The sequence below is a fragment of the Bombus terrestris genome, chromosome 17 (assembly GCF_910591885.1).
Source record: "Bombus terrestris chromosome 17, iyBomTerr1.2, whole genome shotgun sequence".
Taxonomy (NCBI): domain Eukaryota; kingdom Metazoa; phylum Arthropoda; class Insecta; order Hymenoptera; family Apidae; genus Bombus; species Bombus terrestris.
The window spans coordinates 7,625,073-7,769,251 of record NC_063285.1 but is presented as its reverse complement, the minus strand read 5'-3'; the positions used below and the strand labels follow the sequence as shown (position 1 = coordinate 7,769,251).

The window sequence follows — 144,179 nt, the reverse complement described above, 5'->3', positions numbered from 1 at the left end:
TATTGTTTATACAAAACATCAAATTAATATTATATATTTAAGCCATAAAAAGATATAGGTAAAATTAAGAACATTAAAAATGACTAAAGATAAATGACACAACTTAAAAGTGAAGTTAAAAATTCATAATGTATTTTAATGTTTTTTTATAGCGTGATATCGTTCGACTATATCTTTATTTAGCCATAGCTGATGGCGTAACATTTTAATAAATTTTAAAACCACTAAATTGGTGCATTTTATTCCATACTGCACTTTATAAAAGCAGAAAAAGGGTCGCAATTAATTGGGAACAATTCCAGGTAAATAATAATTGATAATAACAACAACAACAACAACAAAAACGCGTTGCTAAAGTAAAAAAGGGAAATCTGCCCGTTCGGTTGGCTAAGTGTTAAGAAAAGTAAAAAAAGCCAACACCACACGGAGTTCCCAAGCGGTCACCCATCTAAGTACTACCCGTGCCCAGCGCTGCTTGACTTTCGTGATCGGACGAGAACGAGTATTTTCAACGCGGTATGAGCGTTGGCTGAAGTAGTCAGTTTTGTTATTTCATGTTATCGAATAGAGAAAATATTGAAGAAAACATACGTGTATGTATGAGAGAAAATGGTATTTTTAGACGTGCATTCAGATATATAAAATCTATTCTGACTTCGTTTCCCAGACAATGAATTGTGAAGTTTCGTCATGTACGTACGCGTATACTTAAAAAGTAGCGAATCAAGTGGACGGAACTTCATAATTGATTTTCTAGAAAACCAAGTCTTGAGTCAAAACTTGTTACTTCATCGTCGACATATTTTTGTATAGGAAATCAGGCCCTTTCGTCCTGCACCATCATAATACTCTAATTTTCTCACCTACTTCAATTTCGAAACTATTCAGTTTCACTGGATTACGTATAATTACCAACAGCAAAATACTAATGTCGCGGTACTCGTCCACGAAACTTTCCACGGCTTCGCGACACAAAGAGCTATGCCGTCAAAGCGCAATACTGACGTGTCCAATCTATTGTAACGTAAATCACGTCAGAGACCAGAACACACACACATCGCGGGCAGGATGGTGTCACGACCGGCATACTTCGAATCCGATGGACCGACAATGGAGATAAAGATGTGGCGGCCTTGGCGACAATATATATCGCCGAAGTGGCTAATGAGTCATCTGTATCCTAACGGTCCTTCCACCGAATGTTCTAGAAGCGTGGCAACGGTCTCGTACGCCTACAGGGTAGTGGGGATATTAAGGGATGACAAACAAAGAAGAAACAGATCCCACCGAAAGCCAAATTGTAAGAGCTTCAGTCTTGGAAAGTCACGGCTGGAGCTCAGAAGTGTATTATAAATGTATAAAGGAGGAAAAAATAAAGTTTTCTTCTTTCTTTTAAATTTCTTTTTATTTTACGCGACACTATCATCGATATATCTAAGTTTCTTTCGCCGAATTCTCAGAAGAACGTATACGCGGCGACCGCCGCGGTAGATCTAATAAACACATATGTAGTAGGGATATTGAGGGGCAACAAAGGAAAGACTCCGTGGTTTCGAACAAAAGCATCAGTTAGTCCATCTCAAGCTGCGAAGTACGACAGGTCTCGTTATAAGCAAACCACTAACAAAACCTTAATTGTTATATTTTCGTCTTAATTGTTCATTGTTAATCGTTGACTGAAATTGTTGCTTCTTGATTTATTATTAAACTTTTGTTAACAAATCCAGTGTAGTTTTCCGTATGCACTCATTCCAACCACCTCTATTCTCTTAATAGAAATAGGGGATCAATCAGTTCGTGGCGTCGATTGTTTAATCGTAACGAGAATTTACAACTCTTGTTGACGCGTTATCTCGCGATCGCGTCTCTCCGCGAACGGTTAAAACACCGGCCAAAAACAGCGTCGCCGTTACGTGTAACGGTCGAACGAAGACGAATTCGAATTTGAATTTTCCGACTCCCTCCCAGCCAGTAAGAAACCCAACAGAAACCCAAATAGAAAAGAGTTTGGTATCTATCAGCATCTACGAGTATCTTTCTGTATCGACGAGCTATCTAAGTGTTATCACAAGTTATCTACCGAGTTATCGACGATTATCTAGCGAGCATTTACTGAGTATTAATTAGTAATTTTACTTTGCGATTTATACTGTGTACGAGCGACTCAGCGAATATAATCTGTATATGTATTTATCATTTTTAAATATATTCAACGGTTACGACAACAAGCAATAACATCCAGTAAATATCACGGCCAAATATCCTATTTACCAGTCCCACACACTTTCATTGCAAAGAACCGGTACTATTCTGTAAACAAAATTTTGGCATTAGTGAAATTTTTAGGACTTCTTATTTTCTCTTTGAAATGTTCCGATGTATTCATAACACTCTCTGCTATTTCTTTCGCAGCTTTCCTACGCGGGTCATATTACCGTCTTATAATATAATTTTGAATCAGTGCGTTCCCTAAATTTTCTATAATCGCACGTCTTTTTCTCAAACGTATCGGTTTCTATAGTCAGATAACATTTTGCTCTATATGTTTAAAGAACACAGAAGTTCTGAGAGAAAAAAAAGGAGAGCAGTAAGAATAAAGAGACCCGGAGAATGCATCAGGGTTAAAAAGAACATGAATTTAATTTGTAAATATTTTGGATTCTCGCATCCGTATATTAACCTTCTGCTTAATCAATATTCATTGTTAAGAAACATTTTAAACTCAATCTACAATACAAAGATAAGATACTTTATTTTATATACCACATTGTGAAAAGAAAGATAGTTTATTCTTTACTACATATTTCTTTAATAAATATTAAAATATTTTATTCGTACTGTAGACCAACAACAACTTAAAATCCTATTTCAAATATTTTTCCGATAAATTTGACCCAGCGCTGCTCAAGCACAGTTAACATATTCGCAAAGAAAAATCAGAAACAGGAATAACTTTTAATTATATAAATATCTAACTCGTCGGTTTCATCAGTCTCTGTAAAATACTGTTTCGAATCAATTTTACAGTCTCTCACACCAGTAGCGACAAGTTTAACCGTAATTAAAAATGTATCATAATCAATACTGAAATAGTCGAGTAATAATAATCTTCTAATGTTTCGAAAATCATATAGAGTAAATAGAAAAGTAATTATTTATGATAATATTGACATAATTCAACCGTTTGAGCCTCGGGGTTTTTGAAAAACCAGGGTCGAAAAGTCCCGAACGACAAGATAACCTCTTAATCGATTGCGAAAAGAAACAAGCGGCATGAAAGCGCTCGTCATATTCGTTATTCTTATGAAATACATCTATATTTTTATATATACATACTATTAGTTTATAATTATTTCAACTTTTATTCAATAGAAATTATTAAGATAACAATGTAATCCAAAATACCGTCAGTCGTCCGTAGCGTTCAAATGTACTGGGACTTTTCGATAGAAAATCTAAACAGCGATAACGCTGCTTAGTACTCAAACGGTTAAAGAAATAACGATGCGTCTAACCTGTACAAGTGTTCGATCACTAAAATGATACTTACCTTCACGTATGCTGGGAGATATCGTTCAAAACTGAAGACTTCGCAGAGGACTGTCCACTGATCGTTACGCCTGATGGTAAGATTGAGCCTGCAGGAGCGCTTGAAGAGCACTGAGAGATTGAAACGGTTCGTTACTCCACGTTTAGCGAATCGGAGGCACTGAAGCTGACTGTCTCCTACGTGTTCACGGTTGAACCACTCGAACGAGACTGCCGATACCGTTGTTAGACTCGAGCGAGCCTAACACGTATTAGACTCCAACAAGGATCAAAACGAAGGGCCCCAAATCCGCACGCTGATTGGTTATGAAGATAATCGTCAAACGGCATCTTCGCCCGCAAGATGGCGTTTACGGCGTTAAGGCGCTCCAAGTGCGGGGGATCCTTCCCGAGAAGAGCGTGAACGATACCTGAATGAATGCCATGCTTCGATGTTATTGGCCGAGGGGTAAGGGGCGCTCGACCGTTCGGACCGTTAAAATCCGTCAATTACCCTTACAAGAAACTCATAGCATAGGAAATTAGAAATACTGCTACGAATGTTGAAGGGAATCGTTTTAGCTATTGGTGTACCCTTCCAAAATAACGCCTTGACTGCGAAAGCGAACTACAACGAGACAAAAGCTACGTACTATCCAAAATAAACAATCTAAAATACAGCTATTTTTACGATGAAACAGAAGATGAGCAAACAAAGTAAAAAAAATATGCCTAAAAAAACTCAGCTAGCATGTTCCCACAGACAAATAAAATTTCTAGGTTAAAAGAACCAAACTCTATCTCTTCTTTCAAACTGTCTCCAGAGAAAGCTCCCCTCCTCCAAGATGCAGGTATAGCGATACAGAACACCAATAAAAACATGAAGTCTAGTTATTTTATGACATGTAAAACAACGGAAAAACTATATCTTATCGACACTCACTTTTCCAAAACATACACACACACGAACACATGGGTCGAGAACAATTAAACAGAATTATCATTGCCGAAACAAACAAACTGAAAAATAAATAGAGCGAGACATATCGCTAAATAAGACAACCTTCATATTTTCTAATGAAAACTCCTCGGACAAACCCAAACAACCAGACACAGAAATAAACTTCTTTGCAAATTACAACCGAATAAAAATCATTTTCTCTAAATTAAACAATTAAAAATCATCCGGTTTCGACGACATCCTGAACATTCTGCTCAAACAGAATAAAATGTTATTATACAGTGCTCCTTAATAACTTTAAGAGCCATCATAAAAGAAAAAAATAAAAACCGCTCCTTGCTCTCAAACCTGCGATATTATGTATCCTAGCCAACGTAATCAAAATATTCGAAATAGTCATAAATGACACCCTAATCTCCTTTTGCACAAAAAATAAGGTAATTCCCCCCCCCCAAAAAAAAATCAATTCGGATTCCTTAACAATCAATTTTTAATAATCTTTATTCTAAGCATGAAGAAATTGCAATGTTTTAGTATCATGCGACCATTACCATACGTTATATCATTTTCATTTTGGCACACACATGTTTCATTAAATATTCTATTTCTTTGACCATCAAAGACAAATAAAAAAATTACTTATTTCAGTCAACGCTCAAACCGTGCTGAGTGCACTCGTTCTCCTATACATCTGACTGCCTAACGCTTGAAACACAGACCGAAACACCCAGGTACAACTACAAAAAGACAGACTGGAAAAAGTTCCAAAACCTACTCGAACAGAACTGCGACATAAAAATCTATAACAATGTCAACCTAACAGACAGACAAATCGACTCGTTCATAGACGAAATAGAAAAACATATACAAATCGCCCTACAAGAATCCGTACCGACGCTAAATGAAAAAGATTCCTGCGACCCCTATATAAACTATAAAATAAAAAAACTACAACGAGATAAAAGCTATATACTATCCAAATTAAACAACCTAACATACAGCTACTCTTACGACAAAAGAGAAGACATAGAATTCCTAAAGTACCTGCTACACGAAATAAAATCACAACTAAAACAAGAATTCGCAAACTGTATAAATCAATACTGGACAAACAAAATAAAAAATATCTCCAAAAGACTCTGCTAGCATGTTCTCGCATATAAATCAAATTTTCAGACCAAAGGAACAAAACTCACTTTACCGTCATACCCTCGTTCGTTTCCTCACTTTTCCGAACGAAAAGTGTGAAAAACGAATCCGCGTTGTTAGTTCAAAGGATACACCCACACCGAGCTTTCCTCTGTGATGATACGAGAACAGCTCGGGACTGAAACTACAAACTCTCATCAATCAACATCTCTCAGATCAGACGCGTAAACAGCGCTTATAAAGTTGTGTTATTTAATAAAGTTCCATAGAAAAGAAACATAAAGTTCCGTTACGGCTCAACCTTCTTGTCTTTAAAACGTAAGCCTTAAATTTAAGGGACAAGAGAAAGTTGGTAAAGGAAGGTACAGAACGTCAGAAAAACCAAGTTTCCCGTATCTAGCCGTGGTAAACAATAAATGTAAAGGACACTTGAAAGGAATGATCCTTGCTTGGTCTAAAGGACCTTAACTATGAAAATGCCCAAATTTATGGTAGGTCCCTAAGCCTATCGAAGGTACCCAGTAAGGATGTGTAGACATCTGGCATCCATCTTGCCCGCGGTGTGTGACGTGGTCTCTGAAGCGGTGCGATGGTCTCGGATGTCACAATAACTTCGTAATATCTAAAACAACCGAAAAACTAGACATTATCGGCACCCACTTTTCCAAAACACACACAACACAAACACATAGGTCGAGAACAACTAAACAGAATTATTATTGAGGTGGTATATGTCGTGATTGCGTACACGAGAAATACTCCAGATTTTTAACAATAACGTTTATTACTTTTGACAGCTACCAACAAATAACGATTAACAAAAGATAACGATTGACAACAGTTAACTTTTAACAACGCCTGATAACAAATGATGCTTAACGGTGGCTATCAGGGGTCGACTCTCGTCTCTCTGTGTTTGCTACGCGTAATCCCTCGCACTTCGCAGTTCGGGGCAGATTGAATCTCTTTGATTCAAAAGCCACGCCGATTCGTTTCTTTGTTGGCCATCGATATCGCGCTCGTTTGGTAGAAGTCCGCGACGGTTGCTGGGTATGCGTTCTCCCGAAGATTCGGCGAAAGAGTCGTAGGGATAACGATGGCACATTAGGCTTGTCGGCATAGCGCTTTAAAGATAAAGCGCTTTGTGCCGGGAAGCCGTTGGAAATTTCCGAGGTCGAGTGCCGCTTCATTATCACCGACGCAACAAACTCAAGAATAAAATATTCTGCATATTCTCAAACGAAAACACCTCGGACATCTTCAAACAGCCAGAACCAGATATAAACTACTTTACAAATTACAACCAACTAGAAATAATCATCTCCAAACAACAGAAAATCCTCCGGCTTCGATCTTACCGGCTCGAAACACTTATCTAACAAAATGAAATGATACTACATAGTACTCTTCGACAATGCGCTAAATAACACGCATTTTTCCAGAAGATGAAAAAAAAGCCAAATTAATAGCCATAAAAAAAAAAAAAAAAATAAAGACGGTTCATCACTTGCAAATCTATAAACCTCCTCCCCAACATAAGCAAACTATTCGTGTTGAAGTGGTCACCACTTCTACGAAATAATAGAGACAAAAAAACTAATACTGGATCACCAATTTGGTTTCAGAAACAAACACTCCACGATAGAGCAAATGCACAGGCTTATAAACGAAATAATAGTTTTTTTTTTTTATTTATTTATTAAAATTCACAATTTGTCCAATTTGGACATTTGGTGGAATTTTTTAACGGTTAAATTTTTTTTTTATTTATTTATTAAAATTCACAATTTGTCCAATTTGGACATTTGGTGGAATTTTTTAACGGTTAAATTAGCATGTTGGTGGCTACCCCCAGCGGGGTACCATCCTCGTGTTTCTTAGGTTATGTCCTTTATTAGGTCTGCTGGGTGCTTCCTTTTTAGTCTTCTGTCCATATTTATGGTTTTGTATGTTTCCGCAGCTAGCCGGTTTATGTGTGTTGCTATTCTTGATTTGTATTTCTCGGAGTATCTGCTAATTTCTTCCTTGACCGTTGGCATTCCCAGGTCCCTTCGTATATTTCCGTTTCTGACGTACCAAGGTCCGTTTACTATTGTTCTGAGGATTTTAGCCTGTATTACCTCTATTTTGTTTATATGGCTCATTGCTGCCGTCCCCCATAGTGGTATTCCGTACGTCCAGATTGGTTTTATGATCGTTTTATATATTTTTAATTTATTTTCTGTGCTTAGTTTGGATTTTCGGCTTGTTAGCCAATGCATTTGTCTCCTTGTTTTCTGTATTTTTTCTACTATTGATTTGATGTGTAGTTTCCAGGTGAGTTTTTGATCTAAGTGGAGTCCTAGGTATTTGACATGCTTTGTTTGCGTTATATGCGTGCCGTTCAATAGGATGTTTGGTGGTATCTTTTTCCGTAGCGTGAATGTAATATGGTTGCATTTATTGGGGTTTGCTTTTATTTGTTTTTCTTGTAGCCAATTTTCTATTTTTACGATATGTTCTTGTAGTATTTTGACTGCCGTTTCTGGGTTAGTATGTCTGACTAGTATAGTTGTGTCGTCCGCGAATGTCAATACTGTGCTGTTGGTAGTTGTTGGTATGTTCGCCGTGTATAATGTGTATAGTATTGGGCCTAGGACGCTTCCTTGTGGTACCCCGGCCTTGGTGTCTTTAACTTGAGAATGTGTGTCCTTGATTTTTATTAGGAAGGTTCTGCTGCTTAGGTAGGATTTTATTAAGTGTGTCGTGAGATGATTTTTTGCGCATTTAACGCATGCCGGGGTTCTATTGCAATAGTTTTTAGTGTGTCCGTATTGTTGGCACCTTATGCATTGTGGGATTTCTTTTTTATGTCTGGGTGGCTCTACTTTTACTATTGTGTTTAGTAATTTTTCTATATCGTATATTTCTTTGTTGTTGTTTTTAGGTTCTAGTTCAACTAGGAATAGCGGTAATGGTTGTTTGGTATCGTATTTGTTGATGTTATTAATTGACCTTACCTGGTGTCCGATTTTTGCCAGTTCTTCACTTATTTTTCCGGTATTTGTTTTTGGGTGTAGTCCCCTGATTACTGCTTTGTAGCTTTTGTCGGTTTTGAGCTGAAAAGTGTGATATGCTGCGTTTTTTTCCTTTAGTGATCTTGTAATTTTTCTGAATATTTCTGGGGTGTTGGTTTGCACTTTCACCTGGTCTATTTTTATCTGTTTGATGATATAGTTGTCTTTCCCTGCGATGTTGTTTAGTAATTCGATGAGGGGGTCAATTATTTTTGCGTCTATGTATATCGGTGGTGGTTTGGGAGTACGGTTTGTCGGACTTTCCATTGGGTCCGTTGCTGCCTCTTCTGGCAGTGCGCTGAATGGATTGTGCAGCTTGATATCTTGTAGCCATTGTTTTTTTTCATATGTATCAATTTTCCTCGCGCTTGCGAGCGGGGTTACCTTCCGTTTTTTGCTGGAGGTTGCCACCGTCCAGCTTCCTTCCTGGTGTATTGACATGTTTTGCTCCCCGTCGGATTGTGTTGTTTCCATAATATCATCATTTTTCTCTACATATGTAGAGTCTGTAGATTTATTTATGAAAAATGTTTCACCGGAGTTAATTATTTTTATTGGTGGAATCTGCATGATTCCACGTTTTGTCTATTTTTGGCGTTAACTTTGTCCCTTTCTCTTCTCTCTTGCCGCACTTTCACTGGAGCACTGTTTCGCACGTCCGTTTAGGTCGACTGCCCAGGCGGAACTGATTTCCAAGTTAGCCTCCTGTCCAGGGTCATGCCCAGGTATTTTACGGAGTCCTTGCTTGGGATTATTGTGTTGTTAATGGTGACCTGGGGGCAGGTTTGTTTTCGGAGCGTGAAGGTTACATGAGAGGATTTTTTTTCGTTTATTTTGAAGCCCCATTTTTGGAACCACTTTTCCATGGAGTCGAGACTTCGCTGGAGAGTGGATGAGGCAATTGCCGGGTCTGCGTGGGTAGCTAATAGTGCTGTGTCGTCGGCAAATGTTGCTATTGTTACCTCGTTTGATGTAGGTAAGTCGGCAGTGTAGATGGAGAACAGTAGGGGTCCGAGGACACTACCTTGGGGTATGCCGGATTCTATTGGGAATGTTGCGGAAGAGGCGCCTAGGCATTTAACTATGAATTGTCTGTTGGTTAGGTAGGATTTTAAGATGGAGTAGTATGGAAGGGGTAGGATCTTTTTGATCTTGTAGAGTAGCCCTTCATGCCATACTTTGTCGAATGCCTGTTGGATGTCTAAGAATACCGCTGAGCAGTATTTTTTCTTTTCAAGGGTTTGGCTGATCATGTGGGTTATGCGGTGGATTTGCTCTACTGTTGAGTGTTGTTTTCGGAAGCCGAATTGGTGATCTGGGAGTGTTTTCAATTCTTCTACGAGTGGAAGGAGACGATTCGTGAGCATTCTCTCGAATAGTTTAGACAGGGTAGGTAAAAGACTGATTGGGCGATAGGAGCTGGTTTCATATATTGGTTTACCGGGTTTGGGGATGAGGGTGATTAGTGAGATTTTCCACGCCTTAGGAAAGTGTTCAAGGCGGAGGATGGCGTTAAAGATTGATGCGACGAGTGCAATCCCTTTTATGGGAAGTTCCTTGATTGCTTTATTTCCTATTAGGTCGTGACCTGCTGCTTTCTTGGGGTTTAGGCGACTGATTGCTTCTTTAATCTCTGCAGAAGTGAAAGGCTTAATAGGAGGGGACATTTGGAAGGGAGTGTGCAGGTATTCGGTAACGTCTGCAGCAGCTACGGAGGAATGGGGTTTGAATACTTCAGACAAGTGTTTGGCGAATAGGTTGGCTTTTTCTATGGGGCTACGCGCCCATCCGCCTTGCGGGCGGCGGATTGGAGGTATTATTTGTGGGGGGCGCGTGAGTTTCCTGGAGGCCTTCCATAGTGAGTAGTTGGAGTCGGCTGTGGGGGACAAGCTGGCGAGATATTTGTGAAAACAGTCATTATTGTAGTTTTTTATGGTTTTGGATAGTTTTCTAGTTGCGTTGTTTAGTTTGCGTTTGTCCTCCGGTGTTCTATGGGTCTGCCATACTCTTCTTAGTCTACGTTTTTCTGCTATTTTTTTTAATATGTACTGGGGATATTCGTGTTTGCTGATGGACGTTATTGTCGGTGTGGAGAAGCGGATAGCGTTTATTATGCTCGGGTTTAGGTATTCCGTGGCTGCTTCGATTTCTTCATTGGTTTTTAGTGAAGTTGAGGCTGAAGTTGTGTGTGTGAAGATTTCTCTAAAGAGCTGCCAGTTGGTGTGTTGGTTATGAATGAAGCCATTAGGTGTATTCTCGATGATAGTTGAACTGATTGTTACTATCACGGGGAAATGGTCAGAGGAGAGATCAGCCGAGAAATTGATTTGGACGTGTCTTGACGAAATATTTTTAGTTATGAGGAAATCAAGGAGATCGGGTATTTTGTTTGTGTCGGTGGGCCAGTGTGTGGGTTCGTATGTGGTAAGGTAGTTGAGGTTGTTGGTTATTATGCTGTTGAGGAGGTTTTTGCCTCTTACTGTGACCAGTCTGCTACCCCATTGGGTGTGTTTAGCGTTGTAGTCTCCTCCGGCTATGAATCTGTTGCCCAGGGTGTCCAGGAAGTAGTCGAAGTCTTCTTTGGCGATGGAGTGTCTGGGAGGGCAGTATACAGCTGAAGTGGTGATTGTACCATGACAGTCTTCTATTGCTACGTTTGTTGCTTGGAGGTAGTCTTTCTGGAATGGTTGAAGTTCGTAGTGCTTGATGTTTGACTTGATTATGATTCCGGTGCCGCCGTGAGCCTTTCCGCTGGGGTGTTGGGTGTGGTAGAAGTTGTAGCCGTGTATTTTGAGGTAGTTTTTGTCGGTGAAGTGGGTTTCGGATATGAGCATCACATCGATTTGCTGTTGTTTTAAGAATAGTTCTAGCTCAGATTTGTGCTGAGCTAGACCGTTGGCGTTCCACAGAGCTATTCGCATTGGTTTTATTTTGCTTCTGTGCTTATGAATTTGTCCATGAAGAGTGTGAGTAGTGACAGCAAGTTGTTAATTTGCTCAGTTTGCTTCTCGATAAGTTTTTCGAGTCTGGTAAAGTTGTCTGTGCTTTGTGGGGTAGGAATTCTATTTTCTGTGTGTACACTGTGTGTTTTCGAGTTGTATACGTTTCCTTGCGTTGCCTGCGCATAGGATACTGTTGGTGAGGTGAGTTTTTGGGGTTTAGGTTCTTGTATGTTTATGTCCTTGGGTCTCAGTTTTGGATACTTTATATTATGTAGCGATTTGTAGGCTGAGCATCCTTTGTAGTTCGCAGGATGCTCTCCTTGACAGTGGATACACTTGGCGGGGGTTTCCGGGGATTTAGTGCATTGGTCAGTGGGGTGATTACCTGCACATTTTACGCACCGGAAGTTGTGATTGCAGTATTTCTGCGTGTGGCCGTACCTTTAGCATCTTTTGCATTGTATTATTTCTTTCTTTACAAGAGGTGGCTCGAACTTAACTATGGAGTTCATCAGCCGATTGATATTGTAGATTTCTTTGTTGTTTGTTTTTTGTTTTAAGTCTATAAAGAATAAGGATAGTGGGTTTTTTGTGATTCTATGCCTAATGTTGCTGATATTAGTTACTTCGTGGCCGTGGTTTGACAGTTCGCACTTTAGTTCGTCTAGATCGACTGAGTGATGGATGTTGCGTAGCACCACTCGAAATGGTCTTTCTTGTTTGAGCTGGTATGTGTGGAATTTAGCGTTTAATGTTTTTAATAGCTTGGTTAACTTTCTATAGGCGTCTGGGTGGGTCGGCAGTATTTTCACGTGGTTGTTGTTAATCTTTAACTTGTATTCCTCTTTGCTGATGTCTTTTTCGATAGTCTTAATCATTGACTGAATGTCGATTACGTCGTTTATGAATATCGGTGCGGGAGGGGGAATTCTTTGAGTATGGAGATTGTTTACCTTTTCGGTTGTAATCATGGGGTCTTCCGTATACTCCAGTATTGAGAATCTATTGTAGGTGGTCACTTGGCTGGCTGATGGTTTGGTTTGATTCTTGTTTACGTTTGTCTTGGTCGGTTCGAGCTTTCGTTTTTTCGTGTGCTGGTCGTTTACCAGGATGGATGTGTTGCCCTCTTGCCACGGGGGAGGAAAAATGGCGGTGTGATAATTTAGCTCCGGGGAGCCTGTTGGAGATGATAGAGCCATCATCGAGCTAGTTAATTCAGTGTGAAAGAACTAGTCGAGAAGCTGTCAACCCCTGGCTAGGTTAGTTGGATTCGCTTTGGACAGATGGGCGTCACGTGGAGTTTTGTGAACTTCACAGGGCACTGGACACACGTCTGCACGTCTCGGCACTCAGCAGCAACTGGATGGTCACGTGCTGCTTTGTGGACTTTGCCGAGCACTGGACGCACATCCGCACGCCTCGGCACTCACGAACGAAATGCCTAAGGGATAAACAGGCGTAAGCCCAAACACTGAGCGCGGCAAGCTATACAGTGCACAGTAGACAGTGAGAGAGCAAAAAAAAAAAGAAAAGAAAAACAAAAAGAGTGCTAAACAGTGAAAAAATAGTGATAACATCAACCACTCTACAAACAATATAAAAATAGAAGAAGAAAGGAATGAAATCGAAACCAAGGAGGCGGAATCCGCCATAAGCTCGTCAAAAAAAAAGGAATCAAAAGAAAAATAGAAAAACAACAAATAATTAAAGATAGCAGCATAAGAACTGCTACACAAAAGACGCGGAAACTCAATCCGCCCCCAAACCTGGTAATCAGGAACAAAATAAACACAAAACAAGAAAATTTAAAAGGAGAAGAAAGCGACTCACAAGAAGAGCGCGACGATAAAAACGAAAATATGAAACAAAGAAGAAGCCCACAACCTCAACCAATGACTATCACACTAAAAAACAGATTCGATGCCCTCCAAGCCCAAGACCCCTGCACACCGCAACCGCATGAAAACATTATCGATAACATAAAAAAAAAAAAACAACGTATTAAGGGAAAAGGCAACCAGACAGCCCACTCCCCCGGTCACGTCGCCAATAACCACAAGCAAAAGCTATACCGCCCGGGCAAGCACCCCCCCCCCCCCACCGCTCCGCCAAAAAAAACAACAACACCACATCCTTCAACATTACTGAAAAACCAAACTCATAAGGGCCTGCCACCCAGCCACCCCGCTGAAGAACAGGCAGACCCCCCCACATCGGCAAAAGGGGCCAGGCCACCCCCCATCAACATTACAAGACCCAAAAGAAACAATAGCACTCGTGGAAACTTCTCTCAAAATCAAGAATTTCCATACCAAAAGAATCCACTTAGGTAAGCACGTGCTTTATCTTCAAAACATAACTGACTACGCGAATGCAAAAAAAATACTGACCGCAGCCAACACGGCCTACTTCACACATACCCCAAAATCTCAAAAACCCCACACGTACCTACTAAAAGGGTTAGGAAACAGCTACACAGAAGCGGAAATACTAGAAGACCTAAAAGCCCTGAAAATAGAAGAAGTTAACTTCACCAAAGTGACTCGATTCACAACAAGAAAATCAAGGGAGAACAACACATTGCTCGCAATCTACATAATCCAAGTCTCCCCCGATAGCAACATTGGGAACCTACTAAAAATAAACAGACTTAACTATCTGAAAATAGCCTGGGAAAAAATTAAAAAAAACGATATCACGCAGTGCTACAAATGCCAGCGAATAGGCCACACAGCACAAAACTGTAACCTAAACTATCGCTGTGTAAAATGCACTGAACCGCACGGGCCAGGTGAGTGCAAAATAAAAAAAGAAGCAGCAGTAAGCAAAGAAAAAATCTACTGCGTAAACTGCAAAAACTACGGACATCCTGCATCTTACAAAGGATGTCCAAAACTCGTCGAACTACGGAAAAAGATTAATGAAAAAATCACCAAAGCAAAAACATCAAAAACCGAAAGAATCGCCAAAATAAGCCGTAAGTACGTCCCCGAGCTAAAGTTCGCGGATATAGTAAAACAAAAAACAAGTATAAACGAGACAAGCCCGCTAGTAACAAACTTAGCGGCACAAGCCAAACAAAACCCAAACCCAACAATAGACGCACCCCAAATAAGCATAATAAATGTCATTGAAGACTTCAAAAAAAGCATCCTAAAAGCACTAAGCGACCAACAAACCCAACTAAACGAAATCAAAAAAGCACTAAATACGCATGAAGAAAGAATCGATTCCATCTTCAACATCATCGAAAATATAGACGAAGATTAGCCAAAACACACCCGCCCACCAATCACAGCAGAAAATAAACCAGATAAAAGTTAAACATCTGAAAATCATCTCAATAAACGCCAACTTACTAATCTCAAACCAAAAGAGATACAGCATGCTAACCCTAATTAAGAAAGAAACCCCCGACGTAGTACTTATCTCAGAAACCAAACTGAACTATAGACACAAAGTGCACTACAAAAACTATTCTATAATAAGACACGACAGACCAAACGCTACCCAAGGAAGAGGAACGGCAATCCTCATAAAACTAACAAGAAACCACTTCGCGCAACCTGCAAAGATAAAGGAAAATAGTGTAATATTCGGTTGCTTATTTCCAAACGATTCATATTACAAAAATACACTGACGACAGGTTACATCCCCCCGAAGCATTTTTATACCTAGACGAAAGAAACTACCTCCAAGACCAAAATAATATCCCAATAATCTACCATATAAAAAGAAAAATAGGGATTAAAACAATACTCAACGAGGCAAACTCAAATGTGCAAACTGTAGACACTAGGTGGAGATACAACATGGCCCTTCCCCAAAAAGACGCAGAAGACAATCACAGAAAATGCATAAAAAAATATTGGTGGATGCCAAAACCACAATAAAAATAACAAGAAAAAGAACCACAAAATAACAACACTCAAATCTCCCTCCGTGTAAAATAGTGCAGATATTGTAATCATGTAAATATTGTAAATATTGTAGATATTGTAAATAATTCTACAGGACACCCCTCCGTTCCCCTCCCTGTCCACCCTCCCCCCGCCATCGCAAAATCCCGCAGCTCCGCCGAAACCAAATGTAGACTACTGAATTGTCCGGTTTTTGCGACCAGGTTCTCAGGACAGAGATAGGAACAAAAAAACAACATCATATATAAGCACCGCTCTACAACGACATAAATTTAAGTTACAAATTGTAAACCTAAAAAAATGTAATCCCGACACACAAAATATTGCATGGCTACGTCGTACCGTTACGTATCGGTACTTTTAATCGATCCATCCCACAACCGAAATTCATTGTTTATTATGAAAAACACACACATGTAATAATAACTATTGGTCTATAAACGTTATACAGAAAAGCACTGGTTCTCGTCCTATCACGAAAGTTAAGATGGAGAAAGTATTTAAATGGGTGACCGCTTGTGAACTCCGCGTGGTGTTCACCTTTTTATTCTTCCAATCTTTCTTGCTTTCCTTAATAATCTATTTTTAATAATCTATAATGTAAACATAGAGAAATAGAAATGTTTTAGTATTACGCGACTAATACCATATATCACTCATTCTTGCACACACTTATATATTTCAAATATTCTTTTCTTGTACGCTAAAAGCAAATAAGAAAATCACTTATTTCAACTAACGTTCATACCGTGCGGAATGGAATCGTTCTCGTCTGAAGGCAGTTTGAGAGATGGGATAGAGTTTGGCTTTTTTGATGTAAAAATTTGATTTCCCTGTGGGACATGCCAACAGAGTCCTTTTTGCGCAACTGTATTTTGTGCAAAAGATACTTTAATAATTCTAAATCTTCTCTTTTATCGTAGGAATAGTTTTATTTTAGATTGTTTATGTTGGATAGCATGGAGCTTTTGTCTCGTAATTTTCTTTTATTATGAATATAGGGCTCGAAAGCCGACTTTTGATTTATTTTTAGTACGAATTCTTGAAGGACGGTTTGTACGTGTTTTTCTACTTCCTCTATAAATGAGTCGATTTGCCTCTTTGTTAGATTGACCTTGTTGCGGGTGTTCAGGACGCAGTTCTTTTCGAGCTGATTTTGTAATTTTTCCTAGTGTGTTATCTTTGCACTTGTACCTGGGACCGTCACTCCGTGTTTCTAGGATTACGAAATCTGATGTATTTTTGTTCATCTGGAATACGAGAGCATTATGGTCGCAATCGTAGTCTATGATTTTGAGCGTGTTAATTGCCCGTAAATTAAGGAATTGGAATTGTGCGTCTCCAAGCCATATGGCTGAGCAGGAGCCTCCTTTTGGACAAGAGTCAATCCTTTCTTCGTGCGTTTTTAATGATTGTTTTAGTTCGTTTAATTGTGTTTGTTGTTCATTTAGGGCTTTGAATATGCTTCTTTGAAGTCCTTGATAAGTTTGTTACGTTCTATTGGGTTACGTTTTAATTGGGTTTGGATTTTCAATTACGCGCAGTAATAAATTTGTTTGATGTGGTTGGTTTTCGGAGACATGGCTCCGGCTTATTCCTTGTTTTAGGATGTCTGAGAACTTTAACCACGGGATGAATTTGCGGCTCATTTGAGCAACGCGTTCGTATTTGACTCGTTGCATTTGTTGATATTTTCGCAAAGTTTCTTGTAAACTTTCCAAACGAAAAGTGTGAGCAACAAATCCGCTTTCTTCATCTCTTCATCTCTTCGCTCACTCAGAGTTTTCCTCCGTAATCACACAAAAACGAACTTTACTTGTTCTCACAAATACAGAGCAGTCACTTCATCTCTATACTTGTTCTCACGACTACGGAACAGTCAACTTGTGCCGTAGACTTCGTCTTTACACTTGTGCTCTCGACTTCATCTCTATACTGGATCACTAGACTTGTCACAAACAGTACCATTCAAGTAACAATCAAGTCTCACGAGTAACAGTTAACACCAGCTCGAGTTAAAACACAGTTCAAGGAACAGCAAGAGTCGGAAGACAAGTCAGCAGAATCGCCCAGTCGAAGACAGCCAATCGACAGAAGATACATCATCACAGTCGCCAACACGAAACGAGTCTCGGGTCGTACTCATTCGTAGTTTGTCATTCCATATACGTAACCTTGCATCTCATTGAAGTTGTTGGATCGTTGAAAATATATATTAACCTGTTAATATCAGCGTTATTTTCATTCAACTATCCTTATTATCTGAATCGAAATAAAAGATCGAACGATTCGTGGCGTGGATTAGTTAAATCGTAACGGAAATTTACGACTCCCGTTGGCGCGCTTCTTCGAAATCGCGTCTCCACGCAAACGGTCGAAAGTTCATTCAAATTCAAATATTCATTTTTGTAGTATTTTCTTTTTGGTTGCTTCTTTCATTCTATCTTCTTTCCTTCCCTTATTTTCTTGATTGTTTTTATAGTGAGCATTATTCATCACTTTTCGTTATTGAATATCACTGCATAAATTGGCAAACTCATTAACAAGTCTTACGCCTGGTATTTTTGGCCAGTGAGATCCGACCTGCTGGGAGGTTCACAACACTCTGACGAGAAAGAGTGCATTCAGCTTGGTATGAGCGTTGGTTGAAGTAATCAATTTTGTTATTAAATATTATTGAATAAAAAATATTTACAAAACATACAATTATGTTGTAGGACAAAAAAGATTTGTGAAACCTTGCCTGGCTTTGTTTTCAAGATAATGGACTGTGAAATTAAGTAGGAGCTATTTCATAATTGATTTTCGCGAAAACAAAACGAAAAATGTCATTTTACATTTTCGACTTCATTTTCGTCGCGCGCAGGCAATCGTTCTTCGGTGTGTGTCACAACTTTCGGAACATGTACTTTTGTATTCTTTCAAACGACATATTCCGAATTCCGAATATTGAACACATGTAACATTATCGGAAAATATAAACAAAGCAATATATCAGTAAGCGTGTCTGCGAGAATGATATAACGTATGGTGATAATCGTTTAATGCTAAAAAGATATTTTCTTGATGTATACGACCATAGCTTATTAACGCCAGAGCGAGCTATACACGCTTCTCTGTCCACCGCGCCCAACACAGACCAACCTACATGCTATCAACCGTGCATTTTCCTACGTAAGGAGGACTAATATTCACCAACACTTGAAAAACAAAGAAGTATAAAAATTATTTAAATAGTCAATTATATTTTGCGGTAATGATTTCGTTTAACGATTTCACATATTGTTTATACAAAACATCAAATTAATATTATATATTTAAGCCATAAAAAGATATAGGTAAAATTAAGAACATTAAAGATGACTAAAGATAAATGATACAACCTGAAAGTGAAGTTAAAAATTCATAATGTATTTTAATATTTTTTTAGCGTGATATCGTTCGACTATATCTTTATTTAGTCATAGCTGATGGCGTAACATTTTAATTAATTTTAAAACCACTAAATTGGTGCATTTTATTCCATACTGCACTTTATAAAAGCAGAAAAAGGATCGCAATTAATTGGGAACAATTCCAGGTAAATAATAATTGATAATAACAACAACAAAAACGCGTTGCTAAAGTAAAAAAGGGAAATCTGCCCGTTCGGTTGGCTAAGTGTTAAGAAAAGTAAAAAAAGCCAACACCACACGGAGTTCCCAAGCGGTCACCCATGTAAGTACTACCCGTGCCCAGCGCTGCTTGACTTTCGTGATCGGACGAGAACGAGTATTTTTTTTTTTTTTTTTATCTCTGTTTATTTGTTCCAGGTTATTTACATATTTTTTACATCATTTTTTTCCAGAATAAACGCTGAATTCTAATTGTAGGGTGGTACAGGCAAGAGTACCGATACGCGGCGGTACGACGTAGCCATGCATTATTACATTCTTTTCTCTTTTTTTTTTTTTAAGATTATTATTGTTAAATAAAATAAAATTAAGCCGCTGTTGCGCTGTGCTTATGTACGATATTTTAATTTATGTCCTGAAAGCCTGGACGCAAAAACAGGACAGTTCGCTAGCCTATTAGGGAGGGGCTGGGAGGGGATGGACTGGAAGGGGCGGGGAGGGGTGTTCTGTGGGATTAGTATAATATTTGTTTATCTATTTACATATTTACATATTTACATATTTACACTTTTATTCGGTGAGCGTTGCCGTTCTGTGGCTCTTTATCTTGTTGTTTTTGTTGAGAATTCCGTATCCACCAGTATTTTTTTGTGTTTTTTCTGTGTTTGTCTTCTGTATCCTTTTGGGGGAGGGCCATGTTGTATCTCCACCTAGTGTCTGCCGTGCGGCCATCTAGGTTTTCCTCGTATTGAATAGATTTCATTCCTATTTTCCTTTGCATATGATAAATTATGGGTATGTTGTTTTGGTCTTGGAGATAGTTTTTTTCGTCTAGGTATAGAAAGGCTTCGGGGGGGATGTAGCCTGTTAACAGAGTGTTTTTGAAGTATGCGTCGTTTGGGTATAAGCAGCCGAAGATTAGGCTGTTTTCTTTGATCTTCGCGGCTTGCGAGAAGTGATTTCTCGTTAGTTTTAGGATGTGACAGTCGATGCGGTGGATGTTGGCTAAGTCGTATATTTTTTTATTTTTTACGTATTTTCTGTATCCGCTGTGTTCTGATCTGTAAATGCTCAGGCAAGCTCTGATGCATTTTCTTTCAAATATGCGAATTTTTTCCATTATTGACGCAGGTATGTTGTACCATATTGGGCAGCCGTAGGTTATAATGGGTCTTATTAGCGATTGGTAGCACATGATTTTTACTTTGCTATCGAGAAGTCTGGAGTAAAACAGCCTTTTTGTATTCCAAAAAGCTTTGCTGGCTTTGGAGAGTTGGATTTCGATGTGTTGCTTATAATTTAGTTTTTCATCTATGTTTATTCCTAGGTATTTTACGCAGTTTTTGTGTGGTATGAGGTTCTCTTCGTTTGCTTTTTCTTTTAGGCGGAATTTCCTGACTTGTTCCCTTTCTGTTGGGCCGATTTTGCTTGTCCTGGGTCTGAATAGTATGGTTTCGCATTTGCTTGCGTTAATTTTTAGTTTCCATGTATGATAGTAATCGCTGATTTTGTTGAAGAGTTCTTGCAATTCCGTTCTTATCGTTTTGGTTTTGCGGCCTGTTACGTAGATGATTAGGTCATCCGCGAAGGCTATGGAGCGTTTGTGTGTGGATGTGTTGAGGTTAAAGAGGTTTAGTAAGTCGTTATTGTAGATGCTGAAGAGTAGCGGGGAATTTACTGTTCCTTGTTGCAGGCCGTTCTCTATGGAGAATTCTTTGCTTGAAGTGTGCGAGCCGTCGGTCATTATGAAAGTTTTGTTTGTTACCATGTCCCATACTATTTTGATTAGGTATTCGGGGAAATTCTTTTTAATCATTTTATAAATGAGCCCTGGGATCCAGACGGTGTCGAAGGCTTTTTCGATGTCTATTAGGCAGGCGGCTACTCGCTGGTTTGCGTTAAGTGCCCAGCAGATATCAGACGTAAGTTTGTTTATTGCGTGGATTGTGGAGTGTTTGTGGCGGAAGCCGAATTGGTTTTCCGGGATTATCTTATTTTTTGAGCAGAAGGCTGCTAGGGGGTTGTTTATGATCATTTCGTATACTTTGCTTATGTTGGGGAGGAGGCTTATGGGTCGTAGGTTTGCAGGTGATGAGCCGTCTTTATTTTTTTTTGTAATGGCTATGAGTTTGGCTTTTTTCCATTTTTTGGGGAAGTACGTGTTGTTTAGTGCGTTATTAAACAGTACTGTGTAGTACCATTTTATTTTGTTTGGTAGGCGTTTGAGCGAGATGTTTGGGATGCCATCGAAGCCGGCGGATTTTTTGTTGTTTAGCGTGGAGAAGATTGTACTTAGTTGATTGAAGTTTGTAAAGTAGTTTATTTCTGGGTCGGGCTGTTTGGGGTCGTCCGATGTGTTTTCGTTTGAGAATGTGCAGACTGTTTTGTTTAGCGCTATGTCTTGCTTTATTTTATTTTTTAGTATGTTTGTTTCGGCGATGATAATTCTGTTTAATTGTTCTCGGCCCATGTGTTCGTTTTGTGTGTGAGTTTTGGCGAAGTGGGTGCCGATAATGTCTAGTTTTTCCGTTGTTTTTGATATTATGAAGTTGCCCTCTGTGTCTTTGTTGGTGTTGTGTATCTCGATGCCTGCTTCTTGGATGAGGGAGGCTTTTTCTGGAGGCAGTTTGAGGGGCGGGATGGAGTTTTGTTCCTTCGGTCTGAAAATTTGATGTATCTGCGGGAACATGCTAGCAGAGTCTTTTTTGGAGATATTTTTTTATTTTATTTGTCCAGTATTGATTTATAGAGTTTGCGAATTCTTGTTTTAGTTGTGATTTTATTTCGTGTAGCAGGTACTTTAGGAATTCTATGTCTTCTCTTTTGTCGTAAGAGTAGTTGTGTCTTAGGTAGTTTAATTTCGATAGTATGTAGCTTTTATCTCGTTGTAGTTTTTTTATTTTATAGTTTATATATGGTTCGCAGGAGTCTTTTTTTTTAAATGTCGGTACGGATTCTTGTAGGGCGATTTGTATATGTTTTTCTATTTCGTCTATGAACGAGTCGATTTGTCTGTCTGTTAGGTTGACATTGTTGTAGATTTTTAGGTCACAGTTCTGTTCGAGCAGGTTTTGGAACTTTTTCCAGTCTGTCTTTTTGTAGTTGTACCTGGGTGTTTCGGTCTGCGTTTCGAGTGTTAGGTAGTCGGATGTGTTTTTGCTTATCTGAAATACTATGGCGTTATGGTCGCTGTCGTAGTCTATGGTTTTGAGAGTGTTATTTGGTCGTAAGTTTTGGAATTTTATTCGGGCGTCTGCTAGGCATATGTCTAGGTAGGAGCGTCCTTTTGGGTAAGAGGGTAGCTCGGAGCCATAAAGGTTTGTTTTGTAGAAGATGCTTTTATTGTCTAGCCAGGTTCTGACGGAGTTTCCTCTCGTGTTGTTTATTTCGTTTTTCCAGCTGGTATGTTTGGCGTTAAGGTCACCGGCTATTATGTAGTAGTTTTCCTGTTTGTCGAGCTGTAAAAGTTGGAAGAGATTGTCGAATTCGTCGTTAAATTGTTTCTGGTTTCCGTAGGCTGCGTAGGCTGCAGAGATAAATAAGTTTTCCTTATTGTTTATTTTTATTTTTATGATCGTCGTCTCTAGGATTTTGAAGTTTGTTATTTTGTCGTTTTGTATTGTTTTGAACTTCAGGGGGTTTTTTATGAGGATTGCCGTTCCTCCTCCTTGGGTGGCGTTTGGTCTGTCGTGTCTTATTATAGAGTAGTTTTTGTATTGCACCTTATGTCTATAGTTCAGTTTGATTTCTGAGATAAGTACTATGTCGGGGGTTTCTTTCTTAATTAGAGTTAGTAGGCTGTATCTTTTTTGGTTTGAGATTAGAGAGTTGGCGTTTATTGATATGATTTTCAGATGTTTAACTTTTATCTGGTTTGTTTTCTGCTGTGATTGGTGGGCGGGTGTGTTTTTGCTAATCTTCGTCTATATTTTCGATGATGTTGAAGATGGAATCGATTCTTTCTTCATGCGTATTTAGTGCTTTATTGATTTCGTTTAGTTGGGTTTGTTGGTCGTTTAGTGCTTTTAAGATGCTTTTTTTGAAGTCTTCAATGACATTTATTATGCTTATTTGGGGTGCGTCTATTGTTGGGTTTGGGTTTTGTTTGGCTTGTGCCGCTAAGTTTGTTACTAGCGGGCTTGTCTCGTTTATACTTGTTTTTTGTTTTACTATATCCGCGAACTTTAGCTCGGGGACGTACTTACGGCTTATTTTGGCGATTCTTTCGGTTTTTGATGTTTTTGCTTTGGTGATTTTTTCATTAATCTTTTTCCGGAGTTCGACGAGTTTTGGACATCCTTTGTAAGATGCAGGATGTCCGTAGTTTTTGCAGTTTACGCAGTAGATTTTTTCTTTGCTGACTACTGCTTCTTTTTTTATTTTGCACTCACCTGGCCCGTGCGGTTCAGTGCATTTTACACAGCGATAATTTAGGTTACAGTTTTGTGCAGTGTGGCCTATTCGCTGGCATTTGTAGCACTGCGTGATATCGTTGTTTTTTTTTATTTTTTCCCATGCTATTTTTAGATAGTTGAGTCTGTTTATTTTTAATAGGTTCCCAATATTGCTATCGGGGGAGACTTGAATTATATAGATTGGGAGCAATGTGTTGTTCTCCCTTGATTTTCTTGTTGTGAATCGGGTCACTTTGGTGAAGTTGACTTCTTCGATATTCAGGGCTTTCAGATCTTCTAGTATTTCCGCTTCTGTGTAGCTGTTACCTAGACCTTTTAGTAGATACGTATGGGGTTTTTGAGATTTTGGAGTGTATGTGAAGTAGGCCGTGTTGGCTGCAGTCAGTATTTTTTTTGCATTTGTGTAGTCATTTATGTTTTGGAGGTAAAGCACATGCTTACCTGAGTGGATTCTTTTGATGTGGAAATTCTTGATTTTGAGTGAAGTTTCCATGAGTGCTATTGTATCTTTTGGGTCTTGTAATGTTATGTTGATAGGGGGTGGCCTGGCCCCTTTTGCCGATGTGGGGGGGTCTGCCTGTTCTTCAGCGGGGTGGCTGGGTGGCAGGCCTTTATAATTTTGGTTTTTCAGTAATGTTGAATGTTGTGGTGTTGTTGTTTTTTTTGGCGGAGCGGCGGGGGAGGTACTTGTCCGGGCGGCATTGTTTTTGTTCGTGGTTATCGGTGATGTGACCAGGGGTGTGGGCTGTCTGGTTGCTTTTTTCCTTAGTAAGTCGTTTTTTTTTTTTAATGTTTCGATGATAGTTTCCTGCGACTGCGGTGCGCAGGGGTCTTGAGCTTGGAGGGCTTCAAATCTATTTTTTATTGGGATTGCCATTGGTTGGGGGCTTCTTTTTTGTTTCACGTTTTCGTTTTTTTCGTGACACTCTTCTTGAGAATCGCTTTCTTTTTCTTTTAAATTTTCTTGTCTGATTTCTTTTTTGTTCCTGCTTATCAGGTTTGGAGGCGGATTGAGTTTCCGCGTCTTTTGTGCAGCGGGTCTTATGCTGCTATCTTTAATTATCTGTTGCTTTTCTATCTTCCTTTTGACCCCCTTTTTTGTCGGACTTATGGCGGATTCCGCCTCCTTGATTTCAGTCTCATTCCTTTCCTCTTCTATTTTTGTATTGTTTGTAGTGTGGGTGATGTTATCACTATTTTTTCACTGCTTAGCACTCTTTTTGCGTTTTTTTTTCACCGCTCTCTCACTGTATACTGTACACTGAATAGCTTGCTGCGCTCGCTGTTTGGGCCTACGCCTGGTAGTCCCTTAGGGCCGAGAGGTCCGGCCTGCTCGGAGGATCACGGTCAACTGACGAGAACGAGTATTTTCAACGCGATATGAGCGTTGGCTGAAGTAGTCAGTTTTGTTATTTCATGTTATCGAATAGAGAAAATATTGAAGAAAACATACGTGTATGTATGAGAGAAAATGGTATTTTTAGACGTGCATTCAGATATATAAAATCTATTCTGACTTCGTTTCCCAGACAATGAATTGTGAAGTTTCGTCATGTACGTACGCGTATACTTAAAAAGTAGCGAATCAAGTGGACTGTTACGCCACGAGGCTTAACACAGGCTGTATTTTCTAACCGTCACTCGCGGCCCTACAATGTCTCAGTCAGATCGTCTTATCTGACCGCCGGATCATATACAATGTATCGACGAGCGCATAGCTGTTGCCAAGCAGCGAGTTCTCGAAACGTCGAATTTGGTCCGTTACGTTTTCCACGCAAGAACAGACATACGTGATCATAGGCGCGAACGGTGGCGTGACCTAAGGATAGTGGGGGTCGTCTTAAAGATGAGACAAAGAAATCATCCAAAGTGGATCAGTTCCTTGTGACGCGTCGAACATTACACATTGCCAAACATTCGCTTATTCTGTTAAGTATCATATCGTGCTACGTCCACCAAGAGACTAACTTCAAGTGTAAGAGCCTTGCTCGATACTGTATACATTTACATTATCTGCGTGCGATAAAGTTGTTAATTGTTTATATTTTTTCAATCGTGTAGACTAGTTGTTGGAAATATACATTATTATAATTCTGTGACTCTCAGTGTTATACCGCATCAACCACCCCGATTATCCTAACCGAAATACGGGGATCGAACTATTCGTGGTGTCGATTATTCTAATCGTAACGGGAATTTACGACTCTCGTTGACGCGTATTCTAACGACCGCGTCTCCCCGCGATAGTACGAAATTACATGGTCCTTCGAGCCGGATTCTGTGTCAAGTGAAAAGTGCACGCCAGTGACACCCACTCTCATACAGTGCCACGTGAATCCAACACAACCAGCAGCAGAAGCGTTACCACCCCAGCGAGGTCAGTAACGTAAAGGGTCGTCACCTTTGAAGAGGTATAATTCGGTGGTTGAAACGCAACCACACAGCCTCCCGCCACAAAGTGGACAATCGCCAACAGAAGTAAGTTCAAACGATTTCATTACCAATTACATAAAAAATAATGGCAACCGGAGACGAGCTCGCCAACTTGCGTCGTCGCCGGGGCTACTGTAGCGCCCAGTTTACACGCCTCGCAAAAAAACTGGGCGACATTGAACAATCAGGCTGTCCGGACGAGTTCGACTTGCTTCACATTAAAGACCGTCTAGAAACCTACGAGAAGGAAATCCGTGCACTACAATACCAGATCGTAACTCTAGACGAGGGAGAGACCGCGCGCGGCAGTGAGCTAGAGGAAGAATACGAGAGGCTGCAACGCCGAGTAGCCAAACAATTAAGCAATACACGACGGAGCACGCCGTCACAGTCGACAAGCGGCGAATCAGCCGTCGGCCGCGAGTCCGCACCGCTTAAACTACCGGAGGTTCGCATACCTACATTTGATGGCGCCCTCGAGGATTGGCATTCGTTTCACGATGCCTTCTCATCAGCGATAGATAGAAATGAAAATTTAGCACCGGTTCAGAAATTTCATCATCTCCGAACAGCCCTGACTGGCTGGGCCGCGCGAAGCATACAGTCATTACCCATCACCGACGCAAATTACGCAATCGCCATGGACGCTCTAAGGGAAAAATTCGACTGCCACCGCCAGATCTGCATGCGTCACTGGGACCTGATTCTCGACTATCCCAGAATAACTAAAGAAACACCCGAAGCCATAGACGATCTTATCGAGACAGTCAAAGTACATCTTCAAGCGTTAGAAAGACTCGGGGACCCAGTCACGTCAAACGCCTTTCTCATAAAGCTTGTCACGTCGAAGTTACCCTCAGCCGTCGTTCGCGAATGGCAACATACCCTACCGGACAAGAAATTGCCGCCATATACGCATTTAGTGGATTTTTTGAAAACACGGACGAATAGCGACAGAGCATGCTCATCATTAACCGTCAAAAGGGGGGCGTCCGAGCAACACGACCGTCGGCGACAGGACGCGCCGCGAAGTTATACATTCGTAACTACACACAATACGTTGTTGTGTCCGAGCTGCCACGAACAACACGAATTATGGAATTGCCATGTCTTCAAAACGATGCCGCCCAAAGAACGCCTGGAAATCGCCAAAAGGGCGTCGCTCTGTACCAATTGTTTAGGCAAGGGACACGCTCGCACTCAATGCTCCGCGGGATCATGTCGCATCTGTAGACAGCGACATCACACGTATCTGCATCAAGACCAGGGGCATAACAAAACACGAACACGTGTCGACCGAACATCGAGCGGTCGATCGTCGAGCGACCGATCATCCAGCGGTCGATCTTCGCCCAGTTCACCGTCCCCGCGTTCGTCATATCGTTCGAGACGCTCATCTTCGTCTCCCCGAGCGGCTCACCGAGGTTCTCGCCGAGATTCTCGCCGAGAGTCTCCCCGAGCGTCTCCCCGAACATCTCCCCGAGCGTCTCGTCGAGATTCTCGCCGAGAGTCTCCCCGTACGTCTCCGCGAACATCCCCGAAACGCGAATCTCGGTTACCGCGATCGTCGGCATCGGGATCGACCATATAGTCCAGTCCTAAACGACAAGGAAAACAATGACGTCATCAGACGAGCCTGTTAGGGACCGAACCACAGAAAACGGACTCATCGACCCCGCTTCCTTTTGAACCATTGCAACACGACTTGTTAGTCACAGCGCAGGTCAACATCTTGAATAATGAAACTCAACCAGTTCGTTGTAGAGCTCTGCTAGACACCGGCTCTAGCATGAACTTTATCACCGAAAGGCTCGCTAACTCATTAAAGCTCAATCAACGGAAATGTTCGGTCCCAATCGGAGCACTCAATACGCTATCGACGACCTCGAAACGCTACATCACGGCCACGATCACCTCTATTGACGGCACATACGAACGCAACTTGACGTTCCTGATCATGCCGACTATCGCGTCTTGGGTCCCAAACCAACCCGTAGATCGCTCAACGATACAGGTACCTAAGAACCTCCAATTAGCCGATCCAAGATTCCATAGACCTGCTCCGATCGAAATATTGTTGAGCGCCGGACCAACACTAGCATCACTCTGTGTTGGCCAACTTGATATCAGTCAAGCAAACGGGCCCGACTTGCGTCTGCAAAAGACAAGATTCGGATGGGTCATCGGGGGGAGCCCTACCTCACAATCATTAGCATACGCATTTCACACCTCCACGACGGCTTTACAGGCGGACCTCGCCCGTTTTTGGGAAATCGACGAGGGACCGCCCACCGCACGAATTTCGGAAGCGGAACGACAGTGCGAGGAGCACTTTCGAAAGCACGTTCAACGCAACAACGAAGGGCGATACGTTGTCGCTCTCCCATTCAACGAAACAACTCCTCCGCTTGGATCTTCGAAAGCCATGGCAATGAAGCGACTCACGTCCCTCGGCCGTCGATTCCAACGAGACAAACAATTCGAAGCCGACTATCACGCCGTAATACAAGAATACGTGGAATTAGGACATATGACGAAGATGACCACGAACCACTGCACGGACGACGGATATTTTCTGCCACATCACGGCGTGATCAAAGAATCCAGCCGGACTACAAAACTCCGAGTTGTGTTTGACGGATCTGCACCAACCACCACCGGAGTCTCATTAAACGACGTACTTCATACGGGACCGAAACTACAGGACGACATATTTCTTATCCTTTTAAGATTTCGTTTTCATCAGTATGTCATTACAGGCGATGTCGAAAAGATGTATCGCCAATTTCTTGTACGCCCAGAGGATCGGAAATTCCAACAAATCTTGTGGCGCAACTCTGACGGAGAAGTTGACACCTATCAACTTAACACAGTGACATTCGGGCTGTCAGCGGCCCCCTATCTAGCCATTCGGTGCCTCAAACAACTGGCAGACGACGAGGGACATCGGTACCCACGAGCAGCGATGGTCTTACAGCGAGACTTCTACGTCGACGATGTTCTCACAGGAGCCGATACAAGGAACGAGGTACAATTACTGAGAACGGAGCTCATACAATTGCTTAAACTAGCCGGCTTGAACATTCGAAAATGGGCAGCGAACGACCGGGAACTGCTACGAGGACTTTCCGAGCAGGATATAAACGATAAGCTGCTACTAGGCGAATCGCAAACTTTCAAAACTCTGGGTGTTGTTTGGAATTCCGGTGACGATTCGATCCTATATTCCGTCAAAATCAATCCTACCGCCTCTCGAATTACGAAGAGAACAATCAGCTCCGAAATTGCCAAGATCTACGACCCTCTTGGATTACTGGCACCAGTGATCGTTCGCGCTAAGATGTTGCTCCAACGACTTTGGACTTTAAAACTTGACTGGGACGAATCTCTTCCGGCTGACGTACACACAGAATGGAGCAAATATTATTCACAGCTACCTTTGCTAAATAACGTGAAGTTTCCACGAAAAACTATAATCCAGCCTGCAGCGAAAATTGAATTACACGGATTCTGCGACGCCAGCGAAAGGGCGTATGGGGCATGCGTCTACCTTCGCACCATCGCTCCGGATGGTCATGTTTGGACACGACTCCTCACTGCAAGGTCAGAGGTGGCTCCACTCAAATCACAAACCATTCCAAGGCTGGAACTGAGTGGAGCACTTCTTCTCGCATCATTGGCCACTACAGTCCTTCAAGCGTTACCAAGCAACATTCCTCGGACCGTCTACTGGACTGATTCTACAATCGTTCTACACTGGATTAATACATCACCTCACACACTGAAAACCTTCGTCGCCAATCGTGTGACAGAGATTCAACAAAAGACTCACACCTCAGATTGGCGACACATCCCCACTACCGATAACCCTGCAGATCTCATATCTCGAGGCCAATCACCCCAAGACTTCCTGCGATCTACCATTTGGCAACATGGACCAGAATGGCTCCAACAATCTGAAAAATACTGGCCGTCGTGGAACCCAGTACCATTAGTTGAAATACCAGAGCAAAAGAAGGCAACATGTCTGTCCGTGACTCCGCCTGACCACAGTCTACTGGAGAGATATTCTTCTTGGCCCAAGCTGATGAGAATTGCCGCTCGTTGCCTCCGATGGAGGCAAAAACAGGATCGAGGGGGACCTCTAACCACACATGATTTAACCAATGCGCATAACAAATTGGTCAAATTGTTACAACTCTGTTATTTTCCAGATGAAATACGTACTCTCCGAACAGATCGAAACTCTGCAGTGAAGGGGAAGCTGCAACGACTCAATCCATTTCTGGACAAGGATGAGATATTGCGAGTCGGAGGCCGACTCAGTCATTCACCAATGCCCTTCACTCAAAAACACCCAATCATTCTACCCAAATCCTCAGTTACAGCACTCATAATCGAGCATGAACACCTCCTAAATCTCCACTCCGGAACTCAAGCTACCTTATATGCCTTAAGGAGATCTTACTGGCCTATCGACGGCCGTAGTCAAGTTTGGAGCACGCTGAAGAAGTGCGTACGTTGCTGCCGAGCCAATCCACCTCCAGTAGAGTACGTAATGGGCGACCTTCCAGCTGCACGGATAACGGAATCTCGTCCATTTACGAACGTCGGAATCGATTATTGCGGACCGTTCTACATCAAGGAACGAAAGGATCGCAACCGACGAAAAATCAAGGTATATGTAGCAATCTTCGTATGCCTTGCAGTTAAAGCAGTCCACCTCGAGCTGGTCACCGATCTCACTAGCGAGGCCTTCATTGCTGCTCTGCGAAGATTCATCGCTCGCCGAGGATTCTGTGTAACAATTTATTCTGACAACGGCACCAACTTCGTTGGCGCCAACAATGAATTACGAGAGCTCCGAAACCTCCTGCAGTCCGACGATCATAAGGTAAAGATTCAGTCCTTTTTAGCCGATCGACGAATCGAATGGCACTTCATTCCTCCCAACTCACCTCACTTCGGCGGGCTGTGGGAGGCTGCGGTGAAGTCCTTCAAACGACATCTCAGACGTGTCGCAGGTAACGAGCTCTTAACATACGAAAATTTGAACACACTGATCATTGAAATCGAGTCTATCCTCAACTCCCGTCCTCTGACTCCAATATCATCTGACCCAAACGATCTTCTTGTCCTTACTCCCGGTCACTTCCTCATCGGAGATGCACTAACAAGCTTTCGAGAACGAGATTTCCGGGACACTCCATCCAATCGTCTCTCCAGCTGGCAACATATTCAAAGGATCAAACAACATTTCTGGCGCCGTTGGCATCGAGAATACCTGAACGAGCTGAACATCCGAAATAAATGGAGCAAGGGCAGTCACGACATCCGAGTAGGCACCGTAGTAGTCCTCAGGGAGGATAACGTACCATCCATGCAATGGCCTTTGGGCCGCGTGATCAAGGTCCATCCAGGAGTCGACGGAATCATACGGACCGCCACCGTGCAGACGGCAACAACTACCCTGGATCGTGGCGTCAAAAGACTGGTCCCCTTACCCATTCACCCAGATCCAGACGAGTCCGACCACCCACACGGAGCCAAGGAGATTCGCCAGCGACGCAACTGACTCCACACCATATCATTTGATCGGTACCCTCTCAACGGGGGGAGGATGTTACGCCACGAGGCTTAACACAGGCTGTATTTTCTAACCGTCACTCGCGGCCCTACAATGTCTCAGTCAGATCGTCTTATCTGACCGCCGGATCATATACAATGTATCGACGAGCGCATAGCTGTTGCCAAGCAGCGAGTTCTCGAAACGTCGAATTTGGTCCGTTACGTTTTCCACGCAAGAACAGACATACGTGATCATAGGCGCGAACGGTGGCGTGACCTAAGGATAGTGGGGGTCGTCTTAAAGATGAGACAAAGAAATCATCCAAAGTGGATCAGTTCCTTGTGACGCGTCGAACATTACACATTGCCAAACATTCGCTTATTCTGTTAAGTATCATATCGTGCTACGTCCACCAAGAGACTAACTTCAAGTGTAAGAGCCTTGCTCGATACTGTATACATTTACATTATCTGCGTGCGATAAAGTTGTTAATTGTTTATATTTTTTCAATCGTGTAGACTAGTTGTTGGAAATATACATTATTATAATTCTGTGACTCTCAGTGTTATACCGCATCAACCACCCCGATTATCCTAACCGAAATACGGGGATCGAACTATTCGTGGTGTCGATTATTCTAATCGTAACGGGAATTTACGACTCTCGTTGACGCGTATTCTAACGACCGCGTCTCCCCGCGATAGTACGAATTTACATGGACGGAACTTCATAATTGATTTTCTAGAAAACCAAGTCTTGAGTCAAAACTTGTTACTTCATCGTCGACATATTTTTGTATAGGAAATCAGGCCCTTTCGTCCTGCACCATCATAATACTCTAATTTTCTCACCTACTTCAATTTCGAAACTATTCAGTTTCACTGGATTACGTATAATTACCAACAGCAAAATACTAATGTCGCGGTACTCGTCCACGAAACTTTCCACGGCTTCGCGACACAAAGAGCTATGCCGTCAAAGCGCAATACTGACGTGTCCAATCTATTGTAACGTAAATCACGTCAGAGACCAGAACACACACACATCGCGGGCAGGATGGTGTCACGACCGGCATACTTCGAATCCGATGGACCGACAATGGAGATAAAGATGTGGCGGCCTTGGCGACAATATATATCGCCGAAGTGGCTAATGAGTCATCTGTATCCTAACGGTCCTTCCACCGAATGTTCTAGAAGCGTGGCAACAGTCTCGTACGCCTACAGGGTAGTGGGGATATTAAGGGATGACAAACAAAGAAGAAACAGATCCCACCGAAAGCCAAATTGTAAGAGCTTCAGTCTTGGAAAGTCACGGCTGGAGCTCAGAAGTGTATTATAAATGTATAAAGGAGGAAAAAATAAAGTTTTCTTCTTTCTTTTAAATTTCTTTTTATTTTACGCGACACTATCATCGATATATCTAAGTTTCTTTCGCCGAATTCTCAGAAGAACGTATACGCGGCGACCGCCGCGGTAGATCTAATAAACACATATGTAGTAGGGATATTGAGGGGCAACAAAGGAAAGACTCCGTGGTTTCGAACAAAAGCATCAGTTAGTCCATCTCAAGCTGCGAAGTACGACAGGTCTCGTTATAAGCAAACCACTAACAAAACCTTAATTGTTATATTTTCGTCTTAATTGTTCATTGTTAATCGTTGACTGAAATTGTTGCTTCTTGATTTATTATTAAACTTTTGTTAACAAATCCAGTGTAGTTTTCCGTATGCACTCATTCCAACCACCTCTATTCCCTTAATAGAAATAGGGGATCAATCAGTTCGTGGCGTCGATTGTTTAATCGTAACGAGAATTTACAACTCTTGTTGACGCGTTATCTCGCGATCGCGTCTCTCCGCGAACGGTTAAAACACCGGCCAAAAACAGCGTCGCCGTTACGTGTAACGGTCGAACGAAGACGAATTCGAATTTGAATTTTCCGACTCCCTCCCAGCCAGTAAGAAACCCAACAGAAACCCAAATAGAAAAGAGTTTGGTATCTATCAGCATCTACGAGTATCTTTCTGTATCGACGAGCTATCTAAGTGTTATCACAAGTTATCTACCGAGTTATCGACGATTATCTAGCGAGCATTTACTGAGTATTAATTAGTAATTTTACTTTGCGATTTATACTGTGTACGAGCGACTCAGCGAATATAATCTGTATATGTATTTATCATTTTTAAATATATTCAACGGTTACGACAACAAGCAATAACATCCAGTAAATATCACGGCCAAATATCCTATTTACCAGTCCCACACACTTTCATTGCAAAGAACCGGTACTATTCTGTAAACAAAATTTTGGCATTAGTGAAATTTTTAGGACTTCTTATTTTCTCTTTGAAATGTTCCGATGTATTCATAACACTCTCTGCTATTTCTTTCGCAGCTTTCCTACGCGGGTCATATTACCGTCTTATAATATAATTTTGAATCAGTGCGTTCCCTAAATTTTCTATAATCGCACGTCTTTTTCTCAAACGTATCGGTTTCTATAGTCAGATAACATTTTGCTCTATATGTTTAAAGAACACAGAAGTTCTGAGAGAAAAAAAAGGAGAGCAGTAAGAATAAAGAGACCCGGAGAATGCATCAGGGTTAAAAAGAACATGAATTTAATTTGTAAATATTTTGGATTCTCGCATCCGTATATTAACCTTCTGCTTAATCAATATTCATTGTTAAGAAACATTTTAAACTCAATCTACAATACAAAGATAAGATACTTTATTTTATATACCACATTGTGAAAAGAAAGATAGTTTATTCTTTACTACATATTTCTTTAATACATAAAATATTTTATTCGTACTGTAGACCAACAACAACTTAAAATCCTATTTCAAATATTTTTCCGATAAATTTGACCCAGCGCTGCTCAAGCACAGTTAACATATTCGCAAAGAAAAATCAGAAACAGGAATAACTTTTAATTATATAAATATCTAACTCGTCGGTTTCATCAGTCTCTGTAAAATACTGTTTCGAATCAATTTTACAGTCTCTCACACCAGTAGCGACAAGTTTAACCGTAATTAAAAATGTATCATAATCAATACTGAAATAGTCGAGTAATAATAATCTTTTAATGTTTCGAAAATCATATAGAGTAAATAGAAAAGTAATTATTTATGATAATATTGACATAATTCAACCGTTTGAGCCCCGGCGTTTTTGAAAAACCAGGGTCGAAAAGTCCCGAACGACAAGATAACCTCTTAATCGATTGCGAAAAGAAACAAGCGGCATGAAAGCGCTCGTCATATTCGTTATTCTTATGAAATACATCTATATTTTTATATATACATACTATTAGTTTATAATTATTTCAACTTTTGTTCAATAGAAATTATTAAGATAACAATGTAATCCAAAATACCGTCAGTCGTCCGTAGCGTTCAAATGTACTGGGACTTTTCGATAGAAAATCTAAACAGCGATCACGCTGCTTAGTACTCAAACGGTTAAAGAAATAACGATACGTCTAACCTGTACAAGTGTTCGATCACTAAAATGATACTTACCTTCACGCATGCTGGGAGATATCGTTCAAAACTGAAGACTTCGCAGAGGACTGTCCACTGATCGTTACGCCTGATGGTAAGATTGAGCCTGCAGGATCGCTTGAAGAGCACTGAGAGATTGAAACGGTTCGTTACTCCACGTTTAGCGAATCGGAGGCACTGAAGCTGACTGTCTCCTACGTGTTCACGGTTGAACCACTCGAACGAGACTGCCGATACCGTTGTTAGACTCGAGCGAGCCCAACACGTATTAGACTCCAACAAGGATCAAAACGGAGGGCCCCAAATCCGCACGCTGATTGGTTATGAAGATAATCGTCAAACGGCATCTTCGCCCGCAAGATGGCGTTTACGGCGTTAAGGCGCTCCAAGTGCGGGGGATCCTTCCCGAGAAGAGCGTGAACGATACCTGAATGAATGCCATGCTTCGATGTTATTGACCGAGGGGTAAGGGGCGCTCGATCGTTCGGACCGTTAAAATCCGTCAATTACCCGTACAAGAAACTCATAGCATAGGAAATTAAAAATACTGCTACGAATGTTGAAGGGAATCGTTTTTAGCTATCGGAGTACCCTTCCAAAATAACGCCTTGACTGCGAAAGCGAACTACAACGAGACAAAAGCTACGTACTATCCAAAATAAACAATCTAAAATACAGCTATTTTTACGATGAAACAGAAGATGAGCAAACAAAATAAAAAAAATATGCCTAAAAAAACTCAGCTAGCATCTTCCCACAGACAAATAAAATTTCTAGGTTAAAAAAACCAAACTCTATCTCTTCTTTCAAACTGTCTCCAGAGAAAGCTCCCCTCCTCCAAGATGCAGGTATAGCGATACAGAACACCAATAAAAACATGAAGTCTAGTTATTTTATGACATGTAAAACAACGGAAAAACTATATCTTATCGACACTCGCTTTTCCAAAACATACACACACACGAACACATGGGTCGAGAACAATTAAACAGAATTATCATTGCCGAAACAAACAAACTGAAAAATAAATAGAGCGAGACATATCGCTAAATAAGACAACCTTCATATTTTCTAATGAAAACACCTCGGACAAACCCAAACAACCAGACACAGAAATAAACTTCTTTGCAAATTACAACCGAATAAAAATTATTTTCTCTAAATTAAACAATTAAAAATCATCCGGTTTCGACGACATCCTGAACATTCTGCTCAAACAGAATAAAATGTTATTATACAGTGCTCCTTAATAATTTTAAGAGCCATCATAAAAGAAAAAAATAAAAACCGCTCCTTGCTCTCAAACCTGCGATATTATGTATCCTAGCCAACGTAATCAAAATATTCGAAATAGTCATAAATGACACCCTAATCTCCTTTTGCACAAAAAATAAGGTAATTCCCTCCCCCCCCCCAAAAAAAAATCAATTCGGATTCCTTAACAATCAATTTTTAATAATCTTTATTCTAAGCATGAAGAAATTGCAATGTTTTAGTATCGTGCGACCATTACCATACGTTATATCATTTTCATTTTGGCACACACATGTTTCATTAAATATTCTATTTCTTTGACCATCAAAGACAAATAAAAAAATTACTTATTTCAGTCAGCGCTCATACCGCGCTGAGTGCACTCGTTCTCCTATACATCTGACTGCCTAACGCTTGAAACACAGACCGAAACACCCAGGTACAACTACAAAAAGACAGACTGGAAAAAGTTCCAAAACCTACTCGAACAGAACTGCGACATAAAAATCTATAACAATGTCAACCTAACAGACAGACAAATCGACTCGTTCATAGACGAAATAGAAAAACATATACAAATCGCCCTACAAGAATCCGTACCGACATTTAAAAAAAAAGACTCCTGCGAGCCATATATAAACTATAAAATAAAAAAACTACAACGAGATAAAAGCTACATACTATCGAAATTAAACTACCTCAGACACAACTACTCTTACGACAAAAGAGAAGACATAGAATTCCTAAAGTACCTGCTACACGAAATAAAATCACAACTAAAACAAGAATTCGCAAACTCTATAAATCAATACTGGACAAATAAAATAAAAAATATCTCCAAAAAAGACTCTGCTAGCATGTTCCCGCAGATAAATCAAATTTTCAGACCAAAGGAACAAAACTCCATCCCGCCCCTCAAACTGCCTCCAGAAAAAGCCTCCCTCATCCAAGAAGCAGGCATCGAGATACACAACACCAACAAAGACACAGAGGGCAACTTCATAATATCAAAAACAACGGAAAAACTAGACATTATCGGCACCCACTTCGCCAAAACTCACACACAAAACGAACACATGGACCGAGAACAATTAAACAGAATTATCATCGCCGAAACAAACATACTAAAAAATAAAATAAAACAAGACATAGCGCTAAACAAAACAGTCTGCACATTCTGAAACGAAAACACATCGGACGACCCCAAACAGCCCGACCCAGAAATAAACTACTTCACAAACTTCAATCAACTAAGTACAATCTTCTCCACGCTAAACAACAAAAAATCCGCCGGCTTCGATGGCATCCCAAACATCTCGCTCAAACGCCTACCAAACAAAATAAAATGGTACTACACAGTACTGTTTAATAATGCACTAAACAACACGTACTTCCCCAAAAAATGGAAAAAAGCCAAACTCATAGCCATTACAAAAAAAAATAAAGACGGCTCATCACCTGCAAACCTACGACCCATAAGCCTCCTCCCCAACATAAGCAAAGTATACGAAATGATCATAAACAACCCCCTAGCAGCCTTCTGCTCAAAAAATAAGATAATCCCGGAAAACCAATTCGGCTTCCGCCACAAACACTCCACAATCCACGCAATAAACAAACTTACGTCGGATATCTGCTGGGCACTTAACGCAAACCAGCGAGTAGCCGCCTGCCTAATAGACATCGAAAAAGCCTTCGACACCGTCTGGATCCCAGGGCTCATTTATAAAATGATTAAAAAGAACTTCCCCGAATACCTAATCAAAATAGTATGGGACATGGTAACAAACAAAACTTTCATAATGACCGACGGCTCGCACACTTCAAGCAAAGAATTCTCCATAGAGAACGGCCTGCAACAAGGAACAGTAAATTCCCCGCTACTCTTCAGCATCTACAATAACGACTTACTAAACCTCTTTAACCTCAACACATCCACACACAAACGCTCCATAGCCTTCGCGGATGACCTAATCATCTACGTAACAGGCCGCAAAACCAAAACGATAAGAACGGAACTGCAAGAACTCTTTAACAAAATCAGCGATTACTATCATACATGGAAACTAAAAATTAACGCAAGCAAATGCGAAACCATACTATTCAGACCCAGAACAAGCAAAATCGGCCCAGCAGAAAGGGAACAAGTCAGGAAATTCCGCCTAAAAGAAAAAGCAAACGAAGAGAACCTCATACCACACAAAAATTGCGTAAAATACCTAGGAATAAACATAGATGAAAAACTAAATTATAAGCAACACATCGAAATCCAACTCTCCAAAGCCAGCAAAGCTTTTTGGAATACAAAAAGGCTCTTTTATTCCAGACTTCTCGATAGCAAAGTAAAAATCATGTGCTACCAATCGCTAATAAGACCCATTATAACCTACGGCTGCCCAATATGGTACAACATACCTGCGTCAATAATGGAAAAAATTCGCATATTTGAAAGAAAATGCATCAGAGCTTGCCTGAGCATTTACAGATCAGAACACAGCGGATACAGAAAATACGTAAAAAACAAAAAAATATACGACTTAGCCAACATCCACCGCATCGACTGTCACATCCTAAAACTAACGAGAAATCACTTCTCGCAAGCCGCGAAGATCAAAGAAAACAGCCTAATCTTCGGCTGCTTATACCCAAACGACGCATACTTCAAAAACACTCTGTTAACAGGCTACATCCCCGCCGAAGCCTTTCTATACCTAGACGAAAGAAACTATCTCCAAGACCAAAACAACATACCCATAATTTATCATATGCAAAGGAAAATAGGAATGAAATCTATTCAATACGAGGAAAACCTAGATGGCCGCACGGCAGACACTAGGTGGAGATACAACATGGCCCTCCCCCAAAAGGATACAGAAGACAAACACAGGAAAAACACAAAAAAATATTGGTGGATACGGAATTCACAACAAAAACAACAAGATAAAGAGCCACAGAACGGCAACGCTCACCGAATCAAAGTGTAAATATGTAAATATGTAAATAGATAAACAAATATTATACTAATCCCACAGAACACCCCTCCCCACCCCTTCCAGTTCATCCCCTCCCAGCCCCTCCCTAATAGGCTAGCGAACTATCCTGTTTTTGCGTCCAGGCTTTCAGGACATAAATTAAAATATCGTACATAAGCACAGCGCAACAGCGGCTTAATTTTATTTTATTTAACATTAATAATCTCAAAAAAAAAAAAAAAAAAAAAGAGAAAAGAATGTAATAATGCATGGCTACGTCGTACCGTCGCGTATCGGTACTCTTGCCTGTACCACCCTACAATTAGAATTCAGCGTTTATTCTGGAAAAAAAATGATGTAAAAAAAATATGTAAATAACCTGGAACTAATAAACAAAGATAAAAAAAAAAAAAAAAGCACTCGTTCTCGTCCGATCACGAAAGTTAAGCAGCGCTGGGCACGGATAGTACTTGGATGGGTGACCGCCTGGGAACTCCGTGTGGTGTTGGCTTTTTTTTATTTTCCCAATCTATATTATTTTTCTTAACAATCAACCTTTAAGAATCTATAATCTAAGCATCGAGAAAAAGATATGTTTTTCTATAACACGACCGTTACCATGCAATATATCATTTTCATTTTGGTACATTTATGTTTCTTTAAATATTCTTTTGTGTATCAAACACAAATAAAGAAAACAAACTACCAAATATATAATATATAACAAATATATTTCCCCGCTTGAATCAAAGCCCTAATCCGACAGTAAACATACTCCAACTAAACATAATAAACGTCATTGAAGACTTCAAAAAATGTACACTCAAGGCGTTAAATGAACAAAAGCAATTAAACGAAATGAAAAAATCATTAAAAACGCAGGAGGAAAGGATCGACCCCATCTTCATCACTATCGATAGTATAAATGATGAATAACCAAAACCCACTCAAGTGTCAATTACAGCAAAAAACAAATCAGTTAAAAGTAAAACGTTTGCAAATAATTTCAATAAATGCCAACTCAATAATTTCAAACCAAATACAGATACAATATGCTAACCCTTCCACTTTCCACATCGTACTTATCTCAGAAACAAAATTGAACAAAAGACACAAAGTATACTTCAAAAACTACTCTAGCTGCCCAAGGTGGAGGAACTGCAATCCTCATAAAAAAACCCTCTGATGTTCAAAACAATGCAAAACGACAAAATAACAAGTTTCAAAATCCTAGAAACGATCATAAAAATAAAAATAAGCAATAAGGAAAACTTATTTAGCACTGCAGAAAGAATTTAACGACGAATTCAACAATCTCTTTGAACTTTTACAGATCGACAAACAGGAAAATTACTATACAATAGCTGGCGACCTTAATGCAAAACATGCAAGCTGGAAAAACGAACTAAACAACACGAGAGGAAACTTCATTACAAACTGGCTAGACAATAAAAGTATACACTACAAAATAAACCATTACAGCTCCGAGCTACCCTCTTACCGAAAAGAAGGCTCATACCTGGGCACATGCCTAGCAGACGCGCGATTAAAATTTCAAAATGTTAACACACTCTCAATATCCTAGACTATAACAGCGACCATAACGCCATAGTATTTCAGATAAACAAGAATACATCTGACTTCCTAACACTTGAAACACAGACCGAAACTCCCAGGTACGATTACGAAAAGACAGACTAGAAAAAGTTCCAAAACCGACTCGAACAGGACTACGACCAGAAGATCTACAACAACGTCAGCTTAACAATCACACAAATCGACTCATTCATAGACGAAATAGAAAAACATATAGAAATAGCTCTTCAAGAATCTGGGGTGATAAGTGCGTGATAAGTGTAGAAGATTCACTCGATATTGTTCAACTATAAATATTTATTAGTTTATGTACGTGATATACACTCGTGCACAGAACGCGCGATACAATTATCGGTTCGCGGTTGCAAATTCGAACTCGATGTGATACGTTTCGCGGTGCGATTCAAGTTGGGAGATGATTGCAACAGATGTCGAGAAATTCGGATTCGCTATTACGGCCAACTACCAACGATCAATTCGGATAGGCGTCTCTCAACTCGTCTCGCGGCTCACGACAGAATGACTTTTTGTCAAGATAATACTCCTTCGGAAAACTGTGATTGGGTGTGTCTAAGGATACGGAATGATCGGATTCGTTAAGAAAAGTATTGGTTCGGAAGGTGAGGGAAATGGACGTCGCTGTTAATTGGCTCAATTTTGAGTTGGTGGTTGGAGGGGGATGTTAACCGCCCTTGAGAGAAAATCGCTAGCGAGGAGCGTCGTACGTGAGAAAAAGCAGATTTCCTGTGTTTTCCCGTAGTGGGTGGTATGTGTAGAGATTGTTGAGACAAAGACGATTGTCCCTTTAGAGAACCTTTGCTACATACATCCTATGATTTATAGCGGGTCCTTAGGCTAGCTAAAAATATTCGGTGAAAGTGTATCGACATCTGGCAATCATCTTGTTCGAAGGGTAGAGTCTTCGTGTAGCGAGCCACGGGACAGAAACCGTTGGAAGTTTGCTGTCGAGTGCCCCTACAAATCCGCACCAATATTAAAACAAAAAAATTATTGCGAGTTCTATGTAAACAATAAAATAAAAAAACTACAACGAGACAAAAGCTACATACTATCTAAATGCAACAATCTAAAATACAACTATTCTTACGACGAAAGAGAAGACTTCGAATTCCTAAATTATCTACTATACAAAATAAAATCGCAATTGAAACAAGCATTCCCGAACTCTAAAACCAATACTGGAAAAATAAAATAATAAATACCTCCAAAAACGATTCTGCCAGCATGTTCCCGCATATAAGTCAAATTTCCAGATCAAAAGAACAAAACTCCCTCGTCCAAGAAGCAGGTATAGCGATACACAACACCAACAAAGACACCGAGGATAATGTCACGTAAATTTGAGGCTTAGATGATAAAAACAAGAAGGTTCATCCGTAGCACAACTATTAACTTTCCTTTTATCAAACCTTATGATGAATTCAGTAATCACAATGGAATACACACTGAATTGACACGTATAAATCACAATTCACTCCAACAACTTTATATAGAAACTAGTTACACTGATGCGTATGTATAAATTAAGTGCGCGACTGGTCTAAGCGTAGAAACTCGGTAAAAACATGTTGACTATTCTAAAGATAGAGAATATGTGAAGTTTAGTGACAATGTTGAGGCAGAGGAAAGCTAGTGATGGGTGTGTTTAAGGACACGAGATGAGCTGATTCGTTAAGGACAATTTTGGCTAGGAAAGTGAGGGCAATAGACACTGCTTTTGATTGGGTAAGAAGAAGGTTGGTGGACTAGGAAGGGTCTCAGCCGCCCTCGAGAGTGTGACGGCAATCCACATTAGAGGCCAGATGTGTGCAGGTCCCCACCGCGTACCCTCAATAGCGGGAAAGCTAGTTTTCCCCATGAACAGTGTCACCTAGGGACCATGTTGGTAGGAGGCTTCCTCCTCCACTCTTCATTTATTAACGTGGGCTATAACCAATTGGCATCGCGGATCGTTACCCTCACTTTTCCAAGGGTACACCCACACCGAGCTTTCCTCGATGATGATACGAGAACAGCTCGGGACTGAAACTACAAACTCTCGTCAGTCAACATTTCTCAGATCAGTCGCGCAAACTGCGCTTATAAAGTTGTGTTATTTAATAAAGTTCCATAGAAAAGAAACATAAAGTTCCGTTACGGCTCAACCTTCTTGTCTTTAAAACGTAAGCCTTAAATTTAAGGGACAAGAGAAAGTTGGTAAAGGAAGGTACAGAACGTCAGAAAAACCAAGTTTCCCGTATCTAGCCGTGGTAAACAATAAATGTAAAGGACACTTGAAAGGAATGATCCTTGCTTGGTCTAAAGGACCTTAACTATGAAAATGCCCAAATTTATGGTAGGTCCCTAAGACTATCGAAGGTATCCAGTAAGGATGTGTAGACATCTGGCAGTCATCTTGCCCGCGGTGTGTGACCTGGTCTCTGAAGCGGTGCGATGGTCTCTGATGTCACATAAACTTCCTAATATCTAAAACAACGGAAAAATTAGACATTAGCAGCACCCACTTTTCCAAAACACACACAAAACGAACACATAGGTCGAGAACAGCTAAACAGAATTATTATTAAGGTGGTATATGTCGTGATTGAGCACACAAGAAATACTCCTGATTTGTAACAATAACGTTTATTACTTTTGGCAACTAACAACAAATAACGATTAACAACAGATAACGATTGATAACATTTAAGGATTGACATCGCTTGATAACAAATAATGCTTAACGCTGGCTATCAGGAGTCGACACTCGTCTCTCTATGTTTACATACATACATAATCTTTCGTAGAAACAATAACATTTCAAAAATCTATTCACCCTATCGTAGCATGTATAAGAAATAATTATTTTTCTTTTTTATCTTACAAATCTGTTATTTATAAAAAAGAGCATTAAAAATATCAGTAACACCCAGTATACTATACTACCTGGTATTACTTTAAGTTAAATTATATTTCCTTTTTCCTCAAATTGTTTAAAATATTGTATCTCACTACTTTATTTAGGTGCTTCGTAGAAGAAAAGCTTGGTTCAAAATTTGTTGAATCCAGATCTCCACCTTTTCATAAATCCTTTGAAGAAACCAGTTCAATCACGCCTAGATTTTTCATTCTCTCTCCTGGCGTTGATCCGTTGAAGGTAAGAAATTTATTCAATACTTATACATTTCACCTAACATTTCAACACCTAAACATTTTTTATGCATAACAGCTCTGTTAATTTTCTTTTTTATTTAAATAATATCACATCGGCTTATTAGTTATTAATAACCATATAGTATTGTATTATCAATCGAAACAAAAATCCAGTAGTTTGTTTATAGTTTATCAGGATAGTTTCCAAAAGTTTATCAAGATTCGTATGGATCAGCTGTTTAAATTTATCGCAGGAAAAGAAAAGAAAATTTTTTTTTTCTTTTGTGTTCTTTTTTGTTAAGTACTTCGGGTCACCAAGGTTCTGGGCTAAGTATCGTACGGTTCCTTACAATCTGCTTACTAAAAGGCATCGCTACTTTCCCCACTCCGTAGCTAGGTCTTTTAAACGAAGTCTACGCTTTATTCTTCTTCCCATTCGCGACCAGACGCGCGCAACCGCGAAGTTAAGACACGACTCTGTGACTACAAAGAATATGGAAGGCATACATATATCTATACATGCTATGCACACGTGCAAAGTAGTCGCGCGCGACTGAAAGTCATTTTGCTGTTAGAATAACAGGAGTCCTTACTGAAAATATTTTATTTATTTATTTATTTATTTATTTATTTATCTAGTGTGTAACACTATTAACTTGTAATAATAATAATATATATAATGCATAATATTGTATGCAATATATAACGGTATATAGGGTGAAACTGTAGAAACGTTATCGACCCCCGAATTTTATGATTTTTTGATATGTTGTAAAAATATTTTGCACAACTTTTACCTATATACTATATTGTATATAAGGAGTGAACTCGTTTAGTTTTCAATATATTGGCAAGAAACTACCGGCTCAATCATAGTGTTTTTCTGCCTATAGATGTTCAACAGTGACAGCCCATGCGTCTGTCTGGTTACCAGTCGCCGGTCGCTTATCTTCTGTTTATTAACAGTTATTTAATTATTTAATATTTGAACCTAATACACTGATGATATTCACTTTTAATTGAGTTATAAGTTATCAGTTATAACAGACTCTTGCAACCTCGCATGTGTACGTTGTGCACGAAGCCTTTAAACTCGCCCGACTCTCGTTGTCAAACAGACGATAAGTGACCGGCAATCGGTAACTAAACTAATGCATACGCTGTCACGGTAGCACGACTGCAGATGCAGAATTCACTGTAGTGATATCGGTAGTTTTTCGCGAATATCACGGAAATTAAGCGAATTCTCTTCTCATATAGGAAAAGATTATTTGAAATATCGATTTTTACAATACATTCAAAAATATCGAAATCGAAGAGTAGTTAACGTTTCTGCAATTCCACGTACCGAATTATATTCTCTTCAACGCTATTCGATTTTTATACGAAAGATTTCTCCATAAGGTAAGTAATTTTGTAATAGTTTGAAATGATGAAGCTAGATGCTTCATTCTATTTAGCGTAGGTTATCGTACATTCAAAGGAACAGCTTTTTGTTTGTTCATTAATATGTCATTACTTAGTTTTTAAGGTATTTTAAGGTCATTTTCCAAAAAACGGTTCATTTGCGACCCATGGTTCCTTACAGATATTTATTCCTCGTAACGAGCATTAAACAATGCAATGCAAAAAATTTAGCTTTGAAATTCCACCGATCCAAAGGTGTAGGATCAGCTACCAAAGTCATGAGATATAATTCTTGCATACCCTGAGGAATCAATCAATAAGCTACAATCAAACTTCGCAACATTTAATAATTTTTCTTTAATGCAATATAATTGTAATATCTTCTTACTCTTCTCATTTCCTATACTCTGTTGCTGTCGATAACATATCTTTCGTTTACCAGTTTATAACCTGAATCGAAGACAATTAAAATTAAGAATTATCGATACCTAATGAATTATAAAAAAACATGTTATGAAAATCAACGTAATCACATGGAATATGTATGTACAATAACGAGAACGATAAAAATTCAGGACGTCGAAAAACTGGGAATCTAATTGGGTTTCACTTTTGGAGGGAGAAATTTCCATAATGTGTCACTGGGTCAAGGTCAAGAACCCATAGCGGAAGAAGCCATAGAACTTTCCGCGAACGAAGGCCACTGGGTAATTTTGCAAAATGTCCATTTAGTGAGGAAATGGTTGCCTACATTGGAAAAAAAGATGGAACAGTGCTCGGAGAATCCACATGATGATTATCGTTTGTTCATTAGTGCGGAACCCAGTCCTGATCCTCATGAATCAATAATACCTCAGGTAATAAACAATTGTACAATTTGAAAAAGCAAAAGAAAATATGCACTTTTAATTAAGTTAACATGTGCTAATTATATTCTTTAACCCTCCGTCGGTAATATGATTTTTCACTAACGCGGTAGGCATTACAGGTCTTTCGTTAAATGGCCTAATTTCTTATTGTCTTTTTGCTTTAAAAAATCTAAGAAAATTCTGAGGTCCCTATTATAGTCCCTAATTTACTATACACGTGATACTTTAGCCAATAATATAGATAGATAATTACTAAATGTAAGGTACGTTAAATTGTACACAGGGTATACTAGAATCAGCCATAAAGATTACGAACGAACCACCATCTGGAATTCAAGCGAATATTCACAAAGCGTTGGATAACTTTACCCAGGAAACTTTGGAGTCCTGCAGCAAGGAAACCGAATTCAAAGCAATATTATTTGCACTTTGTTATTACCACGCTGTACTTGCAGAACGTAGAAAATTTGGGGCGCAAGGATGGAATAGGGTAAGTGACGTTAAATCTTAATGGATCATGACGTTAAATTAGAAATTATGGATCGAAGATTTGTAACTGTTGAAACAATGAGAGAAAGCAGAAAACAATATTTACGTTATCTTGTGTAATGTAATAACTTCAAATTAATACTCTTTAACAGATTTTTTATTAATTATAAGACATATTTCGAATATATCTCGCAAATGTGATATATTATGTCGTCCCATAAGTTCGTTCCGTTTTTCGAGCGGTTATATATGTTAAGATTGTTTACATACCTTTCAGTTTCATGAAAAAATGTAATCCCCCTCTCGTTGTACAACTTTTTCCCATTTTTCAAGTGCATTGGTCCCTCATCGCCGTATGTTTATAAATCGACACATGAAATGTATACACAAAAGTCGGCACAAACTTATGGGATGACCTAATAGTTTAAAACATACTATAACTGTCTTCCTTGTAACCTGCAATCAAATTAGGAAAAGCTACTAATAAGATAAAGCATTACTTTTTATTAGTGATGATATTAGCAAAGTTCGTACATTATATTCTTTAATAATTGCCTTTTTTTAGTCAATATATGTTTTAATAATAAATTATTAAATAATTTAGAACGTACCCAAGCACAAATAGCAATTAAACAAATTTCTCTGTTACTATGTTGTTAATCGTCGTTAAAAAATTACATTTACATACATATATATACAATTAATGTATGTATAGTGTACATGTATTGTATACATATGTATGTATATTATATATGTCGGAGATAAAAGAACACCGGAACCTTCCCTTTGGAACTTTGGGAAGATCCCTCAATACTGTAATCCAGATTCCACCATAGTCGTATTAAGAAATTGTTGTTATTCGATCTGACTGTATTTATTTGAGATTTATGATAGTGAGCTTGGGCTCGAGGCGACAACCGGTCGCCGAACGTAGCCGCGGTCAAGGGACGAACCTTTTGTCTAACAAAGGCATGGAGTAATTCTATAGCTCTCCTTAAAAGAAATAGTTGTGGCGGCACGCGACAGTAAAAATTCCAACGGTTTCTGTGCCGTGGCTCGCCACACGCAGACTCTATTCTTCGGGTAAGATGATTGCCAGATGTCGATGCATCTCCACAGAACATGTTCAGCTAGCCCGAGGACCCGCTATAAATCTTAAGATTTATTTAACTAAAGTCCTTCAAACGGACAAACAGTCCTCGTTCCAACTACGGGAAAATAGGAGAAATCTATTTTTCTCACGAACGACGCTTTCCGCTAGCAACTTTCCCTTAAGGGCGGCTAGCACCCTTCCCTAGCCACCAACATGGAAATTGACCAATTAACAGTAGCGTCAATTTCCCTCACTTTCCGAACGAAGACTTTTCTCCACGAATCCGATGATGTCGTGTTCTCAGACACACGATATAGTTCTCCTCGACAGCGTCACCGTGCCGGAGGGGCGCTCTCTTGTTCGATCTCATCGACGATTGAAGTATCTTTCTTTTACGTGGTGATTGCTCCATTCATTAACATTGAGTACAACTTATACGCTAAAGAAGAGTAGAGTTCGTAATCCCGTTGACCGCGGATTCGTTATTGAGCCTAGGATCATTGTCATTAGCTTCTCGAGTATCTAATTATCGCGATTACTTGTCAAATTCTATCATAATCATATTTGCACTAGTAAATATCTCCTCTATTGCATAATGACCACGTGTAATGCCAATGGGGATTCGTTTCACGCCCTTAACCCTAACTCTAATCTTAACGTCAACCCGACATATATATATGTATATATGAAATTTATGTATAATGTTCAGAGATAAGTAATTATTAATATAATTAGATACGGTATCAGCAATGATTTTCTGTAATTTTTTCAAATAACGCTTTCCGTAGAATAATTTTCTGTTTAGTAAAATGTAGTTTATTCTCATTCAAAATATGTTTAAACAAATTTATAAAATTATAACAAGCTTGTAAATTATGTATGTTCAAAAAAAATTTTTTTTTTGCGTCAGTCCTACCCATTCAACTTCGGTGATCTAACAATCAGCGTATCTGTATTATTTAATTACCTGGAAAATAGTATCAAAGTACCTTGGGAGGATCTTCGTTACTTATTTGGAGAAATAATGTATGGAGGTCACATAACAGATGATTGGGATAGAAGACTATGCAAGACATATTTAGTAGAATATTTGAAAACGGAATTAGTCGAAGGTATATATGATAATTCACAATAATATTTCCAATGTACTCGATTTATTAAATCTATTTTTAAGTACAATTTTTCTATAAAACTTTAAGTTTGTAAATACTTTATTGGTCTCTTCTTATAATAATCAAAACTTTTTAATATTGAAACGAAATATGCTTTATATCAGTAATTCTTTACTATTTAATGATTACTATTCGTTTCCTTCTCTTATTTTGTATATATAAGGTGTTGGTAGTACGTGTAGAGTGCTAAAGAAATACTCGGCGTTTTGTTTAACAGTATATGTATTCTCGCTTAACGACTTTGTTACAAGTCTCAACTCGCGACTCGAGCGGATAATAATTTACTCACGTTTCTCGATTTCGACTGCAATCACGCTTCTTGGTCACCACTCATCTCTCAATTCATTTCATTTCTTTTTATCACCTCTCAATATCCCTACTACGCACGCGTTCGTTAGACTTTCGCGACCGTGGTCACGCACGCTTTCTTTCGTGTTTGGCGAAAGGACCGTAGGGATATCGATAGCTCATTAGGCCTGTCGACGCTTACCCTTCGTCGTGACCTTGCTTATGTTTTGTCGGTCTCTCGTAAACAGTCTATGTGGTATACTATGTACCGATGAAACCGTTGGAAAGTTCTTTGCCGTCGAATGCCGCTACATATCACTTTGGATGATTATTATAACATAAGCGATTTTTCAAGGTAATAATACAATTTCAATTTATTTTTTATTTGAAAAGTAAATCTTTCACTTTATAGAAGTTTATAAACTCTAATAAAAAGATTAATGATTTTTGCACACACTTATGTTTCTTTAAATATTCTATTTATTTGACAATCAAAGACAAATAAAAATATTACTTATTTCAGCCAACGCTCATACCGCGCTGAGTGCACTCGTTCTCGTCGCAGTCGACCGTGATCCTCCGAGCAGACCGGACCTCTCGGCCCTAAGGGACTACCAGGCGTAGGCCCTAACAGTGAGCGCAGCAAGCTATTCAGTGTACAGTATACAGTGAGAGAGCGGAGAAAAAAAAAAAAAAGCAAAAAGAGTGCTAAGCAGTGAAAAAATAGGGATAACATCACACACACTACAAACAATACAAAAATAGAAGAGGAAAGGAATGAGATTGAAACCAAGGAGGCGGAATCCGCCATAAGTCCGACAAAAAAGGGGGTCAAAAGGAAGATAGAAAAGCAACAGATAATTAAAGATAGCAGCATAAGACCCGCTGCACAAAAGACGCGGAAACTCAATCCGCCTCCAAACCTGATAAGCAGGAACAAAAAAGAAATCAGACAAGAAAATTTAAAAGAAAAAGAAAGCGATTCTCAAGAAGAGTGTCACGAAAAAAACGAAAACATGAAACAAAAAAGAAGCCCCCAACCAATGGCAATCCCAATAAAAAACAGATTTGAAGCCCTTCAAGCTCAAGACCCCTGCGCACCGCAGTCACAGGAAACTATCATCGAAACATTAAAAAAAAAACGACTTACTAAGGAAAAAAGCAACCAGACAGCCCACACCCCTGGTCACATCACCGATAACCACGAACAAAAACAATGCCGCCCGGACAAGTACCTCCCCCGCCGCTCCGCCAAAAAAAACAACAACACCACATCATTCAACATTACTGAAAAACCAAAATTATAAAGGCCTGCCACCCAGCCACCCCGCTGAAGAACAGGCAGACCCCCCCACATCGGCAAAAGGGGCCAGGCCACCCCCTATCAACATAACATTACAAGACCCAAAAGATACAATAGCACTCATGGAAACTTCACTCAAAATCAAGAATTTCCACATCAAAAGAATCCACTCAGGTAAGCACGTGCTTTACCTTCAAAACATAAATGACTACACAAATGCAAAAAAAATACTGACTGCAGCCAACACGGCCAACTTCACATATACTCCAAAATCTCAAAAACCCCATACGTATCTACTAAAAGGTCTAGGTAACAGCTACACAGAAGCGGAAATACTAGAAGATCTAAAAGCCCTGAATATCGAAGAAGTTAACTTCACCAAAGTGACCCGATTCACAACAAGAAAATCAAGGGAGAACAACACATTGCTCCCAATCTATATAATTCAAGTCTCCCCCGATAGCAATATTGGGAACCTATTAAAAATAAACAGACTCAACTATCTAAAAATAGCATGGGAAAAAATAAAAAAAACAACGATATCACGCAGTGCTACAAATGCCAGCGAATAGGCCACACTGCACAAAACTGTAACCTAAATTAACGCTGTGTAAAATGCACTGAACCGCACGGGCCAGGTGAGTGCAAAATAAAAAAAGAAGCAGCAGTAAGCAAAGAAAAAATCTACTGCGTAAACTGCAAAAACTACGGACATCCTGCATCTTACAAAGGATGTCCAAAACTCGTCGAACTACGGAAAAAGATTAATGAAAAAATCACCAAAGCAAAAACATCAAAAACCGAAAGAATCGCCAAAATAAGCCGTAAGTACGTCCCCGAGCTAAAGTTCGCGGATATAGTAAAACAAAAAACAAGTATAAACGAGACAAGCCCGCTAGTAACAAACTTAGCGGCACAAGCCAAACAAAACCCAAACCCAACAATAGACGCACCCCAAATAAGCATAATAAATGTCATTGAAGACTTCAAAAAAAGCATCCTAAAAGCACTAAGCGACCAACAAACCCAACTAAACGAAATCAAAAAAGCACTAAATACGCATGAAGAAAGAATCGATTCCATCTTCAACATCATCGAAAATATAGACGAAGATTAGCCAAAACACACCCGCCCACCAATCACAGCAGAAAATAAACCAGATAAAAGTTAAACATCTGAAAATCATCTCAATAAACGCCAACTCACTAATCTCAAACCAAAAGAGATACAGCATGCTAACCCTAATTAAGAAAGAAACCCCCGACATATTACTTATCTCAGAAACCAAACTGAACTTGTTACGCCACGAAGCTTAACACAGGCTGTATTTTCTAACCGTCACTCGCGGCCCTACAATGTCTCAGTCAGATCGTCTTATCTGACCGCCGGATCATATACAATGTATCGACGAGCGCATAGCTGTCGCCAAGCAGCGAGTTCTCGAAACGTCGAATTTGGTCCGTTACGTTTTCCACGCAAGAACAGACATACGTGATCATAGGCGCGAACGGTGGCGTGACCTAAGTATAGTGGGGGTCGTTTTAAAGATGAGACAAAGAAATCATCCAAAGTCGATCAGTTCCTTGTGACGCGTCGAACATTACACATTGCCAAACATTCGCTTATTCTGTTAAGTATCATATCGTGCTACGTCCACCAAGAGACTAACTTCAAGTGTAAGAGCCTTGCTCGATACTGTATACATTTACATTATCTGCGTGCGATAAAGTTGTTAATTGTTTATATCTTTTCAATCGTGTAGACTAGTTGTTGGAAATATACATTATTATAATTCTGTGACTCTCAGTGTTATACCGCATCAACCACCCCGATTATCCTAACCGAAATACGGGGATCGAACTATTCGTGGTGTCGATTATTCTAATCGTAACGGGAATTTACGACTCTCGTTGACGCGTATTCTAACGACCGCGTCTCCCCGCGATAGTACGAAATTACATGGTCCTTCGAGCCGGATTCTGTGTCAAGTGAAAAGTGCACGCCAGTGACACCCACTCTCATACAGTGCCACGTGAATCCAACACAACCAGCAGCAGAAGCGTTACCACCCCAGCGAGGTCAGTAACGTAAAGGGTCGTCACCTTTGAAGAGGTATAATTCGGTGGTTGAAACGCAACCACACAGCCTCCCGCCACAAAGTGGACAATCGCCAACAGAAGTAAGTTCAAACGATTTCATTACCAATTACATAAAAAATAATGGCAACCGGAGACGAGCTCGCCAACTTGCGTCGTCGCCGGGGCTACTGTAGCGCCCAGTTTACACGCCTCGCAAAAAAACTGGGCGACATTGAACAATCAGGCTGTCCGGACGAGTTCGACTTGCTTCACATTAAAGACCGTCTAGAAACCTACGAGAAGGAAATCCGTGCACTACAATACCAGATCGTAACTCTAGACGAGGGAGAGACCGCGCGCGGCAGTGAGCTAGAGGAAGAATACGAGAGGCTGCAACGCCGAGTAGCCAAACAATTAAGCAATACACGACGGAGCACGCCGTCACAGTCGACAAGCGGCGAATCAGCCGTCGGCCGCGAGTCCGCACCGCTTAAACTACCGGAGGTTCGCATACCTACATTTGATGGCGCCCTCGAGGATTGGCATTCGTTTCACGATGCCTTCTCATCAGCGATAGATAGAAATGAAAATTTAGCACCGGTTCAGAAATTTCATCATCTCCGAACAGCCCTGACTGGCTGGGCCGCGCGAAGCATACAGTCATTACCCATCACCGACGCAAATTACGCAATCGCCATGGACGCTCTTAGGGAAAAATTCGACTGCCACCGCCAGATCTGCATGCGTCACTGGGACCTGATTCTCGACTATCCCAGAATAACTAAAGAAACACCCGAAGCCATAGACGATCTTATCGAGACAGTCAAAGTACATCTTCAAGCGTTAGAAAGACTCGGGGACCCAGTCACGTCAAACGCCTTTCTCATAAAGCTTGTCACGTCGAAGTTACCCTCAGCCGTCGTTCGCGAATGGCAACATACCCTACCGGACAAGAAATTGCCGCCATATACGCATTTAGTGGATTTTTTGAAAACACGGACGAATAGCGACAGAGCATGCTCATCATTAACCGTCAAAAGGGGGGCGTCCGAGCAACACGACCGTCGGCGACAGGACGCGCCGCGAAGTTATACATTCGTAACTACACACAATACGTTGTTGTGTCCGAGCTGCCACGAACAACACGAATTATGGAATTGCCATGTCTTCAAAACGATGCCGCCCAAAGAACGCCTGGAAATCGCCAAAAGGGCGTCGCTCTGTACCAATTGTTTAGGCAAGGGACACGCTCTCACTCAATGCTCCGCGGGATCATGTCGCATCTGTAGACAGCGACATCACACGTATCTGCATCAAGACCAGGGGCATAACAAAACACGAACACGTGTCGACCGAACATCGAGCGGTCGATCGTCGAGCGACCGATCATCCAGCGGTCGATCTTCGCCCAGTTCACCGTCCCCGCGTTCGTCATATCGTTCGAGACGCTCATCTTCGTCTCCCCGAGCGGCTCACCGAGGTTCTCGCCGAGATTCTCGCCGAGAGTCTCCCCGAGCGTCTCCCCGAACGTCTCCCCGAGCGTCTCCCCGAACGTCTCCCCGAGCGTCTCGTCGAGATTCTCGCCAAGAGTCTCCCCGAACGTCTCCGCGAACATCCCCGAAACGCGAATCTCGGTTACCGCGATCGTCGGCATCGGGATCGACCATATCGTCCAGCCCTAAACGACACGGAAAACAATGACGTCATCAGACGAGCCTGTTAGGGACCGAACCACAGAAAACGGACTCATCGACCCCGCTCCCTTTTGAACCATTGCAACACGACTTGTTAGTCACAGCGCAGAAATGTTCGGTCCCAATCGGAGCACTCAACACGTTATCGACGACCTCGAAACGCTACATCACGACCACGTTTGCAGCGTCAGCATCGCAATCATCTGATTCGACGTTACACAACGTCTTGAATCAATCAATCACTCAAGATCCTCTGGACCAAAAGGAACTGATTCTCTCCCAAGACGACAACGGTCGTACTCATCCGACGGAAGACACCGCTTCAACTCCAGCGCCGATCCCGTCGCATACCACGCGGAGCTCACCGCGTGACATTCACAACATATCAACTACCCGCGATCTGACAACCACGTTCGCAGCGTCAGCATCGCAACCATCTGATTCAACGCCACAAAACTCCTTGAATCAATCAATTCGAGATCTTCTGCACCGAAAGGAACTGAATTCCATCCAAGACGACAACGGTCGTACTCCGCCGACGGAAGGCACCGCTTCAACTCAATTGCCGATTCCGGCGTATACCACGCGGAGCTCACCGCATGACACTCGCAACGTGTCAACTACCCGAGATCGGACAACCACGCTCACAGCGTCAGCATCGCAACCATCTGGTTCAACTACACAAAATGTCTCGAATCAGCCGAATGCTCCAGATCTGCAAGACCAGAAGGAACTGAATCACGTCCCGGACAAAAACAGTGATACTCCGCCGGGGAACACCACTTTACATGTTACACCTGACATGGACATCATATCGGAGAGTCTGTCTCCGCGACCTAACGTGAAGAATTCTCCATCGCCACGGCGGCGAGGAGCCACGCCTGCGAGTAACCCAAATCGGGATAATCTCCACGTTATTACCACTATGACTAATCATTTAATTGTCAGTAGTTTTCAGAACGCGCCAGCTGATTTCAACACTTGTCCACTAAGCCCACAGAGCACCACGTGGGACAAATCTCTGATTCTGTCTCTTGCGGATTGTTGGACCACGCCGGTACAACTACCAGCCATCAGCGAGAAGGCGCGATCCGGATGGGTCAACGGGGGGAGCCTCGTCCCTCAATCAACCATGACCTCCTCCACGCTTCCTCAGCCGAAACAGCAACGAGGATGTCCAAATGACATGCAATACTTTTACGAATCTGATGTTGCAGAAACACCATACAAGAAAGGCGAACCCTGCTCCAGGTCTTACCATGATACAATCCACGACATCTGGGACAAGATAGCACAATTGGGGCAGATCATCGGGGGGAGCTCAGTCCCCCAATCAAACACACAACTCTGCGACGTGTTTGAACCTATACCATGCATCACCGGAGTTTCATTCAACGACACCTCCTGGGGCAAACTATTCAAGGATACCTCATGGGCCGAGGTGTTCCACGATACTGCATGGGCCGAACTGTTTCACGATACATCCTGGATCGTGAACTTCAACGGCCCCTTAACGCAACGGCGAACCAGACACCAGGACAGACGGGTGTCCTCTACGCAACGGCCTTTCGGTCGTATCATCGAGTTCACCCTGGCGACGACGGCCTCGTCAGGACCACTACGAACATCGAAGAAGGCGGATGAAAAACGCATCTCCATCCAGATATTATCTACCTTTGGGAAATCGGCGAGATGTATAACGACACCTCCAGGGCTGAGGTGTTCTACGATACTTCACGAGCCGAGCTCTTCACGACATTTCTTGGTCCGTAGACTTCAGCGGCAACTTTCTTGGCAATGCCAAAAACCACGGCGGTCCAGACTACAAGGCAGTCAACGGTCCTTCGACGCAGCGGCGAAGCAGACTCCAGGACAGACAAATATCCTCAGCGCACCGGCCTTTCGGCCGTATCATCAAATCCCTCCTGGCGACCACTACATTCTCTGGACGGCCACAGTTCACAGGACAGCAACAATCAACAAGGAGATTCGCCAGCGACGCACCTGACTCCATACCATATCATTTGATCGGTACCCTCTCAACGGGGGGAGGATGTTACGCCACGAAGCTTAACACAGGCTGTATTTTCTAACCGTCACTCGCGGCCCTACAATGTCTCAGTCAGATCGTCTTATCTGACCGCCGGATCATATACAATGTATCGACGAGCGCATAGCTGTCGCCAAGCAGCGAGTTCTCGAAACGTCGAATTTGGTCCGTTACGTTTTCCACGCAAGAACAGACATACGTGATCATAGGCGCGAACGGTGGCGTGACCTAAGTATAGTGGGGGTCGTTTTAAAGATGAGACAAAGAAATCATCCAAAGTCGATCAGTTCCTTGTGACGCGTCGAACATTACACATTGCCAAACATTCGCTTATTCTGTTAAGTATCATATCGTGCTACGTCCACCAAGAGACTAACTTCAAGTGTAAGAGCCTTGCTCGATACTGTATACATTTACATTATCTGCGTGCGATAAAGTTGTTAATTGTTTATATCTTTTCAATCGTGTAGACTAGTTGTTGGAAATATACATTATTATAATTCTGTGACTCTCAGTGTTATACCGCATCAACCACCCCGATTATCCTAACCGAAATACGGGGATCGAACTATTCGTGGTGTCGATTATTCTAATCGTAACGGGAATTTACGACTCTCGTTGACGCGTATTCTAACGACCGCGTCTCCCCGCGATAGTACGAATTATACAGAACTATAGACACAAAGTGCACTACAAAAACTATTCTATAATAAGACACGACAGACCAAACGCTACCCAAGGAGGAGGAACGGCAATCCTCATAAAACTAACAAGAAACCACTTCGCGCAACCTGCAAAGATAAAGGAAAATAGTGTAATCTTCGGTTGCTTATTTCCAAACGATTCATATTACAAAAATACACTGACGACAGGTTACATCCCCCCGAAACATTTTTATACCTAGACGAAAGAAACTACCTCCAAGACCAAAATAATATCCCAATAATCTACCATATAAAAAGAAAAATAGGGATTAAAACAATACTCAACGAGGCAAACTCAAATGTGCAAACTGTAGACACTAGGTGGAGATACAACATGGCCCTTCCCCAAAAAGACGCAGAAGACAATCACAGAAAATGCATAAAAAAATATTGGTGGATGCCAAAACCACAATAAAAATAACAAGAAAAAGAACCACAAAATAACAACACTCAAATCTCCCTCCGTGTAAAATAGTGCAGATATTGTAATCATGTAAATATTGTAAATATTGTAGATGTTGTAAATAATTCTACAGGACACCCCTCCGTTCCCCTCCCTGTCCACCCTCCCCCCACCCTCGCAAAATCCCGCAGCTCCGCCGAAACCAAATGCAGACTACTGAATTGTCCGGTTTTTGCGACCAGGTTTTCAGGACAGAGATAGGAACAAAAAAACAACATCATATATAAGCACCGCTCTACAACGACATAAATTTAAGTTACAAATTGTAAACCTAAAAGAATGTAATCCCGACACACAAAATATTGCATGGCTACGTCGTACCCTTACGTATCGGTACTTTTAATCGATCCATCCCACAACCGAAATTCATTGTTTATTATGAAAAACACACACATGTAATACTAACTATTGGTCTATAAACGTTATACAGAAAAGCACTGGTTGTCGTCCTATCACGAAAGTTAAGATGGAGAAAGTATTTAAATGGGTGACCGCTTGTGAACTCCGCGTGGTGTTCACCTTTTTATTCTTCCAATCTTTCTTGCTTTCCTTAATAATCTATTTTTAATAATCTATAATGTAAACATAGAGAAATAGAAATGTTTTAGTATTACGCGACTAATACCATATATCACTCATTCTTGCACACACTTATATATTTCAAATATTCTTTTCTTGTACGCTAAAAGCAAATAAGAAAATCACTTATTTCAACTAACGTTCATACCGTGCTGAATGGAATCGTTCTCGTCTGAAGGCAGTTTGAGAGATGGGATAGAGTTTGGCTTTTTTGATGTAAAAATTTGATTTCCCTGTGGGACATGCCAACAGAGTCCTTTTTGCGCAACTGTATCTTGTGCAAAAGATACTTTAATAATTCTAAATCTTCTCTTTTATCGTAGGAATAGTTTTATTTTAGATTGTTTATGTTGGATGGCATGGAGCTTTTGTCTCGTAATTTTCTTTTATTATGAATATAGGGCTCGAAAGCCGACTTTTCATTTATTTTTAGTACGAATTCTTGAAGGACGGTTTGTACGTGTTTTTCTACTTCGTCTATAAATGAGTCGATTTGCCTCTTTGTTAGATTGACCTTGTTGCGGGTGTTCAGGACGCAGTTCTTTTCGAGCTGATTTTGTAATTTTTCCTAGTGTGTTATCTTTGCACTTGTACCTGGGACCGTCACTCCGTGTTTCTAGGATTACGAAATCTGATATATTTTTGTTCATCTGGAATACGAGAGCATTATGGTCGCAATCGTAGTCTATAATTTTGAGCGTGTTAATTGCCCGTAAATTAAGGAATTGTAATTGTGCGTCCCCAAGCCATATGGCTGGGCAGGAGCCTCCTTTTGGACAAGAGTCAATCCTTTCTTCGTGCGTTTTTAATGATTGTTTTAGTTCGTTTAATTGTGTTTGTTGTTCATTTAGGGCTTTGAATATGCTTCTTTGAAGTCCTTGATAAGTTTGTTACGTTCTATTGGGTTACGTTTTAATTGGGTTTGGATTTTCAATTACGCGCAGTAATAAATTTGTTTGATGTGGTTGATTTTCGGAGACATGGCTCCGGCTTATTCCTTGTTTTAGGATGTCTGAGAACTTTAACCACGGGATGAATTTGCGGCTCATTTGAGCAACGCGTTCGTATTTGACTCGTTGCATTTGTTGATATTTTCGCAAAGTTTCTTGTAAACTTTCCAAACGAAAAGTGTGAGCAACAAATCCGCTTTCTTCATCTCTTCATCTCTTCGCTCACTCAGAATTTTCCTCCGTAATCACACAAAAACGAACTTTACTTGTTCTCACAAATACAGAGCAGTCACTTCATCTCTATACTTGTTCTCACGACTACGGAACAGTCAACTTGTGCCGTAGACTTCGTCTTTACACTTGTGCTCTCGACTTCATCTCTATACTGGATCACTAGACTTGTCACAAACAGTACCATTCAAGTAACAATCAAGTCTCACCAGTAACAGTTAACACCAGCTCGAGTTAAAACATAATTCAAGGAACAGCAAGAGTCGGAAGACAAATCAGCAGAATCGCCCTGTCGAAGACAGCCAATCGACAGAAGATACATCATCACAGTCGCCAACACGAAACGAGTCTCGGGTCGTACTCATTCGTAGTTTGTCATTCCATATACGTAACCTTGCATCTCATTGAAGTTGCTGGATCATGGAAAATATATATTAACTTGTTAATATCAGCGTTATTTTCATTCAACTATCCTTATTATCTGAATAGAAATAAAAGATCGAACGTTTCGTGGTGTGGATTAGTTAAATCGTAACGGAAATTTACGACTCCCGTTGGCGCGCTTCTTCGAAATCGCGTCTCCACGCAAACGGTCGAAAGTTCATTCAAATTCAAATATCCATTTTTGTAGTATTTTCTTTTTGGTTGCTTCTTTCATTCTATCTTCTTTCCTTCCCTTATTTTCTTGATTGTTTTTATAGTGAGCATTATTCATCACTTTTCGTTATTGAATATCACTGCATAAATTGGCAAACTCATTAACAAGTCTTACGCCTGGTATTTTTGGCCAGTGAGATCCGACCTGCTGGGAGGTTCACAACACTCTGACGAGAAAGAGTGCATTCAGCTTGGTATGAGCGTTGGTTGAAGTAATCAATTTTGTTATTAAATATTATTGAATAAAAAATATTTACAAAACATACAATTATGTTGTAGGACAAAAAAGATTTGTGAAACCTTGCCTGGCTTTGTTTTCAAGATAATGGACTGTGAAATTAAGTAGGAGCTATTTCATAATTGATTTTCGCGAAAACAAAACGAAAAATGTCATTTTACATTTTCGACTTCATTTTCGTCGCGCGCAGGCAATCGTTCTTCGGTGTGTGTCACAACTTTCGGAACATGTACTTTTGTATTCTTTCAATCGACATATTCCGAATTCCGAATATTGAACACATGTAACATTATCGGAAAATATAAACAAAGCAATATATCAGTAAGCGTGTATGCGAGAATGATATAACGTATGGTGATAATCGTTTAATGCTAAAAAGATATTTTCTTGATGTATACGACCATAGCTTATTAATGCCAGAGCGAGCTATACGCTTCTCTGTCCACCGCGCCAGCACAGATCAACCTGTATGCTGTCTACCGTGCATTTTCCTACGTAAGGAGGACTAATATTCACTAATACTTGAAAAACAAAGAAGTATAAAAATTATTTAAGTCATCAATTATATTTTGCGGTAATGATTTTGTTTAACGATTTCACACTTTGTTTATACAAAACATCAAATTAATATTATATATTTAAGCCATAAAAACATATAGGTAAAATTAAAAACATTAAAGATGACTAAAGATAAATGATACAACCTGAAAGTGAAGTTAAAAATTCATAATGTATTTTAATATTTTTTTAGCGTGATATCGTTCGACTATATCTTTATTTAGTCATAGCTGATGGCGTAACATTTTAATTAATTTTAAAACCACTAAATTGGTGCATTTTATTCCATACTGCACTTTATAAAAGCAGAAAAAGGGTCGCAATTAATTGGGAACAATTCCAGGTAAATAATAATTGATAATAACAACAACAACAACAACAAAAACGCGTTGCTAAAGTAAAAAAGGGAAATCTGCCCGTTCGGTTGGCTAAGTGTTAAGAAAAGTAAAAAAAGCCAACACCACACGCAGTTCCCAGGCGGTCACCCATCCAAGTACTATCCGTGCCCGGCGCTGCTTGACTTTCGTGATCGAGTAACGAGAACGAGTATTTTTTTTTTATTTTTTTTTTTTATTTTTTTATTGTAACTTAAATTTAAGCCGCTGTTGCGCTGTGCTTATGTGCGATAGTTTGATTTATGTCCTATAGCGCTATGTCTTGTTCTATTTTATTTATTAATTTGTTTGTTTTGGCGATGCTAATTCTGTTCAATTGTCCTCGGCCCATGTGTTCGTTTTGTATGTGTGTTTTGGAAAAGTGGGTGCCGATAATGTCTGGTTATTCCGTTGTTTTTGATATTATGAAGTTGCCCTCTGTGTCTTTGTTGGTGTTGTGTATCTTTATACCTGCTTCTTGGATGAGGAAGGCTTTTTCTGGAGGCAGTTTGAGGGGCGGGATGGAGTTTTGTTCCTTTGGTCTGAAAATTTGATTTATCTGCGGGAACATGCTAGCAGAGTCTTTTTTGGAGATATTTTTTATTTTATTTGTCCAGTATTGATTTATAGAGTTTGCGAATTCTTGTTTTAGTTGTGATTTTATTTCGTGTAGCAGGTACTTTAGGAATTCTATGTCTTCTCTTTTGTCGTAAGAGTAGTTGTGTCTTAGGTAGTTTAATTTCGATAGTATGTAGCTTTTATCTCGTTGTAGTTTTTTTATTTTATAGTTTATATATGGCTCGCAGGAGTCTTTTTTTTTAAATGTCGGTACGGATTCTTGTAGGGCGATTTGTATATGTTTTTCTATTTCGTCTATGAACGAGTCGATTTGTCTGTCTGTTAGGTTGACATTGTTATAGATTTTTATGTCGCAGTTCTGTTCGAGTAGGGTTTTTTAACTTTTTCCAGTCTGTCTTTTTGTAGTTGTACCTGGGTGTTTCGGTCTGTGTTTCGAGTGTTAGGCAATCAGATGTGTTCTTGCTTATCTGAAATACTATGGCGTTATGGTCGCTGTCGTAGTCTATGGTTTTGAGAGTGTTATTTGGTCGTAAGATTTGGAATTTTATTCGGGCGTCTGCTAAGCATATGTCTAGGTAGGAGCGTCCTTTTGGGTAAGAGGGTAGCTCGGAGCTGTAGAGGTTTGTTTTGTAGTGAATGCTTCAATTGTCTAGCCAGTTTCTAATGAAGTTTCCTCTCGTGTTGTTTAGTTCGTTTTTCCAGCTTGTATGTTTGGTATTAATGTCACCGGCTATTATATGGTAGTTTTTCTGTTTGTCGAGCTGTAATAGTTCGAAGAGATTGTCGAATTCGTCGTTAAATTGTTTCTGGTTTCCGTAGACTGCGTAGGCTGCGGTGATAGATAAGTTTTCCTTATCGTTTATTTTTATTATTATGATCGTAGTTTCTAGGCTTTTGAAGTTTGTTATTTTGTCGTTTTGGATTATTTTGAACTTCAGGGGTTTTTTTATGAGGATTGCCGTTCCTCCTCCTTGGGTAGCGTTTGGTCTGTCGTGTCTTATTATAGAATAGTTTTTGTAGTGCACTTTGCGTCTATAGTTCAGTTTGGTTTCTGAGATAAATACTATGTCGGGGGTTTCTTTCTTAATTAGGGTTAGCATGCTGTATCTCTTTTGGTTTGAGATTAGTGAGTTGGCGTTTATTGAGATGATTTTCAGATGTTTAACTTTTCTCTGACTAGTTTTTTGCTGTAATTGGTGGACGGGTGGGTTTTTTCTAATCTTCGTCTATATTTTCGATGATGTTGAAGATGGAGTCGATTCTTTCTTCATGCGTATTTAATGCTTTTCTGATTTCGTTTAGTTGTGTTTGTTGGTCGCTTAGAGCTTTTAGAATGCTTTTTTTGAAGTCTTCAATGACATTTATTATGCTTATTTGGGGTGAGTCTATTGTTGGGTTAGGGTTTTGTTTGACTTGTGCCGCTATGTTTGTTACTTGCGGGCTTGTCTCGTTTATACTTGTTCTTTGTTTTACTATGTCCGCGAACTTTAGCTCGGGGACGTACTTACGGCTTATTTTGGCGATTCTTTCGATTTTTGTTGTTTTTGCTTTGGTGATTTTTTCATTGATCTTTTTCCGTAATTCGACGAGTTTTGGACATCCTTCGTATGATGCAGGATGTCCGTAGTTTTTGCAGTTTACGCAGTAGATTTTTTCTTTGCTTACTGCTGCTTCCTTTTTTATTTTGCACTCGCCTGGCCCGTGCGGTTCAGTGCATTTTACACAGCGATAGTTTAGGTTACAGTTTTGTGCTGTGTGGCCTATTCGCTGGCATTTGTAGCACTGCGTGATATCGTTTTTTTTAATTTTTTCCCAGGCTATTTTCAGATAGTTAAGTCTGTTTATTTTTAGTAGGTTCCCAATGTTGCTATCGGGGGAGACTTGGATTATGTAGATTGCGAGCAATGTGTTGTTCTCCCTTGATTTTCTTATTGTGAATCGAGTCACTTTGGTGAAGTTACCTTCTTCTATTTTCAGGGCTTTTAGGTCTTCTAGTATTTCCGCTTCTGTGTAGCTGTTTCCTAGCCCTTTTAGTAGGTACGTGTGGGGTTTTTGAGATTTTGGGGTATATGTGAAGTAGGCCGTGTTGGCTGCGGTCAGTATTTTTTTTGCATTCGCGTAGTCAGTTATGTTTTGAAGATAAAGCACGTGCTTACCTGAGTGGATTCTTTTGATATGGAAATTCTTGATCTTGAGAGAATTTTCCACGAGTGCTATTGTGTCTTTTGGGTCTTGTAATGTTGATGGGGGGTGGCCTGGCCCCTTTTGCCGATGTGGGGGGGTCTGCCTGTTCTTCAGCGGGGTGGCTGGGTGGCAGGCCCTTATGAGTTTGGTTTTTCAGTAATGTTGAAGGATGTGGTGTTGTTGTTTTTCTTGGCAGAGCGGCGGGGGGGGGGGTGCTTGTCCGGGCGGTATAGCTTTTGCTTGTGGTTATTGGCGACGTGACCGGGGGAGTGGGCTGTCTGGTTGCCTTTTCCCTTAATACGTTTTTTTTTTTTTTTAATGTTATCGATAATGTTTTCATGCGGTTGCGGTGTGCAGGGGTCTTGGGCTTGGAGGGCATCGAATCTGTTTTTTAGTGTGATAGTCATTGGTTGAGGTTGTGGGCTTCTTCTTTGTTTCATATTTTCGTTTTTATCGTCGCGCTCTTCTTGTGAGTCGCTTTCTTCTCCTTTTAAATTTTCTTGTTTTGTGTTTATTTTGTTCCTGATTACCAGGTTTGGGGGCGGATTGAGTTTCCGCGTCTTTTGTGTAGCAGTTCTTATGCTGCTATCTTTAATTATTTGTTGTTTTTCTATTTTTCTTTTGATTCCTTTTTTTTGACGAGCTTATGGCGGATTCCGCCTCCTTGGTTTCGATTTCATTCCTTTCTTCTTCTATTTTTATATTGTTTGTAGAGTGGTTGATGTTATCACTATTTTTTCACTGTTTAGCACTCTTTTTGTTTTTCTTTTCTTTTTTTTTTTTTGCTCTCTCACTGTCTACTGTGCACTGTATAGCTTGCCGCGCTCAGTGTTTGGGCCTACGCCTGTTTATCCCTTAGGCATTTCGTTCGTGAGTGCCGAGGCGTGCGGATGTGCGTCCAGTGCTCGGCAAAGTCCACAAAGCAGCACGTGACCATCCAGTTGCTGCTGAGTGCCGAGACGTGCAGACGTGTGTCCAGTGCCCTGTGAAGTTCACAAAACTCCACGTGACGCCCATCTGTCCAAAGCGAATCCAACTAACCTAGCCAGGGGTTAACAGCTTCTCCACTAGTTCTTTCACACTGAATTAACTAGCTCGATGATGGCTCTATCATCTCCAACAGGCTCCCCGGAGCTAAATTATCACACCGCCATTTTTCCTCCCCCGTGGCAAGAGGGCAACACATCCATCCTGGTAAACGACCAGCACACGAAAAAACGAAAGCTCGAACCGACCAAGACAAACGTAAACAAGAATCAAACCAAACCATCAGCCAGCCAAGTGACCACCTACAATAGATTCTCAATACTGGAGTATACGGAAGACCGCATGATTACAACCGAAAAGGTAAACAATCTCCATACTCAAAGAATTCCCCCTCCCGCACCGATATTCATAAACGACGTAATCGACATTCAGTCAATGATTAAGACTATCGAAAAAGACATCAGCAAAGAGGAATACAAGTTAAAGATTAACAACAACCACGTGAAAATACTGCCGACCCACCCAAACGCCTATAGAAAGTTAACCAAGCTATTAAAAACATTAAACGCTAAATTCCACACATACCAGCTCAAACAAGAAAGACCAGTTCGAGTGGTGCTACGCAACATCCATCACTCAGTCGATCTAGACGAACTAAAGTGCGAACTGTCAAACCACGGCCACGAAGTAACTAATATCAGCAACATTAGGCATAGAATCACAAAAAACCCACTATCCTTATTCTTTATAGACTTAAAACAAAAAACAAACAACAAAGAAATCTACAATATCAATCGGCTGATGAACTCCATAGTTAAGTTCGAGCCACCTCTTGTAAAGAAAGAAATAATACAATGCAAAAGATGCCAAAGGTACGGCCACACGCAGAAATACTGCAATCACAACTTCCGGTGCGTAAAATGTGCAGGTAATCACCCCACTGACCAATGCACTAAATCCCCGGAAACCCCCGCCAAGTGTATCCACTGTCAAGGAGAGCATCCTGCGAACTACAAAGGATGCTCAGCCTACAAATCGCTACATAATATAAAGTATCCAAAACTGAGACCCAAGGACATAAACATACAAGAACCTAAACCCCAAAAACTCACCTCACCAACAGTATCCTATGCGCAGGCAATGCAAGGAAACGTATACAACTCGAAAACACACAGTGTACACACAGAAAATAGAATTCCTACCCCACAAAACACAGACAACTTTACCAGACTCGAAAAACTTATCGAGAAGCAAACTGAGCAAATTAACAACTTGCTGTCACTACTCACACTCTTCATGGACAAATTCATAAGCACAGAAGCAAAATAAAACCAATGCGAATAGCTCTGTGGAACGCCAACGGTCTAGCTCAGCACAAATCTGAGCTAGAACTGTTCTTAAAACAACAGCAAATCGATGTGATGCTCATATCCGAAACCCACTTCACCGACAAAAACTACCTCAAAATACACGGCTACAACTTCTACCACACCCAACACCCCAGCGGAAAGGCTCACGGCGGCACCGGAATCATAATCAAGTCAAACATCAAGCACTACGAACTTCAACCATTCCAGAAAGACTACCTCCAAGCAACAAACGTAGCAATAGAAGACTGTCATGGTACAATCACCACTTCAGCTGTATACTGCCCTCCCAGACACTCCATCGCCAAAGAAGACTTCGACTACTTCCTGGACACCCTGGGCAACAGATTCATAGCCGGAGGAGACTACAACGCTAAACACACCCAATGGGGTAGCAGACTGGTCACAGTAAGAGGCAAAAACCTCCTCAACAGTATAATAACCAACAACCTCAACTACCTTACCACATACGAACCCACACACTGGCCCACCGACACAAACAAAATACCCGATCTCCTTGATTTCCTCATAACTAAAAATATTTCGTCAAGACACGTCCAAATCAATTTCTCGGCTGATCTCTCCTCTGACCATTCCCCCGTGATAGTAACAATCAGTTCAACTATCATCGAGAATATACCTAATGGCTCCAATCATAACCAACACACCAACTGGCAGCTCTTTAGAGAAGTCTTTACACACACAACTTCAGCCTCAACTTCACTAAAAACCAATGAAGAAATCGAAGCAGCCACGGAATGCTTAAACACGAGCATAATAAACGCTATCCGCCTCTCCACACCGTCAAAAACGTCCATCAGCAAACACGAAGCAAGTAACTCCAACACTGAAATACTCCAACGCTTCCGATCGAAAACCCTAAGATCCCTAATTGATGCACCTTGGTATGTTTCCAACGAAACAATACACCGCGACCTCAACATACCCACAGTTAAAGAGGAAATAGCAAAATATAGCGGCAGATATAGCAAAAGAGTCGACAAACACCGAAACCCCCTAATCACTGGACTACTTGAAACGACGGACGACATTCGCAGGCTGAAGAGACACTACCCGCTAGACCTAAACGACAGATTCAATTAGTTATTTAATAATATAATATTTACTTATTTATAATACTTACTCACAAATTATACTCATCTATAATATGTATTAACTTATTATAAATACTAGCCATGTTACTGCGCCACGCCAGAAAAATTGCTGAAAATTCTCAACGCGAGAATTGATTGTAATTTAAATAAACAATAAAAAAGAAAAAAAACTCCGCGTGGTGTTGACCTTTTTATTCTTCCAATCTTTCTTACTTTCCTTAATGATCTATTTTTAATAATCTATAATGTAAACATAGAGAAATAGAAATGTTTTAGTATTACGCGACTAATACCATACATCACTCATTCTTGCACACACTTATATATTTCAAATATTCTTTTCTTGTACGCTAAAAGCAAATAAGAAAATCACTTATTTCAACTAACGCTTATACCGTGCTGAATGGAATCGTTCTCGTCCGAAGGCAGTTTGAGAGATGGGATAGAGTTTGGCTTTTTTGATGTAAAAATTTGATTTCCCTGTGGGACATGCCAACAGAGTCCTTTTTGCGCAACTGTATTTTGTGCAAAAGGTACTTTAATAATTCTAAATCTTCTCTTTTATCGTAGGAATAGTTTTATTTTAGATTGTTTATGTTGGATGGCATGGAGCTTTTGTCTCGTAATTTTCTTTTATTATGAATATAGGGCTCGAAAGCCGACTTTTGATTTATTTTTAGTACGAATTCTTGAAGGACGGTTTGTACGTGTTTTTCTACTTCGTCTATAAATGAGTCGATTTGCCTCTTTGTTAGATTGACCTTGTTGCGGGTGTTCAGGACGCAGTTCTTTTCGAGCTGATTTTGTAATTTTTCCTAGTGTGTTATCTTTGCACTTGTACCTGGGACCGTCACTCCGTGTTTCTAGGATTACGAAATCTGATGTATTTTTGTTCATCTGGAATACGAGAGCATTATGGTCGCAATCGTAGTCTATGATTTTGAGCGTGTTAATTGCCCGTAAATTAAGGAATTGCAATTGTGCGTCTCCAAGCCATATGGCTGAGCAGGAGCCTCCTTTTGGACAAGAGTCAATCCTTTCTTCGTGCGTTTTTAATGATTGTTTTAGTTCGTTTAATTGTGTTTGTTGTTCATTTAGGGCTTTGAATATGCTTCTTTGAAGTCCTTGATAAGTTTGTTACGTTCTATTGGGTTACGTTTTAATTGGGTTTGGATTTTCAATTACGCGCAGTAATAAATTTGTTTGATGTGGTTGGTTTTCGGAGACATGGCTCCGGCTTATTCCTTGTTTTAGGATGTCTGAGAACTTTAACCACGGGATGAATTTGCGGCTCATTTGAGCAACGCGTTCGTATTTGACTCGTTGCATTTGTTGATATTTTCGCAAAGTTTCTTGTAAACTTTCCAAACGAAAAGTGTGAGCAACAAATCCGCTTTCTTCATCTCTTCATCTCTTCGCTCACTCAGAATTTTCCTCCGTAATCACACAAAAACGAACTTTACTTGTTCTCACAAATACAGAGCAGTCACTTCATCTCTATACTTGTTCTCACGACTACGGAACAGTCAACTTGTGCCGTAGACTTCGTCTTTACACTTGTGCTCTCGACTTCATCTCTATACTGGATCACTAGACTTGTCACAAACAGTACCATTCAAGTAACAATCAAGTCTCACGAGTAACAGTTAACACCAGCTCGAGTTAAAACACAGTTCAAGGAACAGCAAGAGTCGGAAGACAAGACAGCAGAATCGCCCAGTCGAAGACAGCCAATCGACAGAAGATACATCATCACAGTCGCCAACACGAAACGAGTCTCGGGTCGTACTCATTCGTAGTTTGTCATTCCATATGCGTAACCTTGCATCTCATTGAAGTTGCTGGATCGTTGAAAATATATATTAACCTGTTAATATCAGCGTTATTTTCATTCAACTATCCTTATTATCTGAATCGAAATAAAAGATCGAACGATTCGTGGCGTGGATTAGTTAAATCGTAACGGAAATTTACGACTCTCGTTGGCGCGCTTCTTCGAAATCGCGTCTCCACGCAAACGGTCGAAAGTTCATTCAAATTCAAATATCCATTTTTGTAGTATTTTCTTTTTGGTTGCTTCTTTCATTCTATCTTCTTTCCTTCCCTTATTTTCTTGATTGTTTTTATAGTGAGCATTATTCATCACTTTTCGTTATTGAATATCACTGCATAAATTGGCAAACTCATTAACAAGTCTTACGCCTGGTATTTTTGGCCAGTGAGATCCGACCTGCTGGGAGGTTCACAACACTCTGACGAGAAAGAGTGCATTCAGCTTGGTATGAGCGTTGGTTGAAGTAATCAATTTTGTTATTAAATATTATTGAATAAAAAATATTTACAAAACATACAATTATGTTGTAGGACAAAAAAGATTTGTGAAACCTTGCCTGGCTTTGTTTTCAAGATAATGGACTGTGAAATTAAGTAGGAGCTATTTCATAATTGATTTTCGCGAAAACAAAACGAAAAATGTCATTTTACATTTTCGACTTCATTTTCGTCGCGCGCAGGCAATCGTTCTTCGGTGTGTGTCACAACTTTCGGAACATGTACTTTTGTATTCTTTCAAACGACATATTCCGAATTCCGAATATTGAACACATGTAACATTATCGGAAAATATAAACAAAGCAATATATCAGTAAGCGTGTCTGCGAGAATGATATAACGTATGGTGATAATCGTTTAATGCTAAAAAGATATTTTCTTGATGTATACGACCATAGCTTATTAACGCCAGAGCGAGCTATACGCTTCTCTGTCCACCGCGCCAGCACAGACCAACCTGTATGCTGTCTACCGTGCATTTTCCTACGTAAGGAGGACTAATATTCACTAATACTTGAAAAACAAAGAAGTATAAAAATTATTTAAGTCATCAATTATATTTTGCGGTAATGATTTTGTTTAACGATTTCACACTTTGTTTATACAAAACATCAAATTAATATTATATATTTAAGCCATAAAAACATATAGGTAAAATTAAAAACATTAAAGATGACTAAAGATAAATGATACAACCTGAAAGTGAAGTTAAAAATTCATAATGTATTTTAATATTTTTTTAGCGTGATATCGTTCGACTATATCTTTATTTAGTCATAGCTGATGGCGTAACATTTTAATTAATTTTAAAACCACTAAATTGGTGCATTTTATTCCATACTGCACTTTATAAAAGCAGAAAAAGGATCGCAATTAATTGGGAACAATTCCAGGTAAATAATAATTGATAATAACAACAACAACAACAAAAACGCGTTGCTAAAGTAAAAAAGGGAAATCTGCCCGTTCGGTTGGCTAAGTGTTAAGAAAAGTAAAAAAAGCCAACACCACACGGAGTTCCCAAGCGGTCACCCATCTAAGTACTACCCGTGCCCAGCGCTGCTTGACTTTCGTGATCGGACGAGAACGAGTATTTTTTTTTTTTTTTTTTTTTTTTTATCTCTGTTTATTTGTTCCAGGTTATTTACATATTTTTTTACAACATTTTTTTCCAGAATAAACGCTGAATTCTAATTGTAGGGTGGTACAGGCAAGAGTACCGATACGCGGCGGTACGACGTAGCCATGCATTATTACATTCTTTTCTCTTTTTTTTTTTTAAGATTATTATTGTTAAATAAAATAAAATTAAGCCGCTGTTGCGCTGTGACTATGTACGATATTTTAATTTATGTCCTGAAAGCCTGGACGCAAAAACAGGACAGTTCGCTAGCCTATTAGGGAGAGGTTGGGAGGGGATGGACTGGGAGGAGCGGGGAGGGGTGTTCTGTGGGATTAGTATAATATTTGTTTATCTATTTACATATTTACATATTTACACTTTGATTCGGTGAGCGTTGCCGTTCTGTGGCTCTTTATCTTGTTGTTTTTGTTGAGAATTCTGTATCCACCAGTATTTTTTTGTGTTTTTTCTGTGTTTGTCTTCTGTATCCTTTTGGGGGAGGGCCATGTTGTATCTCCACCTAGTGTCTGCCGTGCGGCCATCTAGGTTTTCCTCGTATTGAATAGATTTCATTCCTATTTTCCTTTGCATATGATAAATTATGGGTATGTTGTTTTGGTCTTGGAGATAGTTTTTTTCGTCTAGGTATAGAAAGGCTTCGGGGGGGATGTAGCCTGTTAACAGAGTGTTTTTGAAGTATGCGTCGTTTGGGTATAAGCAGCCGAAGATTAGGCTGTTTTCTTTGATCTTCGCGGCTTGCGAGAAGTGATTTCTCGTTAGTTTTAGGATGTGACAGTCGATGCGGTGGATGTTGGCTAAGTCGTATATTTTTTTATTTTTTACGTATTTTCTGTATCCGCTGTGTTCTGATCTGTAAATGCTCAGGCAAGCTCTGATGCATTTTCTTTCAAATATGCGAATTTTTTCCATTATTGACGCAGGTATGTTGTACCATATTGGGCAGCCGTAGGTTATAATGGGTCTTATTAGCGATTGGTAGCACATGATTTTTACTTTGCTATCGAGAAGTCTGGAGTAAAACAGCCTTTTTGTATTCCAAAAGGCTTTGCTGGCTTTGGAGAGTTGGATTTCGATGTGTTGCTTATAATTTAGTTTTTCATCTATGTTTATTCCTAGGTATTTTACGCAGTTTTTGTGTGGTATGAGGTTCTCTTCGTTTGCTTTTTCTTTTAGGCGGAATTTCCTGACTTGTTCCCTTTCTGCTGGTCCGATTTTGCTTGTTCTGGGTCTGAATAGTATGGTTTCGCATTTGCTTGCGTTAATTTTTAGTTTCCATGTATGATAGTAATCGCTGATTTTGTTGAAGAGTTCTTGCAATTCCGTTCTTATCGTTTTGGTTTTGCGGCCTGTTACGTAGATGATTAGGTCATCCGCGAAGGCTATGGAGCGTTTGTGTGTGGATGTGTTGAGGTTAAAGAGGTTTAGTAAGTCGTTATTGTAGATGCTGAAGAGTAGCGGGGAATTTACTGTTCCTTGTTGCAGGCCGTTCTCTATGGAGAATTCTTTGCTTGAAGTGTGCGAGCCGTCGGTCATTATGAAAGTTTTGTTTGTTACCATGTCCCATACTATTTTGATTAGGTATTCGGGGAAATTCTTTTTAATCATTTTATAAATGAGCCCTGGGATCCAGACGGTGTCGAAGGCTTTTTCGATGTCTATTAGGCAGGCGGCTACTCGCTGGTTTGCGTTAAGTGCCCAGCAGATATCAGACGTAAGTTTGTTTATTGCGTGGATTGTGGAGTGTTTGTGGCGGAAGCCGAATTGGTTTTCCGGGATTATCTTATTTTTTGAGCAGAAGGCTGCTAGGGGGTTGTTTATGATGATTTCGTATACTTTGCTTATGTTGGGGAGGAGGCTTATGGGTCGTAGGTTTGCAGGTGATGAGCCGTCTTTATTTTTTTTTGTAATGGCTATGAGTTTGGCTTTTTTCCATTTTTTGGGGAAGTACGTGTTGTTTAGTGCATTATTAAACAGTACTGTGTAGTACCATTTTATTTTGTTTGGTAGGCGTTTGAGCGAGATGTTTGGGATGCCATCGAAGCCGGCGGATTTTTTGTTGTTTAGCGTGGAGAAGATTGTGCTTAGTTGATTGAAGTTTGTGAAGTAGTTTATTTCTGGGTCGGGCTGTTTGGGGTCGTCCGATGTGTTTTCGTTTGAGAATGTGCAGACTGTTTTGTTTAGCGCTATGTCTTGTTTTATTTTATTTTTTAGTATGTTTGTTTCGGCGATGATAATTCTGTTTAATTGTTCTCGGCCCATGTGTTCGTTTTGTGTGTGAGTTTTGGCGAAGTGGGTGCCGATAATGTCTAGTTTTTCCGTTGTTTTTGATATTATGAAGTTGCCCTCTGCGTCTTTGTTGGTGTTGTGTATCTCGATGCCTGCTTCTTGGATGAGGGAGGCTTTTTCTGGAGGCAGTTTGAGGGGCGGGATGGAGTTTTGTTCCTTTGGTCTGAAAATTTGATTTATCTGCGGGAACATGCTAGCAGAGTCTTTTTTGGAGATATTTTTTATTTTGTTTGTCCAGTATTGATTTATAGAGTTTGCGAATTCTTGTTTTAGTTGTGATTTTATTTCGTGTAACAGGTACTTTAGGAATTCTATGTCTTCTCTTTTGTCGTAAGAGTAGTTGTGTCTTAGGTAGTTTAATTTCGATAGTATGTAGCTTTTATCTCGTTGTAGTTTTTTTATTTTATAGTTTATATATGGCTCGCAGGAGTCTTTTTTTTTAAATGTCGGTACGGATTCTTGTAGGGCGATTTGTATATGTTTTTCTATTTCGTCTATGAACGAGTCGATTTGTCTGTCTGTTAGGTTGACATTGTTGTAGATTTTTAGGTCACAGTTCTGTTCGAGCAGGTTTTGGAACTTTTTCCAGTCTGTCTTTTTGTAGTTGTACCTGGGTGTTTCGGTCTGCGTTTCGAGTGTTAGGTAGTCGGATGTGTTTTTGCTTATCTGAAATACTATGGCGTTATGGTCGCTGTCGTAGTCTATGGTTTTGAGAGTGTTATTTGGTCGTAAGTTTTGGAATTTTATTCGGGCGTCTGCTAGGCATATGTCTAGGTAGGAGCGTCCTTTTGGGTAAGAGGGTAGCTCGGAGCCATAAAGGTTTGTTTTGTAGAAGATGCTTTTATTGTCTAGCCAGGTTCTGACGGAGTTTCCTCTCGTGTTGTTTATTTCGTTTTTCCAGCTGGTATGTTTGGCGTTAAGGTCACCGGCTATTATGTAGTAGTTTTCCTGCTTGTCGAGCTGTAAAAGTTGGAAGAGATTGTCGAATTCGTCGTTAAATTGTTTCTGGTTTCCGTAGGCTGCGTAGGCTGCAGAGATAAATAAGTTTTCCTTATTGTTTATTTTTATTTTTATGATCGTCGTCTCTAGGATTTTGAAGTTTGTTATTTTGTCGTTTTGTATTGTTTTGAACTTCAGGGGGTTTTTTATGAGGATTGCCGTTCCTCCTCCTTGGGTGGCGTTTGGTCTGTCGTGTCTTATTATAGAGTAGTTTTTGTATTGCACCTTATGTCTATAGTTCAGTTTGGTTTCTGAGATAAGTACTATGTCGGGGGTTTCTTTCTTAATTAGAGTTAGTAGGCTGTATCTTTTTTGGTTTGAGATTAGAGAGTTGGCGTTTATTGATATGATTTTCAGATGTTTAACTTTTATCTGGTTTGTTTTCTGCTGTGATTGGTGGGCGGGTGTGTTTTGGCTAATCTTCGTCTATATTTTCGATGATGTTGAAGATGGAATCGATTCTTTCTTCATGCGTATTTAGTGCTTTTTTGATTTCGTTTAGTTGGGTTTGTTGGTCGTTTAGTGCTTTTAAGATGCTTTTTTTGAAGTCTTCAATGACATTTATTATGCTTATTTGGGGTGCGTCTATTGTTGGGTTTGGGTTTTGTTTGGCTTGTGCCGCTAAGTTTGTTACTAGCGGGCTTGTCTCGTTTATACTTGTTTTTTGTTTTACTATATCCGCGAACTTTAGCTCGGGGACGTACTTACGGCTTATTTTGGCGATTCTTTCGGTTTTTGATGTTTTTGCTTTGGTGATTTTTTCATTAATCTTTTTCCGGAGTTCGACGAGTTTTGGACATCCTTTGTAAGATGCAGGATGTCCGTAGTTTTTGCAGTTTACGCAGTAGATTTTTTCTTTGCTGACTACTGCTTCTTTTTTTATTTTGCACTCACCTGGCCCGTGCGGTTCAGTGCATTTTACACAGCGATAATTTAGGTTACAGTTTTGTGCAGTGTGGCCTATTCGCTGGCATTTGTAGCACTGCGTGATATCGTTGTTTTTTTTTATTTTTTCCCATGCTATTTTTAGATAGTTGAGTCTGTTTATTTTTAATAGGTTCCCAATATTGCTATCGGGGGAGACTTGAATTATATAGATTGGGAGCAATGTGTTGTTCTCCCTTGATTTTCTTGTTGTGAATCGGGTCACTTTGGTGAAGTTGACTTCTTCGATATTCAGGGCTTTCAGATCTTCTAGTATTTCCGCTTCTGTGTAGCTGTTACCTAGACCTTTTAGTAGATACGTATGTGGTTTTTGAGATTTTGGAGTGTATGTGAAGTAGGCCGTGTTAGCTGCAGTCAGTATTTTTTTTGCATTTGTGTAGTCATTTATGTTTTGGAGGTAAAGCACATGCTTACCTGAGTGGATTCTTTTGATGTGGAAATTCTTGATTTTGAGTGAAGTTTCCATGAGTGCTATTGTATCTTTTGGGTCTTGTAATGTTATTTTGATGGGGGGTGGCCTGGCCCCTTTTGCCGATGTGGGGGGGTCTGCCTGTTCTTCAGCGGGGTGGCTGGGTGGCAGGCCTTTATAATTTTGGTTTTTCAGTAATGTTGAATGTTGTGGTGTTGTTGTTTTTTTTGGCGGAGCGGCGGGGGAGGTACTTGTCCGGGCGGCATTGTTTTTGTTCGTGGTTATCGGTGATGTGACCAGGGGTGTGGGCTGTCTGGTTGCTTTTTTCCTTAGTAAGTCGTTTTTTTTTTTTAATGTTTCGATGATAGTTTCCTGCGACTGCGGTGCGCAGGGGTCTTGAGCTTGGAGGGCTTCAAATCTATTTTTTATTGGGATTGCCATTGGTTGGGGGCTTCTTTTTTGTTTCATGTTTTCGTTTTTTTCGTGACACTCTTCTTGAGAATCGCTTTCTTTTTCTTTTAAATTTTCTTGTCTGATTTCTTTTTTGTTCCTGCTTATCAGGTTTGGAGGCGGATTGAGTTTCCGCGTCTTTTGTGCAGCGGGTCTTATGCTGCTATCTTTAATTATCTGTTGCTTTTCTATCTTCCTTTTGACCCCCTTTTTTGTCGGACTTATGGCGGATTCCGCCTCCTTGGTTTCAGTCTCATTCCTTTCCTCTTCTATTTTTGTATTGATTGTAGTGTGGGTGATGTTATCACTATTTTTTCACTGCTTAGCACTCTTTTTGCTTTTTTTTTTTTTTTTTCACCGCTCTCTCACTGTATACTGTACACTGAATGGCTTGCTGCGCTCACTGTTTGGGCCTACGCCTGGTAGTCCCTTAGGGCCGAGAGGTCCGGCCTGCTCGGAGGATCACGGTCAACCCGCGAGAACGAGTATTTTCAACGCGTTATGAGCGTTGGCTGAAGTAGTCAGTTTTGTTATTTCATGTTATCGAATAGAGAAAATATTGAAGAAAACATACGTGTATGTATGAGAGAAAATGGTATTTTTAGACGTGCATTCAGATATATAAAATCTATTCTGACTTCGTTTCCCAGACAATGAATTGTGAAGTTTCGTCATGTACGTACGCGTATACTTAAAAAGTAGCGAATCAAGTGGACGGAACTTCATAATTGATTTTCTAGAAAACCAAGTCTTGAGTCAAAACTTGTTACTTCATCGTCGACATATTTTTGTATAGGAAATCAGGCCCTTTCGTCCTGCACCATCATAATACTCTAATTTTCTCACCTACTTCAATTTCGAAACTATTCAGTTTCACTGGATTACGTATAATTACCAACAGCAAAATACTAATGTCGCGGTACTCGTCCACGAAACTTTCCACGGCTTCGCGACACAAAGAGCTATGCCGTCAAAGCGCAATACTGACGTGTCCAATCTATTGTAACGTAAATCACGTCAGAGACCAGAACACACACACATCGCGGGCAGGATGGTGTCACGACCGGCATACTTCGAATCCGATGGACCGACAATGGAGATAAAGATGTGGCGGCCTTGGCGACAATATATATCGCCGAAGTGGCTAATGAGTCATCTATATCCTAACGGTCCTTCCACCGAATGTTCTAGAAGCGTGGCAACAGTCTCGTACGCCTACAGGGTAGTGGGGATATTAAGGGATGACAAACAAAGAAGAAACAGATCCCACCGAAAGCCAAATTGTAAGAGCTTCAGTCTTGGAAAGTCACGGCTGGAGCTCAGAAGTGTATTATAAATGTATAAAGGAGGAAAAAATAAAGTTTTCTTCTTTCTTTTAAATTTCTTTTTATTTTACGCGACACTATCATCGATATATCTAAGTTTCTTTCGCCGAATTCTCAGAAGAACGTATACGCGGCGACCGCCGCGGTAGATCTAATAAACACATATGTAGTAGGGATATTGAGGGGCAACAAAGGAAAGACTCCGTGGTTTCGAACAAAAGCATCAGTTAGTCCATCTCAAGCTGCGAAGTACGACAGGTCTCGTTATAAGCAAACCACTAACAAAACCTTAATTGTTATATTTTCGTCTTAATTGTTCATTGTTAATCGTTGACTGAAATTGTTGCTTCTTGATTTATTATTAAACTTTTGTTAACAAATCCAGTGTAGTTTTCCGTATGCACTCATTCCAACCACCTCTATTCTCTTAATAGAAATAGGGGATCAATCAGTTCGTGGCGTCGATTGTTCAATCGTAACGAGAATTTACAACTCTTGTTGACGCGTTATCTCGCGATCGCGTCTCTCCGCGAACGGTTCAGACACCGGCCAAAAACAGCGTCGCCGTTACGTGTAACGGTCGAACGAAGACGAATTCGAATTTGAATTTTCCGACTCCCTCCCAGCCAGTAAGAAACCCAACAGAAACCCAAATAGAAAAGAGTTTGGTATCTATCAGCATCTACGAGTATCTTTCTGTATCGACGAGCTATCTAAGTGTTATCACAAGTTATCTACCGAGTTATCGACGATTATCTAGCGAGCATTTACTGAGTATTAATTAGTAATTTTACTTTGCGATTTATACTGTGTACGAGCGACTCAGCGCATATAATCTGTATATGTATTTATCATTTTTAAATATATTCAACGGTTACGACAACAAGCAATAACATCCAGTAAATATCACGGCCAAATATCCTATTTACCAGTCCCACACACTTTCATTGCAAAGAACCGGTACTATTCTGTAAACAAAATTTTGGCATTAGTGAAATTTTTAGGACTTCTTATTTTCTCTTTGAAATGTTCCGATGTATTCATAACACTCTCTGCTATTTCTTTCGCAGCTTTCCTACGCGGGTCATATTACCGTCTTATAATATAATTTTGAATCAGTGCGTTCCCTAAATTTTCTATAATCGCACGTCTTTTTCTCAAACGTATCGGTTTCTATAGTCAGATAACATTTTGCTCTATATGTTTAAAGAACACAGAAGTTCTGAGAGAAAAAAAAGGAGAGCAGTAAGAATAAAGAGACCCGGAGAATGCATCAGGGTTAAAAAGAACATGAATTTAATTTGTAAATATTTTGGATTCTCGCATCCGTATATTAACCTTCTGCTTAATCAATATTCATTGTTAAGAAACATTTTAAACTCAATCTACATTACAAAGATAAGATACTTTATTTTATATACCACATTGTGAAAAGAAAGATAGTTTATTCTTTACTACATATTTCTTTAATACATAAAATATTTTATTCGTACTGTAGACCAACAACAACTTAAAATCCTATTTCAAATATTTTTCCGATAAATTTGACCCAGCGCTGCTCAAGCACAGTTAACATATTCGCAAAGAAAAATCAGAAACAGGAATAACTTTTAATTATATAAATATCTAACTCGTCGGTTTCATCAGTCTCTGTAAAATACTGTTTCGAATCAATTTTACAGTCTCTCACACCAGTAGCGACAAGTTTAACCGTAATTAAAAATGTATCATAATCAATACTGAAATAGTCGAGTAATAATAATCTTTTAATGTTTCGAAAATCATATAGAGTAAATAGAAAAGTAATTATTTATGATAATATTGACATAATTCAACCGTTTGAGCCCCGGGGTTTTTGAAAAACCAGGGTCGAAAAGTCCCGAACGACAAGATAACCTCTTAATCGATTGCGAAAAGAAACAAGCGGCATGAAAGCGCTCGTCATATTCGTTATTCTTATGAAATACATCTATATTTTTATATATACATACTATTAGTTTATAATTATTTCAACTTTTATTCAATAGAAATTATTAAGATAACAATGTAATCCAAAATACCGTCAGTCGTCCGTAGCGTTCAAATGTACTGGGACTTTTCGATAGAAAATCTAAACAGCGATAACGCTGCTTAGTACTCAAACGGTTAAAGAAATAACGATACGTCTAACCTGTACAAGTGTTCGATCACTAAAATGATACTTACCTTCACGTATGCTGGGAGATATCGTTCAAAACTGAAGACTTCGCAGAGGACTGTCCACTGATCGTTACGCCTGATGGTAAGATTGAGCCTGCAGGAGCGCTTGAAGAGCACTGAGAGATTGAAACGGTTCGTTACTCCACGTTTAGCGAATCGGAGGCACTGAAGCTGACTGTCTCCTACGTGTTCACGGTTGAACCACTCGAACGAGACTGCCGATACCGTTATTAGACTCGAGCGAGCCCAACACGTATTAGACTCCAACAAGGATCAAAACGAAGGGCCCCAAATCCGCACGCTGATTGGTTATGAAGATAATCGTCAAACGGCATCTTCGCCCGCCAGATGGCGTTTACGGCGTTAAGGTGCTCCAAGTGCGGGGGATCCTTCCCGAGAAGAGCGTGAACGATACCTGAATGAATGCCATGCTTCGATGTTATTGGCCGAGGGGTAAGGGGCGCTCGACCGTTCGGACCGTTAAAATCCGTCAATTACCCTTACAAGAAACTCATAGCATAGGAAATTAGAAATACTGCTACGAATGTTGAAGGGAATCGTTTTAGCTATTGGTGTACCCTTCCAAAATAACGCCTTGACTGCGAAAGCGAACTACAACGAGACAAAAGCTACGTACTATCAAAATAAACAATCTAAAATACAGCTATTTTTACGATGAAACAGAAGATGAGCAAACAAAGTAAAAAAAATATGCCTAAAAAAACTCAGCTAGCATGTTCCCACAGACAAATAAAATTTCTAGGTTAAAAGAACCAAACTCTATCTCTTCTTTCAAACTGTCTCCAGAGAAAGCTCCCCTCCTCCAAGATGCAGGTATAGCGATACAGAACACCAATAAAAACATGAAGTCTAGTTATTTTATGACATGTAAAACAACGGAAAAACTATATCTTATCGACACTCACTTTTCCAAAACATACACACACACGAACACATGGGTCGAGAACAATTAAACAGAATTATCATTGCCGAAACAAACAAACTGAAAAATAAATAGAGCGAGACATATCGCTAAATAAGACAACCTTCATATTTTCTAATGAAAACTCCTCGGACAAACCCAAACAACCAGACACAGAAATAAACTTCTTTGCAAATTACAACCGAATAAAAATCATTTTCTCTAAATTAAACAATTAAAAATCATCCGGTTTCGACCACATCCTGAACATTCTGCTCAAACAGAATAAAATGTTATTATACAGTGCTCCTTAATAATTTTAAGAGCCATCATAAAAGAAAAAAATAAAAACCGCTCCTTGCTCTCAAACCTGCGATATTATGTATCCTAGCCAACGTAATCAAAATATTCGAAATAGTCATAAATGACACCCTAATCTCCTTTTGCACAAAAAATAAGGTAATTCCCCCCCCCCCCAAAAAAAATCAATTCGGATTCCTTAACAATCAATTTTTAATAATCTTTATTCTAAGCATGAAGAAATTGCAATGTTTTAGTATCATGCGACCATTACCATACGTTATATCATTTTCATTTTGGCACACACATGTTTCATTAAATATTCTATTTCTTTGACCATCAAAGACAAATAAAAAAATTACTTATTTCAGTCAACGCTCATACCGCGCTGAGTGCACTCGTTCTCCTATACATCTGACTGCCTAACGCTTGAAACACAGACCGAAACACCCAGGTACAACTACAAAAAGACAGACTGGAAAAAGTTCCAAAACCTACTCGAACAGAACTGCGACCTAAAAATCTATAACAGTGTCAACCTAACAGACAGACAAATCGACTCGTTCATAGACGAAATAGAAAAACATATACAAATCGGCCTACAAGAATCCGTACCGACATTTAAAAAAAAAGACTCCTGCGAGCCATATATAAACTATAAAATAAAAAAACTACAACGAGATAAAAGCTACATACTATCGAAATTAAACTACCTAAGACACAACTACTCTTACGACAAAAGAGAAGACATAGAATTCCTAAAGTACCTGCTACACGAAATAAAATCACAACTAAAACAAGAATTCGCAAACTCTATAAATCAATACTGGACAAATAAAATAAAAAATATCTCCAAAAAAGACTCTGCTAGCATGTTCCCGCAGATAAATCAAATTTTCAGACCAAAGGAACAAAACTCCATCCCGCCCCTCAAACTGCCTCCAGAAAAAGCCTCCCTCATCCAAGAAGCAGGCATCGAGATACACAACACCAACAAAGACACAGAGGGCAACTTCATAATATCAAAAACAACGGAAAAACTAGACATTATCGGCACCCACTTCGCCAAAACTCACACACAAAACGAACACATGGGCCGAGAACAATTAAACAGAATTATCATCGCCGAAACAAACATACTAAAAAATAAAATAAAGCAAGACATAGCGCTAAACAAAACAGTCTGCACATTCTCAAACGAAAACACATCGGACGACCCCAAACAGCCCGACCCAGAAATAAACTACTTTACAAACTTCAATCAACTAAGTACAATCTTCTCCACGCTAAACAACAAAAAATCCGCCGGCTTTGATGGCATCCCAAACATCTCGCTCAAACGCCTACCAAACAAAATAAAATGGTACTACACAGTACTGTTTAATAATGCACTAAACAACACGTACTTCCCCAAAAAATGGAAAAAAGCCAAACTCATAGCCATTACAAAAAAAAATAAAGACGGCTCATCACCTGCAAACCTACGACCCATAAGCCTCCTCCCCAACATAAGCAAAGTATACGAAATGATCATAAACAACCCCCTAGCAGCCTTCTGCTCAAAAAATAAGATAATCCCGGAAAACCAATTCGGCTTCCGCCACAAACACTCCACAATCCACGCAATAAACAAACTTACGTCGGATATCTGCTGGGCACTTAACGCAAACCAGCGAGTAGCCGCCTGCCTAATAGACATCGAAAAAGCCTTCGACACCGTCTGGAACCCAGGGCTCATTTATAAAATGATTAAAAAGAACTTCCCCGAATACCTAATCAAAATAGTATGGGACATGGTAACAAACAAAACTTTCATAATGACCGACGGCTCGCACACTTCAAGCAAAGAATTCTCCATAGAGAACGGCCTGCAACAAGGAACAGTAAATTCCCCGCTACTCTTTAGCATCTACAATAACGACTTACTAAACCTCTTTAATCTCAACACATCCACACACAAACGCTCCATAGCCTTCGCGAATAACCTAATCATCTACGTAACAGGCCGCAAAACCAAAACGATAAGAACAGAACTGCAAGAACTCTTTAACAAAATCAGCGATTACTATCATACATGGAAACTAAAAATTAACGCAAGCAAATGCGAAACCATACTATTCAGACCCAGAACAAGCAAAATCGGCCCAGCAGAAAGGGAACAAGTCAGGAAATTCCGCCTAAAAGAAAAAGCAAACGAAGAGAACCTCATACCACACAAAAACTGCGTAAAATACCTAGGAATAAACATAGATGAAAAACTAAATTATAAGCAACACATCGAAATCCAACTCTCCAAAGCCAGCAAAGCTTTTTGGAATACAAAAAGGCTGTTTTACTCCAGACTTCTCGATAGCAAAGTAAAAATCATGTGCTACCAATCGCTAATAAGACCCATTATAACCTACGGCTGCCCAATATGGTACAACATACCTGCGTCAATAATGGAAAAAATTCGCATATTTGAAAGAAAATGCATCAGAGCTTGCCTGAGCATTTACAGATCAGAACACAGCGGATACAGAAAATACGTAAAAAACAAAAAAATATACGACTTAGCCAACATCCACCGCATCGACTGTCACATCCTAAAACTAACGAGAAATCACTTCTCGCAAGCCGCGAAGATCAAAGAAAACAGCCTAATCTTCGGCTGCTTATACCCAAACGACGCATACTTCAAAAACACTCTGTTAACAGGCTACATCCCCGCCGAAGCCTTTCTATACCTAGACGAAAGAAACTATCTCCAAGACCAAAACAACATACCCATAATTTATCATATGCAAAGGAAAATAGGAATGAAATCTATTCAATACGAGGAAAACCTAGATGGCCGCACGGCAGACACTAGGTGGAGATACAACATGGCCCTCCCCCAAAAGGATACAGAAGACAAACACAGGAAAAACACAAAAAAATATTGGTGGATACGGAATTCACAACAAAAACAACAAGATAAAGAGCCACAGAACGGCAACGCTCACCGAATCAAAGTGTAAATATGTAAATATGTAAATAGATAAACAAATATTATACTAATCCCACAGAACACCCCTCCCCACCCCTTCCAGTTCATCCCCTCCCAGCCCCTCCCTAATAGGCTAGCGAACTATCCTGTTTTTGCGTCCAGGCTTTCAGGACATAAATTAAAATATCGTACATAAGCACAGCGCAACAGCGGCTTAATTTTATTTTATTTAACATTAATAATCTCAAAAAAAAAAAAAAAAAAAAAGAGAAAAGAATGTAATAATGCATGGCTACGTCGTACCGTCGCGTATCGGTACTCTTGCCTGTACCACCCTACAATTAGAATTCAGCGTTTATTCTGGAAAAAAAATGATGTAAAAAAAATATGTAAATAACCTGGAACTAATAAACAAAGATAAAAAAAAAAAAAAAAGCACTCGTTCTCGTCCGATCACGAAAGTTAAGCAGCGCTGGGCACGGATAGTACTTGGATGGGTGACCGCCTGGGAACTCCGTGTGGTGTTGGCTTTTTTTTATTTTCCCAATCTATATTATTTTTCTTAACAATCAACCTTTAAGAATCTATAATCTAAGCATCGAGAAAAAGATATGTTTTTCTATAACACGACCGTTACCATGCAATATATCATTTTCATTTTGGTACATTTATGTTTCTTTAAATATTCTTTTGTGTATCAAACACAAATAAAGAAAACAAACTACCAAATATATAATATATAACAAATATATTTCCCCGCTTGAATCAAAGCCCTAATCCGACAGTAAACATACTCCAACTAAACATAATAAACGTCATTGAAGACTTCAAAAAATGTACACTCAAGGCGTTAAATGAACAAAAGCAATTAAACGAAATGAAAAAATCATTAAAAACGCAGGAGGAAAGGATCGACCCCATCTTCATCACTATCGATAGTATAAATGATGAATAACCAAAACCCACTCAAGTGTCAATTACAGCAAAAAACAAATCAGTTAAAAGTAAAACGTTTGCAAATAATTTCAATAAATGCCAACTCAATAATTTCAAACCAAATACAGATACAATATGCTAACCCTTCCACTTTCCACATCGTACTTATCTCAGAAACAAAATTGAACAAAAGACACAAAGTATACTTCAAAAACTACTCTAGCTGCCCAAGGTGGAGGAACTGCAATCCTCATAAAAAAACCCTCTGATGTTCAAAACAATGCAAAACGACAAAATAACAAGTTTCAAAATCCTAGAAACGATCATAAAAATAAAAATAAGCAATAAGGAAAACTTATTTAGCACTGCAGAAAGAATTTAACGACGAATTCAACAATCTCTTTGAACTTTTACAGATCGACAAACAGGAAAATTACTATACAATAGCTGGCGACCTTAATGCAAAACATGCAAGCTGGAAAAACGAACTAAACAACACGAGAGGAAACTTCATTACAAACTGGCTAGACAATAAAAGTATACACTACAAAATAAACCATTACAGCTCCGAGCTACCCTCTTACCGAAAAGAAGGCTCATACCTGGGCACATGCCTAGCAGACGCGCGATTAAAATTTCAAAATGTTAACACACTCTCAATATCCTAGACTATAACAGCGACCATAACGCCATAGTATTTCAGATAAACAAGAATACATCTGACTTCCTAACACTTGAAACACAGACCGAAACTCCCAGGTACGATTACGAAAAGACAGACTAGAAAAAGTTCCAAAACCGACTCGAACAGGACTACGACCAGAAGATCTACAACAACGTCAGCTTAACAATCACACAAATCGACTCATTCATAGACGAAATAGAAAAACATATAGAAATAGCTCTTCAAGAATCTGGGGTGATAAGTGCGTGATAAGTGTAGAAGATTCACTCGATATTGTTCAACTATAAATATTTATTAGTTTATGTACGTGATATACACTCGTGCACAGAACGCGCGATACAATTATCGGTTCGCGGTTGCAAATTCGAACTCGATGTGATACGTTTCGCGGTGCGATTCAAGTTGGGAGATGATTGCAACAGATGTCGAGAAATTCGGATTCGCTATTACGGCCAACTACCAACGATCAATTCGGATAGGCGTCTCTCAACTCGTCTCGCGGCTCACGACAGAATGACTTTTTGTCAAGATAATACTCCTTCGGAAAACTGTGATTGGGTGTGTCTAAGGATACGGAATGATCGGATTCGTTAAGAAAAGTATTGGTTCGGAAGGTGAGGGAAATGGACGTCGCTGTTAATTGGCTCAATTTTGAGTTGGTGGTTGGAGGGGGATGTTAACCGCCCTTGAGAGAAAATCGCTAGCGAGGAGCGTCGTACGTGAGAAAAAGCAGATTTCCTGTGTTTTCCCGTAGTGGGTGGTATGTGTAGAGATTGTTGAGACAAAGACGATTGTCCCTTTAGAGAACCTTTGCTACATACATTCTATGATTTATAGCGGGTCCTTAGGCTAGCTAAAAATATTCGGTGAAAGTGTATCGACATCTGGCAATCATCTTGTTCGAAGGGTAGAGTCTTCGTGTAGCGAGCCACGGGACAGAAACCGTTGGAAAGTTTGCTGTCGAGTGCCCCTACAAATCCGCACCAATATTAAAACAAAAAAATTATTGCGAGTTCTATGTAAACAATAAAATAAAAAAACTACAACGAGACAAAAGCTACATACTATCTAAATGCAACAATCTAAAATACAACTATTCTTACGACGAAAGAGAAGACTTCGAATTCCTAAATTATCTACTATACAAAATAAAATCGCAATTGAAACAAGCATTCCCGAACTCTAAAACCAATACTGGAAAAATAAAATAATAAATACCTCCAAAAACGATTCTGCCAGCATGTTCCCGCATATAAGTCAAATTTCCAGATCAAAAGAACAAAACTCCCTCGTCCAAGAAGCAGGTATAGCGATACACAACACCAACAAAGACACCGAGGATAATGTCACGTAAATTTGAGGCTTAGATGATAAAAACAAGAAGGTTCATCCGTAGCACAACTATTAACTTTCCTTTTATCAAACCTTATGATGAATTCAGTAATCACAATGGAATACACACTGAATTGACACGTATAAATCACAATTCACTCCAACAACTTTATATAGAAACTAGTTACACTGATGCGTATGTATAAATTAAGTGCGCGACTGGTCTAAGCGTAGAAACTCGGTAAAAACATGTTGACTATTCTAAAGATAGAGAATATGTGAAGTTTAGTGACAATGTTGAGGCAGAGGAAAGCTAGTGATGGGTGTGTCTAAGGACACGAGATGAGCTGATTCGTTAAGGACAATTTTGGCTAGGAAAGTGAGGGCAATAGACACTGCTTTTGATTGGGTAAGAAGAAGGTTGGTGGACTAGGAAGGGTCTCAGCCGCCCTCGAGAGTGTGACGGCAATCCACATTAGAGGCCAGATGTGTGCAGGTCCCCACCGCGTACCCTCAATAGCGGGAAAGCTAGTTTTCCCCATGAACAGTGTCACCTAGGGACCATGTTGGTAGGAGGCTTCCTCCTCCACTCTTCATTTATTAACGTGGGCTATAACCAATTGGCATCGCGGATCGTTACCCTCACTTTTCCAAGGGTACACCCACACCGAGCTTTCCTCGATGATGATACGAGAACAGCTCGGGACTGAAACTACAAACTCTCGTCAGTCAACATTTCTCAGATCAGTCGCGCAAACTGCGCTTATAAAGTTGTGTTATTTAATAAAGTTCCATAGAAAAGAAACATAAAGTTCCGTTACGGCTCAACCTTCTTGTCTTTAAAACGTAAGCCTTAAATTTAAGGGACAAGAGAAAGTTGGTAAAGGAAGGTACAGAACGTCAGAAAAACCAAGTTTCCCGTATCTAGCCGTGGTAAACAATAAATGTAAAGGACACTTGAAAGGAATGATCCTTGCTTGGTCTAAAGGACCTTAACTATGAAAATGCCCAAATTTATGGTAGGTCCCTAAGACTATCGAAGGTACCCAGTAAGGATGTGTAGACATCTGGCAGTCATCTTGCCCGCGGTGTGTGACCTGGTCTCTGAAGCGGTGCGATGGTCTCTGATGTCACATAAACTTCCTAATATCTAAAACAACGGAAAAATTAGACATTAGCAGCACCCACTTTTCCAAAACACACACAAAACGAACACATAGGTCGAGAACAGCTAAACAGAATTATTATTAAGGTGGTATATGTCGTGATTGAGCACACAAGAAATACTCCTGATTTGTAACAATAACGTTTATTACTTTTGGCAACTAACAACAAAATACGTATTAACAACAGATAACGATTGATAACATTTAAGAATTGACATCGCTTGATAACAAATAATGCTTAACGCTGGCTATCAGGAGTCGACACTCGTCTCTCTATGTTTACATACATACATAATCTTTCATAGAAACAATAACATTTCAAAAATCTATTCACCCTATCGTAGCATGTATAAGAAATAATTATTTTTCTTTTTTATCTTACAAATCTGTTATTTATAAAAAAGAGCATTAAAAATATCAGTAACACCCAGTATACTATACTACCTGGTATTACTTTAAGTTAAATTATATTTCCTTTTTCCTCAAATTGTTTAAAATATTGTATCTCACTACTTTATTTAGGTGCTTCGTAGAAGAAAAGCTTGGTTCAAAATTTGTTGAATCCAGATCTCCACCTTTTCATAAATCCTTTGAAGAAACCAGTTCAATCACGCCTAGATTTTTCATTCTCTCTCCTGGCGTTGATCCGTTGAAGGTAAGAAATTTATTCAATACTTATACATTTCACCTAACATTTCAACACCTAAACATTTTTTATGCATAACAGCTCTGTTAATTTTCTTTTTTATTTAAATAATATCACATCGGCTTATTAGTTATTAATAACCATATAGTATTGTATTATCAATCGAAACAAAAATCCAGTAGTTTGTTTATAGTTTATCAGGATAGTTTCCAAAAGTTTATCAAGATTCGTATGGATCAGCTGTTTAAATTTATCGCAGGAAAAGAAAAGAAAATTTTTTTTTTCTTTTGTGTTCTTTTTTGTTAAGTACTTCGGGTCACCAAGGTTCTGGGCTAAGTATCGTACGGTTCCTTACAATCTGCTTACTAAAAGGCATCGCTACTTTCCCCACTCCGTAGCTAGGTCTTTTAAACGAAGTCTACGCTTTATTCTTCTTCCCATTCGCGACCAGACGCGCGCAACCGCGAAGTTAAGACACGACTCTGTGACTACAAAGAATATGGAAGGCATACATATATCTATACATGCTATGCACACGTGCAAAGTAGTCGCGCGCGACTGAAAGTCATTTTGCTGTTAGAATAACAGGAGTCCTTACTGAAAATATTTTATTTATTTATTTATTTATTTATTTATCTAGTGTGTAACACTATTAACTTGTAATAATAATAATATATATAATGCATAATATTGTATGCAATATATAACGGTATATAGGGTGAAACTGTAGAAACGTTATCGACCCCCGAATTTTATGATTTTTTGATATGTTGTAAAAATATTTTGCACAACTTTTACCTATATACTATATTGTATATAAGGAGTGAACTCGTTTAGTTTTCAATATATTGGCAAGAAACTACCGGCTCAATCATAGTGTTTTTCTGCCTATAGATGTTCAACAGTGACAGCCCATGCGTCTGTCTGGTTACCAGTCGCCGGTCGCTTATCTTCTGTTTATTAACAGTTATTTAATTATTTAATATTTGAACCTAATACACTGATGATATTCACTTTTAATTGAGTTATAAGTTATCAGTTATAACAGACTCTTGCAACCTCGCATGTGTACGTTGTGCACGAAGCCTTTAAACTCGCCCGACTCTCGTTGTCAAACAGACGATAAGTGACCGGCAATCGGTAACTAAACTAATGCATACGCTGTCACGGTAGCACGACTGCAGATGCAGAATTCACTGTAGTGATATCGGTAGTTTTTCGCGAATATCACGGAAATTAAGCGAATTCTCTTCTCATATAGGAAAAGATTATTTGAAATATCGATTTTTACAATACATTCAAAAATATCGAAATCGAAGAGTAGTTAACGTTTCTGCAATTCCACGTACCGAATTATATTCTCTTCAACGCTATTCGATTTTTATACGAAAGATTTCTCCATAAGGTAAGTAATTTTGTAATAGTTTGAAATGATGAAGCTAGATGCTTCATTCTATTTAGCGTAGGTTATCGTACATTCAAAGGAACAGCTTTTTGTTTGTTCATTAATATGTCATTACTTAGTTTTTAAGGTATTTTAAGGTCATTTTCCAAAAAACGGTTCATTTGCGACCCATGGTTCCTTACAGATATTTATTCCTCGTAACGAGCATTAAACAATGCAATGCAAAAAATTTAGCTTTGAAATTCCACCGATCCAAAGGTGTAGGATCAGCTACCAAAGTCATGAGATATAATTCTTGCATACCCTGAGGAATCAATCAATAAGCTACAATCAAACTTCGCAACATTTAATAATTTTTCTTTAATGCAATATAATTGTAATATCTTCTTACTCTTCTCATTTCCTATACTCTGTTGCTGTCGATAACATATCTTTCGTTTACCAGTTTATAACCTGAATCGAAGACAATTAAAATTAAGAATTATCGATACCTAATGAATTATAAAAAAACATGTTATGAAAATCAACGTAATCACATGGAATATGTATGTACAATAACGACAACGATAAAAATTCAGGACGTCGAAAAACTGGGAATCTAATTGGGTTTCACTTTTGGAGGGAGAAATTTCCATAATGTGTCACTGGGTCAAGGTCAAGAACCCATAGCGGAAGAAGCCATAGAACTTTCCGCGAACGAAGGCCACTGGGTAATTTTGCAAAATGTCCATTTAGTGAGGAAATGGTTGCCTACATTGGAAAAAAAGATGGAACAGTGCTCGGAGAATCTACATGATGATTATCGTTTGTTCATTAGTGCGGAACCCAGTCCTGATCCTCATGAATCAATAATACCTCAGGTAATAAACAATTGTACAATTTGAAAAAGCAAAAGAAAATATGCACTTTTAATTAAGTTAACATGTGCTAATTATATTCTTTAACCCTCCGTCGGTAATATGATTTTTCACTAACGCGGTAGGCATTACAGGTCTTTCGTTAAATGGCCTAATTTCTTATTGTCTTTTTGCTTTAAAAAATCTAAGAAAATTCTGAGGTCCCTATTATAGTCCCTAATTTACTATACACGTGATACTTTAGCCAATAATATAGATAGATAATTACTAAATGTAAGGTACGTTAAATTGTACACAGGGTATACTAGAATCAGCCATAAAGATTACGAACGAACCACCATCTGGAATTCAAGCGAATATTCACAAAGCGTTGGATAACTTTACCCAGGAAACTTTGGAGTCCTGCAGCAAGGAAACCGAATTCAAAGCAATATTATTTGCACTTTGTTATTACCACGCTGTACTTGCAGAACGTAGAAAATTTGGGGCGCAAGGATGGAATAGGGTAAGTGACGTTAAATCTTAATGGATCATGACGTTAAATTAGAAATTATGGATCGAAGATTTGTAACTGTTGAAACAATGAGAGAAAGCAGAAAACAATATTTACGTTATCTTGTGTAATGTAATAACTTCAAATTAATACTCTTTAACAGATTTTTTATTAATTATAAGACATATTTCGAATATATCTCGCAAATGTGATATATTATGTCGTCCCATAAGTTCGTTCCGTTTTTCGAGCGGTTATATATGTTAAGATTGTTTACATACCTTTCAGTTTCATGAAAAAATGTAATCCCCCTCTCGTTGTACAACTTTTTCCCATTTTTCAAGTGCATTGGTCCCTCATCGCCGTATGTTTATAAATCGACACATGAAATGTATACACAAAAGTCGGCACAAACTTATGGGATGACCTAATAGTTTAAAACATACTATAACTGTCTTCCTTGTAACCTGCAATCAAATTAGGAAAAGCTACTAATAAGATAAAGCATTACTTTTTATTAGTGATGATATTAGCAAAGTTCGTACATTATATTCTTTAATAATTGCTTTTTTTTAGTCAATATATGTTTTAATAATAAATTATTAAATAATTTAGAACGTACCCAAGCACAAATAGCAATTAAACAAATTTCTCTGTTACTATGTTGTTAATCGTCGTTAAAAAATTACATTTACATACATATATATACAATTAATGTATGTATAGTGTACATGTATTGTATACATATGTATGTATATTATATATGTCGAAGATAAAAGAACACCGGAACCTTCCCTTTGGAACTTTGGGAAGATCCCTCAATACTGTAATCCAGATTCCACCATAGTCGTATTAAGAAATTGTTGTTATTCGATCTGACTGTATTTATTTGAGATTTATGATAGTGAGCTTGGGCTCGAGGCGACAACCGGTCGCCGAACGTAGCCGCGGTCAAGGGACGAACCTTTTGTCTAACAAAGGCATGGAGTAATTCTATAGCTCTCCTTAAAAGAAATAGTTGTGGCGGCACGCGACAGTAAACATTCCAACGGTTTCTGTGCCGTGGCTCGCCACACGCAGACTCTATTCTTCGGGTAAGATGATTGCCAGATGTCGATGCATCTCCACAGAACATGTTCAGCTAGCCCGAGGACCCGCTATAAATCTTAAGATTTATTTAACTAAAGTCCTTCAAACGGACAAACAGTCCTCGTTCCAACTACGGGAAAATAGGAGAAATCTATTTTTCTCACGAACGACGCTTTCCGCTAGCAACTTTCCCTTAAGGGCGGCTAGCACCCTTCCCTAGCCACCAACATGGAAATTGACCAATTAACAGTAGCGTCAATTTCCCTCACTTTCCGAACGAAGACTTTTCTCCACGAATCCGATGATCTCGTGTCCTCAGACACACGATATAGTTCTCCTCGACAGCGTCACCGTGCCGGAGGGGCGCTCTCTTGTTCGATCTCATCGACGATTGAAGTATCTTTCTTTTACGTGGTGATTGCTCCATTCATTAACATTGAGTACAACTTATACGCTAAAGAAGAGTAGAGTTCGTTATCCCGTTGACCGCGGATTCGTTATTGAGCCTAGGATCATTGTCATTAGCTTCTCGAGTATCTAATTATCGCGATTACTTGTCAAATTCTATCATAATCATATTTGCACTAGTAAATATCTCCTCTATTGCATAATGACCACGTGTAATGCCAATGGGGATTCGTTTCACGCCCTTAACCCTAACTCTAATCTTAACGTCAACCCGACATATATATATGTATATATGAAATTTATGTATAATGTTCAGAGATAAGTAATTATTAATATAATTAGATACGGTATCAGCAATGATTTTCTGTAATTTTTTCAAATAACGCTTTCCGTAGAATAATTTTCTGTTTAGTAAAATGTAGTTTATTCTCATTCAAAATATGTTTAAACAAATTTATAAAATTATAACAAGCTTGTAAATTATGTATGTTCAAAAAAAATTTTTTTTTTTGCGTCAGTCCTACCCATTCAACTTCGGTGATCTAACAATCAGCGTATCTGTATTATTTAATTACCTGGAAAATAGTATCAAAGTACCTTGGGAGGATCTTCGTTACTTATTTGGAAAAATAATGTATGGAGGTCACATAACAGATGATTGGGATAGAAGACTATGCAAGACATATTTAGTAGAATATTTGAAAACGGAATTAGTCGAAGGTATATATGATAATTCACAATAATATTTCCAATGTACTCGATTTATTAAATCTATTTTTAAGTACAATTTTTCTATAAAACTTTAAGTTTGTAAATACTTTATTGGTCTCTTCTTATAATAATCAAAACTTTTTAATATTGAAACGAAATATGCTTTATATCAGTAATTCTTTACTATTTAATGATTACTATTCGTTTCCTTCTCTTATTTTGTATATATAAGGTGTTGGTAGTACGTGTAGAGTGCTAAAGAAATACTCGGCGTTTTGTTTAACAGTATATGTATTCTCGCTTAACGACTTTGTTACAAGTCTCAACTCGCGACTCGAGCGGATAATAATTTACTCACGTTTCTCGATTTCGACTGCAATCACGCTTCTTGGTCACCACTCATCTCTCAATTCATTTCATTTCTTTTTATCACCTCTCAATATCCCTACTACGCACGCGTTCGTTAGACTTTCGCGACCGTGGTCACGCACGCTTTCTTTCGTGTTTGGCGAAAGGACCGTAGGGATATCGATAGCTCATTAGGCCTGTCGACGCTTACCCTTCGTCGTGACCTTGCTTATGTTTTGTCGGTCTCTCGTAAACAGTCTATGTGGTATACTATGTACCGATGAAACCGTTGGAAAGTTCTTTGCCGTCGAATGCCGCTACATATCACTTTGGATGATTATTATAACATAAGCGATTTTTCAAGGTAATAATACAATTTCAATTTATTTTTTATTTGAAAAGTAAATCTTTCACTTTATAGAAGTTTATAAACTCTAATAAAAAGATTAATGATTTTTGCACACACTTATGTTTCTTTAAATATTCTATTTATTTGACAATCAAAGACAAATAAAAATATTACTTATTTCAGCCAACGCTCATACCGCGCTGAGTGCACTCGTTCTCGTCCGATCACGAAAGTTAAGCAGCGCCGGGTACGGATAGTACTTGGATGGGTGACCGCCTGGGAACTCCGTGTGGTGTTGGCTTTTCTTTTATTTTCCCAATCTATTTTATTTTTCTTAACAATCAAACTTTAAGAATCTATAATCTAAGCATCGAGAAAAAGATATGTTTTGCTATAACACGACTATTACCTCGCATTATATCAATCTCATTTTTGCACACACCAATGTTTCCTTAAATATTCTATTTTTTCACATCAAACACAAATAAGATTAATGATAAGACTTCTTTTATTATTCTTGAATTAGTACAAGTACATATCAAATACGTTTTTTAAATTATTACAACATTATATCTGTAGATGTTTGTGCGAAGAGGACGTAGGTTGTGAGGATTAATGACGAGATTACTTGTTGTTGTAACCGTTAATATATTTAAGACAATAAATTAATATACAAATGTAGACGTTAGTCGTTCGTACAAAGTATAAATCGCAAAATAAAGTCGCGGAATAAATACTGGCAAATGCTCGTCGGGTGACTTGATAGACGCTCGTTAGGTACTCGAGGATACTCAAGATGCTGTTAACTATTCGATATGTATTATATATGAACCCACTATGTACTCGTTATGTACCGTCGCTCGCGATCGCGTCTGTTTATTTATACTGGTCGGGGGAGAGTCGGAAAATTCAAATTCATCTTGATTGGACGGTTGCATGTAGCGGCGACATTGTTTTGCCCGGAGTTTATTTGTTCTTACATTACTTGTAATCTAATGGTCTTGATACTCCGAGGAAAAACAACAACATTATTTGAATTGTCCTCCGACTCATGTTTTCGCAAATTTGTACACTTGTACAATTTCATAAAGTATTAATATACGGTGGTTCACAAATATTTTCAAAATTGTTGATGTTATATCGCTTTGCAATACATATCAAAATCAAAATATCTCCAAAATAGCCATTTCAGGGTATGAATTTTATTCTATTATTTCCTTTGCCTTTTCAGGACTACACCGATTAATGTGAAATAATAAAATAAAAAATATATAATTCCATATAAAAATGTAATATTATCATTCAGAAATCCTTCAGTTATCCATTCGTGAAAAAATTACATCAAATTATATACCCCTCGAAATTGTTGGACTTTTGTTTGAAATATTTTTCGACACCATCGATAGCTTCAATAATTTACGACGAGATGGAGCTAGAAGGCACTACAACAATTTTTACAGAAACAGTTAACAAAGAAATGAATTTACACTTTTTGCGTAGGTGAATTATACCTTGCACCAGATTTTTTGGTACCACCAAATAGTGATTATGATGCATATCATCAGTACGTCGATAACTACTTACCTGCTGAAAGTCCTGTTCTGTATGGACTTCATCCCAATGCAGAAATTGGTAAATATATATAACATTTCAAAACAACCTAATGAAACTGACATAATATCATATCATATTATTAGAGAATAACTCATGAATACAAATCAATGTTGTGAGATCGCTAATTCGAATCAAAGTTTATGTATTTGGAGTTGAAATGATTAAGAATAGTAATCGTGAATTGATGAATAATGTCACAGTAGCATTATAACTAGCTGATATACTCGATCCTTACCCGGATGTATGTCCTTAGTAACTGATTGATGTTAATATTGCAACAAATAAGTCAAAACGAAAAGAAGATGAGTAATAATTGTTTGGAGAAATAATTACCTTGCTTGTTGTAAGACGTGAGCCTTATGCTCCCCACTTATTGCATACGGCGCTCGAACTTATTCCGAATACAGCCGAAGAATGACGATTGATCTGTTCGGGCCACCTTTCACTGTCATACCAACTTCACTGTTACCAGTGAAGCAGTAGTTTATTCGTTCTGAATCTTTTGGTGCTCTCTTTCATTGCTTGGCAACTTAAAATAGTAAATAGGTGCTAATTTGGTTAAACCATCTTTGGAATATTCTCTATCGAATGATTTGAGTCTAATTTAAATCGGCGCAGTAGTTTTTGAGTTATAACCGAACGAACATAAAAGCACTTTGCTCTTTATATATGTATATGTATACCAGAGATAGAGATGTTGCAAAATTTGAAACCTATACTGAGGCACTTGTCTGTTAGGCTCTGTTAGGCAATATAAGTTAGAAGACGTAAGAATTCTGGTTGTAATAACTGTGTAATGTAATTAATTTTTATCTGAGAAAGACACGTCTGCATTTCAGACTAAATTCTTAAGAACTAACCGTTAACAATGATTAAACTGTTCAACAATTAAACTATTAAACAAAAGAAAATAATATCGACATCTTTTATATATATTTATATATAAATAAATGGTTGCTGTGTCTTTTTCCCATTTATATTGCATTATACGTATAAAGAAATTTATTTTCAATACGTTGAATAATTTTTGCTGTTATATACTACGCACGAGCACTTATTTCTCATAATAATCTAACAGGCACGAATAGAAATTTTGTACGTACATTTTTTGACGAAGTTTCGAAATAGTCCAATAAAAAAAATTCCAATTTGTCCTTAGAATTCATAAATTGATGAATTCGTAATATAATGCCAAATAGACAATTTAGTCAATTCTCGATTTAACATAAAGGCTCTTCTTGAAATTAATACACTGAAGAATTTATTTTATACATTTATTAGGGTTTTTAACACAAACTGTGGAAAATCTGTTTAAAACGTTATTGGGTATACTAACAAGAACTGCCAGCGATACAACAAGCGGAGATATTTCAAAAGAAGACAAAATAAAAGGACAAATAGAAGACTTATTGGACAAACTACCAGAAGAATTCAATATGCTAGAACTTTACAGCAAGGTACTCACTGCCTCTCTCTTCTACTAACTTTAATGAATTACTTAATAAATCTAAATTTAAAATAAATAGAAATTAGTAATTAAGAAACGGGAAATCTTTAAAAGAACGTTTAGACGATCAATATTTATTATCAATATTATTGATAATATTTAAGGTTCTCATTATTGTATTGACAATGTATAGAATATTTAACTTTGGAAAACTAAGGCCAAACAGCGGTTGTAGGGGACATATGTGTAGATTCATACAGAAAAATTCTTCAGTACTGATATTTACAACATTTTAAGCTCATCAAAATCGTTGCATCATTTAAACAATTAACTGCGTTAATTACACCACATTGCTTGATTTTAATTACGTACCCCGTAAGGGATTTTGAAAACTAAATTCCGCAGTTAACTGGTTAACATCGAAGATAAACCGAGAGACGAAATTGGGTATAGAATGTCGAATCTCGGAACAATTTCCGTCTCTAATAAAATCTTTGTTAAATTTCTTAGGTGGAAGATCGTACACCATTTGTCACAGTTGCTTTACAAGAATGCGAACGCATGAATCTACTGTGTGAAGAACTTAGAAGGTCCCTGCAAGAATTAGAGTTAGGCTTAAAAGTAATGACAAATATTTATGCATTTTTACATTTTTACATTTTACGCAATCGCACACATGATCCCTCGCATGCACGACATATACAGAAGGCTATATGTAACTAGGGTAAACTACAGTTCAGAAACAATATAAGATAGCAAACCAACACTGTGCCCGGATTTATGGGCAAGAGTTATCCCCCACTAATTTCTAGAATTGTTTGCTCGTAATAAGAAATATACTAAGAAATAATTTTATCTATTCTGTCTTGCACTGTCTGTTTCTAACCTCTATCAGAGAGGAAATTTCTCTCTGCCCCTACCTTCGGTGCACGCATTGTATAGACCTGTAGAGTAAGTGCGAATTTTAATAATTTAATATTTATATATTTTATTATAATTTGATAATTTAATATAATAATTAAGATAATTTGGCCCAATTCGATATTTGAATCTTTTTCCATAATTAAGAAGATTACTGACAACAAAAGTTTAGGTTATTAGAAACTCGTTAGTTCATATTTTCGTTCCATATACTTACATATTAATTAAAATAATTAAATCAAAAATTTACTGATATTTGAGCACCGTTACAGACTTATGAAGTCACGCATTCTTTGGGTACACTCGGTACGTGGTCGGAAACGTTCGGCCTTACTAATTTTTAATTACCTGTAACTGTTTTACTATTAATCATTGTAGAAAAAAATACGTGTCACAAATATTTCTTCCCTAAATTAATTTACATAATTACCGAATAGTATGCAAATTCTTGGGAAGTCACCTTTCCGGTTATCTTCCATTCCTACTTCTGGCTCCGATCGTTATACATACTGTATACTCAATACTGTTTGTTTATTACCTTTAGTTATACTGTTTATTGTGATATATATAAGAATGCTGCATATTTATATTATTACGTTTTATATCTTTCCTATATGTATAAATATTGTTTATCGTATAGGAGTAATAAAAGAAAGATCTCTGTATTTAAAAATTGTAATGTCACGTTCAAGATCAGGTTTCAAGGTCACCGCAATGTCAAACACCATAGCGTATAATATGTTCCCCTTTATGTAGTGCAATTTTTTCTGAAACATCTCGTGGCATTCACGATAAACCGGACACACTGTATATATGTTTAGCAGTCAAAAAATTGTAATTACTGCGTCTTTTACAAAACACGAGAATTAAAAAAAAACTACAATTCTGTTACCTTAGAAAACTCTTTCGTTAAAAATTTATGAAAATAAATTACTATTAATAACTATAACGTTAATTTCAAATTAATAACGATATTAGCAAAATATTTAATACAGATACAACTGAGAAAGTGGTTTCAAACTTTTAGCTAGCAATGTATGTGCATTTCATATAGAAAGAACAAACGGAAACATTTGATAATTGCACAAAAGGATCCCATGCATAATTGCACAGTCGTCGTTCCCCCTGCGGGACGCCTGACGTACCGGAAGTCGAATATCACTGAGACAATGTACCAAAATACTAAATCGAAAGTAAAACTGTTTTATCTTTTACTCTTTCTAAATCATCCTTTTACTAACGTATTTGTGAGATTTTTCTGATAAAGATGAAACCAAACAAATAATTTGGATTATATTTACTTATTAACATGTATTTAATCATTACTTATAAAGTAAGCAAATATGTATATTAGTAAATTTCTTTGGCCACAAATCAAAAATAGAAAATTTAGATCTTTGAGTTAAAGGTCTAAGTTTGGAATCAGGTTGAGGTTAGGTTTGATGTTTGCCGAATGTGTCACGATCGGCATACTTCAAATTCCATGATGGAGATAAAGATGTGGCAGCCTTGGCGACAATGTATATCGCCGAAGTGCCTAATGAGTCATCGATATCCCAACGGTCCTTCCACCGAATGTTCTAGAAGCGTGGCAACGGTCATGTACGCCTACAGGTTAATGGGGATATTGAGGGGTGACAAACAAAAAAGAAACAGATCCCACCGAAAGTCAAATTGTAAGAGCTTCAATCTTGGAAAGTCACGGCTGGAGCTCAGAACCAAATCGCAGTTAGTGTAAACTCAGAGTACAAGAAATAAATAAATTCTCTTGTTTTTTTGTTACATTTTATTTTTCTTTTCATTTGAGCTACCCCCTTTTTTATTTTACATGATAAATGTTTCGACTCTTGTCGCTTTTTTTTATTTAACTCTTATCTAACTTATCCTCATCTACGTTGAGCATATCGAAGATCTCAGTTTTTAGAACAGTCCCTATCTCCCTATAACTGCAACACTTGAGTTCCAACTTTTGTGCAAATACCGAATGTTTCTTATATGTGTTTCTGGAACCTAATTTCCAAATTGTATGTTATATAAAATACTTTTAAATATATCATAAAGAAAGAAATCATTGTAGAATTATACCATACGATGAATGCAATGACAAAGCGACATTCTCCTATGCGACTCAAATTACTGTTACAACTCTTGGAACATATTGCCGTACTTCTTCCATCATCATTAAATCAATTAGAACATGATCAACTTAAAACTATTGAAATGTGACATTAAATTCGAAATTGTTTATATTGAATGTAACTGCTTCTAGAAAACAATTATAACTTCTCAAATTTATTGATGAAGGAAGTTACATAATCTTTTGAATTTTCAAACTTTAAATGCTGCTTTGTAACATAACGCCAGACAATTAATCAATGATGTTTTTTTTGATAGGGAGAATTAACTATTAATGCTGAGATGGAAGATCTACAAAATTATATAATGATGGATGCTGTTCCGCCGTCTTGGACAAAAAGAGCTTGCCCTTCAGAATTAGGATTAAACAGTTGGTTCACGGATATGTTGTATCGAATAAATGAATTATCTAATTGGACTGCTGATTTTAACGTAAACATTTACTTATTTTTTACTATTATTGTAACTTTTATTATTGTATAAAACAATGCCGTATTAATATCGAAATGTCTCAGTTTGTGAAATTGATAATTGAATCCGTGGCAAATTTTGATGCCTGGAATTCATTTCAAACTGGTAAAATAAACATAGCAAAATTGAATGAGCGACAGAATAAAGCTTCGTTCAACGCACACGATTGTTGCTACCCATAAAAAGCGAAATTTTAATAACTCGTATCCCTTTCCGGTAGAAAAAAGCTGTAAAGACTGCTTAAATCTATTCAACTAAAATAAGTTTAGATGTGAACTGATATGAATCAAAGTGTTTTCATCTTCAGATAATTAATCTATAGATAATTTGTAGTAAATAGAATATGAATCTGCCTGAACTGAATCCAAAATAGTTGGATTGAGTTTGTGTAAATTCATATTAATTGAGGACATCGCCCCAGTCTATTACAATACCTTTCATTAAGAAAAAATAGAAATCATAAAATTTGACATTTCCAAGCAGTTTTATTCGCATACTCGCCTTTAATATCCTGTATTTTATACTCTTTAGCTGAACTTGGGAAACAATCTTTTGCTTGGACTATATTCGAACCCTCGAGAAGATGACAAATCAGATATTAACGAATCTTCTTTCAGACGATATTAACGGGTCATTCATATTGTTTACGTGTTCCAAACGCAGAATTTTCCTTTTTTGCCAATTAACATTAGAATCTAAAAAATCTTACGACATTATTATTCCATTTATTGCAATCTTATTCTCCTCATCAATTAATCTATTCTAATAACATAACGCATCATTATGCAGTTACCATCGTCGGTATGGCTAGGTGGTTTTTTCAATCCTCAATCATTTCTAACTGCAATTATGCAACAAACCGCACGCAAAAATGAATGGCCATTGGACAAAATGTGTTTATATTGCGAAGTACTGAGAAAAACCAAAGAAGAAATCACGTAATTATTAAAAACATTACTTCGTCATTCCTTCAAACATATTCTTTATTTTTATTTTTCCTTGCCGTATGATGTTAATATTAAGTATACTATACTTATCGCACATATACAATGGCGAAAAAAATATATTATAAAATAAAATATATTATAAAAATATATTATACAGTATATAGTACTATTAAATGACACAAAGATCACTGCAGATTAGCGGGGAGAATGAAGAGGCACAGGCTTAGAGCATTGGTTCCTTTATAGTATTGTATATAATATAGCTCGTATATAATGTAAATAGTATGTGTATGCTCACTTTTTGTTATTTATTAATTTCATTTTATTATTAAGTTGATACAATTTTTTGAGAACGCGACGTAAAGTTGTGAGGGAGAGTGAAGTTCATAGCAGTGAAAACGAGCAACGAAGTATTGTCTGAACTAGAAGTCATGTAACCCCATAAGCGGAGCAATAAATAATGGCATTAGATTTAATATACATGAATCTAATTAATTAGTAGCTATATAAATGCTCTAATAAATACAATGATGTACAAATAGTTTTTATAGCTACTGAATGTGCGAGTATCTATATATTATCTAATATTTTAAAGTATTAATAAATAAAGATATCTTAACTGCATTTTTAAATATTTTTAATATTTTATTTCGAGTACATTTATTTACATAAACTCGCTAGTTTTCATCATTAACGAAATTCAGTTACAATTTGTATAAATTTTATTCCAGAGTAGTAATAATCGATTTTTCACAAAAACTTTACAGATCGGCACCAAGAGAAGGCGCGTATATAAACGGATTGTACATGGAAGGTGCACGATGGGACGTTCAAACAGGATGTATCATGGACTCTAGATTTAAAGAATTGTTTCCATTATTGCCAATTATGTATATTAGGGCGATTACACAGGACAAACAAGATTTAAAGAATATGTATGAATGTCCTGTGTATAAAACACGATCGCGAGGTCCTACTTACGTGTGGACGTTCAATTTAAGAACTAAGGAGAGAGCTAGTAAGTGGATTCTTGGTGGAGTGGCAATTCTATTACAAATCTAATTTTATAAATTAAATTATGGACTAAATATGCAATTAAAATAAAGATTTTCGAAATTGTCAAAGAGTGTTGGTATTCATTTTTCAAAACACGGTATTATTTTATGCAAGATAATATTTATATAAAAGAAGAAGTACAACGCATTTCTACGTACGATTACAATTTATTTCTCCATTTTAAATTACTTTACAACTTACGGGAAGGGGTAGGGGGTGCCCTGTAGAATTATTTACAATGTTTACCATATTTACATTATTTTACACGGAGGGAGATTTGAGTGTTGTCATTTTGTGGTTCTTTTTCTTGTTATTTTTATTACGGTTTCGGTATCCAATATATTTTTATGCATTTTCTGTGATTGTCTTCTGCGTCTTTTTGGGGAAGGGCCATGTTGTATCTCCACCTGGTGTCTACAGTCTGTCCATTTAAGTTTGCCTCGTAGAGTATTGTTTTAATCCCTGTTTTTCTTTTTATATGGTACAAAATTGGAATATTATTTTGGTCTTGGAGGTAGTTTCTTTCGTCAAGGAAAAATAATTATTTATGATAATATTGACATCATGCAACCGTTTGAGCCCCGGGGTTTTTGAAAAAAGTCCCAAACGGCACGATAGCTTCTTAATCGATTGCGAAAAGAAACAAGCGGCACAAAAGCGCTCGTCATATTTGTTATTCTTATGAAATACATCTATATTTTTATATATGCGTACTATTAGTTTATAATTATTTCAAATTTTGTTCAATAAAAATTATTAAGATAACAATGTAATACAAAATACCGTCAGTCGTCCGTAGCGTTCAAATGTACTGGGACTTTTCGATAGAAAATCTAAACAGCGCGATCACGCTGCTTGGTACTCAAACGGTTAAAGAAATAACGATACGTCTAACCTGTACGCGTGTGTCTGATATCGACGATACCGCGTTCTGTAACTTGTTCCCCGTCGAATTAATCTTGAATAACAGATTTACGAGGGAGAGTAATGACTCAATGCGCAATGAAGAACAATTGACGAAGTTAAAACTCGAAAACAAAATATCGAAGAACAATCGATGAGAAAGTTTGGAATTGTCTTCGACGATTAAAACGAAATTTACTAATGCTTACTGCGGACGATTAAGCAATACGAAGCAACTGAAGCGAATGCCGCGACGCGATGTACGACTGAACGAATGCGACTGAATTATCGTACGACGATACGAATGATTAACGATACACTCGTCTGCGAACGCGTCTTGATGTCGCTCTCATTTGAAAGACCCGCATGAGACGGTTTACTAATTATTCGATCACTAAAATGATACTTACCTTCACGTATGCTGGGAAATATCGTTCAAAACTGAAGACTTCGCACAGGATTGTCCACTGATCGTTACGCCTGATGGAAATATTTCACCTGCAGGAGCGCTGGAACAGCGCTGAGAGATTGAAACTGTTCGTTACTCCACGATTAGCGATTCGAAGGCACGGGAGCTGATTGCCTCCTACGTGTTCATGATTGAACTACTCGAATCCGGGCCCCCTACGACCATAGGGGTTGGAGAAAACGCCCAACCATCGCACAAGGCACCCAGTACCTTGCTCCCTGGATTAGCTAAGCCTGCAGGGGTTGTCGCTCATCTCAGGTCGAACGGGGCACATTCTAAGCCCTCCCGTTTCACCAGGACGGTTCCGGAGCAGGTAGGACGCTGCTCATCCGCCGAAGGCCATTCGGTGGAGCCAATCACCTTAACACGGTCCTCTTGCCAGCATCTTGGTCATCAACCACTGCCACCACGGGTCCATTCCCATTAATTGGCTGGGCAGAGGGGTCGCTACTCCCTCCGGGCTGTAACTCGATCGCCCGTGGTACCAACCTTAGTCGTTGGTGGGAATATCGTATGGATGTACGGCCACGTCACTGCCGGCCGGCGACCTGCTAACCGTGCTCGGCAGTTCCAGATGGGACTCACGTAAGCGGGGGCCTCAAGGTACTTTCGTACCCGGGAACATATCCCGACGGTCCCACCCTTGGCATCAGGATCGTGGGTGCGCTACTACCCAAGGCCACGTAGAGAGAATGTAACTGTAATTAAACGCCTTACACTCACGGCGACCTTCCCTGCGGAGTACATAGGGACTCACGTAAGCGGGACGCTTGTCCCGACGGTCCCCCTGGCTGCGGGAACGTGGGTTTGCCAGCCCCCATAGGCTCCCAAAAGCGAGCCCTCCCTGCGGGAATTCGAACGAGACTGCCGATACCGTTGTTAGACTCGAGCGAGCCCAAGACGTAATACCTGCAAAAGACCTTTTTTTTTCTTTTTTTTTTTTTCACGTGGAGAAATCCTCATGGACACCCAGCTGCAAGCAGCATGGGTAGTGTCGGACTCTTACCGACTAAAACTCCACGGTGGTCTTCCAGACGGCTGTTCGAGGAGGGCTCAGGATCTCTTGCGAATACTACCAAGCGCTTCTCGTCGTCTATCTCCCTGCTGGGCGGAAGACTTTCTTGTTAGACAGAAGATCGGGGCCGCCAGGGGGGACCACGCCCCCTAGCGCCCCTTTCCTTGGGTCTTGTTACTTCCTCGATGACTCCTTGGGCGCGTTTACGGCGGGGGCACCGCCGCTCCGTGACGCGCGGAGACTCCTTGATGTCGCGCTCTGCTGGTATGCTGGGCTTTCTCTCTTTCTCTCTTCGCTCGCTCCTTCACGAGCATGACTTGCTCGCAAAAGGTGCGGACGGCTGTGTATTCCTGGGGCCCCCTGAGCATAGCTTCGATGAGCGTATCGGGGGCCAATCTCTCGCCGATCTCGAGTCGTAAGACACGTCGCGGTACCTCCCACGCCGGGCAAGTCTCCAGCGTGTGCTGCGCCGTATCCTCCTCCTCCCCACAGTGGTGACAGATGGACGTCACCTCTCGCCGGATCTTGAGCAGGTACTCGCCGAACACCCCGTGGCCGCTGAGCACCTGAGTCGTTCTGAATGTTAGCGGGACCCTGCCTTTGCCTCTCCACTTGTCCCAGTTGGGCAGGACGGCGCGGACGGCCCGATTAGGGCGTACTGCATCCTCTTCCAACAGCTGCGAGTGCCACCGCTCCCATGCTTCTAGTCTTGCTTCCTCCCGAACGTCCACGGTTGGTGCCGTCGGCGTGGCCCGTCGGTCCAAGGTCGCGGCCCTCCGATGTTCGTACACCCGACGAAGGGCAAGGACCTGTAGCTCGAATGGGGGGGGGGCGCGGCCAGCACGGTCGCTGTCGCGTAGGACACCGTCCTGTATCCCCTCGCTGCCCGGATGGCGATCGTCCTGTGGAGCCTTCTCACCAGAGTCAGGTTACGCCGGCTCGCCGCCAGATCTTCGGCCCATACAGGTGCTCCGTAAAGGACTCGTGACCGGATCAATCCTTCGTAGAGCCTGCGGACTCCCAATCCTGCCCCGCCGATGCTAGGTAATAGGCCGCATAAGGCGTTGGCTGCGGCCGTTACTTTCGGAGCTAAGTGCTCAAAGTGTGGCTTGAACGTCCACTTACTGTCGACGATCAGGCCCAAGTACTTCATCCGGTGTCCCACCGGGACCTCTTCTCCGTCGATGACGATAGTCGACAGCTCCGCAGGCGGTGTTCTTCTGCGTCGCTGGTCGTAGAACCACAGAGCTTCCGATTTCGCCGGCGACACGCTCAAGCCGAGTCTTCGAATGGCGTGTACCGCGCATGCCACGGCGGTCTCGGTCAGGCATGCGGCGTCGTTCCACCATCGTCCGCCGGCCAGCACCAGCGTGTCATCCGCGTAGCATATCATGCCAGCCCCCGGCGGCATGGGACTTCGGGGGACCGAATCGTAGGCAGTGATCCACAATATCGGTCCGAGTACCGAGCCTTGCGGCACGCCGCGCTCCACCGGTCTTCGCTCCTTCCCGCCGTTTCTGCCTGTGTAGGTGATCCACCTATCGTTCAGATAGGCCTGAATCACCTTGACGAGGTATGGCGGGCACTCGAAATATCGTAGCGCCTCCACGATCCTGCTCCAAGGAATGCTATTAAAAGCGTTGGAGATGTCCAAGGAGACGGCTACTGCTACCCCTTCTCGCACGACCATGTCCTCCGCCATGGATCTCAGCCTCTTCACCGCGTCCACGGTCGAGCGGCCTCGGCGAAATCCAAATTGGCTATCGTGCCATCCGGGAATCCGTCTCTCCATGTGTGCCTCCAGACGGGCGACTATGATCCTTTCGAAGAGTTTACCCACCTCGTCGAGAAGACATACCGGCCTGTATGCCGATGGCGCGTCCGGCGGTCGACCCTCCTTCCGTAGCAACACGAGCTTCGCCGTACGCCACGCCCGAGGATAGGCGCCCTCCTTCAGGCATCTGGAGAATAGGTGCCGCAGACGGGGAGCCAGGATGTCGATCGACTCCGTCCAGACTCGGCCCGGGATCCCGTCCGGACCCGGTGCCACGTCGCGGGATGCCATCTTCTTCGCGGCTTCGAGCAACTCTTCCTCCGTCACTCGAAGTTCCTCGTTCCAATCCGTCGGCGCCGTCCCGTCGATGATGGTAGGGGCTGGCGCGGACGTCTCGTTGTTGTCCCGCCGTGGGAACAAAGTCCCGATGACGTTGTCCAGTAACGCCGGATCCATGTTTTCGGTCAGCGGGGGGGCCGAAGGTCGCAGTTTCTTCGTCACGATGCGATAGGGCCTCCCCCACGGATCTGAATCGACCGATTCGATCAATCGATCCCAACACCGGGCCTTGGCTAGTTTGATCTCGCGTTGGAGAGCGCGTCTCGTCTGTCTGCATTCTTCAGTCTGCCGCCGCCGCCGACGCCGTTATCGCCACCATCGTCGGCGGCAACGAGAACTATGGCGGAAACGCTACCAGGGCAGAATCACCATCAGCAGTGACGAATGGCCGGGAGGAGGCCATGGAGTTGGCGGAGTAACTTCAACCGCCTGCTCCAATGTAACATAGGAAGAGCCAGACGGGCGCAGGACCTGCTTCTCCAGACTATACGGGAGAATCGGGTCGCACTCGCTGTGGTGGCTGAACCATACCGCGTCCCCGACGCCCCCAACTGGATCGGGGATCTGAACGAATCAACAGCCATAACATGGACGCCGGCGTTGTGTTCGCCCGGCGCCCCGCTGGATCGCGGTAACGGCTTCGTCGCCGTCGAGTGGAACAGAATCGCGATAGTGGGCATTTACGTCTCGCCCAACAGCGGAGTGGCCGCGTTCGGGGACTTCCCGGACGAAGTCGGTGGCTGCGTTCGTAAATGCCTGCCCCGCCGGGTGCTCGTCCTCGGTGACTTCAACGCGCGCTCGTCGCAATGGGGGGACACCAGGACGGGCTCCCGCGGCAGGATGCTGACAGACTGGGCCGCGACTCTCGGACTAGTCCTGGTGAACAGGGGCACAACTAGCACCTGCGTGGCGTGGAGGGGATCGTCCATCGTCGACGTTACTTGGGCTACCGCCGGGCTCTACCGAAAGATCCACGGATGGAGAGTGGCCGACAGAATGGAGACCTTATCGGACCACCTCTATATAATGATGGAAATGGAGAGGGAGGGAGCCGCACGCGATCGCGGTGCCTGACGACAACAAGAGGAGAACCGGTCCCGTCGACCACCACCACCCACACCTAGGTGGCGTTTGAAGGAGAGGGACAAGGACATGCTGCGGGCGGCGGTCACTGTCTCCGCCTGGAGCTGGGACGCACGGGGGGACAACATCTCAACTCCCCCCACCACCACCACCACACTGGGTAGCATCGACGAGGAGGCGGACGAGCTCCACGGATACATGAGAGCAGCATGCGACGCCGCTATGCCGCGCTCCGTCCCGGGAGACAGAAGCGAACGTTCCGTGTATTGGTGGACACCGTAAATAGCCGATATGCGGGCGGGTTGCATACAGGCCCGGAGAAGATTTCTAAGGGCACGTTGCCGCAGACGGACGCGCGACGAGGAGGAGATCTCTCGCTGCTACGAAGAATACAGAGAGACGAGACGCGCTCTCCAACGGGAGATCAAACTAGCCAAGGCCCAGTGTTGGGATCGATTGATCGAATCGGTCGATTCAGATCCGTGGGGGAGGCCCTATCGCATAGTGACGAAGAAACTGCGACCTTCGGCCCCCCCGCTGACCGAAAACATGGATCCGGCGTTACTGGACAACGTCATCGGGACTTTGTTCCCACGGCGGGACAACAACGAGACGTCCGCGCCAGCCCCTACCATCATCGACGGGACGGCGCCGACGGATTGGAACGAGGAACTTCGAGTGACGGAGGAAGAGTTGCTCGAAGCCGCGAAGAAGGTGGCATCCCGCGACGTGGCACCGGGTCCGGACGGGATCCCGGGCCGGGTCTAGACGGAGTCGATCGACATCCTGGCTCCCCGTCTGCGGCACCTGTTCTCCAGATGCCTGAAGGAGGGCGCCTATCCTCGGGCGTGGCGTACGGCGAAGCTCGTGTTGCTACGGAAGGAGGGTCGGCAACCGGACGCGCCATCGGCATACAGGCCGGTATGTCTTCTCGACGAGGTGGGTAAACTCTTCGAAAGGATCATAGTCGCCCGTCTGGAGGCACACATGGAGAGACGGATTCCCGGATGGCACGATAGCCAATTTGGATTTCGCCGAGGCCGCTCGACCGTGGACGCGGTGAAGAGGCTGAGATCCATGGCGGAGGACATGGTCGTGCGAGAAGGGGTAGCAGTAGATGTCTCCTTGGACATCTCCAACGCTTTTAATAGCATTCCTTGGAGCAGGATCGTGGAGGCGCTGCGATATTTCGAGTCCCCGCCATACCTCGTCAAGGTGATTCAGGCCTATCTGAACGATAGGTGGATCACCTACACAGGCAGAAACGGCGGGAAGGAGCGAAGACCGGTGGAGCGCGGCGTGCCGCAAGGCTCGGTACTCGGACCGATATTGTGGATCACTGCCTACGATTTGGTCCTCCGAAGTCCCATGCCGCCGGGGGCTGGCATGATATGCTACGCGGATGACACGCTGGTGCTGGCCGGCGGACGATGGTGGAACGACGCCGCATGACTGACCGAGACCGCCGTGGCATGCACGGTACACGCCATTCGAAGACTCGGCTTGAGCGTGTCGCCGGCGAAATCGGAAGCTCTGTGGTTCTACGACTAGCGACGCAGAAGAACACCGCCTGCGGAGCTGTCGACTATCGTCATCGACGGAGAAGAGGTCCCTGTGGGACACCGAATGAAGTACTTGGGCCTGATCGTCGACAGTAAGTGGACGTTCAAGCCACACTTTGAGCACTTAGCCCCGAAAGTAACGGCCGCAGCCAACGCCTTATGCGGCCTATTACCTAACATCGGCGGGGCAGGATTGGGAGTCCGCAGGCTCTACGAAGGAGTGATCCGGTCACGAGTCCTTTACGGAGCACCTGTATGGGCCGAAGATCTGGCGGAGAGCCGGCGTAACCTGACTCTGGTGAGAAGGCTCCACAGGACGATCGCCATCCGGGCAGCGAGGGGATACAGGACGGTGTCCTACGCGACAGCGACCGTGCTGGCCGCGTCCCCCCCATTCGAGCTACAGGCCCTTGCCCTTCGTCGGGTGTACGAACATCGGAGGGCCGCGGCCTTGGACCGACGGGCCACGCCGACGGCACCAACCGTGGATGTTCGGGAGGAAGCAAGACTAGAAGCATGGGAGCGGTGGCACTCGCAGCTGTTGGAAAAGGATGCAGTACGCCCTCATCGGGCCGTCCGCACCGTCCTGCCCAACTGGGACAAGTGGAGAGACAAAGGCGGGGTCCCGCTAACATTCAGAACGACTCAGGTGCTCACCGGCCACGGGGTGTTCGGCGAGTACCTGCTCAAGATCCGGCGAGAGGTGACGTCCATCTGTCACCACTGTGGGAAGGAGGAGGACACGGCGCAGCACACGCTTGAGGCTTGCCCGGCGTGGGAGGTACCGCGACGTGTCTTACGACTCGACATCGGCGAGAGATTGGGCCCCGATACGCTCATCGAAGCTATGCTCAGGGGGCCCCAGGAGTACACAGCCGTCCGCACCTTTTGCGAGCAAGTCATGCTCGTGAAGGAGCGAGCGGAGAGAGAAAGAGAGAAAGCCCAGCATACCAGCAGAGCGCAACATCAAGGAGTCTCCGCGCGTCACGGAGCGGCGGTGCCCCCGCCGTAAACGCGCCCAAGGAGTCATCGAGGAAGTAACAAGACCCAAGGAAAGGGGCGCTAGAGTGCGTGGTCCCCCCTGGCGGCCCCGATTTTCTGTCTAACAAGGAAGTCTTCCGCCCAGCAGGGAGATAGACGACGAGAAGCGCTTGGTAGTATTCGCAAGAGATCCTGAGCTCTCCTCGAACAGCCGTCTGGAAGACCACCGTGGAGTTTTAGTCGGTAAGAGTCCGACACTACCCATGCTGCTTGCAGCTGGGTGTCCATGAGGATTTCTCCACGTGAAAAAAAAAAAAAAAAAAAAAGGATAGGTGTTAATATGATTCTTTTATTTACTGCATTATCAATTGTATGGAATATCTACATACTATAATACTATACTATACTATAATATACTATAATACTATAATATACTATAATACTATAATATACTATAATACTATAATATACTATAATACTGTAATATACTATAATACTATAATAGTATAATATACTATAATACTATAATAATAGTATAATACTACATACTATTTTACTCTACTGTATTAGATGTGATAATTATAATTGGAATAAATTCCATGATTAGTTCCTTATAATCGAGTTCAATAATACAAACCAAACGGTTAATTACTTCTAACAGGAAAAGAAAAAAGGACGTTAAGATAGCGATAAATAGCGTAGTATATTGATTAGAAAAATTTTGCACAGAAGTGGAAAGTTTACCAAAAAAAATCTTCCTTGGGTAAATTAAATCATATGAGGGCAGCTTGCAACGCTATGTATCGCATTTTTATTGCAACTAACGTCACATTGAATAATTCTATTCGTTTCAGATTTTTATGGAAGCAAAGGAAATATCACAATCAGAACTTGACTTCCTACTACGATTTCCGTATATTCCGGAGTTAACAAGCCCCGTAGACTTTTTAACAGATGTCGGTTGGGGAGGGATTAAATATTTGAGCCAAATGGAGGACTTTCAAAATTTAGAAAAAGACATAGAAGGTGCTGCGAAACGGTGGAAGAAGTTCGTAGAATCAGATACGCCGGAACGAGAAAGTTTCCCACAAGATTGGAAAAATAAAACTGCTCTGCAAAGATTATGCATCATGAGGTGTCTTAGACTGGATCGTATGACATACGCGATTAGGTATGTTCCTGTTATATTAACACATTTGATACTTCACGTTACATTACATATTCTAGGCATTCATTTTCTCAATTATATCTTACTTGAATCATGTTATGCCTATAGAATTTCTGAGACGTTGTTTTTTAGTCTAATGTTCTTTTTATTGAGCCATTACAAAGTATCATTATCAAACACATTCTTCGAACAGAGGCTAATGAGTGCATCATCTACTATTTATGAACAACAACAATCATCATAACCTGTTTTGGCCGTAATGACGGTTTCAGCATTTGTTTAAGATTTTCATTAGCATCCAACCATTGTCCAGATCATGTACGATTATCGTCTTCTAAAATAGCCCCTTGACTGCGAAGGTGTATATCGTAGATTACCAACCAATCTCCAGAAAATGGAAAAAAGATAAATTAATAGCCATCACAAAAAATAAATAAAGACAGCTTCTCATCCTCAAACCTGCGACATATAAGTATCCTAGCGAACATAACCAAAAAATATTCGAAATGGTCATAAATAACACCCTAGTCAAAAATAACGTAATACCAAAAAATCAATTCGGCTTCCTTAACAATTAATTTTTAATAATCTATATTCTAAGCATCAAGAAGTTGCAATGTCTTAGTATTACCATTAGCATACATTATATCATTTTCATTTTGGCACACACATGTTTCTTTAAATATTCTATGTCTTTGACGATCAAAGACAAATAAAAATATTATTTATTTCAGCCAACGCTCATACCGCGCTGAGTGCACTCGTTCTCGTCAGTTGACCGTAATCCTCCGAGCAGCTCGGACCTCTCGGGCCTAAGGGATAAACAGGCGTAGGCCCAAACACTGAGCGCGGCAAGCTATACAGTGCACAGTAGACAGTGAGAGAGCAAAAAAAAAAAAAAAAGAAAAACAAAAAGAGTGCTAAACAGTGAAAAAATAGTGATAACATCAACCACTCTACAAACAATATAAAAATAGAAGAAGAAAGGAATGAAATCGAAACCAAGGAGGCGGAATCCGCCATAAGCTCGTCAAAAAAAAAGGAATCAAAAGAAAAATAGAATAACAACAAATAATTAAAGATAGCAGCATAAGAACTGCTACACAAAAGACGCGGAAACTCAATCTGCCCCCAAACCTGGTAATCAGGAACAAAATAAACACAAAACAAGAAAATTTAAAAGGAGAAGAAAGCGACTCACAAGAAGAGCGCGACGATAAAAACGAAAATATGAAACAAAGAAGAAGCCCACAACCTCAACCAATGACTATCACACTAAAAAACAGATTCGATGCCCTCCAAGCCCAAGACCCCTGCACACCGCAACCGCATGAAAACATTATCGGTAACATTAAAAAAAAAAAACAACGTATTAAGGGAAAAGGCAACCAGACAGCCCACTCCCCCGGTCACGTCGCCAATAACCACAAGCAAAAGCTATACCGCCCGGGCAAGCACCCCCCCCCCCCCACCGCTCCGCCAAAAAAAACAACAACACCACATCCTTCAACATTACTGAAAAACCAAACTCATAAGGGCCTGCCACCCAGCCACCCCGCTGAAGAACAGGCAGACCCCCCCACATCGGCAAAAGGGGCCAGGCCACCCCCCATCAACATTACAAGACCCAAAAGACACAATAGCACTCGTGGAAACTTCTCTCAAAATCAAGAATTTCCATACCAAAAGAATCCACTCAGGTAAGCACGTGCTTTATCTTCAAAACATAAATGACTACGCGAATGCAAAAAAAATACTGACCGCAGCCAACACGGCCTACTTCACATATACCCCAAAATCTCAAAAACCCCACACGTACCTACTAAAAGGGTTAGGAAACAGCTACACAGAAGCGGAAATACTAGAAGACCTAAAAGCCCTGAAAATAGAAGAAGTTAACTTCACCAAAGTGACTCGATTCACAACAAGAAAATCAAGGGAGAACAACACATTGCTCGCAATCTACATAATCCAAGTCTCCCCCGATAGCAACATTGGGAACCTACTAAAAATAAACAGACTTAACTATCTGAAAATAGCCTGGGAAAAAATTAAAAAAAACGATATCACGCAGTGCTACAAATGCCAGCGAATAGGCCACACAGCACAAAACTGTAACCTAAACTATCGCTGTGTAAAATGCACTGAACCGCACGGGCCAGGCGAGTGCAAAATAAAAAAAGAAGCAGCAGTAAGCAAAGAAAAAATCTACTGCGTAAACTGCAAAAACTACGGACATCCTGCATCATACGAAGGATGTCCAAAACTCGTCGAATTACGGAAAAAGATTAATGAAAAAATCACCAAAGCAAAAACAACAAAAATTGAAAGAATCGCCAAAATAAGCCGTAAGTACGTCCCCGAGCTAAAGTTCGCGGACATAGTAAAACAAAGAACAAGTATAAACGAGACAAGCCCGCAAGTAACAAACATAGCGGCACAAGTCAAACAAAACCCTAACCCAACAATAGACTCACCCCAAATAAGCATAATAAATGTCATTGAAGACTTCAAAAAAAGCATTCTAAAAGCTCTAAGCGACCAACAAACACAACTAAACGAAATCAGAAAAGCATTAAATACGCATGAAGAAAGAATCGACTCCATCTTCAACATCATCGAAAATATAGACGAAGATTAGAAAAAACCCACCCGTCCACCAATTACAGCAAAAAACAAATCAGAGAAAAGTTAAACATCTGAAAATCATCTCAATAAACGCCAACTCACTAATCTCAAACCAAAAGAGATACAGCATGCTAACCCTAATTAAGAAAGAAACCCCCGACGTAGTACTTATCTCAGAAACCAAACTGAACTATAGACACAAAGTGCACTACAAAAACTATTCTATAATAAGACACGACAGACCAAACGCTACCCAAGGAGGAGGAACGGCAATCCTCATAAAACTAACAAGAAACCACTTCGCGCAACCTGCAAAGATAAAGGAAAATAGTGTAATCTTCGGTTGCTTATTTCCAAACGATTCATATTACAAAAATACACTGACGACAGGTTACATCCCCCCGAAGCATTTTTATACCTAGACGAAAGAAACTACCTCCAAGACCAAAATAATATCCCAATAATCTACCATATAAAAAGAAAAATAGGGATTAAAACAATACTCAACGAGGCAAACTCAAATGTGCAAACTGTAGACACTAGGTGGAGATACAACATGGCCCTTCCCCAAAAAGACGCAGAAGACAATCACAGAAAATGCATAAAAAAATATTGGTGGATGCCAAAACCATAATAAAAATAACAAGAAAAAGAACCACAAAATAACAACACTCAAATCTCCCTCCGTGTAAAATAGTGCAGATATTGTAATCATGTAAATATTGTAAATATTGTAGATATTGTAAATAATTCTACAGGACACCCCTCCGTTCCCCTCCCTGTCCACCCTCCCGCGGCCCTCGCAAAATCCCGCAGCTCCGCCGAAACCAAATGTAGACTACTGAATTGTCCGGTTTTTGCGACCAGGTTTTCAGGACAGAGATAGGAACAAAAAAACAACATCATATATAAGCACCGCTCTACAACGACATAAATTTAAGTTACAAATTGTAAACCTACAAAAATGTAATCCCGACACATAAAGTGTTGCATGTCGTACCGTCATGTATCGGTACTTTTAATTGATCCATCCCACAACCGAAATTCATTGTTTATTATGAAAAACACACACATGTAATGTAACTATTGGCCAATAAACGTTATAAAGAAAAGCACTGGTTCTCGTCCTATCACGAAAGTTAAGATGGAGAAAGTATTTAAATGGGTGACCGCTTGGGAACTCCGCGTGCTTAATGTTTGATTTGATTATGATTCCGGTGCCGCCGTGGGCCTTTCCGCTGGGGTGTTGGGTATGGTAGAACTTGTATCCGTTTATGTTCAGATAGTTTTTGTCGGTGAAGTGGGTTTCAGATATGAACATTATGTCGATTAGCTGGTGTTTTAGGAAGAGTTCTAGTTCAAGTTTGCGTTGCGCTAGACCGTTGGCATTCCACAGAGCTATGCGTCTTGGTTTTATTTTGTGTCGGGGCGTATTAATTTATCCATGATGAGTGTTAATAGCGATAGCAAATTGTTTATTTGCTCTGATTGTTTCTCTATTAGCTTTTCAAGCCTAGAGACGTTGTCTGTATTGGGTGAGGTGGGGGCACTATTTTGGGGAGGATCACTGTGGCTATTTGGTGTATTTCGAGTGCCTTGTACCGCTTGGGCATAGGAGGTTGAGGGAGTGGTGAGTTTGGTAGGGCTGGGTGTTTGATTGGTTGGGGGGATTGGGGTAAAGGTGAATTTCGGCGAGCTGGGTGTTTGGTAGTTTACCTCTTTTGTTCTAAGTTTGGGGTACTTGTTTGAGTACAGAGTTTTGTAGGCTGAGCAGCCTTTGTAGTTGGCAGGATGGTCACCTTGACAGTGGATGCACTTCGCTGGGGTTTCCGGTGATTTCCTGCATTGGTCGGTGGGGTGTGTCCCTGCACATTTGACGCAGCGGAAGGTATGGTTGCAGTATTTCTGCGTGTGCCCGTATCTTTGGCACCTTTTGCATTGCACTATCTCCTTTTTGATTTGCGGTGGTTCGAATTTTACGATGGCGTTCATTAGGCGACTGGTGTTGTAGATTTCCTTGTTGTTGGGTTTCTGTTTTAAGTCGATAAAGAATAGGGATAACGGGTCTTTCGTGACTCTATGCCTTATGTTGCTGACATTGATGACTTCGTGGCCGAGTTTAGATAGTTCGGTTTTTAGTTCGTCGATGTCTGCGGAGTGGTGGATGTTTCGATGTAGCACCACCCGAAAAGGTCTTTCTTCTTTGAGTTGGTAGGTGTGGAAATTGGCGTTCAGGGCCCTAAGTGTCTTGGTGAGCTTCCTGTAGGCTTCTGGATTCGTCGGCAGGATTTTTACTTGGTTGTTGGTTATCTTCAGGTTGTAGTCCTCCTTGGAGATATCTCTCTCTAAGGACTTGGTCATTGTCTGGATGTCGATGACATCATTAATAAATATTGGTGGGGGAGGGGGGCTTCTCTGTGCGTAGTGCTTAGGTGGCGGGCCTGCGATTTCCATGGCGTCGTTTGTGGATTCCAAAATTGCGAACCTGTTGTGGGTGTTAATTTGCGTTGATGGCTGTTCGTTCGAGTTTGTGTCTGATGGTTCGGTTTTGCGTTTTTTCGCCTTATTGGCGTCGTTGGCACCGTGGGATCTGCTGAACTTCTGCCACGGGGGGAGTAGCGCGGGGTAGTGATGGGTTTGCACAGGCGAGCCTGGTGGTGATTGCTGGGCCATCATCGAGCTACCTATTTCAATATGAATAACTAGTCGTGAGGCTATGAGGCAAAATTCGGGTTGGGGTTAGGTTTTTATTTACTTGCTCTAATTTTACAATTTGTCCAGTAGGACATTTGGTAAAATGTTTTAACTTGTTTGATAAAAAAAATAAAAATAAAATAAAAATACATAGCATGTGGATGGTTACCTTCATCGGGATTCCATCTTCGTGTATGTTACGTTACATACTTTATGTTGCTTCCTTTGTCAGGTCTTCTGGGTGTTTCCTTTTTAGTCTTCCTTCGGTATCTATTGCGTTAATGGCCTCCACGGCCAGTCGGTTGCTATTCTTAGTCTGTGAGTTCGCTGCTGAGTGCCGAAACGTGCAGACGTGTCTCTAGTGCCCAGTGAAGTTCGAAAGTAACACGTGTCACCCAACCGTCGAAAGTGAAAACAACGTGCTCCTATCCTCACAAGTGTTTCCTATCCGCCAGAGAGAAGAAAAGCCTACGCACCTAACCCCAACCCGAATCTTGCCTCATAGCCTCACGACTAGTTATTCATATTGAAATAGCTAGCTCGATGATGGCCCAGCAATCACGACCAGGCTCGCCTGTGCAAATCCATCACTACCCCGCGCTACTTCCCCCGTGGCAGAAGTTCAGCAGATCCCACGGTGCCAACGACGCCAATAAGGCGAAAAAACGCAAAACCGAACCATCAGACACAAACTCGAACGAACAGCCATCAACGCAAATTAACACCCACAACAGGTTCGCAATTTTGGAATCCACAAACGACGCCATGGAAATCGCAGGCCCGCCACCTAACCACCACGCACAGAGAAGCCCCCCTCCCCCACCAATATTTATTAATGATGTCATCGACATCCAGACAATGACCAAGACCTTAGAGAGAGATATCTCCAAGGAGGACTACAACCTGAAGATAACCAACAACCAAGTAAAAATCCTGCCGACGAATCCAGAAGCCTACAGGAAGCTCACCAAGACACTTAGGGCCCTGAACGCCAATTTCCACACCTACCAACTCAAAGAAGAAAGACCTTTTCGGGTGGTGCTACATCGAAACATCCACCACTCCGCAGACATCGACGAACTAAAAACCGAACTATCTAAACTCGGCCACGAAGTCATCAATGTCAGCAACATAAGGCATAGAGTCACGAAAGACCCGTTATCCCTATTCTTTATCGACTTAAAACAGAAACCCAACAACAAGGAAATCTACAGCACCAGTCGCCTAATGAACGCCATCGTAAAATTCGAACCACCGCAAATCAAAAAGGAGATAGTGCAAAGCAAAAGGTGCCAAAGATACGGGCACACGCAGAAATACTGCAACCATACCTTCCGCTGCGTCAAATGTGCAGGAACACACCCCACCGACCAATGCAGGAAATCACCGGAAACCCCAGCGAAGTGCATCCACTGTCAAGGTGACCATCCTGCCAACTACAAAGGCTGCTCAGCCTACAAAACTCTGTACTCAAACAAGTACCCCAAACTTAGAACAAAAGAGGTAAACTACCAAACACCCAGCTCGCCGAAATTCACCTTTACCCCAATCCCCCCAACCAATCAAACACCCAGCCCTACCAAACTCACCACTCCCTCAACCTCCTATGCCCAAGCGGTACAAGGCACTCGAAATACACCAAATAGCCACAGGGATCCTCCCAAAATAGTGCCCCCACCTCACCTAATACAGACAACGTCTCTAGGCTTGAAAAACTAATAGAGAAACAATCAGAGCAAATAAACAATTTGCTATCGCTATTAACACTCATCATGGATAAATTAATACTCCCCGACACAGAATAAAACCAAGACGCATAGCTCTGTGGAATGCCAACGGTCTAGCGCAACGCAAACTTGAACTAGAACTCTTCCTAAAACACCAGCTAATCGACATAATGCTCATATCTGAAACCCACTTCACCGACAAAAACTACCTGAACATAAACGGATACAAGTTCTACCATACTCAACACCCCAGCGGAAAGGCCCACGGCGGCACCGGAATCATAATCAAATCAAACATTAAGCACTACGAACTTCCACCATTCCAGAAAGACTACCTCCAAGCAACAAACGTAGCAATAGAAGACTGTCATGGTACAATCACCACTTCAGCTATATACTGCCCTCCCAGACACTCCATCGCCAAAGAAGACTTCGACAACTTCCTGGACACCCTGGGCAATAGATTCATAGCCGGAGGAGACTACAACGCTAAACACATCCAATGGGGCAGCAGACTGGTTACAGTAAGAGGCAAAAACCTCCTCAACAGCATAATAACCAACAACCTCAACTACCTTACCACATACGAACCCACACACTGGCCCACCGACAGAAACAAAATACCCGATCTCCTTGATTCCCTCATAACTAAAAATATTTCGTCAAGACACGTCCAAATCAATTTCTCGGCTGATCTCTCCTCTGATCATTCTCCCGCGATAGCAACAGTCAGTCCAACTAACATCGAGAATATACCTAATGGCTCCATTCATAACCAACACACCAACTGGCAGCTCTTTAGAGAAGTCTTTACACACACAACTTCAGCCTCAACTTCACTAAAAACCAATGAAGAAATCGAAGCAGCCACGGAATACTTAAACACGAGCATAATAAACGCTATCCGCCTCTCCACACCGTCAAAAACGTCCATCAGCAAACACGAAGCAAGTAACTCCAACACTGAAATACTCCAACGCTTCCAATCGAAAACGCTAAGATCCCTATTAAATGCACCCTGGTATGTTACCAACGAAACAATCCACCGTGACCTCAAGATACCTACAGTCAAAGATGAAATACACAAGTCCAGAAGCAGATATAACACAAGAGTCAACAACCACCACAACCCACTAGTCACCCAACTACTGGACACGACGGACCAGATCCGCAGACTAAAAAGAAAATACCCACTAGATTAAATCCTTAGTTCTACTAGAATCAACAATATAAAGCTATTATAATCCATGTCATTGTATCACGCCAAATTAAGTTACTGAAAATTCTCAACGAGAATTGATTGAAAATATTCTAATAAATAAAAAAAAAAAAATTCTTAGTCTGTACCTTCCCGCATACTTTTTTATTTCTTCTTGGACCGTTGGTATTCCCAGGTCTTTCCGAATTTCGTCGTTTCTCACATACCACGGGTCATTTGTTATTGTTCTAAGGATTTTTGCTTGTTCCGTTTCTATTTTACTTATGTGGCTCTTGGCTGCTGTCCCCATAATGGTATTCCGTACGTCCAGATTGGTTTTAGTATTGTTTTGTATATTCTGACTTTATTTTCCAGGCTTAGCCTGGATTTTCGGTTTATTAGCCATTGCATTTGTCTCCTTATTGTCTGTATTTTGTTTATTATTGCTTTGATATGCTGTTTCCATGTGAGTTGTGTATCTATGTGGAGTCCTAAGTATTTGACCTTTCCTGTTTGTGTTATGTGCGTACCGTTCAGTAGTATACTTGCTGACTTCTGCTTACGCAGTGTAAATGTTATGCGATTGCATTTATTGGGGTTAGCTTTAATTTGTTTATCTTGTAGCCATTTTTCTATTTTTGTGGTGTGTTCCTGTAGTAGTGTGACTGCTGTTTCCGGGTTTGTGTGCCTGACTATTATTGCTGTATCGTCCGCGAATGTAAATACTTTACTGTTGGGAGTTGTAGGTATGTTGGCCGTGTATAGCGTGTAGAAAATGGGTCCTAAGACGCTTCCTTGCGGATCCCCTGCCTTGATTGGTTTAACTTCAGAGTACGCGTCTTTTATATTTACCGTGAATGTTCTGTTACTTAGATATGATTTTATTATCTGATAAATTTTTTCCGGGAATTGTTGTCTGATTGTGTGTAGTAGGCTTTCGCGGTTTATTTTATCGAAAGCTTTCTCTATGTCCATAAAGAGAGCTGTGCAGTATTGTTTATTTTCAAATGCCAGTATTATCTCGTTAATGAGCCTGTGCATTTGCTCTATTGTTGAATGTTTGCTTCTGAATCCAAATTGACGATCCGGTATTAGTTTTTCTTTCTCTATTAATATTTTTATGCGGGCGTAGATTATTTTTACTAGTATTTTGGAAAATACGGGAAGCAGTGATATAAGTCGGTAGGATGCTGCTTGGTGTGGGTCTTTGCCTGGTTTCTGCAGCATGCTAATGCGTGGTTGTTTCCATAGTTTAGAAAAATATTGTGTTCTCAGTATTGCATTGAATATTATTGTAACTAGCCGTATCACTTTTGGAGGAAGGTTTTTCAGAATTATGCCGTTGATTAGATCAATTCCTGGTGCCTTTTTTTTTTTTGTTTTTTCGATTATGATTCTGATTTCTTGTGCCGTTGTTTTAGGTATGGTGTATTGATTATCCGTTGTGGAATTAGTGGATCGTGTTTCATCGTCATTAAATCGATTGAGATTGCTGATGTTGCTATTATGTGGTGTAAATGTGCTGCGTAGGTGATTGGCGAACTCTTCAGCTTGTTCTTCATTGCTTCTTGCCCACGTATTGTCTCCTTTCCTGATTGCTGGGACTTGTTTTATTGGCTTCTTTATTCTTTTCGTGGTTCTCCATAAGGAGTATTTGGTATTTTCATTCGCTGATAGTGATTCTATGAATTTCGTGAATTCGATGTTGTGATGTTCTCTTATTTTGATTTTTAATTCTTTTGTAAGTTTGTTTAGGATTTTCTTATTTTCGCGTGTTCTCTGTCTTTGCCACGTAGCTTTGGCTTTTCTTTTTTCCCTGATTTTGTCGAGGATGAGCTGTGGAATTATTTTTGACCGCCTGCTTTTTATTTCGTGGGTGGTGGCTGTCCATGCTGCTTCCTGTATTATTTCCGTCATATTTACTATTGCCTGTTCAATATGTTCGGGTGTTTTCAGTGGGATGTTACAGTTGATTTTGTTTTCAATTAGCTCTTTAATAGTTTGCCAGTTGGTAGTTTTATTGCAGAGCGATTCTGTCTCGTTATACAGTATCGGTTTGCTTGTGTATTCTATTATGATAGGTGAATGATCAGAGTTGAGTTCGAGGCTGGTTGTTATTTTTAATTTGGTAGTGTTTATACCTTTTATAACTGCGAAGTCTAGCAGGTCAGGTAATTTGTCGAGGTCTGTCGGCCAGTAAGTTGGTTTGCCTGCAGAGAGAACGTTGAGGTTGCTATTTCTAATATATCGTTCAAGGGTTCTACCTCTCGGAGTGTTGATTCTGGAACCCCATAGTGTGTGTTTTGCGTTGAAGTCTCCTGCTGCTATAAATTTGTCTCCTAAGGTTTGGAAATACTCCTCCCATTTTTTGGGTGTCATTTTGTGTCTCGGGGGTACATATACTGCTGAAATCTACAAGTAATTGTCGTTGGTTTGTATCGTGACGGTGGTTGCTTGTATGTGTTCTTGGTTTGTTTGGCTGTGTAGGTGATGCTTGATGTCATTTTTTATTATTACTGCTGTTCCTCCGTGGGCTTTACCTAGGGGTGTTTGGTGTCGTAAATGGTGTAATACAGTATTTTTATGTAGCTTTTTGGAGTGAAATGTGTTTTTGAGACAAGTAGTATATCGATGTTATTTTTATCTAGAAATGCTTTAGTTTCTGGGGCTCTCTGCTGCAATCCATTGGAATTCCAGGCTGCTACTTTTAATATGTCCATCCCTATTTTTCACTTAGCAAGTTTGTGAGTAGTTGTAACATGACCGTTGTTTGTTGTACTTGTTGCCTAAGTGTTGCATTTAATTCACTTACCATTTTTCCTAACATCTCTGTACTTTTAATGGATTGTTTGAGCACATTTCTTTGATTTCTGTAGCGTCTTCGATGTTGTTGTTTTGATTCTGGTTATTTATGAGTGTTGGTTGGCTAATATTTTGGGTTACTTGCGCGTAGCTTCGGTTCCCTTGGGGGTTAATGCTTCTGATTGTGGCGTTAGGTTCGTATTGTGCTGTCAATGCAGTGTCGTTAACCGTTATACTTTGTCGTGGTTGGTGGTTGTTGAATGATTTATTGCGAAGTGGTGGAAACAGTTTACGTCGTAATTGTTTTCTGACTTCACATCCTTTATAGCTGGCTGGGTGGTTTCCGTTACAGTTGTAGCATTTAACTTCTTCTATTTTTCCAGAATATGGGCAGTGTATTGTTAAGTGGTTTTTTGCGCACTTGACGCAAGCTGGGCTTCTGTTGCAATAATTTTTAGTGTGTCCGTATTGTTGACACCGCATGCATTGAGGTATATCTTTTTTGTGTCGTGGTGGTTCCACTGTTACTATTGTATTTAGTATTTGTTTAATATCATATATTTCTTTGTTGTTGTTTCTGGGTTCCAGTTCTATTAAGAATAGTGGTAATGGTTGCTTTGTGTCGAATCTTGTTATATTGTTTATTGTTCTTGTTTGATGACCAATTTTAGCTAACTCATCGCTTAGTTTATGTATGTTGGTTTTAGGATGCAATCCTCTTATGACAATTTTATAGCTCCTTTCAGTTTTAAGCTGATACGTGTGGTAGATAGCATTTTTCTCTTTTAATGCTTTTATAACTTTCGTAAATGTTTCTGGTGTGTTTGTTTGTATTTTTACTTGTTCCAATTTTGTTTGCTTTATTGTGTAGTTGTTTTTCTCATCTAGATTATTTAGTAGATCGATGAGCGGGTCTATTATTTGGGCCTCAACAAAGATTGGTGGTGGTTTTGTAATATGATTTGTTTGGATAGTGGTTTTATTTACGGGGTCAGCGTCTGTTTCTTCCGTTAGTGAGTTAAAGGAGTTGCTTAATGGTAATTCTTGCAGCCATCGCTGCTTTTCTGTAGCTGGGTTTCCTACGGCACTTATGCCTGGAGTTGTTTTGCGTTTTTTGCTAGCCTTCGCTAGCTTCCAGCTTTCGTCCTGATAGTATCTTTCATAACCTAGATTGCGCTCTTCCTGTCCCCGCTGCTCTTTTGTTTCTTCTGTATCCATGTTAATTTGTTTGTTTTTTATATAATATGTTTCTCCCTTTGTTGCTATGTTTATTGTTGGTATCTGCATTGCTCTTCTGTTTCCTCCTCACTATCACTTTGCAGCACCATTACTTTGAAGCACTTTTTCTCTATTCACTTATACCTGGAGAGCACGACCGTCTAAACACGTCCTCCTCGGCTGCCCGAGCGGAAGTGAAGAGAAAAGTTTTCAACGTTTTCCTGTCGATGTCGAATAGCAGCGTCTCTTTGCCACGGCATAGCCTCCGGGAACATTAGGGAAAAAACAAATATCGAGCAACAAAAGGCGGGGGTACCGAAGCCCTCTGCCCACGCAGGTGTCCCCCTGTGTGTCTGCGTCGGCTTACGACAACGAATGCCAATGTTTCAGCCGAAAACACGATTTAGGGTGGAATAATCCGTCCGGTAAAAGTCCACGTTCCTCTCTGTTCATCTCTTTATTTCACTGTATTTCTTTTTCGCTTTTTCTCCTTCTCAACTTCTCGTTGTTTGATTTTCTTCGTGTTCGCCTCTCCTTCTGAACGAAGAGTCACCGTGTTGCCACGTGCACAGCGTGCGAACCGCGTGCGCGAGATCGAATTTAATTTAAAACACTCCCGCCAGTTTATAAATAGAGCAACGGGTTCGTTATGAAATCGAGTTATCAAAAAGGCAGCACGCGACGATGATTTACCGCCACGAATTTCGTCGACCGAGACCCGGATAATGAGGGATGGGGGCGAGTCGGTAAACTATAGCGATTGATGGGGTGGTACGCTCGCCTCGGCACCCCCCTACATTATTTTCGTTCGTGTTTTTGGCCGATTAAAAAACCGGAAGGGTGTCTGGCGGATCGCGATCAGAGTATGTGATTGAATTGTCAAAGGTTGATGATCGATTTTGCTCCTTAAACGTTGAATATCTTTTTAGCTTTTATAATTCATTTACTAGAATCGTAGTTAGTGGTAATAATAGAGAAACGAAACATTCGCGAACGTTTAAGTCATCATTTACATTGTCAATTTGTTGGACATAATATCTTCATTTAGAAATCCTCTGTCTTTCCCGTGTCATTTTATTCATTTTTATTAAGAATAAATTATAGCATGATAAATATAATGTAATTCTCTTTCACAATAATATGAAATATGTAAAATGTTCCATTTCTGTTAAAAGTAAATTAAGTTATTTTTATATTTTCCAAGTCGTTTCATTTCTGTAAGAACGTAAATTGCATCATATTTGTATTTGCAAGCATCGAATTTATTCTGTCTTTATTAACCTTTTTAATCTTTAATTTCGTAATTGCAGAAGTTTCTGAGATTAAGAGATGAACGTATACGTAACGAGCAAAAACATGTTGTAAACTCGTACAACGTGTGATAGGAATTTTGCAAATTGCGAAAACCGAATATAAATATGGAAATGTAATAGTAATCGAATTTACATATATACAGTTTTCCAATGCAACGATTTTTTTTATCAAGACCTATATATTTCATTTCCATAGTGTAAAACTTTTTTAATCGTACAAAGGTATTACACGATTTTACTCGAACCTAACTAATCGGTCAGGAAATGTTATAAGAAATACAACGGGTACTTATTATCGCTGTAGTATCTTTCATCTTCAAATCTTTCGACTTTCCATGAAAACGATTGCATAATAATCCTATCCTTGTCCATTCAATGGACAAAATTTTCAAAAGAAAGAACGCCATTATTCGCTCATCATACACAGCCTAAGGCGACGCGACAACGGAAGTCCAAGCAGACATTAGACAGCGGAAATAACCCCCTGCCGGTATTTACCCAAAAATGCCAGGCCATGTCAAACATTCACTTCTGCTCGAGCAGCCGAGAAGGACGGACGTGTCTAGACGGTCGTCCTCTCCAGGTATAAGTGAATAGGGAAAAAGCGCTTCAAAGTAATAGTGAGAAGCAAATAGCAAAGTAAATAGCAAAATGATAATGAGGAGGAAACAGAAGAGCAATGCAGATACCAACAATAAACATAGCAACGAAGGGAGAAACATATTATATAAAAAACAAACAAATTAACATGGAGACAGAAGAAACAAAAGAACAGCGGGGACAGGAAGAGAGCAATCCAGATTATGAAAGATACTATCAGGACGAAAGCTGGAAGCTAGCGAAGGCTAGCAAAAAACGCAAAACAACTACAGACATAAGTGCCATAGGAAACCCAGCTACAGAAAAGCAGCGATGGCTGCAAGAATTACCATTAAGCAACTCCTTCAGCTCACTAACGGAAGAAACAGACGCTGACCCCGTAAATAAAACCACTATCCAAACAAATCATATTACAAAACCACCACCAATCTTTGTTGAGGCCCAAATAATAGACCCGCTCATCGATCTACTAAATAATCTAGATGAGAAAAACAACTACACAATAAAGCAAACAAAATTGGAACAAGTAAAAATACAAACAAACACACCAGAAACATTTACGAAAGTTATAAAAGCATTAAAAGAAAAAAATGCTATCTACCACACGTATCAGCTTAAAACTGAAAGGAGCTATAAAATTGTCATAAGAGGATTGCATCCTAAAACCAACATACATAAACTAAGCGATGAGTTAGCTAAAATTGGTCATCAAACAAGAACAATAAACAATATAACAAGATTCGACACAAAGCAACCATTACCACTATTCTTAATAGAACTGGAACCCAGAAACAACAACAAAGAAATATATGATATTAAACAAATACTAAATACAATAGTAACAGTGGAACCACCACGACACAAAAAAGATATACCTCAATGCATGCGGTGTCAACAATACGGACACACTAAAAATTATTGCAACAGAAGCCCAGCTTGCGTCAAGTGCGCAAAAAACCACTTAACAATACACTGCCCATATTCTGGAAAAATAGAAGAAGTTAAATGCTACAACTGTAACGGAAACCACCCAGCCAGCTATAAAGGATGTGAAGTCAGAAAACAATTACGACGTAAACTGTTTCCACCACTTCGCAATAAATCATTCAACAACCACCAACCACGACAAAGTATAACGGTTAACGACACTGCATTGACAGCACAATACGAACCTAACGCCACAATCAGAAGCATTAACCCCCAAGGGAACCGAAGCTACGCGCAAGTAACCCAAAATATTAGCCAACCAACACTCACAAATAACCAGAATCAAAACAACAACATCGAAGACGCTACAGACATCAAAGAAATGTGCTCAAACAATCCATTAAAAGTACAGAGATGTTAGGAAAAATGGTAAGTGAATTAAATGCAACACTTAGGCAACAAGTACAACAAACAACGGTCATGTTACAACTACTCACAAACTTGCTAAGTAAAAAATAGAGATGGACATATTAAAAGTAGCAGCCTGGAATTCCAATGGCTTGCAGCAGAGAGCCCCAGAAACTAAAGCATTTCTATATAAAAATAACATCGATGTACTACTTGTCTCAGAAACACATTTCACTCCAAAAAGCTACATAAAAATATCGTATTACACCATTTACGACACCAAACACCCCATAAGTAAAGCCCACGGAGGAACAGCAGTAATAATAAAAAATGACATCAAGCATCACCTACACAGCCAAACAAACCAAGAACACATACAAACAACCACCGTCACGATACAAACCAACGACAATTACTTGTAGATTTCAGCAGTATATGTACCCCCGAGACACAAAATGACACCCAAAAAATGGGAGGAGTATTTCCAAACCTTAGGAGACAAATTTATAGCAGCAGGAGACTTCAACGCAAAACACACACTATGGGGTTCCAGAATCAACACTCCGAGAGGTAGAACCCTTGAACGATATATTAGAAATAGCAACCTCAACGTTCTCTCTGCAGGCAAACCAACTTACTGGCCGACAGACCTCGACAAATTACCTGACCTGCTAGACTTCGCAGTTATAAAAGGTATAAACACTACCAAATTAAAAATAACAACCAGCCTCGAACTCAACTCTGATCATTCACCTATCATAATAGAATACACAAGCAAACCGATACTGTATAACGAGACAGAATCGCTCTGCAATAAAACTACCAACTGGCAAACTATTAAAGAGCTAATTGAAAACAAAATCAACTGTAACATCCCACTGAAAACACCCGAACATATTGAACAGGCAATAGTAAATATGACGGAAATAATACAGGAAGCAGCATGGACAGCCACCACCCACGAAATAAAAAGCAGGCGGTCAAAAATAATTCCACAGCTCATCCTCGACAAAATCAGGGAAAAAAGAAAGGCCAAAGCTACGTGGCAAAGACAGAGAACACGCGAAAATAAGAAAATCCTAAACAAACTTACAAAAGAATTAAAAATCAAAATAAGAGAACATCACAACATCGAATTCACGAAATTCATAGAATCACTATCAGCGAATGAAAATACCAAATACTCCTTATGGAAAACCACGAAAAGAATAAAGAAGCCAATAAAGCAAGTCCCAGCAATCAGGAAAGAAGACAATACATGGGAAAGAAGCAATGAAGAACAAGCTGAAGAATTCGCCAATCACCTATGCAGCACATTTACACCACATAATAGCAATCTCAATCGATTTACTGACGATGAAAAACGATCCACTAATTCCACAACGGATAATCAATACACCATACCTAAAACAACGGCACAAGAAATCAGAATCATAATCGAAAAAAACAAAAAACAACAAGGCACCAGGAATTGATCTAATCAACGGCAAAATTCTGAAAAACCATCCTCCAAAAGCGATACGGCTAGTTACAATAATATTCAATGCAATTTCGAGAAGCTCTTTAGAGAAGTCTTTACCCACACAACTTCAGCCTCAACTTCACTAAAAACCAATGAAGAAATCGAAGCAGCCACGGAATACCTAAACACGAGCATAATAAACGCTATCCGCCTCTCCACACCGGCAAAAACGTCCATCAGCAAACACGAAGCAAGTAACTCCAACACTGAAATACTCCAACGCTTCCGATCGAAAACCCTAAGATCCCTAATTGATGCACCTTGGTATGTTTCCAACGAAACAATACACCGCGACCTCAACATACCCACAGTTAAAGAGGAAATAGCAAAATATAGCGGCAGATATAGCAAAAGAGTCGACAAACACCGAAACCCCCTAATCACTGGACTACTTGAAACGACGGACGACATTCGCAGGCTGAAGAGACACTACCCGCTAGACCTAAACGACAGATTCAACTAGTTATTTAATAATATAATATTTACTTATTTATAATACTTACTCACAAATTATACTCATCTATAATATGTATTAACTTATTATAAATACTAGCCATGTTACTGCGCCACGCCAGAAAAATTGCAGAAAATTCTCAACGCGAGAATTGATTGTAATTTAAATAAACAATAAAAAAGAAAAAAAACTCCGCGTGGTGTTGACCTTTTTATTCTTCCAATCTTTCTTACTTTCCTTAATGATCTATTTTTAATAATCTATAATGTAAACATAGAGAAATAGAAATGTTTTAGTATTACGCGACTAATACCATACATCACTCATTCTTGCACACACTTATATATTTCAAATATTCTTTTCTTGTACGCTAAAAGCAAATAAGAAAATCACTTATTTCAACTAACGCTTATACCGTGCTGAATGGAATCGTTCTCGTCCGAAGGCAGTTTGAGAGATGGGATAGAGTTTGGCTTTTTTGATGTAAAAATTTGATTTCCCTGTGGGACATGCCAACAGAGTCCTTTTTGCGCAACTGTATTTTGTGCAAAAGATACTTTAATAATTCTAAATCTTCTCTTTTATCGTAGGAATAGTTTTATTTTAGATTGTTTATGTTGGATAGCATGGAGCTTTTGTCTCGTAATTTTCTTTTATTATGAATATAGGGCTCGAAAGCCGACTTTTGATTTATTTTTAGTACGAATTCTTGAAGGACGGTTTGTACGTGTTTTTCTACTTCCTCTATAAATGAGTCGATTTGCCTCTTTGTTAGATTGAGCTTGTTGCGGGTGTTCAGGACGCAGTTCTTTTCGAGCTGATTTTGTAATTTTTCCTAGTGTGTTATCTTTGCACTTGTACCTGGGACCGTCACTCCGTGTTTCTAGGATTACGAAATCTGATGTATTTTTGTTCATCTGGAATACGAGAGCATTATGGTCGCATTCGTAGTCTATGATTTTGAGCGTGTTAATTGCCCGTAAATTAAGGAATTGCAATTGTGCGTCTCCAAGCCATATGGCTGGGCAGGAGCCTCCTTTTGGACAAGAGTCAATCCTTTCTTCGTGTGTTTTTAATGATTGTTTTAGTTCGTTTAATTGTGTTTGTTGTTCATTTAGGGCTTTGAATATGCTTCTTTGAAGTCCTTGATAAGTTTGTTACGTTCTATTGGGTTACGTTTTAATTGGGTTTGGATTTTCAATTACGCGCAGTAATAAATTTGTTTGATGTGGTTGGTTTTCGGTGACATGGCTCCGGCTTATTCCTTGTTTTAGGATGTCTGAGAACTTTAACCACGGGATGAATTTGCGGCTCATTTGAGCAACGCGTTCGTATTTGACTCGTTGCATTTGTTGATATTTTCGCAAAGTTTCTTGTAAACTTTCCAAACGAAAAGTGTGAGCAACAAATCCGCTTTCTTCATCTCTTCATCTCTTCGCTCACTCAGAATTTTCCTCCGTAATCACACAAAAACGAACTTTACTTGTTCTCACAAATACAGAGCAGTCACTTCATCTCTATACTTGTTCTCACGACTACGGAACAGTCAACTTGTGCCGTAGACTTCGTCTTTACACTTGTGCTCTCGACTTCATCTCTATACTGGATCACTAGACTTGTCACAAACAGTACCATTCAAGTAACAATCAAGTCTCACGAGTAACAGTTAACACCAGCTCGAGTTAAAACACAGTTCAAGGAACAGCAAGAGTCGGAAGACAAGTCAGCAGAATCGCCCAGTCGAAGACAGCCAATCGACAGAAGATACATCATCACAGTCGCCAACACGAAACGAGTCTCGGGTCGTACTCATTCGTAGTTTGTCATTCCATATACGTAACCTTGCATCTCATTGAAGTTGCTGGATCGTGGAAAATATATATTAACTTGTTAATATCAGCGTTATTTTCATTCAACTATCCTTATTATCTGAATAGAAATAAAAGATCGAACGATTCGTGGTGTGGATTAGTTAAATCGTAACGGAAATTTACGACTCCCGTTGGCGCGCTTCTTCGAAATCGCGTCTCCACGCAAACGGTCGAAAGTTCATTCAAATTCAAATATCCATTTTTGTAGTATTTTCTTTTTGGTTGCTTCTTTCATTCTATCTTCTTTCCTTCTCTTATATTCTTGATTGTTTTTATAGTGAGCATTATTCATCACTTTTCGTTATTTAATATCACTGCATAAATTGGCAAACTCATTAACAAGTCTTACGCCTGGTATTTTTGGCCAGTGAGATCCGACCTGCTGGGAGGTTCACAACACTCTGACGAGAAAGAGTGCATTCAGCTTGGTATGAGCGTTGGTTGAAGTAATCAATTTTGTTATTAAATATTATTGAATAAAAAATATTTACAAAACATACAATTATGTTGTAGGACAAAAAAGATTTGTGAAACCTTGCCTGGCTTTGTTTTCAAGATAATGGACTGTGAAATTAAGTAGGAGCTATTTCATAATTGATTTTCGCGAAAACAAAACGAAAAATGTCATTTTACATTTTCGACTTCATTTTCGTCGCGCGCAGGCAATCGTTCTTCGGTGTGTGTCACAACTTTCGGAACATGTACTTTTGTATTCTTTCAATCGACATATTCCGAATTCCGAATATTGAACACATGTAACATTATCGGAAAATATAAACAAAGCAATATATCAGTAAGCGTGTATGCGAGAATGATATAATGTATGGTGATAATCGTTTAATGCTAAAAAGATATTTTCTTGATGTATACGACCATAGCTTATTAACGCCAGAGCGAGCTATACACGCTTCTCTGTCCACCGCGCCCAACACAGACCAACCTACATGCTATCAACCGTGCATTTTCCTACGTAAGGAGGACTAATATTCACCAACACTTGAAAAACAAAGAAGTATAAAAATTATTTAAATAGTCAATTATATTTTGCGGTAATGATTTCGTTTAACGATTTCACATACTGTTTATACAAAACATCAAATTAATATTATATATTTAAGCCATAAAAACATATAGGTAAAATTAAAAACATTAAAGATGACTAAAGATAAATGATACAACCTGAAAGTGAAGTTAAAAATTCATAATGTATTTTAATATTTTTTTAGCGTGATATCGTTCGACTATATCTTTATTTAGCCATAGCTGATGGCGTAACATTTTAATAAATTTTAAAACCACTAAATTGGTGCATTTTATTCCATACTGCACTTTATAAAAGCAGAAAAAGGGTCGCAATTAATTGGGAACAATTCCAGGTAAATAATAATTGATAATAACAACAACAACAACAACAAAAACGCGTTGCTAAAGTAAAAAAGGGAAATCTGCCCGTTCGGTTGGCTAAGTGTTAAGAAAAGTAAAAAAAGCCAACACCACACGGAGTTCCCAAGCGGTCACCCATCTAAGTACTACCCGTGCCCAGCGCTGCTTGACTTTCGTGATCGGACGAGAACGAGTATTTTCAACGCGGTATGAGCGTTGGCTGAAGTAGTCAGTTTTGTTATTTCATGTTATCGAATAGAGAAAATATTGAAGAAAACATACGTGTATGTATGAGAGAAAATGGTATTTTTAGACGTGCATTCAGATATATAAAATCTATTCTGACTTCGTTTCCCAGACAATGAATTGTGAAGTTTCGTCATGTACGTACGCGTATACTTAAAAAGTAGCGAATCAAGTGGACGGAACTTCATAATTGATTTTCTAGAAAACCAAGTCTTGAGTCAAAACTTGTTACTTCATCGTCGACATATTTTTGTATAGGAAATCAGGCCCTTTCGTCCTGCACCATCATAATACTCTAATTTTCTCACCTACTTCAATTTCGAAACTATTCAGTTTCACTGGATTACGTATAATTACCAACAGCAAAATACTAATGTCGCGGTACTCGTCCACGAAACTTTCCACGGCTTCGCGACACAAAGAGCTATGCCGTCAAAGCGCAATACTGACGTGTCCAATCTATTGTAACGTAAATCACGTCAGAGACCAGAACACACACACATCGCGGGCAGGATGGTGTCACGACCGGCATACTTCGAATCCGATGGACCGACAATGGAGATAAAGATGTGGCGGCCTTGGCGACAATATATATCGCCGAAGTGGCTAATGAGTCATCTGTATCCTAACGGTCCTTCCACCGAATGTTCTAGAAGCGTGGCAACGGTCTCGTACGCCTACAGGGTAGTGGGGATATTAAGGGATGACAAACAAAGAAGAAACAGATCCCACCGAAAGCCAAATTGTAAGAGCTTCAGTCTTGGAAAGTCACGGCTGGAGCTCAGAAGTGTATTATAAATGTATAAAGGAGGAAAAAATAAAGTTTTCTTCTTTCTTTTAAATTTCTTTTTATTTTACGCGACACTATCATCGATATATCTAAGTTTCTTTCGCCGAATTCTCAGAAGAACGTATACGCGGCGACCGCCGCGGTAGATCTAATAAACACATATGTAGTAGGGATATTGAGGGGCAACAAAGGAAAGACTCCGTGGTTTCGAACAAAAGCATCAGTTAGTCCATCTCAAGCTGCGAAGTACGACAGGTCTCGTTATAAGCAAACCACTAACAAAACCTTAATTGTTATATTTTCGTCTTAATTGTTCATTGTTAATCGTTGACTGAAATTGTTGCTTCTTGATTTATTATTAAACTTTTGTTAACAAATCCAGTGTAGTTTTCCGTATGCACTCATTCCAACCACCTCTATTCTCTTAATAGAAATAGGGGATCAATCAGTTCGTGGCGTCGATTGTTCAATCGTAACGAGAATTTACAACTCTTGTTGACGCGTTATCTCGCGATCGCGTCTCTCCGCGAACGGTTCAGACACCGGCCAAAAACAGCGTCGCCGTTACGTGTAACGGTCGAACGAAGACGAATTCGAATTTGAATTTTCCGACTCCCTCCCAGCCAGTAAGAAACCCAACAGAAACCCAAATAGAAAAGAGTTTGGTATCTATCAGCATCTACGAGTATCTTTCTGTATCGACGAGCTATCTAAGTGTTATCACAAGTTATCTACCGAGTTATCGACGATTATCTAGCGAGCATTTACTGAGTATTAATTAGTAATTTTACTTTGCGATTTATACTGTGTACGAGCGACTCAGCGAATATAATCTGTATATGTATTTATCATTTTTAAATATATTCAACGGTTACGACAACAAGCAATAACATCCAGTAAATATCACGGCCAAATATCCTATTTACCAGTCCCACACACTTTCATTGCAAAGAACCGGTACTATTCTGTAAACAAAATTTTGGCATTAGTGAAATTTTTAGGACTTCTTATTTTCTCTTTGAAATGTTCCGATGTATTCATAACACTCTCTGCTATTTCTTTCGCAGCTTTCCTACGCGGGTCATATTACCGTCTTATAATATAATTTTGAATCAGTGCGTTCCCTAAATTTTCTATAATCGCACGTCTTTTTCTCAAACGTATCGGTTTCTATAGTCAGATAACATTTTGCTCTATATGTTTAAAGAACACAGAAGTTCTGAGAGAAAAAAAAGGAGAGCAGTAAGAATAAAGAGACCCGGAGAATGCATCAGGGTTAAAAAGAACATGAATTTAATTTGTAAATATTTTGGATTCTCGCATCCGTATATTAACCTTCTGCTTAATCAATATTCATTGTTAAGAAACATTTTAAACTCAATCTACAATACAAAGATAAGATACTTTATTTTATATACCACATTGTGAAAAGAAAGATAGTTTATTCTTTACTACATATTTCTTTAATACATAAAATATTTTATTCGTACTGTAGACCAACAACAACTTAAAATACTATTTCAAATATTTTTCCGATAAATTTGACCCAGCGCTGCTCAAGCACAGTTAACATATTCGCAAAGAAAAATCAGAAACAGGAATAACTTTTAATTATATAAATATCTAACTCGTCGGTTTCATCAGTCTCTGTAAAATACTGTTTCGAATCAATTTTACAGTCTCTCACACCAGTAGCGACAAGTTTAACCGTAATTAAAAATGTATCATAATCAATACTGAAATAGTCGAGTAATAATAATCTTTTAATGTTTCGAAAATCATATAGAGTAAATAGAAAAGTAATTATTTATGATAATATTGACATAATTCAACCGTTTGAGCCTCGGGATTTTTGAAAAACCAGGGTCGAAAAGTCCCGAACGACAAGATAACCTCTTAATCGATTGCGAAAAGAAACAAGCGGCATGAAAGCGCTCGTCATATTCGTTATTCTTATGAAATACATCTATATTTTTATATATACATACTATTAGTTTATAATTATTTCAACTTTTGTTCAATAGAAATTATTAAGATAACAATGTAATCCAAAATACCGTCAGTCGTCCGTAGCGTTCAAATGTACTGGGACTTTTCGATAGAAAATCTAAACAGCGATCACGCTGCTTAGTACTCAAACGGTTAAAGAAATAACGATACGTCTAACCTGTACAAGTGTTCGATCACTAAAATGATACTTACCTTCACGTATGCTGGGAGATATCGTTCAAAACTGAAGACTTCGCAGAGGACTGTCCACTGATCGTTACGCCTGATGGTAAGATTGAGCCTGCAGGAGCGCTTGAAGAGCACTGAGAGATTGAAACGGTTCGTTACTCCACGTTTAGCGAATCGGAGGCACTGAAGCTGACTGTCTCCTACGTGTTCACGGTTGAACCACTCGAACGAGACTGCCGATACCGTTGTTAGACTCGAGCGAGTCCAACACGTATTAGAGTCCAACAAGGATCAAAACGGAGGGCCCCAAATCCGCACGCTGATTGGTTATGAAGATAATCGTCAAACGGCATCTTCGCCCGCCAGATGGCGTTTACGGCGTTAAGGTGCTCCAAGTGCGGGGGATCCTTCCCGAGAAGAGCGTGAACGATACCAGAATGAATGCCATGCTTCGATGTTATTGGCCGAGGGGTAAGGGGCGCTCGACCGTTCGGACCGTTAAAATCCGTCAATTACCCTTACAAGAAACTCATAGCATAGGAAATTAGAAATACTGCTACGAATGTTGAAGGGAATCGTTTTAGCTATTGGTGTACCCTTCCAAAATAACGCCTTGACTGCGAAAGCGAACTACAACGAGACAAAAGCTACGTACTATCCAAAATAAACAATCTAAAATACAGCTATTTTTACGATGAAACAGAAGATGAGCAAACAAAGTAAAAAAAATATGCCTAAAAAAACTCAGCTAGCATGTTCCCACAGACAAATAAAATTTCTAGGTTAAAAGAACCAAACTCTATCTCTTCTTTCGAACTGTCTCCAGAGAAAGCTCCCCTCCTCCAAGATGCAGGTATAGCGATACAGAACACCAATAAAAACATGAAGTCTAGTTATTTTATGACATGTAAAACAACGGAAAAACTATATCTTATCGACACTCACTTTTCCAAAACATACACACACACGAACACATGGGTCGAGAACAATTAAACAGAATTATCATTGCCGAAACAAACAAACTGAAAAATAAATAGAGCGAGACATATCGCTAAATAAGACAACCTTCATATTTTCTAATGAAAACTCCTCGGACAAACCCAAACAACCAGACACAGAAATAAACTTCTTTGCAAATTACAACCGAATAAAAATCATTTTCTCTAAATTAAACAATTAAAAATCATCCGGTTTCGACCACATCCTGAACATTCTGCTCAAACAGAATAAAATGTTATTATACAGTGCTCCTTAATAATTTTAAGAGCCATCATAAAAGAAAAAAATAAAAACCGCTCCTTGCTCTCAAACCTGCGATATTATGTATCCTAGCCAACGTAATCAAAATATTCGAAATAGTCATAAATGACACCCTAATCTCCTTTTGCACAAAAAATAAGGTAATTCCCTCCCCCCCCCCAAAAAAAAAATCAATTCGGATTCCTTAACAATCAATTTTTAATAATCTTTATTCTAAGCATGAAGAAATTGCAATGTTTTAGTATCGTGCGACCATTACCATACGTTATATCATTTTCATTTTGGCACACACATGTTTCATTAAATATTCTATTTCTTTGACCATCAAAGACAAATAAAAAAATTACTTATTTCAGTCAGCGCTCATACCGCGCTGAGTGCACTCGTTCTCCTATACATCTGACTGCCTAACGCTTGAAACACAGACCGAAACACCCAGGTACAACTACAAAAAGACAGACTGGAAAAAGTTCCAAAACCTACTCGAACAGAACTGCGACATAAAAATCTATAACAATGTCAACCTAACAGACAGACAAATCGACTCGTTCATAGACGAAATAGAAAAACATATACAAATCGGCCTACAAGAATCCGTACCGACATTTAAAAAAAAAGACTCCTGCGAGCCATATATAAACTATAAAATAAAAAAACTACAACGAGATAAAAGCTACATACTATCGAAATTAAACTACCTAAGACACAACTACTCTTACGACAAAAGAGAAGACATAGAATTCCTAAAGTACCTGCTACACGAAATAAAATCACAACTAAAACAAGAATTCGCAAACTCTATAAATCAATACTGGACAAATAAAATAAAAAATATCTCCAAAAAAGACTCTGCTAGCATGTTCCCGCAGATAAATCAAATTTTCAGACCAAAGGAACAAAACTCCATCCCGCCCCTCAAACTGCCTCCAGAAAAAGCCTCCCTCATCCAAGAAGCAGGCATCGAGATACACAACACCAACAAAGACACAGAGGGCAACTTCATAATATCAAAAACAACGGAAAAACTAGACATTATCGGCACCCACTTCGCCAAAACTCACACACAAAACGAACACATGGGCCGAGAACAATTAAACAGAATTATCATCGCCGAAACAAACATACTAAAAAATAAAATAAAGCAAGACATAGCGCTAAACAAAACAGTCTGCACATTCTCAAACGAAAACACATCGGACGACCCCAAACAGCCCGACCCAGAAATAAACTACTTTACAAACTTCAATCAACTAAGTACAATCTTCTCCACGCTAAACAACAAAAAATCCGCCGGCTTCGATGGCATCCCAAACATCTCGCTCAAACGCCTACCAAAAAAAATAAAATGGTACTACACAGTACTGTTTAATAATGCACTAAACAACACGTACTTCCCCAAAAAATGGAAAAAAAGCCAAACTCATAGCCATTACAAAAAAAAATAAAGACGGCTCATCACCTGCAAACCTACGACCCATAAGCCTCCTCCCCAACATAAGCAAAGTATACGAAATGATCATAAACAACCCCCTAGCAGCCTTCTGCTCAAAAAATAAGATAATCCCGGAAAACCAATTCGGCTTCCGCCACAAACACTCCACAATCCACGCAATAAACAAACTTACGTCGGATATCTGCTGGGCACTTAACGCAAACCAGCGAGTAGCCGCCTGCCTAATAGACATCGAAAAAGCCTTCGACACCGTCTGGATCCCAGGGCTCATTTATAAAATGATTAAAAAGAACTTCCCCGAATACCTAATCAAAATAGTATGGGACATGGTAACAAACAAAACTTTCATAATGACCGACGGCTCGCACACTTCAAGCAAAGAATTCTCCATAGAGAACGGCCTGCAACAAGGAACAGTAAATTCCCCGCTACTCTTTAGCATCCACAATAACGACTTACTAAACCTCTTTAATCTCAACACATCCACACACAAACGCTCCATAGCCTTCGCGGATGACCTAATCATCTACGTAACAGGCCGCAAAACCAAGACGATAAGAACAGAACTGCAAGAACTCTTTAACAAAATCAGCGATTACTATCATACATGGAAACTAAAAATTAACGCAAGCAAATGCGAAACCATACTATTCAGACCCAGAACAAGCAAAATCGGCCCAGCAGAAAGGGAACAAGTCAGGAAATTCCGCCTAAAAGAAAAAGCAAACGAAGAGAACCTCATACCACACAAAAATTGCGTAAAATACCTAGGAATAAACATAGATGAAAAACTAAATTATAAGCAACACATCGAAATCCAACTCTCCAAAGCCAGCAAAGCTTTTTGGAATACAAAAAGACTGTTTTAGTCCAGACTTCTCGATAGCAAAGTAAAAATCATGTGCTACCAATCGCTAATAAGACCCATTATAACCTACGGCTGCCCAATATGGTACAACATACCTGCGTCAATAATGGAAAAAATTCGCATATTTGAAAGAAAATGCATCAGAGCTTGCCTGAACATTTACAGATCAGAACACAGCGGATACAGAAAATACGTAAAAAACAAAAAAATATACGACTTAGCCAACATCCACCGCATCGACTGTCACATCCTAAAACTAACGAGAAATCACTTCTCGCAAGCCGCGAAGATCAAAGAAAACAGCCTAATCTTCGGCTGCTTATACCCAAACGACGCATACTTCAAAAACACTCTGTTAACAGGCTACATCCCCGCCGAAGCCTTTCTATACCTAGGCGAAAGAAACTATCTCCAAGACCAAAACAACATACCCATAATTTATCATATGCAAAGGAAAATAGGAATGAAATCTATTCAATACGAGGAAAACCTAGATGGCCGCACGGCAGACACTAGGTGGAGATACAACATGGCCCTCCCCCAAAAGGATACAGAAGACAAACACAGAAAAAACACAAAAAAATATTGGTGGATACGGAATCCACAACAAAAAACAACAAGATAAAGAGCCACAGAACGGCAACGCTCACCGAATAAAAGTGTAAATATGTAAATATGTAAATATGTAAATAGATAAACAAATATTATACTAATCCCACAGAACACCCCTCCCCGCCCCTTCCAGTCCATCCACTCCCAGCCCCTCCCTAATAGGCTAGCGAACTGTCCTGTTTTTGCGTCCAGGCTTTCAGGACATAAATTAAAATATCGTCCATAAGCACAGCGCAACAGCGGCTTAATTTTATTTTATTTAACATTAATAATCTCAAAAAAAAAAAAAAAAAAGAGAAAAGAATGTAATAATGCATGGCTACGTCGTACCGTCGCGTATCGGTACTCTTGCCTGTACCACCCTACAATTAGAATTCAGCGTTTATTCTGGAAAAAAAATGATGTAAAAAAAATATGTAAATAACCTGGAACTAATAAACAAAGATAAAAAAAAAAAAAAAAGCACTCGTTCTCGTCCGATCACGAAAGTTAAGCAGCGCTGGGCACGGATAGTACTTGGATGGGTGACCGCCTGGGAACTCCGTGTGGTGTTGGCTTTTTTTTATTTTCCCAATCTATATTATTTTTCTTAACAATCAACCTTTAAGAATCTATAATCTAAGCATCGAGAAAAAGATATGTTTTTCTATAACACGACCGTTACCATGCAATATATCATTTTCATTTTGGTACATTTATGTTTCTTTAAATATTCTTTTGTGTATCAAACACAAATAAAGAAAACAAACTACCAAATATATAATATATAACAAATATATTTCCCCGCTTGAATCAAAGCCCTAATCCGACAGTAAACATACTCCAACTAAACATAATAAACGTCATTGAAGACTTCAAAAAATGTACACTCAAGGCGTTAAATGAACAAAAGCAATTAAACGAAATGAAAAAATCATTAAAAACGCAGGAGGAAAGGATCGACCCCATCTTCATCACTATCGATAGTATAAATGATGAATAACCAAAACCCACTCAAGTGTCAATTACAGCAAAAAACAAATCAGTTAAAAGTAAAACGTTTGCAAATAATTTCAATAAATGCCAACTCAATAATTTCAAACCAAATACAGATACAATATGCTAACCCTTCCACTTTCCACATCGTACTTATCTCAGAAACAAAATTGAACAAAAGACACAAAGTATACTTCAAAAACTACTCTAGCTGCCCAAGGTGGAGGAACTGCAATCCTCATAAAAAAACCCTCTGATGTTCAAAACAATGCAAAACGACAAAATAACAAGTTTCAAAATCCTAGAAACGATCATAAAAATAAAAATAAGCAATAAGGAAAACTTATTTAGCACTGCAGAAAGAATTTAACGACGAATTCAACAATCTCTTTGAACTTTTACAGATCGACAAACAGGAAAATTACTATACAATAGCTGGCGACCTTAATGCAAAACATGCAAGCTGGAAAAACGAACTAAACAACACGAGAGGAAACTTCATTACAAACTGGCTAGACAATAAAAGTATACACTACAAAATAAACCATTACAGCTCCGAGCTACCCTCTTACCGAAAAGAAGGCTCATACCTGGGCACATGCCTAGCAGACGCGCGATTAAAATTTCAAAATGTTAACACACTCTCAATATCCTAGACTATAACAGCGACCATAACGCCATAGTATTTCAGATAAACAAGAATACATCTGACTTCCTAACACTTGAAACACAGACCGAAACTCCCAGGTACGATTACGAAAAGACAGACTAGAAAAAGTTCCAAAACCGACTCGAACAGGACTACGACCAGAAGATCTACAACAACGTCAGCTTAACAATCACACAAATCGACTCATTCATAGACGAAATAGAAAAACATATAGAAATAGCTCTTCAAGAATCTGGGGTGATAAGTGCGTGATAAGTGTAGAAGATTCACTCGATATTGTTCAACTATAAATATTTATTAGTTTATGTACGTGATATACACTCGTGCACAGAACGCGCGATACAATTATCGGTTCGCGGTTGCAAATTCGAACTCGATGTGATACGTTTCGCGGTGCGATTCAAGTTGGGAGATGATTGCAACAGATGTCGAGAAATTCGGATTCGCTATTACGGCCAACTACCAACGATCAATTCGGATAGGCGTCTCTCAACTCGTCTCGCGGCTCACGACAGAATGACTCTTTGTCAAGATAATACTCCTTCGGAAAACTGTGATTGGGTGTGTCTAAGGATACGGAATGATCGGATTCGTTAAGAAAAGTATTGGTTCGGAAGGTGAGGGAAATGGACGTCGCTGTTAATTGGCTCAATTTTGAGTTGGTGGTTGGAGGGGGATGTTAACCGCCCTTGAGAGAAAATCGCTAGCGAGGAGCGTCGTACGTGAGAAAAAGCAGATTTCCTGTGTTTTCCCGTAGTGGGTGGTATGTGTAGAGATTGTTGAGACAAAGACGATTGTCCCTTTAGAGAACCTTTGCTACATACATCCTATGATTTATAGCGGGTCCTTAGGCTAGCTAAAAATATTCGGTGAAAGTGTATCGACATCTGGCATTCATCTTGTTCGAAGGGTAGAGTCTTCGTGTAGCGAGCCACGGGACAGAAACCGTTGGAAAGTTTGCTGTCGAGTGCCCCTACAAATCCGCACCAATATTAAAACAAAAAAATTATTGCGAGTTCTATGTAAACAATAAAATAAAAAAACTACAACGAGACAAAAGCTACATACTATCTAAATGCAACAATCTAAAATACAACTATTCTTACGACGAAAGAGAAGACTTCGAATTCCTAAATTATCTACTATACAAAATAAAATCGCAATTGAAACAAGCATTCCCGAACTCTAAAACCAATACTGGAAAAATAAAATAATAAATACCTCCAAAAACGATTCTGCCAGCATGTTCCCGCATATAAGTCAAATTTCCAGATCAAAAGAACAAAACTCCCTCGTCCAAGAAGCAGGTATAGCGATACACAACACCAACAAAGACACCGAGGATAATGTCACGTAAATTTGAGGCTTAGATGATAAAAACAAGAAGGTTCATCCGTAGCACAACTATTAACTTTCCTTTTATCAAACCTTATGATGAATTCAGTAATCACAATGGAATACACACTGAATTGACACGTATAAATCACAATTCACTCCAACAACTTTATATAGAAACTAGTTACACTGATGCGTATGTATAAATTAAGTGCGCGACTGGTCTAAGCGTAGAAACTCGGTAAAAACATGTTGACTATTCTAAAGATAGAGAATATGTGAAGTTTAGTGACAATGTTGAGGCAGAGGAAAGCTAGTGATGGGTGTGTCTAAGGACACGAGATGAGCTGATTCGTTAAGGACAATTTTGGCTAGGAAAGTGAGGGCAATAGACACTGCTTTTGATTGGGTAAGAAGAAGGTTGGTGGACTAGGAAGGGTCTCAGCCGCCCTCGAGAGTGTGACGGCAATCCACATTAGAGGCCAGATGTGTGCAGGTCCCCACCGCGTACCCTCAATAGCGGGAAAGCTAGTTTTCCCCATGAACAGTGTCACCTAGGGACCATGTTGGTAGGAGGCTTCCTCCTCCACTCTTCATTTATTAACGTGGGCTATAACCAATTGGCATCGCGGATCGTTACCCTCACTTTTCCAAGGGTACACCCACACCGAGCTTTCCTCGATGATGATACGAGAACAGCTCGGGACTGAAACTACAAACTCTCGTCAGTCAACATTTCTCAGATCAGTCGCGCAAACTGCGCTTATAAAGTTGTGTTATTTAATAAAGTTCCATAGAAAAGAAACATAAAGTTCCGTTACGGCTTAACCTTCTTGTCTTTAAAACGTAAGCCTTAAATTTAAGGGACAAGAGAAAGTTGGTAAAGGAAGGTACAGAACGTCAGAAAAATCAAGTTTCCCGTATCTAGCCGTGGTAAACAATAAATGTA

The 144,179-nt window shown here is 39.9% G+C and overlaps 4 protein-coding genes and 3 non-coding genes across 7 annotated transcripts; 5 read left to right on the top strand and 2 right to left on the bottom strand.

Annotated features, from left to right (window-relative positions):
- Nucleotides 1–411: 411 nt before the first annotated feature.
- On the bottom strand, nt 412–530 carry LOC125386830. The gene has a single exon (XR_007227269.1). It is a non-coding gene; the product is annotated as a 5S ribosomal RNA (ribosomal RNA).
- A 25,563-nt stretch (nt 531–26,093) lies between these two features.
- On the top strand, nt 26,094–54,625 carry LOC125386640. The gene is made up of 2 exons (XM_048413636.1): nt 26,094–27,742; nt 54,583–54,625. The coding sequence occupies exon 1, from the start codon at nt 26,105–26,107 to the stop codon at nt 27,608–27,610; it is 1,506 nt and encodes a 501-aa protein (XP_048269593.1). The 5' UTR covers nt 26,094–26,104; the 3' UTR covers nt 27,611–27,742; nt 54,583–54,625.
- LOC125386672 lies at nt 27,809–49,241 on the top strand. The gene is given in 5 exon segments (XM_048413680.1): nt 27,809–30,614; nt 30,729–31,390; nt 46,063–46,344; nt 46,640–46,846; nt 48,849–49,241. Coding segments are annotated over 5 exon segments (4,182 nt in total). The 3' UTR covers nt 49,074–49,241.
- Nucleotides 54,626–86,648: 32,023 nt separating the features above from the next.
- On the top strand, nt 86,649–102,872 carry LOC125386671 (dynein beta chain, ciliary-like). Its single transcript, XM_048413679.1, is given in 11 exon segments — nt 86,649–86,758; nt 88,429–88,561; nt 90,536–90,817; nt 91,113–91,319; nt 93,323–93,524; nt 95,713–95,844; nt 97,108–97,283; nt 97,784–97,894; nt 100,589–100,762; nt 101,591–101,739; nt 102,516–102,872. Coding segments are annotated over 11 exon segments (1,971 nt in total). The 3' UTR covers nt 102,811–102,872.
- LOC125386836 lies at nt 94,395–94,513 on the top strand. Its single transcript, XR_007227275.1, has one exon. It is a non-coding gene; the product is annotated as a 5S ribosomal RNA (ribosomal RNA).
- An 8,739-nt stretch (nt 102,873–111,611) lies between the features above and the next one.
- On the top strand, nt 111,612–142,101 carry LOC125386652 (dynein beta chain, ciliary-like). The gene is made up of 2 exons (XM_048413658.1): nt 111,612–112,101; nt 141,630–142,101. The coding sequence occupies exons 1-2, from the start codon at nt 111,791–111,793 to the stop codon at nt 141,658–141,660; spliced, it is 342 nt and encodes a 113-aa protein (XP_048269615.1). The 5' UTR covers nt 111,612–111,790; the 3' UTR covers nt 141,661–142,101.
- LOC125386829 lies at nt 132,946–133,064 on the bottom strand. Its single transcript, XR_007227268.1, has one exon. It is a non-coding gene; the product is annotated as a 5S ribosomal RNA (ribosomal RNA).
- Nucleotides 142,102–144,179: the final 2,078 nt, after the last annotated feature.

Bases quoted from the DNA above. Each gene is read 5' to 3' on its own strand.
- LOC125386640 (XM_048413636.1), top strand. From the start codon at position 26,105: ATGGCAACCGGAGACGAGCTCGCCAACTTGCGTCGTCGCCGGGGCTAC.
- LOC125386652 (XM_048413658.1), top strand. From the start codon at position 111,791: ATGGAAGCAAAGGAAATATCACAATCAGAACTTGACTTCCTACTACGA. The intron at 112,102-141,629 runs GTATGTTCCTGT...GAACTTTTACAG, and splicing joins CGTATGACATACGCGATTAG to ATCGACAAACAGGAAAATTA.